Genomic DNA, 144,179 nt, shown 5'->3' with positions numbered 1-144,179 from the left:
GTCTAGATTTAACTCTTAGCACCAAAGAACAAGAAAAGAAGAACACAGGCCAGTTTTTCCAGAGAGGCCAAACTGAAATCACAGATCTTACCTTCTCCCCAAATTTTATAGTAATCAAACTGAGAAAAAAAATCAGAAAAAAATTTAACCTCTGAACCCAGTGATTTTTGAATAGAGTGACTTTTCAAGGTCTTTCACATGAATCATAAATTATTACAATGTTTGTCAATGCCTCTAGATTTCCACTAGTAGGGAGAAAAACAGTATCCTATTTTGGTACCCTATTGAACCTCCAGGGAAAACAATTTCTCCCAACAGATTACCTCTTCAGAGGCAAACACTATGATGAACTCCCTGTGTAACCTTCTGGAGTTAGTGTTTGCATGTATGACTTTTTCACAAATGTAAATAGACCATACACTCACTGCTGACCCATTCCTCTTCCTTATGGCTTTAGGACAGTCTATATGAATCTGCATCATTCTTTTAAATAGTTGCATAGGACTCTATTACATGAAAACGTCATAATTACTTCAGCCATTCTACTATCATTCAACATTTAGATCTTATTTTTTGTGATTATAAACAATACTAAAAAAATAAACCTAAGCCAACAGACCATAAAAATTAGGGTTGGTGAGGTCCAGGCCATCCCTGTCAGAAGAACAAGTGCATGCCATGCCAACCAGAAGAATAGATAGGCTGTCTACCTGCCCGCAGAACCCTCAAATACCCTCAGGTTTAAACCCTGAAGATCCAACCACTGCCACTCCTTCCCATGCATCCCCAATGCTGTGCCTCCACCCACACCTTGGGCTGATATCTGCTGTTCAGGTGTAGGCCATGCCAGTCAGAAAAACAGGTAGGCAAACTGGCAGAGACTTCCTTCTGGGCTGGAGACCACACCAGCCACCAGAACTCCACTCTCTCAGTGACCCTCACACACTATCTATCCCCAATCACCACTCCCCTTCTCATCACTGTGTCCCACCCCTGAATTGGAGCAGAGACCCCCTCCTGGACTAAAGGCCATGCTAGCTATCAGAAGTCCATCCCCCAACTCAAAGGAGACTTCCTGCTGGACCAGAGGTCACACCAGCTGCCAGAACTCTAGGTCACAAAGATTAAAAGACCAAAGAGGAAACAGAAACCAAGGAAGAAAACACTCATCCAACAAACACAAACTCAGAAATCAGCACCTAAACCTATAATTACCCCAAACCCAGATGCCAAGACAACAGTGTAACACAATCAACAGCCAAGGCAATATGTCACCACCAGAGCCCAGCTATCCTATTACAACAAGCCCTGACTATTCCAACAGTAGCTGAAGCACAAGAAAATGATCTGAAAACCAAGTTTATGAAGATGATAGAGGTCCTTAAAGAGGAAATGAATAAATCCTTAAAGAAATTGAGGAAAAGACAAACAAAATTTGGAGGAAATCAATAAATCCCTTAAAGAAAGCCAAGAAAAAAACGAACAGTTGAAGAAAGTGAATAAAACTGTTCAAGACCTGAAAATGGAAATAGAAGCAATAACAAAAACATAAACTGAGGGAATTCTGGAAATGGAAAATCTAGGTAAGTGAACAAGAACTACAAACGCAAGCATCACCAACAGAACACAAGAGATGGAAGAGAGAATCTCAGGTATTGAAGATATGATAGAAAAAAAAAGCTACATCAGTCAAAGAAAATGTTTAATCTAAAAAATTCCTGACAAAATATCCAGGAAATCTGGGACACTATGAATAGACCAAACCTAAGAATAATAGGAATAGAAGGTGGTGAAGAATTACAGCTCAAAGGCCCAGAAAACATTTTTTTTTTTTTTTTTGGTTTTTTCGAGACAGGGTTTCTCTGTGTAGCTTTGCGCCTCTCCTGGAACTCACTTGGTAGCCCAGGCTGGCCTCGAACTCACAGAGATCCGCCTGCCTCTGCCTCCCGAGTGCTGGGATTAAAGGCGTGCGCCACCAACGCCCGGCCCAGAAAACATTTTTAACAAAACCATAGAAGAAAAATTTCCTAACCTAAAGAAGAACTTGCTTATAAAGGTACAAGAAGCTTACAGAACACTAAATAGACTATCAGAAAATAAAGTCCCCTTGCCACATAATAACCAAAATAGTAAACACACAGAACAAAGAAAGAATATTAACAGCTGCAAGGGGAAAAGACCAAGTAACAAATAAAGGCAGATCTATTAGACTTCTCAACGGAGACTCTAAAAGCCTGAGGGCCTGGAAAGATGTTCCACAGACTCTAAGAGGCCACAGAAGCCAGCCCAGACTGCTGTACTCAGCAAAACTTTCAATGAGCATAGATGGAGAAGACAAAATACTCCATGACAAACTCACATATAAACAATATCTTTCCACAAATCCAGTCCTGCAGCAGGAAAACTCCAACCCAAGGAAGTAGTTAACACAGGAGATAAATAATCTCACATCAGCAAAATCAAAAGAAGGGAAGGGACATCAATGGACAGGTCATCTAGACAAAAACTAAACAGAAACAACAGAGCTAACACACATTATGGACCTAACAGATATCTACTGAATATTTCATCTAAACACAAAACAATATACCTTCTTCTCAGCACTTCATGGGACATTCTCCAAATTCGGCAATATGCTTGGTCACAAAAGCAGATACAAGAAAATGGAAATAATCTTCTATATTCTGTTAGACCACCACAGATTAAAGCTGGCTTTCAACAACAGAGACAACAAAAAAGCAACTTAAGTCATGGAAACTGAACAACTCTCTACTGAATGACTACTGGGTCAAGGCAGAAATAAAGAAAAATCAAAGCCTTCCTATAATTCAATGAAAATGAATGCACAACACACCCAAACTTATGGGACACAATGAAAGTGGTGCTAAGAGGAAAGTTCATAACACTAAGTCCCTACGTAAAAAAAAATTGAAGAAATCTCACATGAGCAACTGAACAGCACACCTGAAAGCTCTAGAACAAAAAGAAGCAGACTCACCCAGAAGGAGTAGACGGCAGGAAATAATCAAATCGAGGGCTGACATCAATAAAATAGAAACAGAGAGCAATGAAAAGAATCAATGAAATAAAGAGTTGGTTCTTTGAGAAAATTGACAAGATAGACAAATTCTTATTCAAACTAACTAAAAGACAGAACGAGAATATTCAAATTAACAAAATCAGAAATGAAAAGGGGGACATAACAACAGACACTGAGGAAATCCAAGAATCATTAGGTCATACTTTAAAAAAAATCTGTACTCTACAAAATTAGAAAATCTAAAAAACATGGACAACTTTCTTGATAGATACCACTCACCAAAGTTAAATCAAGATCAGATAAACAAAATTTCCTTTCCTAAGGAAATAGAAGCAGTCATTAAAAGTCTCTCAACCAAAAAAAAAAAAAGGACCAGACAGTTTTAGTGCAAAATTCTACCAGATTTTTTTTCTACCAGATTTTAAAAAGAGAACTAATACCAATGTTCCTCAAATTATTCCACAATATAGAAGCAGAAGGAATATTGCCAAATTCATTTTATTAGGCCACAGTGACCCTGATAACCCAAACCACACAAGAATTCAACAAAGAGAATTACAGACCAATTTCCTTCATTACTCAATTAAATACTTGCAAACCAAATCCAAGAACACATCAAAAAGATAATCAACTATGATCAAGTGGGCTTCATCCCAGAGATGCAAGGATGATTCAACATAAGAAAATCTGTCAATGTAATCCACCATATAAACAAATTGAAAGAAAAAAAAACCACATGATTTTCTCATTAGATGCTGAAAAGCCTTTGACAAATTCCAACACTCCTTCATGATAAAAGTTTTGGAGAGGTCAGGGATACAAGGGACACACCTAAACATAATAAAGGCAATACACAGCAAGCCTACAGCCAACATCAAATTAAATGGAAAGAAACTCAAAGCATTTCCACTAAAATCAGGAACAAGACATGGCTGTCCACTCTCTCCATATCTATTCAATATAGTAGTTGAAGTTCTAGCTAGAGCAATAAGACAATTTACGGAGATCAAGGAAACATAAATTAGAAAGGGAAGAAGTCAAAGTATCATTATTTGAAGATGATATCATAGTATAAATAAGTGACCCCAAAAATTCTGCCAAGGAACTCCTACAGCTGATAAATACCTTCATCGATGATGTGGATGAATAAAAAATTAACTCAAAAAAAAAGTAGCCCTCCTATATACAAATGACAAATGGGCTGAGAAAGAAATCAGGGAAACAACACTCTTCACAATAGCCACAAATAAAATAAATACCTTGGGGTACTTCTAACCAAGCAAATGAGAGACTTATATAGCAATAACTTCAAGTCTTTAAAGAAATTGAAGAAGCTGTCAGAACATGAAAAGATCTCTCATGCTCATGGATCAGTAGGCTTAACATAGTAAAAATGGCCATCTTACCAAAAGCAATCTATAGATTCAACACAATCCCCATCATAATTCCAACACAATTCTTACAAACCTTGAAGAACAATATTCAATTCCACATGGAAAAACAAAAAACCCAGGCTAGCTAAAACAATCCTGAACAATAAAAGAACTTCTGGAGGGATCAGTATCCATGAAACCAAGTTGTACTACAGAGCTATTGTAACAAAAACTACATGATATCAGCATAAAAACAGACAGGTTGATCAATGGGATCTAATCAAAGACCCAGATATAAATCCACACACCAATGGACACCTGATTTTTGATAAAGAAGCCAGAAATATACAATGGAAAAAGAACGCATCTTCAACAAATGATGCTGGTCTAACTGCATGTCTGCATGTAAAAGAATGCAAATAGATCCATATATATCACCCTGCATGAAACTCAAGTCCAAGTAGATCAAAGACCTTGACATAAAACCAGATACGCTGTACCTGATAGAAGAGAAAATAGGGAATAGCCTTGAATGCATTGGCACAAGAGACAACTTCCTGAACAGAACACTAAGATTGACAATTACTAAATGGGACCTCATGAAACTGAAAAGCTTCTCTAAGGCAAAGGTCACCATTAATAGGACAAAACAACAGCCTACAGAATGGAAAAGGATTTTCACCAACTCCACATCTGACAGAGGGATACTATCCAAAACACAAAGAACTCAAGAAACTAGACATAAACAAACCAAATAATTCAATTAAAAAATGGGGTACAGGCCGGGCAGTGGTGGCTCACACCTTTAATCCCAGTACTCAGGAGGCAGAGCCAGGCAGATCTCTGTGAGTTAGAGACTAGCCTGGTCTACAGAGCTAGTTCTAGGACAGTCAGGGCTACACAAAGAAACCCCGTCTCAAAACAAACAAACAAACAAACAAACAAACAAAACCCCAGCTATACCACTCCTGGGCATATACCCAAAGAATGCTCAATTCTACCACAAAGGCACTTGCTCAACTATATTCATAGCAGTTTTATCCATAATAGCCAGAAACTGGAAACAACCTAGATATCCCTCAATCAAAGAATGGATAAAGAAAATGTGGTACATTTATACAATGGAGTATTACTCAACTGTTAAAAAAATGACACCATGAAATTTTCAGGCAAATGGATGGAACTAGAAAAAAATCATCCTGACTGAGGTAACCCAGACCCAGAAAGACAACCATGGTTCACTTATAAGTAGGTATAAGCTGTAAGTAAAAGATAATCATGCTACAGTCCACAGACCCAGAGAGGCTAAGTAATAAGGGGGGCTCAAGGGATTTGCATGGATCTCCCTGGGAAGTGGAAATAGAATAGAGTCTTTTGGGTGGACTGGGGTCAGGTAGAGATGGGAACAGCAGGGATCAGGTGGGTGAGAAAGGAATAGAGGGTGAGAGTACCGAGAGAGATGACTGGAACTGGAGGGGGGCATTTTGGGGACAAAGTAGAAACCTAGTATAATGGAAACTCCCTGGAATCTATGAGGGTGACCCTAGTGAGGACTCCTAGTAATGAGGGACATAGAGCCTGTTCTGCCATCTTCTGTTACCAGGCAAGACCTCCAGCAGTGGGACTGGGACACCAACACAGCCACAAAATGTTCAAACTACAATCTATCCTGCCTGAAAGAAGTGCTGGGGTAAAGGTGGTGCAGAACTTGTGGGAGTGGCCAACCAATGACTGGTCCAACTTGAGATCCATGCCACAAGAGAGAGCCCCATGACTGACACTGCCTGGATGGCCAGGACCCAGAGTCTGGATAGCCCAGAGACCTAGGTTAGAACCAAACATGACTGGCCAAAAAAAAAGTCAATAAAATTATTCCTAATGATATTCTGCTATACTGGTAGACTGGTGACTATCCCAATTGTCATCAGAGAGTCTTCATCCAGCAACTGATGGGAGCAGATGCAGAGATCCAAAACCAAACATTAGGTGGAGCTCAGGGAATCCCAAATGATAGGGGAATGTCTTTCTGTATGTTGCCAATATGTGTTGCTCTGATTGGTTGATAAATAAAGCCTTTTGGTCTATGGCAAGGCAGCCTTAGAGGAAGGCGGGAAATTCAAAGGGAGAGACAGGAAGAAGGTGGAGAGAGATGCCAGCGAGCCACCCAAGGAGCAACATGTAATGGGACACAGGTAGAGCCATGGAACATGCGGCGATACATAGATTAATAGTTATGGGCTAATTTAAGATACAAGAGCTAGCTAGCAAAAGGCTTGAGCCATGGCCATGAAGTTATAATTAATATAAGCCTCTGTGTGTTTACTTGGGGCATGCAAGTGGGAGAGATTTGTCCCGACTGCTGGCAGGCCGGGACACAGGAAATCTTCCAACTACACCCAAGGAAGACCAGGGAGGAAGGATTGTAGGAGCCAAAGGGATCATGGACACCACAAGAACAAGGCCCTCAGAATTAACTAACCAGAGCTCATAGGGGCTCACAGACACTGAAGAGACCATCAGGGAGCATGTATGAGTCTAAGCTAGGTTCTCTACATATACATTATGGTTGTGAGGCTTGGTATTCCTGTGGGACTCCTAACAGTGAGAGTGGGGTGTTGTAGAATACTAGTTGAAGATGTGTTACACTCTTTTTAATGATGCAAAGATATGTTGCATTCTTTTATGTTGCATTTGTTTAACTCTGTGAAACTGTGTTACTTTGCCTGCCTAAAACACCAGATTGGTCTAATAAGGAAACGAGTGGCCAATAGCTAGGCAGGAAAAAGGATAGGCAGGGTTGGCATGCAGGGAGAATAAATAGGAGGAGAAATCTTGGAGGAGAGGATCGAGGATCAAGAAAAGGAGGAGAGAAGGACTCCAGGGGCCAGCCACCTAGCTACCCAGCAGGCCATGGAGTAAGAAGTAAAGAAAGGTACATAAAATAGAGAAAGATAAAAGCCTAGAGACAAAAGGCAGATGGGCTCTTTAAGTTAAGAAAAGCTGAGTAGAAATAAGCCAAGCTAAAGCCGGGCATTTATAAGTAAGAATAAAACTCCGTGTATTTATTTGGGAGCTGAGTGGTGGGCCCCGAAGAGTAAGGAGTAAAAAACAACCAACTACAGTGGGAGCTGTCTGTGACTCCTTTGCCTGCACTTGGGACCCGTTTTCTCCTACTGAGTTTCCTCATCTAGCCTTGATATGAAGTTTGTGTCTAGTCTTATTGTAACTTCCCATTCCATGTTCAGCTGATACCCCTGGGAGGCCTGCTCTTTTCTGACAGAAAATGGAGGAGGGGTGGATGTGGGGGAGAGAGAAGATGCAAGGAGGGGTTGTGGGGAGAGGAGAAAGGGGAACTGAGGTCAGGTTGTAATATATGAGAGAAGAATAAATATAAATAAATAAATAGTGTAGGATTGCTAACGTTATGAAAACACTGAAAAAGAAGGCTTTATGAAACCTTAGCTGGACTTATGTCTATTTTTTTTTTCGAGACAGGGTTTCTCTATGTAGCTTTGCGCCTTTCCTGGGACTCACTTGGTAGCCCAGGCTGGCCTCGAACTCACAGAGATCCGCCTGCCTCTGCCTCCCAAGTGCTGGGATTAAAGGCGTGCGCCACCACCACCCGGCATGTCTAATTTTTTTAAAAAAATATGTGGTAATTTAGGGAAACAATAAAATGTAATGGAAATTAGAGAGCTGACTTATGCAAAAGAATACCAGATTTGGGTGAATAAATAGATCCCCTTACAAGTACAATAGTTTAAGGTGGATGTACAGTGTTTGGAAAGCAGAATGAGATTGCTGAAGACAAGTAACTTTGGCTACACGCATAGAGATTTTTTTTTTTCCAAATTCAAACAGCCCTAAGCCCAGAAAGGTATAGAATACAAAGATCTTCATCATGAAAACATAGGTTCAAACAGTATTGCAGAGAAAACAGGTGACGTGAAAGGCAAACAATGGCAAGAAAATGATAAAGGAACTAAAGCAACTCATGATGAAAAAGAAATAAAATGTGTGTGCGCACGTGCATGAAAAATTCCAGAGAATTTCCACATTGTGATGGTCCCAAATGGAGGTCAGTATAAAGCCATGTGAGACTCCCTTGCAAATATGGTTTTGCACCTTCTGATAGTTAATATAAATTGTCAACTTGATGAGTTCTAGAGTCACCTGAGAGAAGAAATTTTGAGCATGTCCATGAAGGATTATCTTCCAGGTTAATTGAAGTCGGAAGAGCTATCCTCTGGGGGTGGGCAGGGGTATCAGACTGTTTAAAATAGAGAAAGTGAGCTGAGCTGGAGTACTCACTGTTCTGGGCTTCCTGACTCTGGATGTGAGGTGACCATCTGCTTCCTCAAGTTCCTGCCACTGTGATTTTCCTGCCATGATGGACTATATAACCTTTGACTGTGAGCCAACATAACCTTCCCTTCCTTAAATTGCTTTTGTTAGGGTATTTTCTTTTAAATCACAAAAACTGAAAAGTAACTAAGGCACACCTTTGCCCAAAGTCAACCTTGGTCCTTCCATCTCCTGAAGCAGATGATTTTGAGGAAGACCAGCCCGGGGAAGCTGGGAGCAATGAAGTCAAATGTGTTGGGAGGCCCTGCTGGTCATTTGCAGTCTACCATAGCCTGGCAGCTTTCTCCAAGCCGAGCAACATGAAGGACTCCCTCCCCAGTGAGGCTTTCCGACAGCTACCTGCCCTTATTTGGAGGATGTCTCTAGGCCCAGATGCCTGACTTATCTCAAGCATGACCCTTAACATAGTTCCCTGCAAACGCTCTTCCCCTGTGGACCACATGGTTACTAAGTAACATGCTCTAGCTAGTTTCATAGGGCCGTGCTGCCACTAACGCAGCTTTCTGCCTCAGGAGGCTGAGACAGAAGGATCAGTTGAGCCTATGGATTCAAGCTCATCCTGAGCAACATAGCAAAACCCTATCTCAAAACAAATCACAACAAGCACGATCTATACTTTACAGTCATATATTCTTTCTAAACCTCAGAATGAATGATTTAAGGAGGAAGAGATGGTCACATTTTGCTTGTAGCAATATAACAGTTACAATGGTGCCATTGGAGCAGATGTCCTAGCTGCTAGCCTTTTCGTTCCTGCCTGGGTTTTTTTTTTTTTTTGTTTTTTGTTTTTTATTTTCGAGACAGGGTTTCTCTGTGTAGCTTTGCGTCTTTCCTGGAACTCACTCTGTAGCCCCGGGCTGGCCTTGAACTCACAGAGATCCGCCTGCCTCTGCCTCCCAGTGCTGGGATTAAAGGCGTGCGCCACCCCCCCCCCCCACCCCCCAGCCTGGTTCCTGCATGTTTTTTAAAGCCAGGTTCTCCACTTCCCAACCAATTTTTTTGAGTCACCCAGTACCTTTCTAATAAATGTATTTTCTACTTGTGTTTGTCAAGGTTCTTTGTTGTTTTGGTATCGATTAATACAGTGTGTAGCATGAGGACTAATTGGTCTTAATAATAAAAACCTGGGGCCAGACATCAGGGTAAATGCCAAAAGATCAGTAAAGGAACCAGCCACTAGAGAGACTTCTTACCTCCAGGACTTTTCAGCTGAAAGAGAGCTGAGCTTCTGTCTCCTCCTACCTTACATTCCTCTCTCTGCCTAGCCATATCACTTCCTGTCTCCACCTCCCCAGTACTGGGGTTAAAGGTGTGAGTTCCCAAGTGCTGGGATCAAAGGTGTGTGCCACCACTGTCTGGCTCTCTTTCTCTTTTAGACTGGATCAGTCTTGTGTAGCCCAGGGTGACCTTAAACTCACAGAGATCTGTCTGCCTCTGCCGCCACTGCCCCGCCCCACGAGTGCTGGGATTAAAGGTGTGCGCCATCACTGCCTGGCCTCTATGGCTAACTAATGGCTGTCTCTGCCCTCTGATCTTCAGGAAAGCTTTATTTGTTAGATCACAAACGAAACCACAACAGTGGACAGGAAGGCAAATGGACAACTGTGATGAGACCTAGACTCTTTCAGAAACAATCAAAACTAAGAGTGTACAAAGAAGCCTTATGAAGCCCCACTAGTTTGTAAGCTAATTAATATATATAGATAGATATAATATATATCTATATAGAGAGTTTTTTTTTTTTTTTTTTCCGAGACAGGGTTTCTCTGTGTAGCTTTGCGCCTTTCCTGGAACTCGCTTTGGAGACCAGGCTGGCCTCAAACTCACAGAGATCCGCCTGGCTCTGCCTCCCAAGTGCTGGGATTAAAGGCGTGCGCCACCACCGCCCGGCGAGTTTTTTTTTTTAAAGAACTTGTCCCAGCACTTGGGAGGCAGAGGCAGGTGGATCTCCAAGTTTGAGGCCAGTCTGGTCTACAAAGTGAGTTCCAAGACAGCCAGGGGTACACAGAGAAACCCTGTCTCTAAATAAATAAATAAATAAGTAAATAAATAAATAAATAAATTTTTTAAAAAAGGAGCTTGAACAGAAATTATCTATGCTATGCCTTCCTAGCTTTGGAAGGATGCATGGGGAGAAAATACATCAATGGCCTTATCAAGCACTTACCCCTGAGGGCTACAATGTTGACCTCACAGGCATGATGTGCTACACTGTTTATGGGAGTAACCAAACTGCTCTCCTGATTGGATTTGAGGTTTGCGCCACAGGCAGGAATTAATTCATGCCTGGTCCAGTAAACATGGCTAAAACTAGTGGCAAGGGAAACCATAGATCAGAACCTTTTGATACTGTTTTTCTAAACTGTCATGTGGTCAAGCTGCCTTCTAAATATTTATGTTCATATCTGTAGATCTGTGCTGCGCCCAAGAGAAGCTTCTTATTGCAGTGGTCAATGCGGAGATGCATTTCTGTTCAAGATACTAGAAATAAATGACTGTAGTTGCTCAACCAAATATATGACATATATATCAAACCAACCCAGAGGCTCTGGGACCATTGGGATTGGGGGGCAGAAAGAATGTAAGAGTCAGAGGATGAGGAGGGGCGCTGTGAAATGTTGTCCTCTGGACATGACATGGCCATTGGACATCTGAACTCACATCACAGCAGCTGAGATCACTTATCCAAGACCTGTACAAGATCAAGCCAAGTAAAAAATTCTAGCACAATGTTAGATGTGGCGGTACACACACCTTTAATCCCATACTTGGGGAGTAGATGCAGGTGGATCTCTGTGTGTTAGGCCAACCTAGCATACATAATATGTTCTAGGCCAAGCCAATGAAGGCTACATCATGAGATCCTGCTTTAAAAATATCAAAACCAAACCAAACCAAATTCCAGTATAGAGGGGAGGTTCCTAAGGCCTCACTCTTGGTTGAGGAGTTTCTGGTAGTTTGATGGCTGCTGGGAGAGAATCACTTTTTCTTTTTTTTTTTTTTTTCTTTTTTTTTTTTTTTTTTTTTTTTTGGTTTTTCAAGACAGGGTTTCTCTGTATCACAACCCTGGCTGAACTGGAACTCGCTTTATAGACAGGCTGGCCTCTTATTCAAACCACCACTCCTCATTAGTTATCTTTGCTAATCATTTTAGGAAAGGCCATCTCAGATCTACCCAGAAGGAGGTCTCTTAATTGATCCTAGATTCAATTTGTTGACAACTAAGACCGACCATCACAATGTCTAAAGTAAAGATAGTAACTGTTAAGAGAGTGAAGTATAGTTTTGGTCTGATGTTTGAACTGCTAAATGGTCTTTTTATGAAAAACCCAGAGCCTGATATTGGGGTGAATGCTGAAAGATCAGAGAGACAAAGCAGTAAGCTCACCTCTTACCTCTAGGACTCCTCAGCCTAAAGAGAGTGAGTTCCTGTTTCCTCGCGCCTTATATACCTTTCTCTGCCCTGCCATATTACTTTCTGGGGTTAAAGGTGTGTGTGCTTCCCAAGCAAAGGCATGAGATCTCAAGTGCTGGCACTAAAGGTGTGTGCCACCACTGCCTGGCTGTTTCTCTCCTATACTGGATCAATCTCATGTAGCCCAGTGTGGCCTTGAACTCACAGAGATCCAGAAAGATCTCTGCCTCTGGAGTGATAGGATTAAAGGTGTGTGCCACAACTGTCTGACCTCTATGTCTAATCTAGTGGCTGGCTCTGTCTTCTGATCCTCAGGCAAGTTTATTAGGGTACACAATATATCACCACACTGGTCTTAATTTAGTTCATTGGCATACAGCTCCTAAAATTTTTGGAAACTTGGCCAGGCTAGCCTCAAGCTCACAGAGCTATGCCTGCCTCTGTATCCCAGTGTCGGGATTAAAGGCGTGCATCACCACCACCCAGTTTCAAGTGTTTTTTGTTTGTTTGTGGGTTTACTAGTTGGTTCACTACTGAGGGCAGTCCCTAGGTAGATTCCGGATGGGCTTTGGTTATCAGAAAGACCAAGGTAGGATTAGAGGGTTCAGCCCTATCCCTAATCTCTGGAACTGAGGGTGGAGGGGTGGAGCTAGAGGTTAAACTGACCCCTAATGGTCAGTGATTTAATCAGTCATGCCTATGGAATGAAACCTCCACAAAACCCATGAAGAACAGGGTACAGAGATCTTCCAGATGGGAAAACACACGGATGGTCCTGGAAGGTGGTGGCGTACTAGAAGAGGGCACAGAGGTTTTGCAGCATTCCCTCTCTCTCTCTCATTCCCCCGTACCTCTCCACATGTAACCATTGTAATAGCCTCTGTACGGTGTTTCTCAGCCTTCCTAATGCTGTGACCCCTTAATACAAATTCATGCTGTGGTGACCCCCCCCAACCATAAAATAATTTCGTTGCTACTTCATAACTGTCATTTTGCTACTGTTATAAATCATCACATAAATATTTGATATGCAGATGGTCTTAGGTGACCTCTGTGAAAAGGCTGTTCATCTCAAAAGGGGTCGTGGCCCACATGTTGAGAACCACTGTTCTATAATAAACTGGTGAATGTAAGGGTGGTGTTTTTCTAAGTTCTGTTAGCCACTCAAGCAAATTCAGCAAATCCAAGGTGGCAGTCATAGGAATCCCAGTGTATAGCTGGTATGTAGGGTCTGTGATTCATATCTGAAGTTCAGGGAAATCTTATAAGATTGGAAAACTGGAATTCAACACTGCTTTCATGTAGACAGTGTTAGATCAGCTAAAAATTGATCAGCCAGCTGGAAGTCTGGATGTTTTATGCTAGTATTTGGGATTACAAAAACAGTGTTGTGAGAGGGTAGAAGAAGCAGAATTTGTTAATTCTAGAACTTCTAAGTAACAATGTATTGACATGTATATGTAAAATGCAGGACAAAACAGCACAAAGGACACCGGTTAAGAGGTTTTAAAAAGCCATCTCCTATTTTGATGTTGTAGGGTTAGGTTTTAAACCCAGAGCCTCCTGCCTGTAAATTGGATGTGCACTTTAGTGGATAGTGACAGGATTTACATAAGTCACACCACCAGTAGAACAGAGTTTGTTTAGTACTTTACAAGGAAACAGCCCACAAGGTGGAAACAAAATTGCCTGCAGTAACACAATGACTGTAGCAGCAACACAATGATTGTAGCAGTAACACAATGACTGTAGCAGCAACACAATGACTGTAGCAGTAACACAATGACTGTAGCAGCAACACAATGACTGTAGCAGTAACACAATGACTGTAGCAGTGTTTTGGGGGAGCTATCCTCCTTGCAGTTGGAATTTCCATCATGCAATGCCTACCATGCAAAGGTGCCTAGTCCTGATTGGTAGACGTTTGACTCTGGGCAGGGACTGGAGTTTTAGGGTGCAGGCTCTGCTGTACCTGATGGAAGCTAAGTTTGGTTTGCTGCACTCAGTCAGGTCATTCCAGGCGAGGCACTAGAGCCAGTTATTATTATTTTTTCTTAAGAAAATGTTTTTATTCATTTTACATCCCAATCACAGATTCCTCTCTTCCCTCCTTCTGCCATTCAGCCTCCCCTCTCCCAACCTACCCCCCATTCTCTCCTACAAGAAGGTAAGGCCTCCCATAGGGAGTCAGCAGAGACTGGCACATTCAGTAGAGACAGGTCCAAGCACTAGAGCCAGTTATTTTAAATGGTTTAATTAGGGATTCTTCTCCGACCTTGCATGGTAGAAATTCTCTGACGAGTCTCCCAACAATGGCTTTTCCTCTACATGAAGAATATGCTCTACCTCTGAGCTACAATTTGAACAAGATTCCTTTTCTTTAGACAAAAAGAGAGTGTGAAGAAAAGGAGGAGTCTCAGGCATTGCAAGGAGATGCAGAGGAAGCAGGAGATGAATTTGCCGTACTGAGAAAATGTACCGAGCCACATGGCAGAGTGTAGATAAGACATATGGATTAAGTTGTAAGAGCTAGTTAGTGATACATTGAGCTATCAGCCGAGCATTTGTAATTAATAATACGTCTCTGTATGGTTATTTGGGAACTGGCTGGCAGGACAGAGAAGTCTGCCTACATCCATCTGCCTCTGCCTCCCGAGTGTTGGGATTACAGCTGTACACCACCACTACCAGGTCAAACATTTTTTTATTTTTTATTTATTTTTTTTATTTTATTTTATTTTTCGAAACAGGGTTTCTCTGTGTAGCTTTGCGCCTTTCCTGGATCTCGCTCTGTAGACCAGGCTGGCCTCGAACTCACAAAGATCCGCCTGCCTCTGCCTCCCGAGTGCTGGGATTAAAGGCGTGCGCCACCACCGCCCGGCTTATTTTTTATTTTTAAATTATGTGTGTGTGTTTGAGAGTGGATACCCCTGGAGCTGAAGTTACAGATGGTTGTGAACCTTGTAGCACAGGTGCTGGGAACCAAACTTGGGTCATCAGGAGGAGCAGCAGGAGCTCTGAAATGCTGAGCCATCTCTCCAGCCCCAAGAAATTCTTATATTGTAGGAAGTAGTACAATATTAAAGGTGGACCATGATATATTAAAGATGTGTTAAAGATATAAAGCCTAGGGCACATAACAAACAAAAAGAGGTTTTTAGTCTAATAAGCCAGTTCTGGAGATGAAATGCATAATAAAATATACTCAATACAAAACAAAGCTAGAAAAGAGGATCAAGAGGGAGAAAGAGAAAGATCAGGAGGAGAGAGACAAAAAGAGAGGGACAGAAGGAAAAAGGAAGAGAGGCAAATAGATTATTAATATGGTCAATTGAAATTTAATGACAACCATACTAAATGTAAATGGTTTAAACAGTGCAATTTAAAAAGGTAGTGATCATCACATTGGATTAAAAAGATGGACTCAATATATGTTGTCATAACACTCACTGCTGTCTCTTTAGCCAGGGCCCCAAATGAATATGTATGGCTTCCTTATTTCTCTTTTACCTTTTGGGGTAGCTTATTAGGCATCTTCAACCAGTAAAAATCAAGGTCTTGGGGCTGGGGATTTAGCTCAGTGGTAGAGCTCTTGCCTAGCAAGCACAAGGCCCTGGGTTCAGTCCTCAAGCCCTGAAAAAAAAAATCAAGGTCTTTCATTAATTCTGTGATGTTCCCAGACATAATATCCAAATACTGCCTCAATTCCACTTTGTCTCTTCTCCTTTAGTTATACAAATTGTATTAGACCATCTCACTGAAAAATATGTATCTTACTGTTTTATATCTTACTTCATTTTGTATCTATGAGTCTTACTATAGATCAGTCTTCTACTATCTAGTTCAATAATTTCTTTTCAGCAATGCCTAAAACCCATATGCTGAATTCTTATTTTTGGTGACTATATCAGCTTTAAAATTTCCAGTCATGGTTGGAGAAAGTTAGCTCACTCAAAAGTTAAAAATGCTTACTGCTCACACAGAGGACCAGGGCTCAGTTCTCAGCACCCACGTGGAGGGTCACCACTATCTGTAACTCCAGTTATAGGTACACTAATATCATCCACTGGCCTCGGTGAGCTCCTGCATATATAAGGTACACATAAACTGATGCAGTTCAGGCACATATACATGAATAAAAATAACTAAATCTGAAGAGCCTTCTAGTTGGATGTTCTTCAACAGTGTGATGCTACTATGAAATGTTTACTTGTGTTTGTGTATGTCTCTGTGTGTATTTGCACCTGTGCATGTGGATACCCATGGAGGCTAGAAGAGAGAGCTGGATCCTCTGACACTGTTGTGAGCCACTTGACACAGGTGCTAAGAGTGAATCTACTGTCATCTGCAAGAGCAGCAAGTGCTCTGAAATGCTGAGCTCTCTCTCCAGTCCTATGTGATATCACTTGAAATATTATTCATTTTGCTTATTTATTTATTGTGATGTCACTTTTAATAGTTGCTGGCCAGGCACTGCGGGGCATGCCTTTAGACCCAGTACTTGGTACTTGGGAGGCAATGGCAGGTAGATCTCTGTGAGTTCAAGGCCAGCCTAGTCTATATCATGAGACACTGTCTCAAAAAACAAAGTTCTAATTCCTTGAGCAAATGTTCAAAGGTGAACCTTTTTCTGTATGAAAAGAAGAAATGTAATTGCTTTGCATTCTCTCTCTGATAATTTAAGTGTCTAAGTTTTTAATTTTTTTTTTTTTAGTCTATTTCTGCTTTGTTGGTTTTCCTTTGGATCTTTGGGTGCTTTTTGTTGTTGTTTTTGGTTTTTTGAGACAGGGTTTCTCTGTGTAGCCTTGGCTGCCTTGGAACTCACTCTGTAGAACAGCCTGGCCTCAGACTCACAGAGATCTCCCTGTCTCTGCCTCCTGAGTGCTGGGATTAAAGGTGGGCACCACCACCTCCTGGCTTTCCTCATGTTGCCACAATTTATTCTAGGCCTTTCATCTTTTTGTTTTGTTTTTCTTTTTTTTATTAATAAATTTTCTATTAATTTTATATACCAAACACAGATCCCCCTCTCCTCCCTCCTCCTGCCCCCTAGCCCTCCCTCCCAACCCAGCCCTCATTCTCACCTCCTCCAAGGTAAAACCTCCCTATGGGGAGTCAGCAGAGCCTGGTGCCTTCAGTAGAGGCAGGTCCAAGCCCCTTCCCTGCACTAAGGCTGTATAAAGTGTCCCACCATAGGCACTAGGCTTCAAAAAGCCCACACAGAGGCATTTCATCTTAAAATTTACTTGGGTATAATTAAGCAGCTAGGTAATAAGATAGGCTTCTTCCAGAAAATTTGTGTTTCTATCTGTGGTGGTTTTAATAAGAATGACCCCCATAGGTTAATATATTTGGTTCCCTTTTACTGGAACTATTTGGGAAGAATGAGGAGGTGTGGCCCTGGGGGTAGGCTTTGAGGTTTCAAAAGATGTGCTATTCCCAGTTAGCTATCTCTGCCTCATGCTTGTAGATCAAGATATAAGCTCTCAGCTACTGCTCCAGGGGTAATACCTGCCTCTGCCATGCTCTCCACCATGACTGTCATGGACTCTAACCCTCTGAAACTGTAAACCCCAAATAAAATCTTTCTTAAGTTGCCTTAGTCATAGTGTCTCTTTTTTTAAAAAAAAACTTTATTTTATGTACATTGGTGTGAAGGTGTCAGATTCCCTGAGACTAGAATTACAGACAGCTGTGAGCTTGCCGTCCTGCGCTTCTGCCTCTGCCGTCAGAAACATGCAGCCTCCTCACACATACAACGAGATGCCACATGGCTAAGCCCAGCTAGCTAGTCAGGACCGTCAGAGGGTGGGCCAGGACAACACTGACAACCTGGGTTTGGACAGCCTTCCTCAACAGACTAATAAAAACCACAACAGTGGACCAGGTGTGGTGGTGGTAAGCAAGGAGATCTCTGTGTGTTCCAGGCCAGTCTGGTCTACAGAGTGAGTTCCAGGACAACCAGAGCTATGTAATAGAGAGACCCTGTCTCAAAATACAGAAAATAACAAAAACAAAAAATGAAACTAAACCAAAACAAAAAACAAAAAAGACCACAACAGTGAAAAGCAGAAAAAAAAAAAAAAGATTTCTTTGGTGTGGCCGTCTTGCAGGTCCTAATATGAGATATAGGTTTAAATAGAAGACAAATGGTATAAGTAACCAAGCAGTCCAAGTCAAAGTGTGGACCTGCTCGTCATCATTATTCTGGCCCCAGATTCTCTTGTAAATTGGTCTTACAAGTTGTTGGCATGGTGTGAAATCTCTTCCCAGGAAACCAGCTCCCCTCTGTGGCTGCCACCAGGGCTTTTCTTTCTCTCAGTATCAGGCTCCTGGGAACATTCCAATTTCTTAGACTTCACTATTTCAACAGTCTGGTAAAGGGAAAGCACAGGGGGGTCTCTTTGGAATATTTTCATTCCTGGAGTTGTAGAGATGGCTCAGTGGTTAAGAACACTGGCTGCTCTTCCAGAGGGCCTGTGCACAAGTGGTACCCAGACACACATGTGGACAAAATACCCATTCACATTAAAGAAGAGAATCCTCATTCCTTCCAAGATGGTTACCACAGCTTGAAGCACAGCCACCCCAATGCACCCAGCTTAAATGCATGGCTTCCTGGCTCTGAAGACCAAGAGTCGCATGGCAGAGAAGAATTGACTATTGCTGTAAGTCAATGCTCTTGGCTGGATAGTTTGTTACCCAGCACTTCTGTGGCTAACCACACACGTAGCCTACCAAGAAGTTGGTTCAATAGAAAAAAATTAAAAAGGCTATGCTCAGCACACGAGTTCCAGAAGGTTTTTTCTAAAAGCCATTTCTTTCACCAGAAAGTTCTAGTCCTTACCCAATTCCCTAGGTACTTTCTGCTTCCCATTCTCTACATGTAGTTAAGATAGTTCAGTAAATGAGCAGGCGAGTGAGGCTCCGGGGTAGGTAGGAGCAGCGTGTGAGGCCTAGTAATGTAGAAGGCTGTGTCCAGTCTCTGACACCACCAAAGAAAATTACAGTCCATTTACCAATTCGTCAACATTCCTGCAGGGCAATGAAGACTATCACTCTGCTGCAACTGTGCTTGTGTGTCTCCACACTAAATCCTTTGTTTAGAGGAAGGGTCTTGCTTTGTAACCCAGGCTGCCTGGAACTCACTATGGAACCAGGCTGGTCTCAAACCAGCAGTGATCCTTCTGCCTTAACCCGCTGAGTGCTGGGATTCCAGACATGAGCCACCCATGCCCTGATCCCCACTAAATCTTATTTTACATCTATACTATGCAGTACTTGGGGGGTGAGGCTCTACCTCCTGTGCATGTTAATGGAGAAAACTGGTCAGAATCAACTTAGCGGTATTTCTGAGAGCCTGAGATTGCAGTCACTTCATTAAAATCTATTAGCAAGCCAGGTTTGGTGGCACAGGACTGTAATCTTAGCATCAGGAGGCTAAGACAGAAAGAAGGCAAGTTTAAGGGCAGGCTGGGATACAAAGTAAGAATTTACCTGAAAAATCTATCATTAGGATTCAACAAATTATACTGTTTTTTTTTTTTTTCACATTTATCCTTTCTGTGTATGACTCAGGAGACCGAACTCTAGCTTTGTGCATGCCAGGCAAGCACTGGACTACACCCCTATGCACTGTAGAAGAATTGCTAAATGGTCTTATTAATAAAAACCCAGAGCCAGATATTGGGGTAAAAAGCTGAGAGATCAGAAAAGCAGAAAGAAGCTAGCGACATTCTTACCACTTGGAGATCCTCCGCCAAAGAGACCTACTTCCTGTACACCTACGCTTATATGCCTTTCTGTTCGGCCATCTCATTTCCTCTCTCTGCCCAGCTACATCACTTCCTCTTCCTGCCCAGCTCTGTCACTTCCTATCTGTCTGTACAGACCTCCAAACCTTTATGGTTAGTGCTGGGATTAAAGGTTTGTACCACCTTGCAGAGATACACCTGCCTCTGCTTCCTGAGTGTTGAGATTAATGGCTTGAGCCACCATTACCCAGTTAGGTAGTGCACTCTTTAAAACTGATTCTTATCAGGTGTAGTGGTGCACAGGAGCAGAGGCAGGGGAATCTCTATGAGTTCCAGGACAGCTTGGTCTACAGAGTGAGCTCCGAAGGCAGCCAGAGCTATATACTGAGACCCTGTCTCAAAACAAACAAACAAACAGCAACAAAACAACAACAACAAAAAAAACACTGCCAAAAAGCTGGTTCTCCTCCATTCAGCCACTATCAATTGCTCATAGCTCCTTGGCCAAGAGTGGGACTTCATGTCCACCTTCCCTTTCCATTCTGGGCTTTGGTCTGGCTTGAGCTTGCACAGGGCCTGTGCATATTGTCAGAACTACTACGAGTTCATATGTGCAGCTGCCTTACTATGTCAGAAAGATACTGATTCCTTGTAGTCATTCATGGCCTCTAGCTCTTACAGTCTTTCTCTTCCCTTTTCCACAGTGATCTCATAGCCTTGGGGGAAGGGGGTGCAATACAGATGTTTCATTCAGGGCTGATTATTCTGCAGTTTCTTACTCTCTGCATTTTGTACAGTTGTGGGTCTCTGTGTTAATTACCACCCACTGCAAAAAGAAGCTTCATATATTATCTATGTACAATATTTTCTCTCCTCTCTCTCTTCCTGTTTCTCTCTTTTGCGACAGGGTCTCATGTAGCTCAAGCTGGTCTTGAACTTGCTACACACTGATGGATAACCTTGAGTTCCTGACACTCCTTCTTCCAACTCTCAAGTGTTGGGGTTACACACATGCACCACTCTGCCTAACCATATCTCATTTTATAAATGTCTTTTTATTTTGGCTAAGGCCCTCTACTATGACGCTGAATAATACCCATAGTAATAGTGAGGACTCCTGGCAATAAAAAAAAAGATTTATTTATTTATTATGTATACAGTATTCTGCCTGCAAGTATGACTGCATGTCAGAAGAGGGCACTGGATCTCATTATGGATGGTTGTTGTGAGCCACCATGTGGTTGTTGGGAATTGAACTCAGGTCCTCTGGAAGAGCAGCCAGTCCTCTTAACCTCTGAGCCATTTCTCCAGCCTCACTGATGGCATATTTTATTTTATTTTATTTTATTTTTGGTTTTTCGAGACAGGGTTTCTCTGTGTAGCTTTGCGCCTTTCCTGGAACTCACTTGGTAGTCCAGGCTGGCCTCGAACTCACAGAGATCCGCCTGGCTCTGCCTCCCAAGTGCTGGGATTAAAGGCGTGCACCACCACCGCCCGGCTGATGGCATATTTTAAAGAAAATATTTTTAAAATTCCCCTATTAAGTATAATATTTGCTATGAGATTTAGTGGACTGATGAAGTCCACTAAAGTCCTTTTATTCCTACTTTGTAAAGAATCATATTTTAAGGATTAACGGGACTGGAGAGATGGCTCAGAGGTTAAGAACACTGGCTGTTCTTCCAGAGGACCTGAGTTCAATTCCCAGCAACCACATGGTGGCTCACAACCATCAATAATGAGACCTGGTACCCTCTTCTGGCATACAGGCATATTGTATACATAATAAATAAATCTTTAAAAAATTGACTTGTACTGAAAACTTTTTCTGTATCTATTAGAAGAACATGTATTTCTCCCTTTGATCTATTGATGCAGTAAATTATACTGCATTAATCTCCATAATGAGAAAATAAGTCAAATAAGAGAAGGATAATGTATTTCTTGAATGACTGGTAAAAAGTACCTGGCAAGGGTCTGGCAAGATGGTTGGGTGGTTAAGAACACATACTGCTTTTGTAGAGGAGGACAGTTCAGTTCCCAGCACTCATGCAGGGCTGCTCACAACTGCCTGTAACTACAGCTCCAGGGGGAATCCCACACCTCTAGCCTCTGGGGGCACCTATACTTATGTGCACATACACCCCCTCCCAAAATACATATAATTAAAAAAAATCTTGTTATTTTTGTTTTTCTGTTTTTCAAGACCAGGTTTCATTATGTAGCCTTAGCTGTCCTGGAACTCACTCTGTAGGCTAGGCTGGGCTCAAACTCACAGAGATCTAACTGCCTTCCTCTGCCTCCTGAATGCTGGGATTAAAGACATGTGCCACCACCACTGGACTTTGAAATTCATTCTTGACAGTGAAGTTGTAGTTTACTATTTTTCCTGTGCAGAATTACACTTCATTAAACTACTGCAATTTACTCATCCATTATGCTACAGATTAGGATTTGGGCCACCCCCACCGGTTTGTTATAACAACTAATGCCGTCATTAATGTTCATGGCACACCTGTGTAAGATTCACAGCCACTAGACACATGCACCCATTCATACACATTTGTACATGGAAGTGGAACCGTTTAGTTGTATGACATTTATTAATGTGCAATTTGTATTTCCTCTTAAATAAATGACTTAAAAAAACTAAATTAGCAAACTATAGCTTGAATGCAGCTACTTGTTTTGATAAGGTTTTATTGGGAAAGGGTTGAAGTTGGGGGAGAGACATGAGGCAGCATTTTGCAAATTAAAGATTGGAGTGTGTGTTTTATAGCATTTTGTTTGTTTGTTGTATTTATTTACTTATTTGTTATAGGGTCTCATGTAGCCCAGGTTAGCCTCAACCTCACTATGTAGCTTAGATCAGCCTTAAGCTCCTGATTATCTTGCTTCCATTTCCCAAGTGTTGGGGCCAACCTGCTCCTTTTATGGCATGCTAGGAATTGAACCCAGGGCTTTATGCTCTAGCAGAGGACCAGTGTTCAGTTCTCAATGCCCAAGTGAGGGGATTCATAACTGCCTATAACTCTAGCTCCAGGGAATCTGAAACCTTCTGCTGACATCTATGGGCACCCCACCCCCACATACATACAAATAAAATAAAATGATTTATTTTGAGACAGGGACTCACTGTGTAGCTCTGGCTGGCCTAGAACTCCCTCTATGTAGACTAGATTGGCCTCAAACTCATAGAGATCTGCCTGCTTCAAGGCCCGTACCATTGTCCAGTTAATAAATTTAAAACATTGGGGGTTTTTTAGTGTGTGTTTTGCCTATATGTATGTCTGTGCATCACACACATTCCTGGTGCCTGCAGAGGTCAGAAGAGGGTGTTGGGTCACCTGGAACTGTAGTTTAGGATTGTTGTGAGTCACTAGGTGGGTGCTGGTAACCAAACTCAGCTCCTCTGCAAGAGCAACACTGGCCATCTCTCCAGCCCCATAACATTTTTTAAAAAGTCTTTTAGGGTAAGTGAGATGGCTTAGGGGCAAAAGTGCTTGCTGCCCAAGGTTTGACCACTGGAACCCATGGTAGAAGAAGAGAATCGACTTCTACTCCAATCTCAACACACATGCTGTGGTACCCATTCACCTGTGTGTGCAAACACACACATACACAACTAACAACATGTTCTCCCACTCTATCATTTACCATGACTATTGAGGTCTTCTTGGTGATCACTTGTAGCATGAATTCCAATTGGTCTTAATAATAAAAACCTGGAGTCAGATATCAAGGTGAAAGCTGAAGATCAGAGAAGCAGAGCAGTCAGCCACTAGAAAGACTTCTTATCTCTTAGGAATCCTTAGACTGAAGACGGCTGAGCGCCTGTCTCCTCCTGCCTTATATTACTGTCTTTACCTCCCTAGTGTTGGGATTAAAGGGGTGAGCCTCCACTGCCTGAATCTGTTTCTCTTTTAGACTGGATCAAATTGTGTAACCCAGAGTAGCCTTGAACTCCTGATCTTCCTGCTTCCTCCTCCCAAGTGCTGGGATTAAAGGTGTGTGCCACCACTGTCTGGCTTCTGTGGTTAACTAGTGGCTAGCTTTGCCCCCTGATCTCCAGGCAAGCTTTATTTGTTAGAGCAAAATATCACCACATAGTGTTTTGTTTGTTTGTTTGGTTTGGTTTTTCGAGACAGGGTTTCTCTGTGTAGCTTTGTGCCTTTCCTGGAACTCACTCTGTAGTCCAGGCTGGTCTCGAACTCACGTGCGCCACCACCGCCCGGCCACCACATAAATTTTGTACCCAAAACAAATGTGTCACTTCTCTTCTCCCAGTCCTGCCCTAGATCAAACCACACCCTAGCACCATGTTGCACTTCTGCAGTAGCTTCCTATCTATTCTATTTCCACAGTTGCCAACCATCTCAGATCATCCTCCTGCATAGTATGGGTTTGTGTGTTTGTGTGTACACATGCATGTATAAGGCTTTTTTTTTTTTTTTTTTTTGAGACAAGGTCTCACTGTGTAGTCCTGGCAGACCAAATTGGCTTTGAATTCACAAAGATCTGCCGACTTCAGCCTCTAGTGCTGGGATTAAAGGCATGTGCTACCCTCCACCCTTACCCACAGAAAACACAACTCTCTCTCTCTCTCTCTCTCTCCATATATATATATATATATATATATATATATATATATATATATATATATATTATATTGTTTTATATTGATTGTGTTTGTTTGTTTTTGAGACAGGGTTTTACTGTGTAGCCTTGGCTGTCTTGGAACTTGCTCTGTAGACTCAGGCTGGCCTTGAACTCACAGAGATCTGCTTGCCTCTGCCACCCAAGTGCTGGAATTAAAGGTATGTGCCACCACAGCCAGGCACAGCAATATTTTGATAAGCTAAATAGAGTCAAGTCACTCTTCTATGTTATTGCTCAATTGTCTACTATGCCATTAGGAATAAATCTAAACTTCATCCAAATCGGAATCTTTTCTGACTTCCTTCCACTGTGCCTGTGCATCGACTTGGTTGATTAGCTTTCCATTCCTGGAATATTTTAACGATATCCCTACATCAAGGTCTTGACATGGGTCATTTTTTAAAAAAAATGGCATCAGTGTTTCTAGTCCTTTAAATCCCAGATTAAGTCATCTCTTTAGAAAGCTCTCCCTTTTAACACAGGCCAGCCCAGGAGCTTTTAGCCTCCACTTTATTCTTTTTCCCTCCTAATACTTTGACAATAAGTTAATAATTTTATAGTTATTTTATTTGTTTTTCTCTCTCTCTCTCTCTCTCTTTTCTTTCAAATCCTAAGGTAACCTTGAATACCAAAACCTATACCCAACATTTAACACTCAAATATTCATTAAATGAGACTAAAAATAGCAAATAACAATAAAATCCACAGTTAGTAGGGTTTGAGGAAAATAAAGATCCACAAACAATGTGACATTGGTATTTATTAATATTAAAGCAATCTGATTTTTCTTTCAGTACTAGGGACCAAATCCAGCACTTCATGAGTGCTAAGCGATCAACACCACTGAGCTACATTCCCAACCCTAGAATAATCATTTCTTTGCATGTAGTAAGGTTCATAAGAACACGACTTGAAATATTTATTTAAAATATCCTTATATGAGTAATTTATAAAAGTGCACTCCACTACTCACAAACATGCACACACGTATACAATAAATAAAAATTTAAAAATAAGCTCATCAGGTTCAAGTGGGCAATCACTATTCCTTTGAAATCCTGCAGCTTTCTTTTCACATGAACTTGTCCTTCTACATTCCATACATGCTATTTCAATCATTATCTCCTTTCTTTCTTTCTTTCTTTCTTTCTTTCTTTCTTTCTTTCTTTCTTTCTTTCTTTCTTTTTCTTTCTTCCTTCCTTCCTTCCTTCCTCCTTCCTTCCTTCCTTCCTTCCTTCCTTCCTTCCTCCTTCCTTTCTTTTTAACCAAGGAGCCTCATTGACAAGGCTATTTAGTCTAGAAAAATATGACTCATTCATGAGCGCTCCTTCGTTTTCAGTTATCAGTCCTGTTATTTCAATCTCAAAAAATGTATCTTGAATTTATTACCTTTTTTTTTTTTTGTCTTTTTTGCCACCACAATCAGAGTAACCATCTGGATGACTGAAATATTCTCTTAATTAGTTGTTGCAGTTTCATTCTTGTCTTTCTCCAATCCATTCTCAACACAGCAGAGTGATCTATTTTTGAAAATGTATGAAACTATTTCATATACATAACCAAAAATCAATGCAACAATTTCTGTCAAAAGTTATGTTTCTTCTCCTTTCCCCTTCCAGTCACAATCCTCTCAAGTAACTAAATACACATTACAGATTTGATGTGAGCCGGGCAGTGGTGGCGCACACCTTTAACCCCAGCACTCGGGAGGCAGAGCCTGGTGGATCTCGGTGAGTTCAAGGCTAGCCTGGTCTACAGAGCGAGATCCAGGACAGGCACCAAAACTACGCAGAGAAACCCTGTCTCAAAAAAAAAAAAAAAAAAAAGAAAGAAAGAAAGAAAGATTTGATGTGTGTGGTTGTTTGAATGTAATTGGCACCCATAAGCTCATAGGGAATGGCACTATCAGGAGGTGTGGCTTTGTTGGAGTGAGTATGGCCTTGTAAGAGGAAGTGTGTTAGTGTGGGGCAGACTTTGAGGTTTCCTATGCTCAGGATACCTCCCAGTGTTTGAGTTGACTTCCGGTTGCTGTATCAAGATGTAGCCAGCATCATGACCGCCTCCACACCATCATGCTGCCCACCATGATGATAATGGAACTGAACCTCTGAACTGTAAGCTGCCACCTCAGTTGTGATGGACTAAACCTCTGAACTGTAAGCAGCCACCTCAATTAAATGTTTTCCTTTATAAGAGTTGCCGTGGCCATGGTGTCTCTTCACAGTAATAGAAACCCTAAGACAATGTGTATGAATCTTGTGATTTTTTTTTTTTATAGAAATGTATTCCTGGGGTTGGAGAGTTGGCTGAGTAGTTAAGGGCACATACTAATCTTCCTGCAAAAATGGGGGGACTCTTCCTCATAATTTTTTTTTTTTTCCCAAGACAGGGTTTCTCTGTGTAGCTTTGTGCCTTTCCTGGAACTCGCTTGGTAGGCCAGGCTGGCCTCGAACTCACAGAGATCCACCTGGCTCTACCTCCTGAGTGCTGGGATTAAAGGCGTGCGCCACCACCGACCAGCTGTTCCTCATAATTTTATGTGAATAGCCACTTTATGTCCCTCACGACTTTTAAATGCCCCACCACAGGTGATTATCTGAATACAACTTACATCTAATTATCTAAGGTCTAACTTGTTTTACAAATGAACACAAAGTTGTTTGTGTTTTCAGTTCTAACAAATAACAAGTACATTAGGAAACTATGTAATAGTGTAACTAAGGATAGATCAGGTGCTGTCCACCAGAGAAGAACAAAAACACACCCACACCAGTTAGTTTTTACAACTTTCACATACATGGGGATTTTGTTCTAATGCTAGCAAATGATGAGTTTATTATATTTTTAGAACAATCATGTTTATGGAAATATTGGTAATTTTACTATATATTACTTTGTAACTTTTTTAATTTTAGCACTTAAGATTGAACTCAGGGCTTTTGCACCAGGCAGGTAGGTACTTTACCACTTAGCTATGTCCCTAGGCTTTAACTTTGATTTTTACTTTGAGACAAGGTCTCATACCACTGTGTCCAAAGGTGTGATTCTTTTTAATTCTTTTATTCTTTTTTTTGGCAAATTCATATGTGTATAACATAAATTTGGGTCATTTTCATCCCCCCCCCCCATTAACCTCTTTCATACTCTCTCTTACACTAACTGAAACCCTGTCTGGCCCCCTTTTTTGGTTATTATTATTATTATTATTATTATTATTATTATTATTATTATTTTGGTTTTTTGAGACAGAGTTTCTCTGTATAGTTTTGGTGCCAGTCCTGGATCTTGCTCTGTAGACCAGTCTAGCCTCAAACTCACAGAGATCTGTCTGCCTCTGCCTCCTGAGTGCAGGGATTAAAGGTGTGAGCTAAACAACCAACCTTAGATTTCTTCTTTCTCTAAAGAAGCTACCCTAGACTTGCACAGGCAGGCGATTCTCAAGAAATGAACTTACTGTGAACAGTTCTTACTGAGTCTAGCCTCCAGTAATGGAAAAACTTGGCTGGGCATGGCAGCACATGCCTGCAATTCAAGTATTCAGGAGGCTGATGCAGGAGAATGACAGCTTCAAGGCCAACCTGAATAACACAAGGAGACACTATCTAAAATAAAAAAAAACATAAAACAAAAACTTATTTGTTCATTACATTATCTTGCTTATCCAATATAGAATAATAATATATATAACACATATTATATATATAAATACATCAGATTTAAAAAAATATACGTGCTACCTATATGGAATATTTAGACATTTAAGTACCTGAGGATGAATGCAAATGATTTTTTAAGCTTCTTTTCAGGTAATCATTTTATATGATTTTTGTAACATCAAATTCAGTTAAGTATGAGTTTATTACATACTAATTCTTCACTAAAATTATTGACTTTAGCTTGGGTGAAAATGGAACTATAGAAAAATAAAATGAGGGCTTCTCACTAAGAGATACAGATTTTAAAACTTCAATTTCTTCCCCTACTCTTCCCTTTTCTGTTTTAAATCCTCCCCTCTCGCCTTTTGCTTTCAGGCCTCAAGTGTGCCAGACAACGCTCTACCACTGTGGTACATCCACAGTTGCATCCTGTGTATTTTTGTCTTGGATATGAAAATTTGTTTCCTTTCACTTCTCCAAACGCCAGCACGTGCACTCACGCTGGAATGGGGACAGATTTGTGTTTTGCTCACTGTTGTATGTTCCCAGCATATGGCACAGGGCTGGGTACCAAGGAGGAACTCAATATTTGTACTAATGGATGAATAATATACACGCAATAAACAGAACCGATTGCCCCGGGAGCGCCACCTACAACAGAGTTCTTGGAGGCAACCAGGTAAGTGCAGTCAATAGACTGATTTTGCTATTTTGGATTTCTTGGTGCTGGAACCGGCTGCGGTTGCATCACGTTTTTTTGGGACGTGTTTATTTCTGCAGTTTGCGAACCTGACGCACACAGCTGTGCAGGCTGGACTGGCAGCCAACAAGAGTTTGCAGTGAAGTCCTCATGCTGTTCCGCATCCGCAGCACAGGCTACTCTGACTGCACGAGTTCTCTTGGGAAATGTGCATCTGGCAATTCAGGATATTTCTTCTCTGGCGATTTCGCCGTAAGGATGAGATCAACCCTGCTGGTGGCAGGACGCGCAAAGATCGGGAAACGAACGCTCACTTTTCCAAACCATATCAAATCCTCACTCTAGATCAAATCCCGCGCTCTTGAAATCCTCAACCTGATTCTATCTCCTCACCGCCCCCCCCCCCCCCCCCCCCCCCGTAGGATACCTATCTATGGAGGGCGGGGCAGATAAGACACTTCTCTGCTCCCTCCAAATCAGTTAAGTTTCGTAGAGTTTTAGTTTCCTACATTTCAGCAAACATTAATGAAAACGGCCGACCACATGACACGGTAGCCACACACGCCGGCAGAGGAGGAAGCAAAACAAGAAGAAAGCCGGCGCTCCAGTAGCCACGTGAGGTGCGAGCTCCCCGAGTGCCGTCTCCACTGATGACTTCAATTCCCGGCCTGCCCCGGGGCGGCTGCCCTCTGAGGACTACAACTCCCAGGGTGCAGCGGATCAGTCCGCCGCAACCTCCCACTCGGCCGCCTGCCGCTAGTCCCGCCCCTCCCCCGCCCCTCCCAGCCGGATCGGCGTGCGCCTGCGCACCGGAGCCCGGAGGAGTCTTACCCTAATGTAAGATGGTGGCCCGTCTAGCTGTGGAACCCACCGAAAGCTGAGAGTCTCTCTCTCAGCCGTAAAGGTCGGACTCGCTGAAGCAGTCAGGCCCGGTTCTGAAGAGTTTTTTCGCCGACTCTCGTTCACTGGTCTCCTGTGAGGACGCAGCAGCGCGTGGAGTCGGCTAAGGGAAAAGCGAGGCAAGGCAGGCGGGTGAGTGTCTGCGGGGCTGGGCTTAGGGGAAACCCGGGGCTGACCGGCTACGAGAGAGCGGAGGCTTCGCTGGGACTGTGCAGGCCGCACCCCCCTTTCTCCCCACCCCCCGCCTCGTCTTCACCCTCCTCCTCCTCCTCCTCCTCCGGCTGCCTCCTCCTCCTCTTCCTCCTCCTCTTCCTCCCTCTCCCCTCTACGCCACAGCAGTTACCACCAGGAAAAGGCAGCCGGGCTGGAGGCAGCGCGGCGGCGAGTGCCGGCTCTCCTTCGAGAATTTCTTCAATTGGGGAGCCAAGAGGGCTTCTCATCGCCAGCTTTTCCCCGCAATTTTCTGGCCACAGTATCCTTAGGTCTCGGTCCTCCTTGTTTCCCCAGCCCCCTTTCCCCTCTGACGTCCTTTCCAACTGGCCCTGGTCTCCCAAGCCAGAACCATCACTTCCACTCCGACCGGTGCTGCTGCTCATTGCCCACCGGTCCTGCTTGGTGCTTGGTTTTTTTTTTTTTTTTTTGCTTTTTTTTTTTTTACCCCCTCTCCACTGATGCCGCTCTAGATCTAGCCTCTGCCCCCTCTAGTGCTTGCAGTCATGCAGTCAGCCCCCGGTCTGTCTGCCAGACCCGAGCTGATTCCGACGTGCAAGTCTCCTTTAGCCACATCTGTCATCTTAAAGCCACCCCGTGAGGGTCTAGATTATGTTGCTGCTCCGTTGCTCTGTGTAACCCACCTGTTTCCCAACCTTCTTGAGAATAGTCGATTCCTTCCCTCTTTCCCGTACAAATTCTTTCAACACACACTTCCAGAAAAGGGGAGATGCCCCTTGTTGTTCCTTGAAAAGTAAAGGAAGTTGGAAAGTGAATGAAGTCAGGTAGGATACTATCCACGCTAAGAGAAAAGATCTTTCTTCAGGCTACTCAGGAAAGGAATGTTTTGCATTGTGGGATCTTTTTGTTGCACATTCGATCTGTTGGACCATGGCTTTGTACAACCCTCTTTTCATTTTCGACCTTCTCCATGCCACTCAACGGTCTCCTGAGTTGCCTTTCCTCAGGACACTTGATGTGGACTCTGATTACACCCATAAAGAACAGCTTAGCATTTCAAAACAAGATGAATCTGGCACTCACACATAGAATTCATCCGTGAACACCACATGCAAATACAAATGGTATTTTGATTATATGTAGGTAACGGATTCCTTTTATATTGATGTTTATGTTAATTGATAACATTTATTTGTGATTTGGGTGGGGATTTCCTGTCTCTCTAGTGTAAAATTGACTCCCCCCCCCTTTTGATCTGGGAAATTCCCTCTTTTGACATTTCTGGAGTTATCTGAATAAGTTTTTGGAAAAATACATTGGGTATGTATACAGAAGAGAAGTTGATATTTTGGGGTATACTTACATTCCATATATATATATTATATATATATATTTTTTTTCATAGAAAAGAAGTGGGCTGAGCAAAGAAGTCACAAAGCTGTGTATATACAGTGGCACTTAGCTGTTATTGCCTATAGTAAAAACCAGAAACCCAAGAGCAAGAGTGGCATATAGCCTCTACAGTTTAGTGAAAACAAAATTGAAATGTACTAGTTTGTGTAAAGAGAAATCAGAGCCTTTGCTATAATATAACACGGTGAAATAAAGAATTACCAGAAAAGCAAATAGGATTATGTAGGTCAGATACATACATGTCAAGTTTGAACATAATACATTGTGTTCTTAATATATAAGTAAGGTAGGGTTGTGGTGGCACACACCTTTAATTCCAGCACCCAGGAGGCAGAGGCTGGAGGATCTCTGAGTTCAAGGCCAGCTTGGTCTATAGAACAAGTTCCAGGACAGCCAGGGCTACACAGAGAAACCCTGTCTTGAAAAACAGTGTTTGTTTTGCAAAATATATATGTTTTGTTTTGTTTTATTTTGTTTTGTATATATACACCTACACAAATATGCAAAAATATTTAAAGTCACAGTAACAATCTCATGATGCAGTTTGTCTCTGGGAAAAACAGTAACACTTTACATGTAAATACAAATGCAGTCCCTCTAGACGCTTTTGCATATTATTGGGTTATTGTAAGTTTTACATATTTTACCTATAAAATTTGAGTATTCTTGTATTCTTGTATTTGGTGTTACAGTCTGTTATTGTGAAAAAGTCTTTAAAAAAATGTAAAGTAAGGTTAGAAAAGCTGCTCACAAAGCTTGCTTGTTTTTGTTTTTTTCTTTTTTTCAAGGCAGGGTCTTTATGTAGCTCTGACTGACCTGGAACAAATGATGTAGATCAGCCTAGCCTTGAACTTGTAGAGATCTCTCTGCTTCTTCCTCCTAAGTGCTAGGTGTGCCCTGCTACGCTTGGCCAAAGCTCCTTTTTTTCCTTTTAGCCACTTAAGCCCCTATTTTTCAAGACTGAATAAATCCCTATTCTTCTGAGTATCGGAAGCAATTTATATAGTAAAACTTATCTTTCCTTGAAGTTTTTAAAAAATACTTTTCATTTAGTTTATCAATACTTTGTCTTCAACTCCAAGTAAAAAATAGACGGCTGGTAGAAAGCTTGTCACTTTGAACAATCTTGTCTAGATACTCTTGGCAGTCATACTTGGCTGAATTGTAAGCAGTATGTTCTAAGGAGAGGACTGTTTGTCTGATAGAAGGGGTGAGTGAGTTTCTAATACATCTTTTCTTTGTAAAAGTATTTGGCTCACTAAATATCTTAAGTCATTTCTTCTCTGGGGTCATCATATTCTTGCTTCTAGCCTTTTGAAATAAAAGTGAATTTACTTGGGATCTTTAGGATGTCTAGAGAAGATGTAAAAGTTCTTTGACACATTAATAGGAAGTAAGCTGAATTTTATAAATATTTTTATGTAGTTTTTATTTGTAACATTTCAACATGGCAGCTTCATACTTAATGATTTCCTTTGATAATTGGAATTCTTTCTGCCAAGTTGAATAGTTGAAGTCTTTAAATGAATTGTTTGTATAAGATTTTTAAACATGAGTTTCTTAAAGTTGGCTTATCATGATTTTTTAGAAAGTTGCATAGACAAACCTTTAATTTGATTAGGATGAGAGACACAGTCAAACAGCAAAATACAAAATAAAATTGTTTTGTGACATTTGTCAATTTTATTTAAATGGAAATGCTAGAGATAGCTTGCAACTCATTATTTTGTTTTTGTAGTTCTGAAACAAGGTCTTAATTCTGTGGCTCAGGCTATCCTGAAACTGACTATTTAGCATAAACTGCCTTCAAGCACAGGGCAGTCATCCTGTTTCAGCTTCCTTAGGCTGGAATTACAGGTGTGAACTATCATGTAACCAATCCAGGATAACTCAGTACTTTATAAAAGACAGAAGGCATTGCCTAAGGATGAGCTCTTAGCATTAGGGGAGTTTTACTTACTATTTTGGTGGTACTAGGTTAGAACAAGGAGCCTCCTGCATGCTAAACAGTAGCTTTCAGGGAGTTTTATTGTAAAAAGGATTTTGTGTCTTATAGGCTTTTGTTTGTTTGTTTGTTTTTTGGTTTTTGGGTTTTTTTTTTTTTTTTGAGACAGGGTTTCTCTGTGTAGCTTTGCCCCTTTCCTGAAACTCACTCTGTAGCCCAGGCAGGCCTCGAACTCACAGAGATCCACCTGCTTCTGCCTCCCAAGTGCTGGGATTAAAGGCGTGCGCCACCACCGGCCGGCTGGATTTTGTGTTTTAAGAGAATGAAAAATTCATTAAGTAGTTTGATTTTAGAAGCTTTTCTTTTTTCTTCCTCTTTACTGCCTCTTTTACAATGAAGTACACTCTTCATTTTATCTTTTTTTTTTTGTTTGCAACTTTTTTTTTTTTTCCAGAGCTGAGGACGGAACCCAGGGCCTTGCGCTTGCTAGGCAAGCGCTCTACCACTGAGCTAAATCCCCAACCCCGCAACTTTTTTTTTTTATTAAGGAATTTTTTATTCATTTTACATACCAACCACAGATCTCCCTCTTTTCCTTCCTCCCACCCCTCCAGCCTTCTGCCCGCACCCCCCACAACCCACCCTCCATTCCCTCCTCCCACAAGGTAAGGTCTCCCATGGGGCAGCAGAGCCTGGTACATTGAGTAGAGGCAGGTCCAAGCCCCCTCCACCTTCACCAAGGCTGTGCAAGGTAGTGGGCTCCCAAAAGCCAGCTCATGCATCATGGTTGGATCCTGATACCACTGCCAGGGGGCCTACACTGTCCATTTTAATGATTTTTTTTTTTAATGTGACTGTAAGTAATACCTCATTGAACTGTTATTGTTTTTGTAGAAGGTGTGAGGTAGGTTAAATATGAGACAGCTTCAATCTCTGCTGAAAATTCAAATAGTTCTGTACTACCTATATATAACATTGCTTTGACTTTTTGGGAAGGAAGTTATAAGTGAACTAAGTTGGTTTTGAAACACAAACAGTAGGGAAATAGGTTATAGAGGTTTTTGCTGTTCTAGAAACAGAATAACTAGAATGTACTACATACATTTCCCAAAAGATTTCTTAATCTAAATGGAACTTGTAAATGGTTTTCATCCCACCGGAATAGCATGTGTTAGATAAACCTTAGTAACACAGTCTAACATTTTATAAACTTTCTATTTCCTCAGAGTTATTAGGAAAAGTCTACAAATACACATTCTTGAAAAGAAAGTTGTAGTAATCCTGGTAACTTAAAGATTTAATGTATTTTTCAATCAAAACTTGAGAGTACACAAATTATGATAGCATAATCAAACTTCTTTGATCAAGTTGTCGGTATTTACACATTTTATTTAAAAATTTTAATCTCATTTTTAACTTTAATTATTTTTAATTTTTGAGCCAGGGTTTCCCTCTGGCTGTTCTGGACTTCCTTTGTAGACCAGGCTCGCCTAGAGCTTACAGATATCCACCTGCCTCTGCCTCCTGAGTGCTGGGATTAAAGACTTTTGCCACCATGCCTGGCCTATTTTGTGGGCTTCTTTTTTTTTTTTTTTTTTTTGGTTTTTCGAGACAGGGTTTCTCTGTGTAGCTTTGCACCTTTCCTGGATCTTGCTCTGTAGACCAGACTGGCCTTGAACTCACAAAGATCCGCCTGCCTCTGCCTCCCAAGTGCTGGGATTAAAGGCATGCGCCACTCGGCGCGGGCTTCTTTAGTTGAAAAACTGTGTGGTAAAATGGTAGCTTTTCCAAGTGTAGTATTCTAGTGGGTTCTCCCACATTATTCTTCCACAATTAAAAAAAAGGCTGCCTCTCCATGTGTGCATTTGTGTGTTCATAGAGATTCATGTTTGTGGGTATGCCAGAGAGCAAGAACAACTTCTGGTGTCAACTTTAGGAATGGGGACAGAGTTATTGATTGACTTAAACTCACCAATTAGGCTAGATTGGCTCTCCGTGAAAGCTCAGGGATCCCCCTGTGTTTGCCTAGCCAGGGCTGGGATTTCAAGTGTACACCAAATGCCATATAAGCCATTCTTTCCCACCCTGTCCCCTCCATGAAAGTTGTTTATGGACAATTTCAACATTTTTTGGCCCCTTATATTTTAGTTTTGTTTAGTTTTTCCATGCTAAGGAATATATTTCTGACCTTGTGTATATGAAGCAAGTATATTACTACTTAGCTACATCCTTATTGTAATTTATTTGCTTTTTTTTTTTTGTCATAAGAGAAAAGCCTAAAATAAAGATGTATGAGTATAAGGTAGTCTGAAATGATTTTCTTTTTCAAGTCAGTATATTTGTGAGAATGGCTTTTTTATTATTAAGATGTTTATATAGGAAGAGTCTCCTCTTTCAAGCTTTACTTGCACTAAATGATAGGTAGATGATGTACTGTTACTAGGGTAAGCATTGGTATTTGAATAGCATATGTGTTAGACATCTCTTCAGAAACTTATTGTTTGGTATGGTCACTAAAAATTTCATCTCTTAAGAAGTTAAACAGTTATAGAATAGAATTAGGAATCAAAATAATCAAATTGTGTACAAAACCAGTGTGTGAAAATAGAGGTCAAATATCAGGCATAGTGGTACATACCTTTTGTCCCAGCATTTGGGAGGCAGAGGCAGGCAAGCCTCTGAGTTTGAGACCAGCCTGGTCTACATAGTGAGTTCCAGGACAGCCAAGGGTATACAGTGAGACCCTATCTCAAAACAAAACAGAACAAAACAACAACAAAAAGGTGGAGGGGGAAATAAAACCCAAAATCAAACTTTAAAAACTCAATGTAATTGGAAAAAAAATACCATTGCTTAAAAATAGTAGGTGTTGTATTACTATTTGTAGAAGGGATTAGCAAATGATGTAGAAAAGGCAGTGATTGAATCTGAATGGTAGCTATATATTGACATATCCAAGGGGTGGAATATTCCTTAACAGTAACGTACATCGTCACTAAGCCAAATATCTGGAAATTCTTAAGCATGTTTTTCTGTCTCTCAGCAAGATGTAATTTTCTGATAATTGGAACCTATTTAATTCATCCCCTATTTGGGCATCAGATGTCTTTACATTGTGAACTTACTGAGGTGACATTGGCTGACTTAGGTTATTGAACCTTGGTTATAGCAGCTTTTTCTCCATTTTAAAAAATAAAAAAAAAACCTTTGCTGCTTTCCATGTTTTACTTGACTTTTTTTTTTTTGAGATAGGGTTTCTCTGTGTTGCTTTGGAGTCTTTCCTGGAACTCACTTTATAGACCAGGCTGGCCTCAAATTCACAGAGATTGGAGTGCTGAGATTAAAGATGTGTACCACCACCGCCACCACCACCACCACCACCAGTCTTTACTTGACTTTTTTCTGATTTTTTTTTTTGAAACTTTTCGGCAATTGTTTGGACCATTTCTGGATGCCAAAATTGAATAAAAATGTGTAATATAGGCACTATTGCTTTGGTGGTAAGATTAATTTTGCTTTTCATGGAGATTGCTTACATTTTTATGACATATATTCTTCCAATTTACTTTCAGTAAGTTGCAGAAAAGAATATAGATGCTACAAGTTCCCTGTCAGATTGAATCTTTCTAGAAACCTTTCTTTTACTGTCAGTGGAGATGTAGATATTTGTTGGGTAAAGTAGTTAATTACAGTCTAGGCCTAGTGGTACAGGTCTGTAGTCCTAGCTACTTTGGAGTGAGGCAGCATGATCATGAATTCAAGGAGTGCATCTCTTCCCCCCTCCCCACCAGTAATTATAGCTAGGCATGGTAGTGTAGACCTGTAATGTCAGTACTTGGAGGCTGACTTGGGCTTCCTGAGAGAGACCTTATTTCGAAAAACCAAACCAAACCTTTTGTTTGCCCCAGACCCATTTTGATGTACCAGTGATCCACAACAGCAGCAGTAACCATATTATTTAAAATGAAGATAAGATGATGATTATTATTTTTAATTATTATTTTTTTTTTTTTTGGTTTTTCGAGACAGGGTTTCTCTGTGTAGCTTTGCGCCTTTTCCTGGAACTCACTTGGTAGCCCAGGCTGGCCTCGAACTCACAGAGATCCGCCTGGCTCTGCCTCCCGAGTGCTGGGATTAAAGGCGTGCGCCACCACCGCCCGGCTATTTTTAATTTTTTTAATGGAAGGTGGGCCGCAGGGATTTGAATTTAGAGCTTATATGTGCTAGGAAAGTATTCTAGCATTCAGCTATAAAAATGAAACTTTGTGAAAAAAATTTCAGCAAATAGGAATGAACTATGACTGTGGTGTAGCTATCTCTGAGCCTCAAAGATGATCAGCTCAGTCAGTTTGGTTTCATCTCTGCCCTACTCACTTTTCTTCCTAATTCTCTTCATACTGCACCACTTTGAATCAAATCCTAGTCATCGCATTATATTCTTTTGTACTAGAACTCTTTTGACATAATAAAAACACTTTGAATTTTAATCAGAATCATGCCGTCAGCTTTTCAGATAGTTGAGTTCATGTTATAGACCCACATGCTAGAAAGTGACAGTTTGCATTTATCTTGACAAGAGTATAATAGTATAAACAGCACTGTCCAGAGCAGTATTGAAATAATGTATATAATACATAAAATTGAGTCCATTGTCTTCACGTCAGAGTTGTAGGAGAGAGGCTTCATGAAGAAAGTGGGACTTAAATAAAGAATATGAACTCTTTGTGTCTTCAGAGCATCTCCAGAAGAACATTCCATACATTCCATGTGGGGGATGGAAGCATGAGCGAACACTTGGTGATAGAGATCAGCATGATGTGAGGGGGATGTAAGAAGTCTGATTTTTCTGGAAGAAAGTTAATTTGGATTGTAACAGATTTTTTGTATAAGTAGAGTTGATTTATGAAGTATATATTTAGAATCAGGTTGAATTCAATCTGCAAAACAGTTAAGAAGCAGCCTCCCCCCCCCAAAAAAAAAAAGTTACGTGGTGTTTTTTGTTGTTGTTGTTTTTTTTTTTCTAGAAAGATTAATTGTTCTTTCAGTACTGTGCAGAATAATTTGGGGTTAATGACTGAAGTATTAAAGACCAGTGGGAAGGCTGTTCTGAGAAACATTAAAGCATGAAGGTGGAAATTCTACAGGATTTTTAAAAGATTTATCTTTATGTGTGTATGTGTGTGTCTGTATGTATATGATAAGTGTGCATGGGTACCCAGAAAAGGGAGTTGGATCTCTTGGAGCTGGAGTGACAGGTGGTCATGGCCTCCTGATGTAGGTATTGGGAACTGAGTTCAGGTCCTCTACAAGAACAGTATGCCTGTTTAACAGCTAAGCCATCCTGTCCCTGAGTCTCTTTTCTTCAGTCCCTTAAGCCCCAAAGTGACACCATGTTTAGATTAGAACATAGGACTAAGGAAATGTGTTGTCCTTGTCTTTTATAGTATAAACTGCGATTTTTTAAAACAAGGCCATACTCCCTTACCTGCTCCTAACGGAGTCTCATGTTATCCAGGCTGGTGTGCATCTCAGGCTCACGTCATCTTTTTGCCTCACCTTTCTGAGTAGCTCAGAACATAACTGTGGCTGATACAGAAGCAAGTTTTCGCCGGGTGGTGGTGGCGCACGCCTTTAATCCCAGCACTCGGGAGGTAGAGCCAGGTGGATCTCTGTGAGTTTGAGGCCAGTCTTGTCTACAGAGAGAGATTAAGGACAGGCACCAAAACTACACAGAAACCCTGTCTCAAAAAACCAAAAAAAAAAAAAAAAAAAAAAAAAAAACCCAAAAACAAAACAACAAAAAAACCTAAAAAAGAAATTTAGTTTTTAACAATTTTAGATGTTCATTTACTGGGTAATGGTGAGGAAAACATAGAAACATTAAGATAGGAAAAAGTAAAACTTCTTTTTTTTTTTTTTCTGGCTTTAAGACAGAGTCTTGCTTTGTAGAGCTACAAAGTGTGCTGAATTTAGGATGATCCTTCTTCCTGTGCCTCCTGTAGTGTTGAGGTTACAAGTGTGTGCCACCGTGCCTGCTCGCTTTTTATAACAAATTTTAAGTCATCTGCTTCTGTGTGTTTATTAATATAGATAAGATATGAGACTGCTTATATTTGAATAATTACACTCAGGAAATATTATTGGGTATCTTTAAAGTTTAATGATGGCTTGATGAGGCAGAAAGAATGGCAGAAAATTCTGATGAATAAGGGCATTAAATATTGAAAACTTGAACTTTTCTTAAGGATGAGTAGGATTTTAAGGTCAGCAGGACAGAGTGTAGTAAGGACATTGTAAAATGAAAATTTATTCTTTGATTTACTTTGATATGCTTGGTTTTTACAAAACTGCTCTTGGAGGCTGGGGAGATGGCCCAGTTGGTAAAGTACTTGCTGTGTAAGCATTAGGACCTTAGTTTGGATCCCTAGCACCTACTGAAAAAACAAAACAATAACAAAAGCAACCAACCAGAACAGCTGAGTGTGTTGGGCACCTGTGATCCCAGCTCTGAGTGGGCAGAGAAAAGAGCATCCTTGGAGTTGCTGAGTCCCTGAGTGAGACTTAGTGAGTCCTTCAGTGAGAAACTGTGTCTCGTGGGTAAGTTAGGGAGTGACTGAAGCAGATGCCAGCGTCCATCTGTGACTTCCACATGTACATGCACACATGTGCACATACACATGAACACAGGCCAGTGCATACAGTTTTAAAACAATCTGTTTAAACATCAGCCATCTTTGTTTTGGTGGTGGTGGTGGTGGTGGTGGTGGTGGTGGTGGTGGTGGTGGTGGTAGTGTGTGTGTGTTGTTGCTGCTGCTGCTCCTGTTCTGAGACCTTTGAAAGTATCCAGTTTGTTGACCCTCATTAAGCCAACTTTCTTCAAATATGTATTTCCAGACAGTGTGCTTCATTTTGTGAAGGAAATTTTCACACCTTAAAGTCTCTTCCCCTCCCCTCCTCTCTGTCCCCCTTGCCTTGCTCATGCTAGCAAGTGCTGTACTATTGAACTACATCCCCCATCCTTTGCATTTTACCCCCTTTCTTTCTGGAGACAGTATTTTAGGTAGTTTAGGCTAGCCTGAAAGTCATGTTGATTTTTTTTTAAAGCTCTTTATTTATTGTGTACTTGTGTGAGCATGTTCATTCCACTGGTGCATGTGGAGTTTAGAGAACAGCTTTTGGGAGTCCTTTCCTTGTATCATTTGAATTCCAGAGGTCAAACTTAGGCATCAGGTTTGGTAGGTAGCAAGTACCTTTACCTACTGAAACCTCTTGCCAGCCCCTGGAAAGCTCCTTTGTTGCAGAGGATAACCCTTGACCTCCTAGTCTTCCTGTCTCCACCCCCCAAGTATTGGGATTAATGTGTGTGCCACTATGCGCAGCTCACTTTGTGTTTTTTATTTATTTTTTTAAATTTTATATCCTTACTTAACTTTTATTGTATGACTATTTTACCTTGCGTGTATGTCTGCTCGCTGTAGAGATCAGAATAGGGTATCAGATCCCCTGGAACAGAAGTTACAAGTGGCTGTGGTCCACTGTGTGGGTGCTGGGAATTGAACAAGAGCAGCCAGTACTCTTAACTGCTGAGCCATCTCTCCAGCCCCCTTACTTTGTATTTTAAAGTGTGTGTATGTGGGGCTTTTTTAGCTTTGTAAATAGTAGATGAATAATAAATATATTTACTTTTACTTCTTGCTTCCTTCAATATCTAAGGTATTCTTATGCTGCATTTAACTTGTAAATCTCAGAGATTCTCACAGTCAAGGCTGAAACTGTCTGAAGCCCAAAGTGCTTAGAATTTTAAATTTACACTTTCACCAGTCATTTTCTTTCTTGTGTTATAAAAGGATCTACCTCATGCCATGGGTGTTGTAGCATTTGTGTAATATTAGTAATAATAAAAACCAAGATATAATGTAGTACATTATTGAGAAATGCAAGTTGATTATCCCTAACTTCAAATTCCAAAATGCTCCCAAATCTGAAACTGGAATACTAACATGATAGCCATAGTGGAAAGTTCCATACTGCTCTCACAAGAGAGACTACAGTCAAAAGGCAGATATACTGAAATTAAAAGTTTTTCTTATGATGTCAGGTCTGTAAGTTTAAGGTTTATATGAAATGTAAATGAATTTTATGTTTATAGTTGTGTACTAATCTCAATTTTGTACTCGTCTCATTATATATACACATACACTCTAGAATCTCCCCACAATCTGAACTCTCACACACATCTCCAAGCATTTCATGGATATGCAGCTATAATCTGCTTGACATGCCCCCTCTCCTTAAGCTCTTTCATTTTTGTAAAGTGTCAGAGCTAGCTATCCTGTCATTGTTTTCAGTTTTGCTTTTTGCAGCAGGGTCTTGCTGTATAGTTCAGGCTGGCTTCAAACCTGCTGCTTCAGTCTCCGTAGTCCTGGGATTATAGGCATGTGGTACCATGTCTAGCTGGCAGAGCTATTTTGACTCCTTTTTTTTTTTTTTTTTTTGGTTTTTCGAGACAAGGTTTCTCTGTGTAGCTTTGTGCCTTTCCTGGAACTCACTTGGTAGCCCAGGCTGGCCTCGAACTCACAGAGATCCGCCTGGCTCTGCCTCCCGAGTGCTGGGATTAAAGGCGTGCGCCACCACCGCCCGGCTTGACTCTTTTTTTTTTTTTTTTAAACTTATTTTTCTGGTTATGGTTGTTAAACACAAACATCATTTGCCTTCTCTTCGGGGATTTCTTAGTATGGTTTTTTATGTGTTAATTTTGATTTTAAGATTGCATTTGTGCAGGGTAAGCTTTTTATTTGTGTGTGTGTGTGTGTGTGTGTGTGTGTGTGTGTGTGTGTGTGTATGCCACATATGTGAATGTCTGTACAGGCCAGAGGGGACATTGGATGGCTTAGAGCTGGAGTTAGATGGTTGTGAGATACTTGACGTGAGTGTTGGAAGCTAAACTTGGGTCCTCTGAAAGAATAGCCACTGAGCCATCGCTCCATTTCCATGACTTGTCTGTTATTTTCAAGTATATAAGTGCTGGGAAAATTGCTACACTGAGGGATTTTGAAAGATAGGCAGGTGTTTTAGGGGAAACCGTTGTCTGTTAAAAAATTTGTCTCACATTAGCAATGAGGACTCAGATATCATTATTTTTCCTTACTAATAATTTTATGGCAACAAGAGACTCTTGAGGATTATTATTGTTGTTCTTTTTGATACTGGGGATTCCTTACATGCACTAATGTTGTGTTCTGCCAGTGAGCTACATCTCCAGCTCTAGAACTCTGTTCTTTTTATTATATATTACTGAGTTTAGAGCTAGGAGTGGTAGGTCATGCTTGTTGTAATCTAGCCATCAGGAGGCAGAGGCAGAAGGAATGTCAGTTTGAGGCCAGCCTGATCAGAGTTTCAAGCCTATAGAGTGAGACCCTGTTTCAAAAAAAGAAAGAAAAAAGTAATATTAAAAACTTGGAATGCAGGCCTGGAGAGATGGCTTAGCAGATTAAAAGCATTTCCTGTTCTTCCAGAGGAGCTGTTAGTTTCTCAGTTTTCCATTTTTACAAATGGAGGTGGGCTGTTGATGGGTAAAGGAACTTTCTGCCAAGCTTGATTCTTGGAACCTATGTGGGATCCATGTGGTGGAAGGAAAGAACCAATCTTTGCAAGTTGAACTCAGGCTTCCACATGTGCACCATGTCACACATCCACTCATCCCACAAATAAATTAATACATTTTTTAAGGAGGAGTGCCTGGGGGCTGGAGAGATGTTTTAGTAGTTAAGAGCACTTGTTGCTCTTACAGAGGACCTGGGTTTGGTTCCCAGCATCCATATGGTAGTTCACAACTGTCTATAACTCCAGTTCCAGGGCATCCAGTCAGTGCCTTCTTTTGACTTCCTTGTGTACCAGACACACATGTGGTGCACATCCACATGTGCAGGCAAAATATTCATTGTAAATGGACACTTCCTGTCCTGACTGCCTGGTCCCAAATAACTGACTCAGAGGCTGAATATGAGTTATAAATGCTCGGCTGATAGCTCAGGCTTCTTACTAGCCAACTCTTACACTTAAATTAACCCATATTTCTATGTATGCTTTGCCACATGGCTCATGGCTTGTTACTAATTTTTGCTTGTTTGGTGGCTGGCTGGCATCTCCTCTGACTCTGCTCTCCTTCCCAGAGTCCTCTGTGTCTGACTGTCCTGCCTATACTTCCTGCCCAGCTACCAGCCTGTCAGCTTTTTATTAACCAATGAGAGTAATACATATTCATAGTATAGAAAAGGATTGTTCTACAACATTCAAAGCTGCTGCATGGCATAGAGCCAAGGTGTGGTCATCATATATAGACTGTCTTTGTACATCAGCATAATTGCCCTTTCCAAGAAGTTGGTCTTGGGAAATTTCCTTACCTCTAGCCCCACTTTGTTGTTCAATGGTCTTAGCCTTATCTTTCCACCAGGTCCTCCACTGTAATTGAGGACCAGGTTCCAATACTGCTGTAACCAAGTCTTTCCAGTCTTGTGGGACAATTCTATTACTAGTTGACCATGAATTTAACATCTACCTCACAAAAGGTGAATATATACCGTATGAGACCTTCACTTTCTTAAATCTCCTCAAATCTTAACATTTCCACAGAAATCCAGTCAGCTCTTACATAGCCTTGGAGAAAGCTGTCATTTGGCAGTTGTTCCTGTAAGGTGACTGGATAAATTAAGGTTGGGTTTTTTTTATTTTATTTTATTTTTTTTTTGATAACCTTGGGCTGTTCCTTTCTAATTTTATAATGTAATGGTGAGGTTGGTTCTCCTTTAAAATTCCTTTTGTCTTCTTCTGAATAACTAACTCTATTATCTGTTTGGGTAAGTTTTTCTAAGGCTTGTAACTAGTCAGTCAAAATTGCATTATTTTCTTTAGTAATCTTTTCTAAGGCTTGTATCTTGGCACTCATATCAACCAACTTTTAAACAATTACCAAACTGATAATGTTTATAATTGACATTACATAAATCCCAGCTGAGTTAATATCTCCTCATTTAATTGTTCCATTTTTAAATCATCCATGTGGAATCATGCAGAGACCTAACTCCCTCCATTGTAATAGTGTTTCCCATTTTTTAATGTGGGGGAAAAACTTTCTTTTTTTTTTTTAAACTAATTCCCCCCTTTAAGAATTCCAAGTTGTCTCACCAAATCTGCTGATGATGACAGTGAATTGTAAGGCTGACTGCTGCTGTGTAGCACACAAGTGGTGCACTCCTTGGCTGAGGAGAGCTGCTGCTGATCCAGTGTCAGCAGCTTGAGGAGGTGACCCAGGGAAAGCCCACAACCCACAGGGAAAAGGAGCCAAAGACTCAGCCATCTGAAAGGCGGACACGGGGGAATGTGAGAAAACAGCATGTGTGACCAGTGGGATGAAAGCACAGAGCTCCCTGAAGGCAGAGCTGGCCAGTGGTGAGGGACTAACTCCGGTAGCCATTGAAGCCCAGGCACCTTGGTTTTAATAATAAAAACCCGGAGCCAGATTATCAGTGTAAATGCTGAAAGATCAGTAAAGGAGCCAGTCACTAGAGAGACTTCTTACATCTGCTGAATCCTCAGCCTAAAAGGGCTGAGTTCCTGTCTCCTCCATGGCTTATCACTTTTCTCTCTGCCCAGCCATATCACTTCCTATTTCCTCCTGCTAGTTAAGGTGTGTCCTACCACTGCCTGGCTTCTAGTGGCTAACTCCACACTCTGATCTTCAGGCAAGATTTATTTGTTAAAGCACAAACAAAACATTACCACAGACTTGTGGAAATTGCTGTAGAGAGGCTACAACCAGAAAATCCCAGACTGGCTCAGAGGGCTTGGAGAAAGAAAGGAAAAACCAGCCGGCAGTGCAGTGGCTCCAGGCAAAGCCATAGGCAAGCGGCTATCTGGTGAATTCGTGCCCCAAAAGTTGGATGCCAGATGAAGTGTTATTCTAATTAATCTTATCAATGAAAAGTCAGGAGTCAGATATGGGGTAAAAACCGGAAAAGATCAAAGAAGCAGGGAGCAGCCAAAGTCGCTTCCTACCTCTTTCGTTCCTCCATATAAAAGGGCTGAGATCCTCTCTCAGCCCCACATTACCACTGTCTGGCCCCTCTCTCTACAGTCTTCCAATCTCTATGCTCTGCCCTCTGCCCCCAAGCAAGCTTTATTTGTCAAGAACACAATCAAAATATCACACAATTCATAGCATTAAAAAAAAAGGCAAATGTAAAAAACATTTTTTTTAAAGAAGCACCTATTTCACAGACCTGTTGTGAGGTTTAAATTATTTAATTTTTTACAAATGTGTAAAACACCGTGTGGTGTGTGATATATATTTAGTAAGTAGTAGCTATTATCATACACTGTTGAGGAAGTTAAGGAAGTGAATAGAGAAAGGCCTAGAGCCTATTCCTAGGCTATTGCCTGTGCCTAGAGGACACTTTCCTTCCTTCCTCCCTCCCTCCCTCCCTTCCTCTCTCCCTCTTTTTCTTCTTTTCTCCCTCCGTTCCTCCGTCCCTCCGTCCCTCCCTCCCTTCCTCCCTTCCTCCCTCCCTTCCTTTCTTCCTCCCTTCTTCCCTCCCTCCCTTTTTTTTTCTTTTTTCTTTTCTTTTTTTCAAGACAGAGTTTTTCTATGTAGCCCTGGCTGTACTGGAAGTCCCTCTGTTGACCAGGGTGGCCTTGAACTCTGAGATCTGCCTCAGCCTCCTGAATCCTGGGATTAAAGACATGTGCCAACTGTCCAGCTTTACTTTTTAAAAAAATACTTATTATTATTTTTAATGTGTGTGAAGGTACCCATGGAGGCCAGGAGAGGGTGTTGGATCTGCTGGAGCTGGAGTTACATACAGGTGGTCATGAGCTGCCCAATGTGGGTACTGAGAACTGAACTCTGGTCCTCTGCAAGAGCAGTATGCACTCTTAAGAGCTGAGCTATCTCTCAAGCCCTACCTGGAAGAAATTTGATGAAGACATTTAAAATTAAAAGTTTCAGAGTTCATCCTTTTCCTCCATTGATACTAGAACCAAGGATGTTGCCTTCTGAGCTCAGATATATTTTAGAAAAAAATTACTATTTTTATTGTTCTTAACCACTGAAAAAGATAACAGTACACAAAGGGCAATAATAGGAAAGTGCATCTATATGAATATTCTTTAAATGCTTAGACTTTGAGAAGAAACTTTCGGTTTTATAGAAATTATTAGGGCAAAAGAAGATACATACCAAACCAAAAAATTTCCAAACCCCAGTATATATAGCTAGTGGAAATTTTGGGAAGGAGGAAGATAGGTGAGATCATACAATTTCATATTCTTAGATGCTCAATCAGAAGATAATCTTGATAGGTTGAAGCAAAGATGTTGCTCTTTTTCTAGACTTCAGTACTCTTTATTTGGGAGTTCTTAAAATTTGAAGCTTAGCCTGATTTCTGTTGGTTCTGCTTACCTAGATTTTGATTAATCCATAGGAATAATTTCTCAATCCATATATCACATCTGTCAGTCTTTGTTCCTCTTAATTACTAATTAGTATTCTCTGGTAAATGTGAACCACTGTGTAACTGTGCAGCAGTTTACCTGATAAGGGACAGTTGGATTGTTTTCAGTGTTTAGTTTTTACTAGAAAAGCTGTTATGACCATTCATGTCCAAGTTTTTACATGAACATAAGTTTTCATTTTAGGATGTATTCCTCAAAGTAAAATTGCTGGGACATCTGGTAATTACATGTCTAGTTGTTTTATTATTATTATCATCACTATTTTTTTTATTGATGTGAACATGATCACGAGTATCTCAGGCTTGCCTGAACTTGCTATGTAGCCAAAACTGACCTTGAAATTCTGATCATTCTGCCTCTTGAGTGGAGAGCGCATGCTGGGCAAGCACTCTACTATATTAGTGATATTGAATATTTCTCCATGTCTCTTGCTGATTTTAATCTTTTTACCTTGAACTCCTTATATAGTCTACATACCTGTTGATTTCTCTGTGTATTTGATGGTTAGTGTTAATTGTCAACTTGACAGACTCTAGAGTCGTCTTTGAGAAGGGCCTTTGGGCATGCTCACCTACTTTGATTGGGTGGTGCCTTTCCCAGGCTAGGATCCTGGACTGTATAAGTAGAACAGGTGGGCTGAGTGAGTTGCTTGTATACATTCCTCTTCTAACCAGGAGCAGACAAAAGTGTGACCTGCTTGTTCAAGCTTTTGCTGTCTTGACTACCCCACCATAAGAGTCTGTACATTAAAGTGTGAGTTTAAACCCTTTCTCCCTTAAATTACTTTTGTCAAGGTATTTTATCTCAGTAATAGGAAAAGACAATAAGAATTTTTACCACTGTTCTTACTATAGTCATTCTGATAGGTATGTAATTCTGTTGTACTGTGGTTTGCAATCCCTGAAAGATAAAGATATTGAAATATTTTGTTTTGTTTTGTTTAGAAGTCTGGGTTCTCACTCAGGCTAGCCTTGAATTCACAATCCTTTTTACCCCTGGAGTGCTAGGATTATAGGCATAGCCCACAAACTCAGGAGACATTTTCCTGTATACTTACTGGCCTTTTGTGAAATGTCTTTTGCCCATTTTCCAATTGGATTGATTTTTTCCTATTGAGTTTTAAGCATTCTTTGTATACTGTAGATATAAAATCTTTTGTTAAAAATTTAGTTTGAAATCTGGGTGTGACTCACACCTGTAATCCTTGTACTCAGGAGACTGAGGCAAAAATATAGTTGCAAGTTTGAGGCCAGCCTGGGCTATAGTGAGCTCCAGGTCAGCCTAGGCTACAGAGTGAGACACTGTATCACACACAAAAAAGTAGTTTGCAAATGTTTTACCCCAGTTTCTATTACCTGAATATTCTCTTTAGTGTTATTCACAGAGCTAAAGTTTCTTTTTTGTTTTGTTATTTTGAGGCAAGGTCTCACCATGTAGCCCTAGATGTCCTGGAATTCACTCTATAGATAGGGCTGGCCTTGAGCTCCACCTGCCTCTGCCTCCTGAGTGCTGGGATTAAAGTTGTGAGCTACCATACCCAGCAAGTTCCTTTTTTTTTTTTTATTGTGTCTTTTTATTTGTTTGGTTTTTTTTTTTTTTTGTTTTTTGTTTTTTGTTTTTTGTTTTTTTGAGACAGGGTTTCTCTGTATAGCTTTGGAGCCTGTCCTGGAACTCTGTAGCCCAGGCTGGGCTCGAACTCACAGAGATCCGCCTGCCTCTGCTCCCAAGTGCTGGGATTAAAGACGTGCGCCACCACCGCCTGGCTTATTGTGTCTTTTTAATGTGGTGGTGGTGATTAAACCCAAGGCCTGGAATATCTTGTCAAATGGGGTATTCCCAGCTCTAATGTACACTTTAAATCTGAGAACTGGTGGTTTAGCTCTGCTCAGTGGTGGAATGCTTGTGTAGCATGCACAAGACTTAGCACTACACCGACTTAATTTTTTTTGCATGAAAATTTTATGTTTTGATGAGGTCCAAGTCTTTCTTTTATAGATAAGACTTTTGTGTCCTCCAAGCACCCTTTACCTAATGCTGAGTTCTGAAAAATTTCAAATTAAAGGAGGTTAAAAGGGCTAGAGGTGGAGATTTGTTTATTTTGTGTGTGGTGGTAGGAAGGGTGATTGTGTTTTGAGACAGTCTTACTATGTAACACATTCAAGCCTTGAACTTCCAGTCTTCGTGTTTTGGCTTCCTAAGTACTAAGATTATAGGCATGCATGACCACCATACTTTATATTTAAATGTGTGGTCCATTTCAAGTTGATTTAATTTACTGTTTCCTGAGTAGTAATATTTCACACCCCAGCATCATTGCTCTGGTATCATTTGTTATAAAGGCTTTCTTTCCTCCATTGAATGCTTGGGTAAAGTTGTGAAAAGTCGGTTGAGCATATTTGAGCAGACTTTTGTTTTCTGTAGTTTCTATTGTGTTCCATCAGTCTGCATTTCTCTCTCCATCAGAACTACATTATGTTGTAAATCTTAACATTGGGAAGAGTAATTCTTCCCATTGGACTGTTGACAAAAATGCTTTAGGTACCGTAGGACTTTCCCCTTCCCTTATAAATTTTATAAGCCCCATTCGTATCTGTAAAAGCCTTTTTGTTTTTGTTTTATTTTCTTCTAGGAATTGCATTATTTTATTCCTGTAGCGGAGTTTGGGAGTGATTGGTATCTTTATTGTATTAGGTCTTCCAATCAGTAAGCATACCAAGGCTCTTGAGTTATTTAAATCTTTTACTTCTTTTTTTTTTTTTTTTTTGAGACAGGGTTTCTGTGTAGTCCTGGCTGTCCTGGAACTTGCTCTGTCGACCAGGCTGGCCTCGAACTCACAGAGATCTGCCTGCCTTTGCCTCCTGAGTGCTGGGATTAAAGGCATGCGCCACCACCACCTGGCAAATCTTTTACTTCTTTTATCAGCACAGATTTATAGCTAAGGGCCTCACAGGTACTGGGCATGCACTTTACCATTGAGCCATACCTGAAGCTTTTCTTTAACTTGCTTTCTTACTTAATTTTTAAGATAGGTTCTTGATAGGATGTGAAGACAGGCCTTTAACTTGTTATCCTCCTACCTCAACCTTCTCAAGTAGCTTGGACTGCACAGCTGTATCACACTAGGTGTACTGGAACCTTCCCAAGTGGCTAGGACTGCACAGCTGTAACGCACTAGATGTACTTGATTACCTTGTTGCTTTGACAAAATCCTGACTTCAGGAAGGAAGGGTTATTTTAGCTCCCAGTTTGAGGGGATGTAGTTGATGATGCAGAAAAGGCATTGTAGCAGGAGCATGATGTGCCTGGTTATTGTCTCCAGTTAGGAAGCAAAGCCATGGATGCTGGCATTCATTTTGCTTTCCTTTCCTTCTTTTTATAAAGTTGAAGACCCTAACCCATGGGATAGTGCTGCTCACATGCAGGGTTGGTTTTCCTTCCTAGAAACACCATCATCGATACAACTAGGCTGTGTCTCCTAAGTGATTACAAATTCAGTCAAGTTGACTGAAGAATAACCATTGCATAGACCAGTTTCTTTGTGCAATATAACAACTTTTTTTGTTTGTTTGTTTGTGGTTATCATATAGAAATGTGCTTGATTTTTGTTTATTGATCTTGAATCTTGTGATCTCCCTGAACTTACTTAATATAGTGGAATTTCTTTTTCTTATTTTCTAAGTAAATAGCTATACCATCTATAAATAAGGACTTTGCAAAAACTTTTCCAGTCTGGTTTGCTTTTTATTTTCTATTCCTTACTGTTGAGTAAGACTGGTGAGAACTGCTGTCTTTGCTTTGGACCTATGCTTAGGAGGAAAGATACTGTGGCTGTTTTTTAGCTATTCTTTGCCAAGTTGAGGAAGTTACTCTTCTGTTACTAGTTTGTTCAGAAGTGTCGTCCGTTCCCCCCTCCCCCATCAAACCTGGGTCTCACATATGCTAGGTAAGTGCTCTTTACTACTGACCTGTGCCCCCAGGCCCTGTTGAGATTTGTTATCAGAAATTACAAAAATTTTTTAAAGATATTTTAAAAAATACTATTTTTGTTTTATATGTGTGTCTGTGTGTCTGTATGCCACATTTGTGCAGTGCTTCTGGAGGCCAGAAGACAGTGTCCCATCACCTGGGGCTACGTGAGTGCTGAGAACCAAATTCAGATCCCTGGAAGAGCAGCAAATACTTTTAGCCAGTTAGTTATATTTCTCTAGATCTATATGGATTTTTCCCCCCAAGAATTGAGGCAGGGCTGTAAAGATGGCTTAGTGATTAAGAGCACTTGCTGCTCTTCCAGAGGACCTGGGTTTGATTCCCAGCACCCTCGTGGTAACTCATACCTGTCCATAACTCTAGTCCCAGGAGACTGAACATCCTCTTCTGGCTCCAAAGGCACTAGGGCCTACACTTGGTACCAGACATGCAGCTAAAACACCCATACACATACAATTTTTAAAAGTTAAAAAAAAAAAAGTTGAGTCTCTTGCATAGCTAGAACAAATCACATTTTGTTGTGGTTTACAGTCTTCCTTATGCATTCCTAGGTTTTAATCTAATACTATTTTATTCAAGATTTCTATATCTAAGTTCATGAGGGATATTGATCAGAAGTTATCTCCCACCTTCTTTCTGTTTGCAATATCTTTGTCATTATTATTATTATTATTATTATTTTCTTTGGACTACTGGGGACCAGACCCAGAGCTTTGAACATGCCAGGTGAGTGCATTACCATTGAGTTATATCCCCACCTGAGATACCAAAAAATGAATTATTTCATTTTTGATAAAATTTACCCAGGAAGTTGGCTGGACCAAGGGATTTCTGTTTGGAAAGCTTGTTAATTATGGCTTCCACATCTTTAGTGGTTATAGGGGTAGTCAGATTATCTGTTTTATCCTGGTTGAGTTTTGGTAGCTTGGTTTTTTTACGTGTCTTTGTCTGTGTGTGTGTAGAGGAGGTGGTTTTGTTTTGTTTTGGTTGTAACTGGGATTGAGCCCAGGGTCTTTTATGTGCCAGGCAAGTGCTGCAGTACTAATTTATATGCCCAGACCTGAATAATTGCTTTTGTTTTTTGGAGACAGGGTCTCACTATATAGCCTTGACTGGCCTGGAACTTGCTGTGTAGAGCAGGCTGGCTTCAAACTCATAGAGATCCACCTGCCTCTGTCTCCCAAGTGCTGGGATCAAAGGAATGCATTTCCACACCTGGCATGAACTACATATTAAGCATCTTGTTGGGAAATGAGAGAGAAATCTGTGTCCCTAAGGCATTTCATGGGATACAAGAGGAATGCTTTTGCACTGTGGTTCTAATAGTGCTGTTGTTCGAATCTTAGATGGTCTTTTAATAAAAAACCCAGAGTCAGATATCTAAAGAGTGTGAGTTCCTGCTTGCTCACGCCTTATATACCTTTCTCTGTCCAGACATCATGTCCTGGGAGTAAAGGCGTGTATCTCCACTGCCTGGCTCTGTTTCTGGTGTGGCTTGAACTCACAGAGATCCAGATGGATCTCTGCCTCCAGTGATAGGATTAAGGGTGTGTGCCACCCCTGCCTGACCTCTAAGTCTAATCTAGTGGCTGGCTCTGTCCTCTGATCCTCAGGCAAGTTTATTAGGGTGCACACTATATCACCACATAAAACAACTGATACCAGAGCCACAATGGGGAGGGGAGTATTGTTGGAGTTCAGAAAACTGGAAGTCAAAGAATGTGAACAGGATTAATTTGTTTAGAGTTGTGAAAGATAGTACTTGAATGAGTGGTAAAGAAAGTTTAAGTGAACCCAAGGAACACTTCTATACAGGAGGACTACAGAGCCAAATGAAAATGTATGGTCAGCAGTGAGAATGAGTACATTTTTTTGAGGCAGTAGAATTAGACAGTATAAGGAAGATACTTTCCTAAAACCCCAAGAATGAATTTAAATTTGAGCAGAATAAAGTACTAGTTTAAAGGTTCTTTTTTTCTTCATTTATTGTTTTTATGTGTGTGGGTGTTTTGCCTGCATGTATGTCTGTGCATTATCTGTGTACCTGGTAGCAGTGAAGGGTAGAAGAACATCAGATCCCATAGGACTGGAATTACAGTAGTTGAGAGGCTCTGTGGGTGTGAATTGAACCTTGGCCCTATGGAAGAGCAGCTAGTCCTCTTAACTGCAGAACCCTCTCTCCAATCCTCAGTTTAAAGGGTTTGTTTGTTTGTTTTTTCTTTTTTTGGTGTTTTGAAATAGGGTTTCTTTGTGTAACAGGCAGTCCTGGAACTTCCTTTTTAGACCAGGTTAGCCTCAAGCTCACAGAGTTAGTTCCACCTGCCCGTGCCTTCCGGGTGCTGGGATTAAGGGCATGCACCATCACCGCCCATCAAATGTTCTTAATCTAAGAGTGATGTGAATGTAGTTTAAAGCATGTGGACCACCTAGGAATTTATTAGAAATACAAACTTCTGTAGTCATAGTGAATCAGAATCAGTATTTTTTTTTTAACAAAATATTTAAGCAATTAGTATGTATGGGCATGTTTGACAAGCTTTCATTTGAAGAAAATTAGACAACTGTGTAGTACATGAATTCGAGAGCCGAGAGATCCTAAGAGTCAGTGCAGACTGCTTTCCATCCTATATTAATAACCCAGTTGAAATGGAGACCAGAAGAGAGTTCTTGGAGAAGTGAAGTCAATAGGTTGTAATGACCAGATTCAGAGGATAGTGGAGAATGCTGAAGCAAAAATTATGATCAAATTTTGGCACTGGGCAACAGAAAACTGGGTGGGCCATTGACAGGAAATCAAAAGCCTGGGTGGTATAAAGAGCTGTAATTCGTTATTTTTAAGCTACTAGAACTTTTTGTAACAGAAAATTAGCATAATAACAACTCTGGAGAAAACCTCAAAAAAGAAATGAAAGGATTCTTATAATTCAAAAACCCTAAAATAAACATCCGCATATTTTTTTCATATTATCTTGATTTTTAAAAAAATATGTGAACTTGTGTTTAGATCATTCTTAGTAGTTTAAAGACAGTTTTTATACTTTGGACATTTATTATATAAATATCTTTCATAGTTCTTCCTAACCTATTTTGAAAGGAATTTTCCTATTATAAAGTATATCACTCTCAAATTGTAAATATTCAAACATTTAAGATAATTACAGTACTTACATGTTAGACTGTAAAGGGTTAAATTGTTTGACTTTACTGAGAGTGTAGATTGCAGTAGTTTTTTATTTAATACTCTGACACTGACCCAATAAGAATCATTTTTTACATATTTGCATATTCTTGATGAAACAGTTTCATTCCAAGGAATTGATTCTGTAGACACTCTACCTTTGTGTCAGTTAATACATAAACCAATTAGATTTGCCAATTGTGTTGGTATTTTCAGAAAAATATTTATCTGATAAATTTGGCCAAAATTTCAACATTTTGTGCGAAAAATTTTCAGTTTGTTTTCTTTCTAATACTTTAAAATGTTACTTTATATTTTCCTCCAGTATTTTTATTATTAGGATTCTTCTGTTAGTTTGAAAATGTATATAATGGGCTGGTGAGATGGCTAAGTGGGTAAAAGCTCCAGATGTCAAACCTAACTATCTGAGTTGAATCCCTGGGACTTACATGGTAGAAGGAGAAAATTTGCTCTGAAAGTTGCCCTCTGACCTCCATGCATGTACTGTGGCAATTGCAAGCAGACACAGACACACAAACAAATGTAATTTAAAAGCTGAAAAAAAAAGTAGGGGCTGGAGAGATGGCTCAGTGGTTAAGAACACTGGGTTCTCTTACAAATTCAGTTCCCAGCACCTATGTGGCAGTTCACAACTGTAACTCTAGTTCCTGGTGATCAGTTTTCTCTTCTAACCTCTGAGGGCCCTGGCTTGCATGTGGTGCACAAATAACACCCAGGAACATACACATAAAAATAAAATAAATTAATTAAACCAAATGAAGTGCATATACTAACTGTGCTTTTTGACTAAAATTTAGCCTTTTGTATCTGATGGAATGCTTTTATTAGTTATTAAAGATTATCAAAGAAGTTTGGTTGACAATTCATCTTAACATTATTTTAAAGAATGCTTGTCTTGTAAACTCAGGACTATGGCTTATTTAAGTTCATATATATATACATATATATATATATATATATGTATATATATATTTGACAGAAAACCATTTTACAGGGGCTTGGGGGCGGTGACTCTGTGCATAAAATGCTTGCCATGCAAGATGTGAGGTTGGGAGTTTGGATCCTTAGCGCGCGCACACAGATCCAGAAAGTTGAATGTGGTAGTGTAACCTGAAATTTCAGTGCTGCAGAGGTGGGTACAGGAAGATTCTTGGGTTTGCCAGCCAGCTAGTTTTACTGAATTTGGCTGAAAGGGTTAGTGATAGATCTTATCTCAAAAAATAAGTGGAAAGTGATGGAAGATATTTGATATCTTCTGCATACATTTGCACAACACATGTATATACCACACATAAAATTTCACAGTCAATAAAGTTTTCACTAACAATCTAACATACAGGGCTGGAGAGATAGCTCAGCGGTTAAGAGCACTGGCTGTTCTTCCTGAGGACCCAGATTCAATTCCCAGCACCTACATGGTGTTTCACAACTGTCTGAAGCACTCCATGGTGTACAGATATACATGCAGGCAAAACAGTCATACACATAAAGTAAAATAAAATCAAAAGTACAAAAAGCTAACATACATGTATGTTGGAAATTGTATACAGCAGCCACATCAGTAAGAAATGATACTATATTAAAGTTAAAAGTATTTTAGTTGACACCTGGAGAATAATAACATTACACAATTACTAGAATGATGAAATAATTTATTCAAATATGAATGTGAAAGCTGGATTTTGTGGTACATTGTAACTGCAGTGTTGCACACACCTGTAATCCTAGCACTTAGAAGCTAAGTCAGGAGGATCAGAAGATTTGAGGAAGGCACTCTGTCTCCAAAAGATACTAAAGGGCCAGTGAGATGGCTCAGCGGTGTTGTCATTTACTGTCAAGCCTGATGATCTGAGTGTGATCTCTTGAACTCACGTGGTAGAGTTCAAGAACGGACTTTCCACAAGTTGTCCTCTGATTTCTATGCCCACATAGATGTATGTACATCGTGCATGCATACACACATACAAAAAATTTAAAAAATTTAGATTTATTTATTTATCCTATGTATATGGATATTTTGCCTGCATGCATGTCTGTGTATCAGGTTTGTGCCTGGGACTTGCAGAGATCAGAGGAAGGCATTGGATACCCTGGAACTGGAGTTAGGAGTGTTTGTGAGCTACCACGTGCTGGGAACTGAACCCTAGGTCTTCTGCAGGAGTGGTAAGTGCTCTTAGCTGCTGAGCCATCTTTCCAGCTCCATATAAATAAATTAAAAAACAAAACAAAAATAAAGAACATAAAAACATTCAAAAAGTGTTTTAGGAGCTGAAGCTATGGCTCAGAGGTTAAGAGCACTTTCATAGGAATAGAGAGAATTTGGTTTCCAGCATCAATGTGGGATGGCTCACAACCACCTGAAACTCCAATGCTAAGGGATCTTTTGGCCTCTGTGGGTATCTGCACACACATGGACACACACACACACATGCCCCAAAATCTAAATCTCACTGTGAAAAGTAAATGTTAAGGGCTGGCAAGATTGCTCAGCAGGTAGAGGTGCTTGCTGCCAAGCCTTCCAACCTTAGTTTAATTGCTGGAGCCCACATGGTGCAAGGAGAGATTGACCAAGCGTGAGTGTTCCCACAAATAAAATAATTAAACAAATAAATTAAAAATGTTAGCCAGATGTGTTAAATCGTAGTTGTACTCCAGCACCTTGCAGCTGCAGGCAGAAGGGTTTGGAGGTTGAGGTTTTCTAGGCCAATATGAGCTGTATGTATAGTTAGACCCTGTCTCAAATAAAAAATTATGACTAGAGAAAATATTGGCAAATATGTTTGTTAAAATATTAGTAAATGCAAACGTATCTGTAGGGAAATGTTTATATAACACCTATTAAAAATATTCACATAAACATCTGAAATTATTATAAACACATGTAATTTTAGTATATCACAGTAACATACTGATGTAAAATATCAGACTCTTGTGTCTGCTTTCTTTAGATAAACATGTAAGTGTGGTAATTTCAGTGGTTTTTATTGTTTAGCAAATTAGTTTTAGGGAATATATGAATATATGAGTTTTTTTTGTTTTGTTTTTTTTTTTTTTTTTTTTTGTTTTGACTTTTCGAGACAGGGTTTCTCTGTGTAGTTTTGGTGCCTGTCCTGGATCTTGCTCTGTAGACCAGGCTGGCCTCGAACTCACAGAGATCCACCTGGCTCTGCCTTCCGAGTGCTGGGATTAAAGGCATGCGCCACCGCCACCCGGCCAAATATATGTTTTAAATGGTATGTGCCAAAGGATTGGAAACAGAAGGGTCAGTAGTAAGAGATTTGTTAAATTCTCTGTGATCATGTCATGGAATATGTAATGCTGATAAGAGAAGAAGTAGGTGTATCTCTCAAGATAAAGAACGTGCAGTGTATGTTAACTGTAAAAGTGCAATTTGGGAACAGTGTACCAGTACTGAATGTTTTTTGTTTAAAGTTCATTTTGTCCTTTTTCTGTCAATTGTCTTATTTGCCTTTTGCTTGTAATTGTTTATATTGTTTGAGACATGCTTTGAATATGTAGCACTGGCTGACCTTAACCCTCCTCAGACTACAGATGTAGGCCACCACTGCCGGCTGCATTTTTAAAGCATTAGCTTTTTAAAGTTACCATAGCATTGTATTTTCTATTTGTTACGTACTGTATTATATACTCTGTAAATTGGAAGATATAAGATAAATCAACAAGCAGCATTTTTAGCAGCCACTTAATACTCTTTATAATTGTGATGGGGAAGCAATGTGGTTATGTATATTACCATGTTTGTTGTCTGGTCTGATGGCTTTTCGAGACAGGGTTTCTTCTTCCCTCTGCAAAGTTGTTTATCTCTTTCAGATTTCTATAGCTATAGCGGTTGATGACAGCCTACTGTGTAAGAAAACCTTACTCCACTGAACTTTGTTTTGAGACATGTCCCTCATTGAGTTTTTTTCCAAGCACTTTTCTCTCTCCCTCCTCCCCCACCTCCAAATAGACTTTATGAACAGATTATCTTATGTGCAAAGTTACTTTAAACAAATTTGTTGGTCAATATATCAACATTAAGCTTTCTCCCTATTTTTAAATTTTAGATTTATTTTTATTTTATGTGTATGAGTGTTTTGCCTTGCATGTATGTATGTGTATCATGTGCATGCCTGGTGCCTGCAGAGAGAGGCCAGAGAAGACTAGAACTGAGAAACTAGAGTTAGAGATGGTCATGAGATGCCATGTGGGTGCTGGAAATAGAATCTAAGTCCTCTGCAAGAGCAATAAGCACCCTTAATCTCTGAGCCCTCTCTTCTAGCCTCCCCTAATTTTTTTAAAGACTTGCTTTATGTATATATATGTGTGGCTCAATGTATGTATGTGTACTATATTGGTGCAATGCCCTCAGATGTCAGAAAAGGGCATCATCTGGTGGTTGTAGTTGCCCAGTGTTGGTGGGAAAACCTGGCTTGTGGGCAAGAGCCGCAAATGCTCTTAACAACCTAGCCATCTCTCTTTTTCCTCTTTCTTCCCCATTCTTTTTTTTTTTTTTTTTTTTTTTGAGACAGGGTTTTGCTATGTTGCTTTGGTTATTCTAGAACTCAGTCTGTAGACCAGGCTGGCCTCAAACTCAGAGATCCTCCTGTCTCTGCCTCCTGAGTGCTGGGATTAAAGGCATGTGCCACCACTGCCTGGCTTCCCCATTCTTATTAAACAGTTTTGTTGGGATTATTTTTGTTTTATACTATAAAATGAATGTTTAATATGTTCATTCAGTTTTTAAACATCTTTTAATCTTTCCCAGTTTCCTACACATGCAATGTATTTTGATTACCCCCTCAACCCTATTATCCTGTCATATTCCCCTCCTTCCACAGAACATTTTCTTCTAGGTCTCCTTTATACTTTTATGTGTGCCCCCCTGTGTGTGTGTGTACTGGTACCCACCCCATGGGATTTAATTAGGGTTGCTTGCATGAGAATGGGTAGGGGATTTAATTAAGAGCAGCTTACCAGTTGTTACACTACTAAGGAACCTGACTCCCCTTTCCACAACACAGCCATTAACTAACTTCCTGTTCCTCTTCTGGGAAGGGTGAGCTGGCTCTTTGTGATGGAGTGTTGGTGGACTCAGTCTTCTGAACGTCTTGTGCAGCAGATCTTGTGTAGGTAACTCCTGATACTGTGATGCAGCAGCCATGTTACATCCTGAGAGCAGCAGTTCACAACTTTCCTTACCATCCTTTGACTCTGATATTCTTGTTTCCCGTTTCTTCTTCAGCAGTGCTCCTGAGCTTTGGCAGAGGAGGGTGGTGGGTCATACAAATGTTCCATTATGACTGAGCACTCAACAGTCCATTATTTATTCTCAGTGCTTTGACCAGTTATGAGTCTGTAGTAAGGATCCTTCTCTACAAACTGAAGCTTCTCATCTCCCTTCTGGGGACCCTTATTTTACTTATTTTCTTTTTTTTTGCAGACAGGCCTTCACTAAGTAGCCTACTTGCTATGAAGACCAGGCTGGTCTCAAACTTTCCTGCCTCTCTCTCCCAAGTTCTGGGATTGTAGGCCTTGACCACTGTGACTGGCCTGTGTGTTACTTTTATTTATAAAGAGACAGATATATAGCTGGAATCACAGGCATGTGCCATGTGTCTGACATTAGTATGTTAGTTTTGAACTTCTATGGAATTCTTTTTCCTACCTCAAATATTATATACCATAATTTTATTAAGAGTTTGATTCTTTCATTTTAGACAACCATTTTTTTTTTTTTGCCCTGTACAGTTTTTGTCATGAGTTGCCTAATTTTCTTTAATTTCCCACTTGTAATCTTTGTGAATCATGAAATACTGAAGCCTTATTGTTTGGGTATTCTATAAGCAAATTTCAAGGCATTTATTTCTCTTTGTTATTGTGGTACTGCTAACTCAATGAATGACAGAATTCTTTCCATCCATTTACATTTTGATGTTTCTTTCTCTGAAAATACTAGAGATGTTGGTGTCTTTGTTTTGAAACTTTCCAGTGAAGAGATTCTGGTTTGTGGGTTTGGTTGTTTTTTTTTTTTTTTTTTTTTTTTTTTGTATTTGTATTTTTGAGACAGGATCTCTCCATTATCCAACGATGAGATTTTATAACATGAAATTGTTTGCTTTTGACTTTCCCTTAACTTTGATAAAGCTTAACTTTATATAGTCCATTGATGTTTCTTTTTAAATCACCCAGAACACATCTGGGGAAATATAGCAAGTCAGTTTGGTTGTTTTAAATTCAGGTCTTTGTACTATCTTAACCCAGGTTTTAACTTCTTTAGATTGACTATAGGAATGTAATAACTGTACTCTAAACTGGTAGGCAAAATTGAAACAACCAGCATTTCTTTTAATTAAACTATTAATTAACTTAGGCTAAATATCCAGATGTAAATCTATTTTTTAAATTATTTACTTATTTTTATTTTATGTATGTTGGTATTTTGCCTTCATGTATGTCTGTGTGAGGATGTTGGATCCCCTGAAATAGGAGTTACAGACAGTTGTGAGCTACCATGTGGGTGCTGGGAGTTGAACCTGGGTCCTCTGGAAGAGCAGCCAGTGTTCTTAACCACTGAGCCATCTCTCCAGCCTGTAAAGTTATATGATTGGAGGATATTATTACTGATGTAGATTTTTTTATTGTGTTTATTTTCGGATACTTATGATACCATTGGCGATGTATAGCCACTTCAATTTTAGTGCTTTCTTTAGAATTATATATCACTTTTAAAAAGCAGTTTCTTAGACATTTTGAAATGAAAGTTGCTTATATTTATGTTTTATTATATTTTAGGAATTTAATAGGAGTAAGACTTCAGAACTAAGTTACACACATGTTGGCTTTTTCCCCCTTGTGGTTCTAGGGATGGAACCAGGTTCTTGGGCATATTAGGCAGATGCTCTAACACTGAGCTGTAGCTCCTGGGTTGAGACAAGTTGACTCTTAACCAGAACATTTATTAACAATGCAGCCTTCTGTGCTATGCATTACTGTGTTGAGTCAGAACCAGTTTAAAAAATTATGATTGGTTATGAGCATAATGAAATAGAGTGTTCTTGGAAGGAAAGCCTTGAAGAGATATTACTATCCTACTCTTAGAACAGAAGACATTGTTCTTTTTTCTTATGCCCTTCTAGAATCTGAATAGAATGATAGGCTATTTTTATCTACAGTTTCACACACTGCTTAAATCTATCTTTGATTGAGACAGTTTAAAAAATTGCTTTTTAATTCTTTGCCAAGTTAGTAATATATTTTGTTGGGAAGTAAATAGAAAAAAGGTATTTTTGTTCTACTTACTAGTTTTTATTTAGCCAAGAACGTTAGTAGAGCTCTACTACCTAATTGTTATCTTAAAGTTTTATTCTTGTTTTTAATTATTTGTATATGTGAGTCTATGTGTGGGCATATGCTCATGAGTGCAGGTGCCTATGGAGTTCAAAAGTGAGTGTCAGGTCTCCTGGAGCTGGATTTTAGGTGGTTCTGAGCCACCCAGTGTGGGTGCTGGGAACTGAACTCAGGTCCTTTGCAAGAGCAGTATGTATGTCTTTAACCACTGAGTATCTTTGTAGTCCTCCTTCTCATTGTTATTGTTGTTGTTGTTGTTGTGTGGGTGGGTGTGATATGTGTGTAGCTGCATATGTTACGGCTCTCATGTGTGGAGGTCAGAGAATAACTATGTGGAGTTGGTCTTCTCTTTCAATCTTGATGTAGAGTCTGAGGATTGGACTCAGGCTGTCAGGCTTGTAAGACAAGCCATCTTTCTGACCCCTCCTTACTGTTTTTTAATATGGCTTTTGACTGTGAGAGTTTAAAAATATCCCTTTATTTATTTATTATTAGGTGAAGCATATCACTAGCTCATTTATCAGAAGAAACCCCTAAATAAGAGACTAATATTTTTATTTTCCTATTTATGACACCTTTAGGCTTGTATTCAAACTTCCATGCCAATCACCTTATTAAAACTTGATTCTATAGAAGGCTAATTATCTTTTGTTTTTTCGTGTCTAAAAGAAAATAAATTGTGCCAGGTGTGATGGTGTCTGTCTGTTTAATCCAAGCACTGAGGCAGCCAGTCTGGTCTATCTAGTGAGTTCCAGGCCAGTAAAAGCTACATAATGCAATCCTACTTAGAAAAAAATTGGGTCCAGTGGTGATGGCACACGCCTTTAATCCCAGAGGCCAGCAGATCTCTATGAGTTTGAAAGCCAGCCTGGTCTACAGAACACATTCTAGGACAGTCAGGGCTACACAGAGAAACCCTGTCTCAAAAACAAAAACAAAAAAATTGCATTCATGTCCTTCAGTATACTTACTTTAACTTTTTTCAGTTGTTTTCATAATGCATCAATTGTGTATTTAAGCCTTTTTTTTCTATATATAGTTTCTTGTAGAACCAACTGTATATTAATAGGGTTAGTTTTAAAAGGTTCAGTGCTTTGGGATGCTTTCTGCCATGACCTGCTTGTATTGAGGGTCACTGGAGATGTTTTACATAGTCTCCTTTGGCTAGGTGTTGGGACACTGTCTGCAAGGCACTAATGTGTAGGTTAGTGACTTTAGACAGTTTTGAAGAAATGAAGCAATTAATTGTGTACTAAGGCAGTATAGAGTTCAGAGAAGTGAAAGAAATATTGATTAGCAATTTGAAGGCTACTTGTTCTTACTGTACCTTTATCTCTTGGTAGTTTTGCTTCTCAAACATCATTTTATCTGGGCTGCCCGTGTAGATGAGTGGTAGAGCTTATACTTAGCATGCACAAGGGTCTGGGTTCAGCCGCCAGCATTAACACCCTCCACCCCCCAATACACACAACACATCCATTTTATGCCCTACGATTACTTTTTTACACAATTTTACCATCATGATTTCTTTTCTGGTACTTATTTCCAATTTTTAGTTTTTCTTGTGAAAATTCTGCTTTTAGACATGTCACAATTTTCATAAAAATAAATAATTTGCCAAATGGTTCTATTTAGCAATGTTTGCAGACTTTCGGGTTTGATAAAAAGTCTTAAAAGATCAATTTAATTCCAGTAGTTTGAGGAGGGGGCGCTCAGAATTTTTTGGCCAAGTATACTGACTTTTTAAAAGCATTTTTTATTACATTTATTTATACGTATGTGAGTGCATGTGTGCCACAGTGTGCATGGGGAGGCCATAAGACAATTTGTGGGGCCTCAGGGATGAAACTTCCACCATTAGGCTTGGCAGGAAGTGCCTCGTCTCCTAAGCCATCTTGTAACCCTGCTGACTTTTTTTAGTCAACCAGAATCCCTTTTGTGTTTCTACATCTTTCCTACTTTGACTGAAGAATAGCTGTGTGGGAGACTGACGTAAATGTTTGGGCTTGTAACTGTAGGGTATGTCCCAGAAGACTGTCCTCCCTTCTCAGTGTTTAGTTTCATTGAAATCTTTATGGCTGAATAGAGATTTCTGTTCTGATTGATCCAGATTCTAACGGAGTAGACTTAAGCCTATACAGATTTTATAGCTTAATTTTATTTAAATTTGAGATCTTACAAAATACAGTGAAACAAGTTTTGTGTTAAATATGCTGTGAAGGATATGTACAACTGCATAACCCACACCTCTGTCAAGATTGAGAGCATTTCCATCACCCAGGACACTCCTCATACTGCTTCCTACTTGTTACTTATCACCCAGACTGTTGGTTTCTGTCATCAGAGCTTAGTTTTGCCTGTTTATGTAAATGGGTTCATTTTGTGACTGGTTTCTTGTACTTACTGAGCATAATACATTTCACATTTGTTAATGCTGTGTTTGTTATGTTTTGTTTTGTTTTTCTCTGAGCAGTATTTCTTTTGTATTCTGGTGAAAAATTTGTTTATTCAGTTATCTGATGAACATTTTATTTTCTCCATTTTGTCTACTATGAAAAAGATGTCTATGGACATTGGTATATAAGCCCTTTGTGAATCATGTTTTCATTTTTCTTAGGCTAATATGTAGAATTTATTGTGGGTTGTGTGTTGAAAGTATGTTTAGAAACTTCACAAAGCTAGTATGTGAAACATAGTGATAGAGGTGTATGGAAATGAGATATGAATCAGAAGGCTGTGATGGGCTCAGGAGATGTAGTTTGTGGTAAGAATGCTTGCTGTACAAGCATATGGACCCCAGTTCAAATCCTCAGCAGCTACATAAAAAGCTGAGCATGACCATGTGTGCACCTGGTCTACAGTACAGAGACAGGAGGATCACTGGGGCGTGGGTTCCAGGTTCTGTAGGAGACCCTGTCTTTTTTTTTTTTTTTTTTTTTGGTTTTTCGAGACAGGGTTTCTCTGTGTAGTTTTGCGCCTTTCCTGGAACTCACTTTGTAGAGCAGGCTGGCCTCGAACTCACAGAGATCTGCCTGCCTCTGCCTCCCGAGTGCTGGGATTAAAGGCGTGCACCACCACCACCCGGCAGGAGACCCTGTCTTAAGTGAATAAGGCAGAGAGTCATAGAACTAGGTGAGTCATAGAACCAGAACACCTAACTTTCTCCTCTGGTCTCTGTATGTGCATGGGCCACATACCTACACATGCACATGTACACACACACACACACACACACACACACACACACACACACACACACACCACTCATTTTTTTTTTTCCAGAGCTGAGGACCGAACCCAGGGCCTTGCGCTTGCTAGGCAAGCACTCTACCACTAAGCTAAGTCCCCAACCCCACACACCACTCATTTTAAACAAGGCTGTTATTTTCATAAGTGCCACATAAATGATTTTATCCCAAGTACAAATTGAAATAATCATAATCACATTTTTACTCTCATTACTTCGTAAAGAATATATTAAAGATCCAGTGAAGGGTTGTGTCACTTAGAACTCTATAAGTGACAGAAGACATGGTCTAAACTAGTTTAGATAGAATTTTCAGGGAATTACATAGATCAGAAAGTCTGGGCAGTATCATTCATTATCAAAGCTTTAAACTGCTGTATATGTCTGACTCACATTAATGCTTTGTCAGCTCCTACATCTCTTCTGAACTCTGTTTGTTTAGCTGAGTTGAAGGTATCCTTGAATAAGTGAAAATCTAGACTACAGATGGAGTGTTTTGTTGTTTCTCTTCTTCCCTTCTTCATTATGTGGTCCTTCTCCTACTGGAGTAGTTTTCAGACTTATCCATTTCTTTTCTGTCTCCATTGTCAGGATACTGCTGATTTCTCTCTCTCTTTTTTGAGTATCATTTACAAGTTTATATGCTTCCTTTTCCATTGCAGTGACTCAAAGTTTGGAATTACTTCATCTATGGTTCTTTAACCTCTTCTTCTTTTCACCTTAACCTGTCTAGGTTTAAAAATTAAAGATGCTGATAGATACACTGTTAGGAGTAAGTCTTGCCACTCCTGTGCTGTGATTCAAACCCAGGGCCTCACACATGTTAGGCAAATGCTCTACTATTAGTCTATACTCTTAGCCTAGGCATGGGATTTTAAAGTGATTTTTGTAATATACAGTAACTCCATGCTAATTTGCTATGAGGAAGATTAGAAAATTTCTACTTTTTTCTATAAGCTAAAGTCAAGGGAGGAATAGATATATGAAAATTAAGGCAAATTTCTGACTAGAAATTTCTTCATGGTTTGAGAGTGGGGGAATGTTATTCCTTTGTCCAGAGTCTACAGATTGCTTCCAGATGTGAAGAAATGCATTAAGTAATTGTCTTAGTTACTGTTGTATTGCTGTGAAGACACAATGATCAAGGCAACTTATAAAAGAAAGCATTTTAATTCCAGCACTTGGGAGGCAGAGAACTCATTATGTAGATCAGGCTAGCCTCAAACTCAGAGGCTTGCCTGCCTCTGCCTCCCAAATGCTGGGACAAAAGGTATGTACCGCTTCGCCTGATATTTGACCTCTGTTTTCACACACTGGTTTTGCACACAGTCAATTTGATCATTTTGATTCCTAATTCTATTCTATAACTGCTTAACTTCTTAAGAGATGAGTTTTTTTTTTTTTTTTTTTTTTTGGTTTTTCGAGACAGGGTTTCTCTGTGTAGCTTTGTGCCTTTCCTGGGACTCACTTGGTAGCCCAGGCTGGCCTCGAACTCACAGAGATCCGCCTGGCTCTGCCTCCCGAGTGCTGGGATTAAAGGCGTGCGCCACCACCGCCCGGCAAGAGATGAGATTTTTAGTGACCATACCAAACAATAAGTTTCTGAAGAGATGTCTAACACATATGCTATTCAAATACCAATGCTTACCCTAGTAACAGTACATCATCTACCTATCATTTAGTGCAAGTAGAGCTTGAAAGAGGAGACTCTTCCTATATAAACATCTTAATAATAAAAAAGCCATCCTCACAGATATACTGACTTGAAAAAGAAAATCATTTCAGACTACCTTATACTCATACATCTTTATTTTAGGCTTTTCTCTTATGACAAAAAAAAAGCAAATAAATTACAATAAGGATGTAGCTAAGTAGTAATATACTTGCTTCATATACACAAGGTCAGAAATATATTCCTTAGCATGGAAAAACTAAACAAAACTAAAATATAAGGGGCCAAAAAATGTTGAAATTGTCCATAAACAACTTTCATGGAGGGGACAGGGTGGGAAAGAATGGCTTATATGGCATTTGGTGTACACTTGAAATCCCAGCCCTGGCTAGGCAAACACAGGGGGATCCCTGAGCTTTCACGGAGAGCCAATCTAGCCTAATTGGTGAGTTTAAGTCAATCAATAACTCTGTCCCCATTCCTAAAGTTGACACCAGAAGTTGTTCTTGCTCTCTGGCATACCCACAAACATGAATCTCTATGAACACACAAATGCACACATGGAGAGGCAGCTTTTTTTTTAATTGTGGAAGAATAATGTGGGAGAACCCACTAGAATACTACGCTTGGAAAAGCTACCATTTTACCACACAGTCTTTCAACTAAAGGAGCCTACAAAATGGGCCTGGCATGGTGGCAAAAGCCTTTAATCCCAGCACATGGGAGGCAGAGGCAGGTGGATATCTGTGAGTTTGAGGCCAGCCTGGTCTACAAGAGAGAGTTCCAGGACAGTCAGGGCAGTACACAGAGAAATCCTGTTTCGAAAAACAAAAACAAACAAACAAACAAACAAAAAAACCCAAAAAACAAAAACAAATTTAATTGTGAGCTTGCTTATACTTTCAGAGAGTGAGTTCATGACTAATTGTAGGGAGCATGACAGCAGATAGGCAGGTGTGGTGCTGGAGCAGTAGCTGAGAGCTCACATCTGATCCCCAGGTCGGAGGCAGAGAGAACTAGACTGGGCCTGGTGCAGGCTTTTGAAACTTCCAACAATGCTACACCTAATCCTTCCTAAAGTAGTCCCACAAACTAGGAATGTAGCACTCAAATAATGTGCCTGTGGGGGCCGTTCTCATTCAAACCACCACAGTAATCAATTAGTCTGTCTGTCTATCTAGGATTTATTTTTTGATTGTGTGTATGTGTGTGTGGGTATAATGTGAGTGCAGTTGGCCTCAGAGACCAGAGAAGGCGTTGGATCCTCTGGAGCTGGCGTTAGAGGCAGTTTTGAGTGCCCCCTTGGATGCCAAGAACTATACTCGGTCCTCTGCAAAAGCAGCAAGCTGCCGGGCGGTGGTGGCGCACGCCTTTAATCCCAGCACTCGGGAGGCAGAGCCAGGCGGATCTCTGTGAGTTCGAGGCCAGCCTGGACTACCAAGTGAGTTCCAGGAAAGGCGCAAAGCTACACAGAGAAACCCTGTCTCGAAAAACCAAAAAAAAAAAAAAAAAAAAAAGCAGCAAGCTTTCTTAACTGCTGAGATGTCTTTTCAGAGCTGTATTTTATTTTTCTAACAGGTGACTTTAAATTTTGACAATAAAGTGGAAAAAAGTACTGCATAATTGATCTGAAGAATCAACATTTTACCCCCTTCCCTGAATTTTAAAAATCCCACCTTGTAGCCAGGCGACTTTAATCCCAGCACTTGGGAAACAGAGCCAGGAGGATCTCGGTGAGTTCGAGGCCAACCTGGTCTACAGAGCGAGATCCAGGACAGGCAACAAAATTGCATAGCGAAACCCTGTCTTGAAAAACAAACAAAAACAACCCAAAAAAACCCACCTTGTGTTTTCCTATGATGTTTAGATTTTCTGAAGGTTTTACATATTCTAGGCTGTTGACTAATGAAAGTTGACTCCCATGTGATGGGAAACTAGTGGCAGCATAGAGTAGGTAGAGTTCCACAGTAGTTTGCACAGCTCTGTTTAAATTATGGCTGCTAAGGGTTTAAATCTCAAAGTACCTGAAATTTGCTTGTGTAGATAGAATGAGGGCCACTGAGGATACAGTCATTTTATTAACAATTAATATTGTCCTCAGACATTACCATCACTGTTATAAATGTCTGGTATTATATTTGATATGGTGAATATCTATAGGATTGGCAGTTTTATTTATTTTTATTTTTACTTTAAGATGTTTTGAGATAAGGTCTCTTTTATCCCAGTCTGACTTTGAACAAATTGTGTAGCCAAGGTTAACCTTAAATTCTTTATCTTCTGCTTTAGCCTTCCAAGTACTGGGGTTACAGGCATATGTTACCATACGTAGCTTGCTTTTAACTACTTTAAAAATGATGAACTTCAGTTATCTAGAAAATTCACAGGTGAAGAATAGTACAAGTAGATGCTTAGGTGATGGCTCAGTTTGTAAATTGCCTGTTAGAACCGGAGTTTGAGTCCCAGCACCATGTGAAAAAAACCAAGCATAGTGTTGCACACTTGTGATCCCAGCACTGGGGAGGTGAAGAAGCTGGATCCCTGGATTTCACTGGCCAGCCAACCTAGCCTGGTTTTGCGCACTAGGCCAGTGAGAAATCCTGTCTGAAAAAATGGTGGATGGCTGTTGAGGAACAACACCCGAGGAAAATACGCCTTCTGAAACATTGCATCTCTTGATATTTAAAGCATAGTAACAAACTCATTCATATTATGGAGTAGCATATAAATTACATAGATTTTTTTGCAGTAGATCTTAAATTTCCATACCTCTTCCTTCTGTCATTGGATAGAAATTATAGGGAAGGCTGAAAATGTTTATACATTTTATAAACTCCTTATCTTTCTTTAGCATAACTGAAATATAAATATATAGGAATGATACATACTTATAAAATTTAGTGTTTTTCATTTCACTTTATTTTAAAATAAGCATGATATACTGACACTTTAAGCAATTTAATGAGACTGAATACATTTAGAGACACTGTTCTTTTCCAAGTATCTTGTATGCTCTCTGCATTTGTTTTTGATGTAAAATATGTGTATATGTATACTGCTGACATAGATGGCATGTATTTTCATTATAAGAAGCTGTGTGATATAATTTCATTTTAATAAAATAGTGATGATGATTTGATGGTAGAGTGGGAGTAGGTAAATCCCCCAGTTCTATTTCTTCTTAAAGTCCATAGTTTGTTTTTATATAATTATATAAGGGTTCAGGAGTATTAGTTTAGTGGTAGAGCACCTGCCCAACATGTGAGAGACTCTGGGTTTGATGCCTAGCACTGAAAAAAAAAAAGATTTATAAACAATTTAGAAAGGGTATACATTAGATCAAGTTGCTGTTATAAGGAGACTCCAAAATACAGCGCCTTAAAGAAGTTAGTTTATTTTTCTTTTACCTAACAGTTAAGAGGAGAGGATAGACAAGGTTGGTTTGTTCTCAACAAGAGCCTCTAGGGATCCCTAGGTTATTGAGTCAGCTCTGCCATTCTCTTTGGAATTTTACTCATTGTTTGGTCCTTTACACTCAATAGGCAAGAAGCTATGCACTTAAGAGGATCTGGATGTTGTACATACCATTTTCAGTCACATCCTTTTGCTAAAACTTAATCACTCAATGTCTTTGCCTATATAGGATCTTGAGGTACATAGTTGTAGGTTGACCAAGTGGGCTTAGCTAAAACTCTATAGAGATTCTACCAATGGAAGGGAGAAAGAGAATGAATATTGAATAATAATATTGATTCACTATGGTACTAGTCTCTTTCATAAGTACAATTCTGTGTGGGCTTGTGACGTGAGAGTGGCAGTTGGAGTATGTACATGTGAATCAAGTTGCCTGAAGAGCCCAGAAGAGGGTGATGGGTCCCCTGGAACTGGAGTTCTGGTGGCTGTGAGCCACGTTGTTACAGATGCTGGGAACTGAACCTGGGTTTTCTGCAAGAACAGTACCTGCTTTTAACTAGTGAGCCATCTCTCTAGACCCAGAAAACATCTTGTTAAGAAAATACTGAAAGTTAATTTTTAATGTTTTTATTGTACTTCCGTTAGACATAATTCTGGAGTATGTCTTCATAGGTATTTTATTGTATTTCCTTTGGTAAGGAAATACATACAGTCTGTAGTGTAAAATAAATTTTACTTTATTTTCAATTGATATTTTAACTCCCACATGACTAGATAATTAAAATTATTTTAAATCAGAATTTAAAATCATGAAGGCTGGTATAACTTAGGAGCCGGCATAGAACTCACAGAGATCTCTGCCTGCCTTTGCCTCCCTGAGTGCTGGGATCAAAGACATGTACCATCACTGCCCAGCCTGATTTTTAAAAAATTTGAATTCTTAAATTGTTTGTTAAATAGCCTATGGCTTATTTCTCACACCTTCAAATCTAATTTATTAATTGCTATAGAATTTTCAGCACTACTGACATACCATTTAGTCTGAAATCCTACATTTGAAAGAATTAAGAATAGTATTGCAAGGCTGGGCAGGGGTGGCACATACATAGTGAGATCCAGGACAGGCACCAAAACTACACGGAGAAACCCTGTCTCCAAAACAAAACAAACAAACAAAAAAACCAAAAAGAAAATAAAGAATAGTATTAGGGACTTGAAAGATGGCTCAGTGCTTAAGAGTACTTGCTGCTCTTGCAGAGGACCTGGGTTCAGTTCCCAGCACCCATGTGGAAGCTAAAAATCGTCTGTGATTCCAGTTCCAGGGTAACTGCAGTAAGTTTGTAAGTCCAGAATAAGACACACAATTAGGGCGTGTGTGTGTGTGTGTGTGTGTGTGTGTGTGTGTGTGTGTGTGTGTGTAATTTTATATGTGTGTATGTATATTTATACATATAATAAATATGTATTTGTAAATATATATATTACAATCTTATGGCAGGCTAAAACTTAACATTAAAAGTTTAACAAGTTTCAACTTTATTATGTTTTATGAATTAAGATTTCAAAATATCTGTTAAAGTTCTCTAGCATTTTGGAATGGCTACAGAATTGACCTAATGTTTTTCACGTAGACACTCTTGACTTTAAGATGAATATTTGGTACATAGACCTGTGGTTATTATTTTTATAAGTCTGAGGAAATTTCCTTTTTATTTATTATTATTTAGGTTTTTCGAGACAGGGTTTCTCTGTGTATCCCTGGCTATCCTGGAACTCGCTTTGTAGCCCAGGCTGGCCTCAAACTCACAAGAGATCCACCTGCCTCTGCCTCCTGAGTACTAGGATTAAAGACATGTGCCACCATCGCCTGCATCTGTCTCTTAAGTACTGGATCACCCATCATGTATCACTCATCATGCTCATTTGTGAAGGTTCTTACTGAGTAGTTTCCTCTTCTGTTGTTTGGAAGAGCTTTCTAAGTTCAATATATTTTTCTTCGTATTTATTTATTTTTGTTTATGAGTATGTATGCATGCATGTATGTGCATATGCCATGCAGATGTCCTAGAAGCTAGAAAAGGGTGTTGAAGACCTTGGCGCTAGAGTTGCAGGTAGTTGATATCTGATATGGAGTGCTGGGAACTGAACTCCAGTTCTCTGCAAGAACTCAAATTCTCTTAAGTTGTCTCTCCAGCCCTTAGAGATAAGACTTTAAAACAAGTTAAATTACATTAACATATAGAGAATAACTGTATTTTCGACCTTTTTTCCCTTGTCTTTTTTTTTCTTTTTGGTTTTTTTGAGAGATGGTTTCTCTGTGTAGCCCTGGCTGTCCTGAAACTCACTCTGTAGACTGGGCTGTCCTCTAACTGCCTGCCTCTGCCTCCTGAGTGCTGGGATTAAAGACGTGTGTCATCACCGCCTGATTTCCCTTGTCCATTTTAGAAAATTATTTTCATGGTATAGATGAATTTCTAAATGGTCTTATTAAATAAAAAACATGGAGCCAAATATAGGGGTGAAAGCCTTAGAGAGATCAGGGATAATAGGGAAAGGCACCAGCCAATCACCAACTCTGCAGCTTCCAAATGTGAGTTACTTCCTGTCTACCCACGTCTATATATGCCTTGCTGTTCTGCCATCTGATTTGCTCTCTGTCCAGCTACATCACTTCCTCTTCCTACACAGCTCTGTCACTTTCTGTCTGTCTGTATACAGACCCCCAGACCACCATGGTTAACTAGTGTTGGAATGTGCCACCACACCTGGCTCTGTTTCCAGTGTGGCCTTGAACTGAACACACAGAGATCCTGTCTGCTAAGTGATAGGATTAAGGGCATGTGCTAGCATTGCCTGACTTCTTTGTTTACTTACAATGGCTGGACTTTTTCCTTTGATCTTTAGGCAAGCTTTATTTATTAAAGCACAAATAAAATATCACCACATCATGATATCTAGGCATTTCCTTTTGTATGTTAAATTTACTAACATATAGTTTCTTTAGTATTTATTGATGCTATTTAATATTTGTTATATCTGGAATAATGTCTCGATTTCTCTCCTCCATTAGTCACAGTTTCCAAAATAATGTTAATGATAGAATTTGTTTGTCCTTACTTTAGATTGTATTAGAGTACATATCAGTTACCATGTGAAAGGCTTATCTTTTAGTCCCTAATATATGAAGGGCTTTACAATTTTTTTTGTTTGTTTGTGTTTGAGTGGGTGCTTGTACCCATGTATGGTATGTGGGGGTCAGGGGAGGATATTAGGTGTATTTCTTTATTGTTCTCCATCTTATTCCCTTGAGACAGGTACTCTGAACTGAACCTCAACCTCTATTTTCACTACACTAGCTGACTAAAGAACCCCTGCAACCCTGGCTGTCTGTGTCTACCAATGATGAAGTTACAGATTGAGAGCCATGTCTGGCTTTAGTATTAAGGGATTTTATAAAGACCAAATTTTAGACCACCTGGTCCCAAATAACTGACTCAGAGACTGATATGAATTATAAATGCTTGGCCAATAGCTCAGGCTTTTTACTAACTAGCTCTTATATTTTATGTTAACCCATATTTCTCTTTATGCTTTGCCATGTTGTGGTACATTGTTTTAGCATGACATGTTCATCCCCTGCTCCCTCTGCCTCTGGCTGGCGACTCCTGACCCCTCCCTTCTCCTTCCCATCATCCTTAGTTTGGTTGCCCCCCCCCCATACTTCCTACTACTGGCCAATCACAGTGTTTTATTAAGCCAATTCAAGGGACAAATCTTTATAGTATACAAGAGGATTATTCCATAGCCCCAAATAGTCTTGTTTTTCAAGTTACTTAGAGTTTCTTGAGATGGATAGTATCTTGTTCTGATTTATTGAGGTCATGTATAATTTTGACTTAACAGAATTCTTGAACTTCTAGGAATTCTATAATATGATTAGACTTGGTTTTGCTAGTATTGTGTTTAGAATAGTTTAAATCTGTTAAGTTTCTTTATTAGGATTTTAGTATTAGATTTATTGTCTAGTTTCCTCTAGCTTTATTTTCTTCTTCTTTCATTTTAACTACAAGTACAAAGAACTGTGTGCTTATGGTTATTCAGTACAATAACATTTTAGCCCTTTTAAGGCAACATAATCTTATAAATCTGATTTTATAACTAAAGCAAATTTTCTTGACTTAATAAGATTGTCATCTGAGTTATTAGAAACATCATGTAAATTCTGTGGTTCTCTTATGGATATGGATCTCTGCTTAGTTAATATATTTTTATATATTTCTGCTCTGTTGAAATGGGATCTTCTCCTCCCTGCGGCCCCCCCCCCCCCCACACACACACACACACACAAGGTTTCTCTGTGTAGCCCTGGCTGTTCTGGAACTCACTTTATAGACCAGTCTGGGAAAACAGGATTTTTTAAAAAAAGAATATTGAGACAGAGTTTCTCTGTGTAACAGCCCTGGCTGTCCTGGAACGAGCTCTGTAGCCCAGCCTGGCCTCAAACTCAGAGATCCGCCTGCCTCTGCCTCCCGAGTGCTGGGATTAAACTTGTTTTCCAGACCTTTATTTTCCTGATCTTTTATTTTTCACTGTTTATATTTCCTTTTCAATTTTACTCTTCTTTGTACCACCAGATTTCTTTAAGTGTTGTTGTGTTTGAGTCAGGGTCTCCCAGGCTGTCCCTGAAATCCCTGTGTAGCTGAGAATAACAGACTTGTGAGAACTTCCTGTCCACATTTCCTGAATGCTGGATTACAGACAGGATGACAGACAGGATGCCCACTAGGCCTAGTCAATGTAGTGCTGGAAATTGGACCCAGGGCCTTGTATGCGATATATAAGCACTCTTATCAACTAACCCATACCCCAGCCCTTAGTTTTTCTATTTTTTACCAGCTTATATTATTTCTACAAAATACTGGGTTTCATTTTCACAAAATTTCCTCCTTCCATGAAATATGAAACTTTACCCATTTCTAAATTTCTCTCATTTGTAGTTTTATATGAGTAGTAGTATTTAGATATTTACTGAGATTTCAACATTAACATTTTGAAAATATTTAACTAGCACTTAGGAATATTTTTAGGATATGACAGTATGTGATACTTGGACTGTATAGCATTCAGAAAGGTCTTGTTTTTATTGTGTTTGTCAGGTAGTTATTTCATTGTGTAGTTATCTAGTACTGTATTATTTTTAGATGTTTGTCTAACTGGACAATAAACCTGAATCGTCAATTTTTTTCAAGTTGGTGGAATTTTTTTGTATTTGGGACAGGATCTTGCTATTTAACCTAGATCGGCCTTGAAATCCCTGCAGTCCTACCTCAGTGTTGTGAATGTTAGGAATACAAGTGTGTGCTACCACACTGAGCTATAGTCTTCTAAACCTCTAGGTTTAAATTCCTCTAAGGTGCTTACAGTATATATTTTTATGCAGATTGCATTTTGGCTATAAAATGAATAACTTTATTTATAATTTGTACATAGTTGATAATAGCCTTTTATTTTGAAAGTATCTCAATGTGGGTAGTTTAAAGAGTAATAAAACCCATGTATTGACTATTACTTTGTGGACTTGAAGCATAACCTTTGAGTTGGTTGAATAGCATTGCCATGGATTTAAAGGCCCACACCCCTTTTATTTTTGAGATGGGTGATGATGGACAAATTGTTCATAATTAGAATCCATCTAATTTCTTACATAAGTAGCTCTTTAGTTTTATATTTTATTATATATGATGTATTATATATGTTATATATGATGTAAATCCCAGAGCATTGGGTATGCTAGGCAAATCCTGAACCGCTGTGCAGCCTTAGTGTTTTGTTGTCGAGACTGCCTTGCTGTGGATAGCCCTGTCTGGCCTCTGCCTCTCAGGTGCTGGCATTACAGGGGTATGCACAACTCCTGGCTATTGTTTTTAGGGAAATTTTTTCTTGTGGTGTTTTGAGACTTTATTATTCTGTAGCCCAGACAGGCCCTTAATCTTTCAACAATTCTTCTGCCTTCACCTCTTGGGGTATTTCAAACATAGATATGTGCTTCTTTACCTAGACACTCGTGAAACATTCTGATTTTTGTATGTGAATATTAGTTTAGTGAACATATCTCTTTTTCCCCCCCTTTTGGTTTTTCAAGACAGGGTTTCTCTTTGTAGCCTTGACTGTACCAGAACTCGCTCTGTAGACCAGGCTGGCCTCAAACTCACAAAGATCTGCCTTCTGAGTGCTGGGATTATAGGCATGCACCACTACCGCCTGGCATAGTGAACATCTTTTACTGGCAATATACTGAATTAGTTGTTCATAGAGCAGAAGATTTTTGGTAGTACTATTTTAGCTTAATGCTGTTAAACTATTAACATTCTAGAATTTACTGAGTCACAATAGAAAGATTAGGAAACTAAAAAGCAGTGTTTTCCTTATTTGTAAAGGATTAATAGCTTTTCTGTGTTTTAGGTCCCTTAATATCTTATTACTTAATTTTATCCTGAAAGGATGCATAACAACACCTTACCCAGAAAATCTAATAAAACTGAACATTCCATCAAATTTTTATATGTAAACTTGATTCTGTATGTTTGTTTAATGAATCTTAAAGCCCATTTTCAGATCCCTGTTAAAAATCTCAAATAGATAAGCTTATTTTTACTATTTTATAATTTCTGTTCAAGGTTACATTTCTTCATTCCCCCTTCCTGTGCTCCACTCAGCCAAAACAGTTGAAAAGGTAGACTTCCCTATGTAACAGTGTTCACTTTTAAGTCACAGAAATGTGGGCAGGATGTTGATTATAATAAGAGATGGATGAATCAACAGTGACTGCTTAGTAAAAAGGAGAATGCTTGATTGGCAGCATACCCTCTGTGATCAGAATTTAAGAGATGATTGAGTGACTCGTGAGAGATTTGGGTGAAGAAAGGGACTGAACTTGTGTGCTGAGCATGATTTAAAGACAAACCTTAAAGGTTCAGGCTAGAGTTATCTTTCTTACCCTAATCTGGGATCCAGTACACAGCCTTGTCTGGCCTGGGACTCACACTAGTCCTTCTGCTTTAGCCTATGGAAGGCTTATATATAGGCTTATGCCTAAAAGGCTTATAGGTCTAGGTTCTCTCCTCCTTCTGAACAACCCCCACCCTCCACATGCCTTATTAGTTCCTGGCTCCTCTTGAGCTGTTGGTCTCAAAAAATCCTCTGGGCTTCAGTTTCTCAAGTATTTGTGACTATAGGCATGTTTCCATATTTAGTGTTTCTTCTTGAATGATATTTTTTATTGTGTCTATCACTAGTGATACATTGTAAATTGATATAAGAAATTAAGGACAAATTTTTAAGTCCAGACTAACTAAAGTAAAAATTTCTGATACTTGGATAAATTTGTTTGAAATACGAGGTTGGATTCATCCTTAAACTTTTGAACAGCTATGCCCTTCTGTCAGGTTGCTCCCCTGGAATCCACCTGTTATTTTTTTTTTTTTTTCAGAAAATAACTGATACAAGCAACTCTGTCTCTTAGTTTTCACAATTGTGGTAGAGAATAGTAAGTACCACCACACTTTATTAGTCTTGCTTTGGTTCTATGCAGATTTGATTTTACCTTATTAATTAATGATACTTTGAGCTTTCAATTCTTTTTTTTTTTTTTTTTCAGTTTTTCGAGACAGGGTTTCTCTGTGTAGCTTTGCGCCTTTCCTGGAACTCGCTTTGTAGACCAGGCTGGCCTCGAATTCTTTTTTTAAAGATTTATTTATTTATTATGTATACAGTGTTCTGCCTGCACGTATGCCTATAGGCCAGAAGATGGCACCAGATCTCATTACAGATGGTTGTGAGCCACCATGTGGTTGCTGGGAATTGAACTCAGGTCCTCTGGAAGAACAGCCAGTGAGTGCTCTTAACCTCTGAGCCATTTCTCCAGCCCCGAGCCTTCAATTTTTAAACTCCTAGCAGCTTTCTGAAAGAACATTAATAGGGAGCATGTTGATGCTGGTTGTCAATTACATGTTAGGGTTGTCTTTTGTCTCATCAATCATTTTATTCTTGTTTGTTAGTTGTTCTTAAGTTGTAGTTTAATATTTTTTTTCCTATTAGAGCATTTCTAAAAGTTCAAAAATAGAGGAACATTTAAAAAGGAAGCAAACTATCTTAGACCCTATGATTAAATGACAAATGCTATTTGTATGCATTTCTCCTGAGTCACTCCTTTAGGATTCTCATTCCTCCATACACAGTTCTAGGAAGCTGTAATTTGCAGTATGTGTCTGGTACATTGTAGAACAAAATAGACACATTCTTTAGATTCAAAAGGTTGAAAGTTTAATGTCCTTAAAAAGTTATCTTTACCAGATCCAGGAATGGTGCAAAGCTACACAAAGAAACCCTGTCTCGAAAAAAAAAAAAGAGAGAAAAAAAAGTTATCTTTAAAAAACAATTTGCTGGAATACTGAATCAGGAGAGGTTGTGGCTGTCTACATAGAGAAACCTGTTCCTGCCCCCTGTACGTTGCCCCCACCCCCAACAAAAAGGAGAGAAAAGAAGAAGAAAGAAACCATCTTAAAGGCACATATACTAAAGAATAGATAGCAGTTCTTAATTTCAGTGTATTTTCCTGTTGGTAGAAGTGGTGGTGGAGCCTGTTTTCTACGGTTTTAGATTTTGCATCCCTGGTTTTAATATGGAAAAAATGGCTAATCCAGATTTACAAACTAGGAATGTTGGATTCTTTATAAATACACATGCATTTCTTTCTTTTTTTAAACTTCAAATTTGAAATAAAATTACAGACTCATAGAAAGACATTCTAGAAACACATCACATCACATGTAGTTCCTCTGAATTTTCCAGTCAGTTATGTAAAACTGGGAGTGTACAGCTAATTCCAGCTTGGCTGCCCCATATTGTATGGTAGAAAACAGAAAACACTGTTTCATTATCCTCATTTAATCATCAAAGTCAGGTATTTTTCTCAAAAAAATGAGAACAACCCACCTGGTGGTTTTGGCCACTTGAATTTAAAAAATAACATTTTTTATATCAATTCAGATAGTAACAGATTTTTCTAACAAAGGTTGTCTACTTCTATTTTTTTTTTTTTTTGCTATGTCAGCATCCTTGTCCTATTTTTTTTTTTTTTTTTTTTTTTTGGTTTTTCGAGACAGGGTTTCTCTGTGTAGCTTTGCGCCTTTCCTGGGACTCACTTGGTAGCCCAGGCTGGCCTCGAACTCACAGAGATCCGCCTGGCTCTGCCTCCCGAGTGCTGGGATTAAAGGCGTGCGCCACCATCGCCCGGCCCTATTTTCTTAGTGAAATTAAGTTTATATATACAGGGCTTGTTACATAGAGAAAGAGATAGATAGTAATTCTCCAGCTTGTTCTTCTTTTTAAAGTCTAAATAAAGAATAAATCTCTTTCTGAGTCAACTTACACAAATTTACTAAATTGCTATATCTATTTTCCTTTTTTTTTTTTTAAGGCAAGGATTTCACACTGTAGCCCTAGATGGCCTATAGCTGGCTATGTAGCATAGACTCGCTGCATTCTTGTAGCTCTTGTATCTTCCTGTCTGCACTTGCGTGCTGGGATGATGGGCATTCCTAGCTTTATTGCTGTATCTTAACTGTTAATGGTTTCCCTGTTTGTGGATGCTTTGTTGGCGGTATTTTGCTCTTTGATATGATGGTTACTGAGCATAGCATAATGCTTGTTATGTAGAAGAGCTTCTTACTTAGGCAGTGTATTGAATAAAAAACAAAGGCTTTTATTTATTTCTTTATCCATTATCTGTCTATTGGTCTGTCTGTCTTTGTCTGGCTGTCTTTATTTATTTTTAAAGATTTCATATGTGCCCCTAAATGCCAAAAGAGGGTGTTGGATCTTCTAGAACTGGAGTCAGGGATGTTTAAGAGCCATCATGTGGGTACTGTGAACTGAAACTAGGTTACTTGCTTTTAATTTTGTTTTTTCTTTTCATGTTAGTCAACTATATCTTTTTATGGCTTCTCACTTTGGGTGAATGGGGCTTAAGTGGGGGAAGAAAAACCCACCTATTTATTTTTCCAACACTTCAGTAGTTTACCAAATAAGTCTCCAGTCACCTTTGAGTGTTATTTTGGTTTTTGGAGACATGGTTTCTCTGTGTAGCCCTGGCTGTCTTGGAACTTAGAGACCCAAGTGCTGGGATTTAAAGGCCTCTGCACCACCACACCACAGGGTGTTATTTTATTATAGTATAAGTTAGATATGTCAGTGTTTCTTATTATTTATAAAATGGTTCTTCCCTGCCATGGATACTACCTGTACCAGTGTTTCTTACTATTTATAAGATGGTGGCATGTGCCTTTAATACGAGCACTTAGGAGGCAGAGGCAGGCGGATCCCTGAGTTCAAGGCCAGCCCGTTCTACAAGATTTCCAGGACAGTCAGCTAGGGCTATTACAGAGAGACCTTGTCTCAAAAAAAACCAAAATAAAGCAGGGGGTGGGGTGGGGTGGGGTGGGGTGGTGGTGGGGGTAAATCTCATCCATATTGATTTGTAGTGTGATTTCTGTTAAAAATTAAAATTTATTTATTTATTTCTATTTCTTTGTATTTAGTTTCTTTGCTATTTTTTTCTGTTCTTCTAAAGTAAGAAGTTACAGCTTCATAGAAGACAGTTGAGTATTTGCTTGGGCTAACCATCACATTTAGCCCTCAGAAATGCCAATATTCAGTGTAACCTTTAAAATTGCTTTGTTCAGTTGTGTGTTGTTTCTAAACCATTGTGCTGTGGGATTGCATTGTAGATTAGTTTACAGCTTTACCATTTCAACTGCAAATAGTGATTTCAACTTACCCTACAGCATGAAATTGTTAACTGTGGTTTTCAACTCCCCATAACTTAAAACGAATTCACATTTCACAAAGCATGATTGGGTCAGAAAGGTCTATTTGTTCTTTGATTTCTTACAGGTTTTTTGTAGCACTTACTATAGGAATATTTTATAAATACATTTATTTGCTCAGCAGTTTTCACTTGCATAGTATTACATATTTGTAAACAGTTATGGCATACTTGTTTAGTTAAACTATATTTTCTCTGGCAAGAATTTGATATTAATATGTAACTATAGGTGATTAAATCTCATTTTTATCAATCCCTTTTGTAAATTGTGATACATTTTGTCATATCATAATTGTTATGTTCCTTATTAGCTTTTAAGTGAAAGATACATAGTTCAGTGTGCATAGTTTTGAACTTATTATTATTATTATTATTATTATTATTAAAGAGAATGAATATGTTGGCATGCACATGTCATGGTGTGTGCTTAGAAATCCAAGGAGAACTCTATGGAGTTGATTCTCTCCGTGTGAACTCTGGTCATTGAGCTCAGGTCAGTTGGCTTAGGCAGCCAGTGCTTTCACCCACTGAGCTATTTCATTGGCCTCAGGGTTATTTTAAAGCTGAAGGTCTTCTTTATTTTATATTTTCCTAAAATGTGTTATAAACCGTGTTTAGATCAGTATTAAATGTCTTCACTGGAAGAAATGGGAATTCTTTTACATTCTATTGCTTCTGAAACCTAAAATGCCAGTTCTGTTTTCTTCATATGCAGAAATTTTCTGAAATCTATCCTATGATTACAGCAAAAGTAAGTATTTTTCCTATAGTAAATGGTATGTTTTAAATTTTTTCTCATGCAGGTCTTCAGAGTTCTACATTTTAGCTCTCAGTGCTGAATTTCCTTCTCCCTTAAATTATTATAAACTTTTGCTGCTGTCTAAGAAGCGTGAAGATGTCTCGCAGTCCTGATGCAAAGGAAGACCCTGTGGAATGCCCTCTTTGCATGGAGCCCTTGGAGATAGACGATATTAACTTTTTCCCTTGCACCTGTGGCTACCAGATATGCCGATTTTGTTGGCATCGAATTCGCACTGATGAGAATGGACTTTGTCCTGCGTGTAGAAAGGTAAGTGCTTCCAAACAACTTTATTTTGCTGTATGGGTTTTTACTGTCCAGTATTAACTCTGTAGTTCTTTTCCCATGAGTGTGAGTGATTGGTTGAAAACAAGCCTTGTGTGATCTTGAAGGCCTAATGAAGTAGAAAGCACTGGCCTGAGAGTCAGGGTCAGATGTTGCCTTTTTTGTGTTAACTAGCTGTATTACATCTGTAAAGTCATACACTCTCTCTGAAGGAAATAATAGATACAGTCTTGGTGATTTCTTGTTAGAAGATTGGTAAAGAAATAATTAAGTTTGGATATGATAATTTGGAACTAGAACATGTTCTGTATTAATGTGTGGGATGATTCATGTTAGTTTTCTAGTACTAAATAGAAAAGTACTAAATAGGAAAGGCATTCACCAGAGTTAGGAAGCAGAGAGGGGCATTCTGACAATCAGTTGACCTTTGACCTTTTCATTCAGTTGTGCACCCCGGTCTATGGAATGATGCTAGCTATATTAGGGTGGGTCTTCTCTCCTTGGTTAGTCCTCTCTGTAAACACCCTTGAGGTGTGTGTGTGTCTCCAGATGATTTTAAATCCAGTCAGATTGACAATGAGTATTAATCATCACATCTTCCCAGGGATCTTTATACTCAGTTTTAAGTAACTGCCATCCATTGATTATGTTATTAGCAGTACTGATAACCGAATCTTTTTTTTTTGGTTTTTTGAGACAGGGTTTCTCTGTGTAGCTTTGCACCTTTCCTGAAACTCACTTGGTAGCCCAGGCTGGCCTCGAACTCACAGAGATCTGCCTGGCTCCGCCTCCCGAGTACTGGGATTAAAGGCGTGCACCACCACCGCCTGGCAATAACCGAATCTTTAGCACTTATTTGTACAGGACATATTTTCATCACTTTTAATCCTCTTCTAGAGAACTTCTGGTTAAATGTGATTCCCATTTTACAGATGAGAAGGCTGGGGCAGAATGGTCATATGGTTTTGGAGCAGGTTGCTGGAATTCAAAGCCTGGCACTCTGATTCCACATTCTTGGTCCACTAGTGGCCCTGATATTAGCTGTAGGAATGAAAATACTGTAATCCTGAGAAGGAAAAGACAAAGACACACAACAGAGAGATTGCTAGTATTTTTGGAGGGCACAATGATACTTGTTTTACAAGTATTACTTAATCTTTACATCAGATTTTAGGATTGTTTGTACTTTATACATGAGGATACAGAGGCTTAGAGACTGGTTGTTTAAGGGCACATGCCCAGATAATGTTAGAACTGAATTTGAACTCTTGAGCCAGAGTCTGAATATTTATGCTCATCTTTCTCCCTATTAGACTAGGAATGTACTTAAAACAAACAATCAGGAAGGATATAGGCTAAGGACGTGGCTCAGTAGGTCAGGTACTTACTGTGCACTCCTGAGATCTAGAGTTGGATGCTGAGCATCCAGGTAAAAGCCAGGCATGTTTCTATGACCCCAGCACCTGAGGGATAGGGAGCTTGCTGGCCTGCTAGCTTAGCCATCGGTGAGCTCCAGATTCAGTGAGAAAGTCTGTCTCAAATAAATGAGGTAGAGGCCTCTACATGTACACACACACCTGCACATACACACTAACAAGTATATCACCTAATTAATATTTTAGTACATAGTAGGATTTCCTTAAATATTTGTTGATTATAACATATAAAATCCATATTTTGTTAATAGAACTGTCGTCTTTGCTTTTTTTATATTTAACATAATTTCTTTATTGATTCTTTGGGAATTTCACATCATGCATCCCAATTCTGCCCACCCCCCAGTCCCTCCATCTCCTCCCCTTCCCACTGCAGAATCCCCAAAACAAAAATTAAAATCAAATCAAACAGAAACAAAGTAAGCAATAAACAAACAAAAAGAAAAAGAAGAGCAACAACAAAAACCTTCTTTGTTCCTCCTCCTTTGCCGTCTGTCTCTCCAACACCTTTTTATTCGTCCTGGAGGCATTGGGGGCCTCGATGTCTCACATAGTACACCCTTTTGTCCTATCAGCTTTACTTGCAAATGTTCATAGCAATGAGTCACTGGTCTGTTTCAAAGCCTCATTTCTGGTACACTGTCATCACTGGGTCCTCACCGAAACTCCTCTGGGATATCCCACAGCCACCCTGTTTTAGAGATCCTGTGGTTATTATTCCACAGGACAGTTCCTTCATGAGCTCCAGCAGGTGTCACCATTGCCCCAGGTGGAAGTGTGCAGGCTATTCAGATCAGCACAGCTGCAGTGGCAGCATGGCCCTTGGACACTAACATGGCCTCAGTTCTTGGGCATCTATGTGGTCTTCGATGGTAACGGGAACTTTGGACATCAACTCAGACCTTGACTGCAATAGGACCAAACCCTGACATGGCCCTCAGCTATAGTCTTGACCCCATGTCACCGTGGTATTGGGTAGTAGCACAGGCTACTCAGATCTGCATGGCCCTGCCTGCAAGCATTCCTCTTGGCCACCAACATGGACTCAGGTGGCTGACCTTACCCTGAGATCCACACGGACTTTGGTGGCAATATGGGCCATGGACTTCAACACAAACCCTGGGTGCAGTAGGACCGTGGACCCAGACATGGTGCTCGGTAGCAACCTAGGTCTGAAAGTCACCATGGCCCCAGTTGGCTGCACAGGCCACCTAGACTGGCTTGGCCCTTAGACACTTACACGGCCCCAGGTGGTGGCCCAGATTCCAGGCCATGTACAGCAACACAAACCCTGGCTGTTATAGCACTACAGACCCAGACATGGCCCTCGGCAGTAGTCTGGACTCAGATCTTCATTGCCTTTTACACAGCAGCTTAGAAGCATAATCTTTCTCATAACAGTGTGCAACGTGTAATGGGAATACCAAGATTGAGTGATTGATTTTGTTGTTTTGACATTTGTATTAAAAGTGATCTCTGCTAAGCTTTAAAAAATAATTCTTAGCACTTTTAACTTTTATTAAATAAAAATATTTTAAAGCAGTTGAAACAGTCAGAAGAGGGGAAACTATCAGTCTTACCTGCTGCTCAGAATTTGACATTTATCATTTATGCAGTTTTTCTATTTAATGCTAACTTCATCTTGTTTATTATGTTTATAGCCATATCCAGAAGACCCAGCAGTTTATAAACCACTTTCCCAGGAAGAATTGCAAAGGATAAAGAATGAGAAAAAGCAGAAACAAAATGAGAGAAAACAGAAAATTTCAGAAAACCGAAAACATTTGGCTAGTGTACGTGTGGTACAAAAAAACCTCGTCTTTGTTGTAGGTCTGTCACAGCGCCTAGCAGACCCAGAAGTAAGTCCTCTTCTGATTTCATTGTCAGCACGACAGTCTTTTCTGTTTGCCTGTCCTTTTGAAAATAATTGACCCCGATAAACTGGAAGTTTCCTCTGAAAATAATAAGCCTTGGGAGAAAATATGAGTATTAATAATTTTTAGCAGTGGTTAAGAACCAGTGGCCAATTGTGATCTTAGGCATGCCTTAATCTTTCTGGGCTTCAGTTTATATTGTAAAACTGAGGGCTTGAACTGAAAGTCCCTTTAGTGCTGATAGTGTGAAAATAATGACTCTGTCATCTTCAAGGCTAACACGAGTTTTGAGTACTGTTTTTTTTTTTTGTTTGTTTTTTCCTTTCCCTCCTCTGTAGCTGTGTGGACCAAGTAATTGGAGAGTTACTTGAACCTTCTAAGTAATCTTAATGAGCTGCCTAAGTAGTACTGTGTGCCACACTGTATGTGTAGAGGTCAGAGGAGTTTGTAGAACTCAGTTCTCTCCTTCCACTGTGTGGGTTCTGGGCTCTAACTCAGGTCATCAGTCCCAACAGTGAGACCAGCTGAACCATTTCTGAGCCATTTTGATACTCCCCAAGTAGTAACTCTTGTTCATTCAGAACTCTTGTAGTGTATCATCATTCCTTTACTTTGTCAATCTAAGCCAGTGTTAAAGAAGGAAAATTTGACTAAGTGAAATAAAAGACCAAAGTCTTTGTTTGTAGTTCAGTTCCCTAGTTGATGACTCTTAACCTTTCTCTTTTCTCCTCCTTCAGTTAGTCTTACTGAAGTTTCTTTGAGCTCATACTTTCTTGCGGGCTTTGGCTATGCATTTGCTAATTTTTAATTTCCACTATATCATGAAGTGCTGACAAGATTGTTGGGAAGGAAAACTGAAGCTGAGTATCAGCTAGAATGTTTGCTTCAGTAGAAAAGTGCTGACTTTGGGTAGTCTTCCAAAAAAAGTTCTTGAAAACATAAGGGGATGTTCCTCATGGTGCTAGAGATTAGCTCTGTAGTAGAACACTCACTTGTCTGTTTCTGGCATCTTTTTACTACCTGGGGCAAATACCTGGTGGGTGGGGGAAAAAATTTAAAACAAGATTGGTTTTGGTTCATAGTTTCTGTCTGAGGCTTCAGTTAGCTGGCTCCATTGCTGTGAGCCTAAGGTGAGAGAGATCATCCTGCTGGTAACTGAATGTGAGAGAGGATGCTGATCAGCACAGACAAAATAAGAGTCTGGGAACAAGACACCTTTCAAAGGCACACCTCAGTGACCCACTTCATCTGCATGGGCCCCACTTTCCGTACTTTCTACTACCTCCCAGTAATCTAGTCAACTATGACTCCATTAGCAAACTGATCATTGATTAGGCCAAAGCTTTCATATCTACCAGCTACAAGACCGAGCCTTCAGTATATGATCCTTTTTGAGGGGATAACTTCATATCTAACTATAATTGAACCTGCTGGCTCTTTTTGTAAAGACTAGAAAAATAAATATTCACCAATTGAATTTATATTAAGGCTTTAAAATTCCTCCAGATCAATAGATGAGAATCTCAGGGAGCTATTACCTGGAAGAACCTATCATGAGCATTAAAAATTCAAGATCAAGAATTACTAGGATCTGGGCCAGTAATATGGCTCAATGATCTGAGTTCAGTCCCTGGATCTCATTTAATGGTAGAAGAAGAGCATCAACTCTGCAAAGCTATCCCCTGACCTCCACATGTACCATGGTACATGTCCACTCCCTCGTCCTGCCCTCTACAGGCACCACACACAAAGAATTACTAGGAATATAGGTTCAGGGACCTTGGCAGTAGTGCTTCTATCTTATCAGGAGACCTGCTTCTTTGCAAAGGGCGTGGCCAAGAATTCATACCTGTGATCTGAACATTCAGCAAGAGGACAATGAGTTTGTGACCATCCTGTCTACTTAATGAGTGTGGGGCCATCCTGAGCAGTGAGGCCCTGTCACAAGAAACAAAGAAAACACTCAAACAAAAAAGGACTTGAGTAAGAAATACTAAGGAAAGAGTTCCTTTTAGACCCACAACTTAACTTGAGCAGTCACTCCATCTTGTTTGTAAGCTTCCATTGTTTTTGCTTTTCTTAGGCAGACATAATCCCACCTCTCCTGTGACCATGCCTCTTGAATATGACTACAACTTTGCCCTAATCTGTCTTTGTCCCTTTCAGTTTTGCCTTTAAAACAATGTTTTATTCTGTGTGTGTGTGTGTGTGTGTGTGTGTGTGTGTGTGTGTGTGTGTGTGTGTACACTCATAATGGGGTGGTCTGCCTAGTTGGTTCTCTTCTTTGACCTTTATGTGGGTTCCAGGGACAGAGTTCGGGTTGTCAGATAAGCACAGCAAGAATTTTGACCTGCTGAGCCACTGCTCGGACTCACTTGTGTCTTTTTGTTCCTTTTCCCTAATCATGCTGATGACTTTTGCCTTTCTGAAATTGCTACCTCAGTAACTTGCTGGGACTTTCATCTTGATCGGAGAGCTTTTATATATCTTTAGTTTAGCCATCTCTAGTATTAGTAGCAATGTGAAGTCACATCTAGAAGTGGATTGATTATCAAGTGTATTCTTTTATTATTCAGTAGAAAAAAATCTCAGAAGCTGTGGTAATTTGATGATGATTAAGAGGTAATTATATGTATATGTATATGTATATCTATATATCTATATCTATCTTAAAGTCCTAAAAATGTAGTTTTAAAATAGCTTTTGAATGTCAGAAAATTTTATGTCACGATCAGTTATCAAGTGTATTCTTTTATTAGTCATTATGTCACAATCAGTTATCAAGTGTATTCTTTTATTAGTCAATAGAAAAAAATTTCAGAAGCTGTGGTAATTTGATGATTAAGAGATAATTATATCTTAAAAGTCCTAAGATTTCAAGTTTGTGGAGATAATCATTCTTATTAAAATTTGAATTTTGTGAATACATACTATGTTTGATACTGAACATAAGTTAGGTAGCAAGCCAGACATTAACTGTACTCTCAGCAAGTGTATAGGTCAGAGAAGACAGAATTCAAGTGCTCGCACATTCCTGAGAAGTAGGGGGCTGGAGAGATAGTTCAGCAATTAAGAGCACTTATTGCTCTTGCAGAGGACCCCAAGTTTGGTTCCGAGCACCTACAGGTTGCTCACAATCATGTTTAATTCCAGTTCCAGGGAATCTGACATCCTCTTCTGGCCTCTGAAGGCACATTGGATGCACATAGGCAAAACACACATACACTTTAAAAAAAAAAGCCTCCCCAAGAAAAGGATGATTAAGTTCCACTTTGAGAATTAATAATATTAGCTAGGCAGCAAATAAGATCAGGTAGTGTCCTAGATATGTGGTAGCTCCAGAGAACATTTCATTTGAGGAGTTAAATAGCTGTTAAAGCACAAACATTTCATTTTATAAATGAGAAACTGAGGCAAAAGAAAGTTGAGTGACTTGTTTAGTATGATAGAGCTTCTCATATTCTGGTGTATTCTGTGCTGATGATTGCCTTGTTAATCCATTCATTATCCACTAAGCAGCCTCTGATTGCCACATTTTTGTTTTTCTTAGCAGTGTCCATGAATGCTTGACCATGTTCCAAAAAGAATACTTCTGCCTCTGTTTTATCAGTTGTTTAGGCAAAATCTAGAGTGTTCGTGTTAATATGGAATGTTTAAATTCTTTGAATTCCCTCTGCTGTAACAGCCTTTTCATATCAACCATTGGTCATTTGCTAATACGTAGAGGCTTACCAGTGTTATTGATGTACACATTCAAGTTTTAGTTTTCCTTTTGAGACAGTCTGTTGCCCACACTGGCCTTGAACTCCTGAAAACCCCTCTGCCTCAGGCGTCTGTGTTGTGAGCTACCACACTTAGATTTTTATGTAATTCTTTTTACTTAATGTTAACACAATTCTTTTTTTTTTTTTTTTTTTTTTTTTCATTTAAAACCTGTTGAGTACCTACACCATGCCGGGCACTATGTAAGACACTGAGCATACACAATACACAAAATAGCACCTGCTTATTTACAGAGGTAACAGTCCTCTGTGAGGAGCACTGTGTTGCTTTAGTGGCACACGGGGATAGCAGCAGACAATTGCAGGGAAGGTATGCTCATCTTTGCTATCCTTGGGCTAAAGTGTTTGCTGCGTAGGGAATGTCCAAGGGTTTCTGAATAAGAAAGACCTCTTTCTGCAATCTGATTTCTTTGTCTGGAAGGTTAGCGTTCAGTGGTGCGATGTGGTTGGGGCAGGTTGAGTGGCACTTAATCATGAGGTTTGCCAACAATGTTGAGGAGTTGCATTTGATCCTAAAGGCAGTGAAAAGCTGTTGAATGTTCTCAAGAATAGAATGACATGCTAGGTCTGTGCTCTGGAAATACCATTTTGGCTATCATATGGGCATGCCAATGTAATTTTATACCTATCTTGTTTTGTCATGAAGGTGTTATGCCCAGATGTTTACCAGAAACTATTTCCATAAGTCAGTGGTCTTCAACTCTTCAACTCTAAAAGTGGTTCATAAAAAACTAACATTGTATAAAATGCCTTCTTTTTGTTGTTGTTGTTAGATCCCATTCGTTTGCACTTTACTATGCATTCTTGTTTGGTATAGAGTACTTGAATCAGAATGTTTTGGGGAAGGACCTGTATTGATAACTTGCCAAAGCCCCCAAATTACTTCCATTTTAGTAATTCAACCAGAATCCAGAACCACTGCTGCTCTTGGTTGAAATATTACCTGTTTTTTTCTTCCATTTCTTTTCTTTTTTAAAATTTTTTTAGTTTTTTGAGACAGGGTTTCTCCGTGTAGTCCTGGATGTCCTGTATCTTGCTTTGTAGACCAGGCAAGCCTCAAACTCACAGAGATCTGCCTGTCTCTGCTTCCTAAGTGCTGGGATTAAAGGCGTGCACCACCACTGCCTGTCTACCTATCTTTTTCTTAATGACTTAATTTTATTGGACCAGTCAACAGCATTTGACACAGGCACTACTGCTCTCCAAATAATGGTCCCCCGAGTTTTTACTCCTATAAGCCTGTACTCTACCCCATAGCCAAACAGATTGTATCCTTCATTTTCTTACAGTAGTCTTCTGCTTTTCTTAATCAGAGTAAAACTCAAATCCTCATAAGGGCCTGCCTACTACATGACCTTATGGCAAACGACCTGTCTGGCCACGTATGCCACTGTTTCTCTGTTGAATGAAAATGACACAGGCTTCCTTGGGCTAGTGTTCTCCCCTGTGCCCTAAATGCTCTTGTGTCAGGTGGGATTGTTGCACAAATCCTAAATGGTCTTATAATAAAAACCCAGAGTCAGATCTCAGGGTGAAAGCTGAAAGATCAGAAACAACAAGCCACAGCTACCACCTCTTACCTACCTCATCAACTCCTTAGCCTGACAGATCCTCTGCAAGAGCACCAATTCCTGTCTCCTCCCGCCTTATATTCCTCTCTCTGCCCAGCGTTTTTCTGTGTAGCCCTGCCTGTCCTGGAACTCTCTCTGTAGACCAGCCTAGCCTTGAACTCAGAGATCTACCTCCCTCTGCCTCCCCAAGTGCTGCTACCACCACACCTGGCATGTACAACACCTTCAAAAGACAAGGATGAAGAAATCCTTGAGACAAGAAGTGCACATATGAACAGGACACTTAGATAAAAAACTAAAAGTATGAACAAAATCCCAAAAAGACATTCCACTTTCCTTGAAAAGACTTACGAACAGGAATAATTCAGTGTTTTAATTAATCATTAATACAATAAAAAATGTATTCTTGATGGTATCTCCCCCTGTATATTTCAGTGTGTGTGTGTGTGTGTGTGTGTGTGTGTGTGTGTGTGTGTGTGTGTGTGTGTATAAAAAATCTCAAGGAAAACAGTGATGAAAAGACCTTTCTGCATGTAAGTGCTTGGTCACAGCTACTCTAGAGCCTATCTCCTTGTGTGGCCTTTTAAGCCAGAAGCATTATTATTACTTTGGAGTTTACTTTGTCAATTCTTAGGTCTGTCTTAGACCTATTGGATGATACGAATTTCTTTTTTAACTTGTCTCTGAAATGATTTGCATTAATATTCAAATTCTTGGAGTAGTGTTTTTACACTACAAAATGTAGCAGTTAGAGATGTAGATTGTTACAGGTATATGTATTCGCAACTTAAGTTTCCATGAAATGATGTGATTTCTGCAAAACAACTAGTAAATTTCAAAGTATGTGTAGTCTTTCCTTAATTACATATTATCTATAAATTCAATTTATGTCAAAACTGAGAAAATACTTTGTTTCTGTATAATATGAAGTTTCTAACTTCCCTTAACTATAGACAGGCCTCATAGCTACACGCATGTCTTATAGGACATTGAGAAGGTACCAAGGACCACTGTTGGGCAGGGCTAGTTTGAGCCATGCAAGAATCATTCCCTGGCTTCCAACCTCTGAACTTTAAAGTTCCCTCCCTCCCCAATTAAAACTTCCCCTGATCTCTATGGTGGCCCCTTCAGTGCTTCCTTCATTGAGAACTGCTGCTATAAAATCACTTAGGAGAAGAGCTGCTGCTGAAGAACAGCCATGCGCTGCCAGCCATGGGAAACAGGTGTTTTAGCTATGAGCCTGTTAGCTGAATTGATATTCTTCCAGCTGGAATATTGAATGCAGTTTCAAATTTTACTGGCCAGAAAACCCCTTTTCAAACTATTTTCTTCTCCATCCTTAACCCCTGAAACAATCTGGGGACGAGGTTTCATTTCATTAGCTACCATTATTGTTCTATAAGTCAAGGGGTCTGGGTAGGTAAAAAAGTGGAACCTTTTAGTCAATTAAAACTGCCTGTGTGTAATCTTATAAACACCACCCAAAATAGTGTGATTAGTGTGTATTGTATTGAAAACGGTTAAGAATTAATGGCATAACATAGACTGTTCATTTGAGAAAGAGGTTGCTGTCTGTAAAGTTCTAGGAAAAGACCAAAATTTAATGTTGAGGGAGTTCCAAGTCATGGATAGGTTTTGTATCATTTAATATTCTGATCACATTAGTCAAGGTTATGGAAGTTTGTAAGAAAATCTAAAAGAGCTCTGTAGTAATCACCAAGTACCAGAGGTAAGAGAGAGGCGAGGGCAGGAAAACCCCAAGAAGTGACTGAGGCACTAGAGGAAGGATGTCAGTTGGCTTTCTAGATAGAACTTAGCACTAACTTAGCAGCAAAGATTGTGAGGAGGGAGTAATCCATGAGATCCTTGCAAAATAGTGAATTTACTGACATAGGAAATTATACACATAGTGATAGATCATAAAGCATAGAGGATTGAGGGGATGCTATTAGCATATTTGGAATTTATAAGCAGGGCCTTAGTGTAATATACAATAGATTTATGAGACATAAATGTCATTGCTTATGTCTGTTCTTTGCCTCTCTGTTCCTGTATATAATTTTGATCATTGTTTTGATCATTACTGCCTCATAAAATCATTTATTGGTGACAGTACAGTTTCTGTGAAGGTAAGGTATTGATGAAGACATTAGAACATAGTAATGCCAAAATTAAATCTCAGTTCCTATTTAGTGTTTTTTTTTTTTTTTTAAAAAAAAGAATAGCTCTTAGTTAGGCTCTTAAAATATCCTGTGAGTTAGCTACATAAATGCACTTAGGAGGTAGTCACATTAATTAGAAACTTAAAAAATTACCAGTGTGCTTTTCACTTACAAGGGATGGTAAATGTCCCCATTATAAGGATAAAGATGATTAAAGCGGGGACAGTTTATGCCTTATTTCTTCTTCTTTTATAGGTTTTAAAACGACCAGAGTATTTTGGGAAGTTTGGTAAAATACATAAAGTTGTCATCAATAATAGCACATCATATGCAGGCTCACAGGTAACTCATTATAGGGATTTTTGCGTTTCCTCCCTATGGTCTGGGCTTGACCTGGGCTGTCAGAAGGAAAATTTGCTTTCTGCAATCAGAAAGCTTGAGGGTCAAAGGAGTTATACAGTATAGTGACCTCTGTTGGTGGGCTGGGGAGTTTGTATGTTCATTTGATCCCTCAGGACGTAGAGTGAATGGCTTGATGGAATAAGAGGGAAATAGAAAACAAAAGTTTATTGAAGGGGTTAAGGGGTGGGGGTGGTTACCATGCAACCTGATAACTAGATAATTATTTATAGTCAGTATTAATTTTAGATATTGAAAACTTAATACAGCAGCTTTGTTAAACTGGTATTAGTTAATAACATGTACAGATCATGTTTATTTTTGAGAGTATTTACTTTGATACAGTGTCTTTAAATCTGACCTTTTAAAATTTCACTTCTAAACCTTTTTTTAACTTTGATGAGCCTGTCGAGTTACTTTTGAAAAATAGGGGGTGGGGGGAGGAAAGATACTATTTTATTTATCTGTGTTATAATCCACTTTAGCTAGATAAAGTTCAAGTATGATTACTTTTAAATGAACTAATAGAAGGAACAACATTATATCAAAAACTGTTTTAATTATTACCATTGTTATTAACAATGTCAGTAGTAAAATAAAAACTTTTAGAGTTCTTAGGCAGGTTGCAAAAGAATTTTATTTTTCAGCATTAATTTGAAACTAACAACAGTGGAATGGGATGTGCTTTGCTTTAGGGTCCGAGTGCCAGTGCTTATGTAACCTATATCCGGTCAGAAGATGCTCTCAGAGCAATACAGTGTGTCAACAATGTGGTGGTAGATGGCAGGACACTGAAGGTAATATGTTTCTCTTGATTATTTTCAGTCTTTTAAGAGGAAGCGTTAAGATTAAAAAGTAGAGGAGTACCTGGCATTTAAAAGGTAACTTTGAGGGCATTTAATTTAAAGGTTGTCTTTTTGGTTTCCATACCAACCTGTTATACACAAATTATTTAGTACTAAGTAGGGCTCTATTTTATTTATTGAGTGGGAATGCACATTATCTAGAGGATAATACTTTAACATTTTAACTCATGTTTTTCTTATTTTATGAAAATAGAACTGTTCTCATCAGAATTGGGTAATAGTTATGATTTGTTTATGTTTGGGCAAATAATCCCAACCAATGTAAATGGAAGAAGGATGGCATCCTTAGAAAAAGGAATTTCCTTTCTTCTGTACTGAAATACTTATATACATGAAACAGGCTTTTCTCTGCCCCTGATGCCTAGATAAGAAGATTTGAATTTGCAAACTCTGGAAACCATTCACTTGGATGTTTTCTCTATATCTTCTAAGTAAACATCTACAATAAGTCCACCAGTAATAGTTCAGCTCCCTAGTGTTCTCAGTCATGCTTTGTTCTGTCTGTGTTTCATTTTAGGTAAAGTAATAAATAAAGTAAATTAATTATGGAAATTGACATTGTGGTATCAATTCATGTTTTGAGTGTTCTTTCCCCTGTTCCACTCTTCTTCTTACAGGCGTCTTTAGGTACAACAAAATACTGCAGTTACTTCTTAAAGAATATGCAGTGCCCAAAGCCTGACTGCATGTATCTGCATGAATTGGGAGATGAGGCAGCCAGCTTCACAAAAGAGGAAATGCAGGTAGTAAACTCATGTGAATTACTAGTTTAGTACAAAAGGAATTACTTTTAAAGTTAAAATTATAAAGGCAAAAACGAAAATTTGAGTTTATGAAACCGATATTACTTTAAAGTAGCATTTCCAAAGTGTCTCTTAAAATGTCTCTTCTGTGGACATGGTTCCAATAAGAACGAGTCTGTGGTCAGCTAAGTCAGAAGACGACATTAGTAAATCAGCAGATTGATTTGTTGCAAAATGCTCCAGAGGTTTAATGTGCCAGCTTGTATTCAAACGGGAATCTGACTGACCACAGGAAACACTTCGGGAGTCCACCTAAAGGAGAACGTCAGCAATAAGAAAGCCAAGGAGTTACAGTAATTATTAGTTGGGGTTTTTTGTTGTTGCTCTTGTCTGTTTTGGTTCAACATCTACTCTTTATAGAATATTCTAGAAAATAATAATAATCTGTCCAATGATGCTGATCCCATTTTTAAGCTGTGACTCTCCTTTGAAAGTGCCCACAGAGTAGTCAGTGCCCTATAAAAGGTGACTTGAAGGCTTAATATCCTGTCTTCTTTTTTACGTTTCCTTTTCTCCTGTCTCCTTTCAATTTGTAGTATAAACATGCTTTTACAAGTAAAAATGTTGACCATACGGCATATTAAAATGAGGATTATACCAAAGCACAATGCTGCAGTTCCCTTTTGTAGATGAGGACTTCAGATTGTTGCTGTGGACTTTTGCAGGAATACTTCTCATTTAGAAGGTGGGGGGCATTCATTGCTACTTTTTATTCCAGGTCAAACTAGAAACTATATGAGCTTCTTTAAAGGCAGATTGTAAAAAGCATGAAGCTTTGTCTCTTTTGACTTGGAGTTAATACAGATTAAGTCCCATTCATTATAATAACCATGTTGGTGATTTTTGACAACATTGTCTTTGAAATTAAAAAACAGTGTTTAAAATAATGGTACTCAACAGGGCAAACAAAATACATCTTTGTTAGTTAATAACTTCAAAAAGTTTTGTTCATGAGTGATTTTTTTCTTTAAGTGAAACTTTGTTTTTTGAGTGTGTGTGCATATATAGGGCGTATATAGGTGTGTGCAGGTGCCCTCCCCTGTGCATGCACCTGTGGAAACCAGAGGTACACATAGAACATGGAAAGTCTTTCTAGATGTCTCTCCACCTTAATTTTTGAGACAGGGTCTGTTTGGTTGATCTGAGACTGGCTGACCAAGGAGTACATAGTTTCCTACTGTCTTCTCCATACTTATTCTGTTTTGTTTACACACACACACACACACACACACACACACACACACACACACACACAGCCCCGAACTCAGCTCCTTGTGTTTTTACAACAGTACTCTGCCCACTGAGTCATCTCCCCAGCTCCTGGGTTAGCCTTCTTGGATAAAATCTAGATAGAAACATTTCAAACTGCATTTTAAGTCATGTCTATATATTTAACACTCACCTGCTATTACAGTGAAAGTTTGTCTAAGGATTTCCAGGTCCAAGTTGATCTCATGTAAATCTGTTGTTCAACAATAGGAGAAAAATGCATGTGGTGAATTTTTTTTTAACTGCCTGAATGAACTGCTCCATAATCACTTATATATCAGAGTGAGCCATAATAGCTCCTGAAGTGTTGATTACAGAAAGAATTTTCTAGGTGGTTTATGCTTTAAAGATATAAAATTCACATCAAAATATATTTTTCTTATCTTAAAACACATTCATAGTATGTTCTTTTTACCTGAGTTTTAAGATTATTCTGATAGTTTCTTTGCTGAAATATTTCTCAGTATGGAAAGAACATTTGAGTAAGTTGTATCATGTCAAAATCAAAAACCATCTTTCTTTGTTACTGTATAACTCAAAATTGAGTAACCAGCTTGTGTGTCAGAGTAGGAAGCAGTATGTGTGTGCTGTACGTGATGCAGTTTGTGCTAAGTTAGATGATAACCACCCTCACTTCATATTTTGATTTTATTTTATTTTGTTGTATTTCCATTTTGCTACAGTATATACTTAAATCACAGTTTTAACGTAGTTGATACTTCCATCATTAAGTGAAAAGTTCTTTTAGTCAAGACACATATAGAGATGGTAAAAAGTACTGAGAAGTCTTTTCATTCCATTTGTTTTTGTTTACGGTTTGCTTCTACAGTGATCCTTGTCTGATTTCTCCTGTACCATTTGTGACATTGCCTTCTGATAGAAAGCTACCCCAACCAACTAGAGTAAGGCAGTGTTTCTGGGATAGGTAGTGGGTGCCAGCAAGGTTTTCTGTAAAGGCCAGCCTAGTGAAGTATTTTGGGATTTCTAGACTGTGCAGCACCTGTCACTGTGCTCCACTATCTTACTGTAAGACTTTACTCCAGTTTTGTAGCAAGGAAGCAGATAGATAGTATATAAATGAGTAGCCAGGCTGTGTCCCAGTGAGGCATTGGGACACAAGGAGAGACTGTCTGTGAACTGCTTCTTCCTGGTTTAGAGTAGTTGAAGACATTCATTTTTATTTTGTTATAGGTAGGGAGAAAGTAGAGAATAAAAACAAATTAATGGCATTTTTATCTAGTGTCAAGATAAAGAAAAAAATGTAAGAAAACTGGATTCATTGTGCTGTTGATTTCTAAATAAAAGCAGACATCTATTGATGAATTTTGTTTAATCATCAGATGTTCCGGTTTCCTTCTAATTGCTGTGACAAGTAGCATGACCAAAAGCAATTTATGGGAAGAAAGGGGTTTATTTCAGCTCACAGGTTGTAGTTGATCTTTGAGGGAAGTCTGGGCAAGAACTCATGGAGGAATGCTGCTTGCTTTGCTGCTGACCTGCTTATCTATAGCTAGTTTTCTTTTATAGCCTAGGAATGGTACTGTCCACAGTGTGCTGGGCCAGGCTCTCCTACATCAGTTAACCCTCAAAATAATTCTCCACAGACAGGCCACTGATCTGGGCAATCCCTCCATTGGCATTTCTTTCTTAGGTGATTCCAAGTTGTGTCAAGTTGACAATTAAAGCTAACTGGGGCATCAGAACACTCATTAGTGACTGCGGACTTAGTTGTGTGAGAGAAACTGCAAGGACTTTACATTTTTTATTATATTTATTTAGTCATTTATATGTGTGTGTTCACATGTGCATAAAAATGTGTGCACATGCACACATGCCACAGCCCATATGTGGAGGTCAGAGGATAGCTTGTGGGGTTGGTTCTCTCCTACCATATGTGTTTTTCAGGGATCAAACTCTAGGTTGTCAGACTTGCCAACAGGTGTTTTTACCCACTGAGCTATCTCAGTGGCCTCTTTCTGATGCACTGATATGGTGACATTGTTCTCTACATACGGTTCTGAGGGAATGCTTTGGTCTGTGGAGTATCTGTAGTGTATTTGGCTGGAAAAACTTGTTGGTCTAAAAGTTTTGTAGCATCATCCCGAGGTTTCTTTGGCTCTGTGAGAAAACTCTAATGTTCTCTTTATGGTACCTTTAATAATTAGAAAGTAGCCAAACATTTCATACCAGATGGTTTTTTGAATCCCACTGCAGTTTTAATTTCTTCTTTCATTAGGCGGGTAAACACCAAGAGTATGAACAGAAACTACTTCAAGAATTATATAAATTAAATCCCAATTTTCTTCAGCTATCTACGGGTTCAGTTGATAAGAATAAGAACAAAGTGACGCCATTGCAAAGGTATGATACGTAAGTACTGATTAAGTACTGATACTACTCTAGTGAGATGTCTTTCCCTCCTGCTTGTCATTCTTCTCATTGTGTATGTATTTTTTAGACAAAATTCATAAAAAGATCTATCATTTATGCACCATTTTCAGCTATATATAAATGTCAGGTCATAGGTTCTGAATATGTTTTTTATTTTATTTTATTTTAAAACAGGGTCTTATAAAGTAGCCTTCACTGGCCTGGAACTCACTGTGTAGACCAGGCTGGCATTGAACTTAGAGATCCTTCTGCCTCTGCCTCCTGAGTCCTGGGATTAAAGGTGTGTGCTACCAGGCATGGCTAAATTTGAATTTCTGTTGCTCACTGCTCCTTAGTAACACTTAGCTTCTTAATGCCTTCACTCTGAGCTCTTATTTACAGATGGGGACAGCCTTTCATGTTGAAAAGAAGTCACAGAGCTGGATACAACGCTCACATCTCTAATCCTAGCACTTGAGAGGCTGATTGATGCAAGAGGGTCACAAGTTTAAGATCACAGTCTGGGCTAAAGAGCAAGGTCTTGGCTTTTACCAAATAAGAACCCTGTGTTGGTAGGGAAAAAGGAAATCAAGGAGGGTTAGATTTTGAAAAGCTCTTGCCACCCACTTTAAGGTTTCTCCCTAACATAAAGGAGAAAGCATATTATAAAGAAAAAAGGTAGTCATCTGAAGGGTTATGTGTTCAGGTTATAAGTGTGCACAGCTGTTTAGTCCAGGGGGATCACTGATGTTACATCCTGTGAGGAGAGAGTGTAACATATTTAGAGTCTTAACTTGGGAACAGACAGTCTTCCTGTCTTCAACCTTTACATGGTCTGGGTGGTACATATTAAATGAGTGTTTAAACAGATTATAATTTGTAGTACAAAGTCTCATGATGATATGATGATTTTCATGCCTTAAACTGTAAGGTTAAGTTTTGCTGTAAGTTGTCAAACATTATACAGTTAAATAATAGCTATGATTTTACTGTATCCTATCTAAATGTTCTTTACGTGATATTTTAATGTCTAGCTTTAGATAGTAGAGTCTAGTAAAATAACCAGCTTTCAAATGTATCAATAAAAATTACACAGATTATTGTCAGAGTCTTTCTTCAAACAAATTCTTGGGTTTAAAATTTTAAAGCAACTGTCTATTTATTCCCTTTAATACTGAAGATTATCTAAATATTAAAGACTAGTTAAATGTGAGTATTTCTTACACATTTATACATAATGGGTATGTATATGTATATACATATATAAATAGATGCCAGCATAAAACATAAAATCACTATGTGGTAAATAGCAGGAAGTTTCTTTATGTCGAAGTTAGGAATAAAAGCTAAATCCAGCCATCTTTTGAGTTGAACAAACTGACCCCCTACTCTTTCTAGATGATGAACCATGTGCTATTGCTCATTACCTGCCACTTCTGTGGTACTTGATAAAAGAATGAGATTATTGTAGTAAACATTTCTGATATACTCAGCATTTATATACATCATTGGTCTTATTAAAAACAGTTTTTCTGCATGATTAAGTTGCTTTGAAACGATGGAATACAAGTGCTGAGAGCAGGAAACGAAGCCATCAGTTGTAATGCATAAGTTTGGGTATTTTTTAGCTTGGGGCTGTAAAATGTAGATTGAGACATTATTTGTGCAACCGCTGAAGATTATAAAAGGAATAGTACCTGGTTGGGCTATTGTGCTGTGGACACTGAGCAGGCCTAGTGGTAAGAATCACAGAGTATACATCGCACAGTGTAGGTGGTCCTGGCTTGATGTGGCTCATGTAGTCCATGTAGGAAAATGAAGATGTCAAGTTCAGACTGAAGTGAAAGGAAGATGTGAATGAAAATTCGATATGCTTATTTAATCTTAATAGTCCTGTATGGAAGATAGTGTCATTATTACTTCAGTTAAGAAAACTAAACAGAGCTAAGTGTTAACATGTAGTCCACACAAATGCACTATAGAGACCAGATTCTGACCAAAATCCCTGGCACTTTAAAGACTAGACTCACCACACTTTGCCATCATTTAAAAGGTTTAAACTATCCCAGAATTTTAAAGGAGGAATTGCTAGAAAAGAAGTTAATGCCAGTCACAATCATTTTTATTAAGTAAAATCATTTGACTGAAAATCTCTTGTACTTCATTCAGAGTTGTAACTTTGCAATAATTAATAGTGTCTAAGCTTCCTTCAACTGCAGATAGAGGGCACTAGTATACTATAGTAAAGATATGGAAAGGAAAACGTCTATAGGAATTTATCAGTTTTATTCCATGGAGAGGAAGTGTATATTGTCGTCACCACCACCATTGTTGTTATTGTCATCTTTTTGTTGTATTGTAGATCAAATCCAGGGTCTTGTGGGTGCTAGGCAAACAGTTTACCACTGACCACCATTTCTAACTCCCTTTTGAAAGAGCATGGCCATATTAGTACTGAAAATTACATGTGCTCTGATAGACAGGTGCCATCTGAATGCCTTAGTAATTGAATAGATTGGGAGGAATTATTGCATTAATCCTCTTTGGATTCCTTGGCATTACTTGGTACCTCTAAGTATCAAAAGAGGACCAGGCGATGGTGGTGGATGCCTTTAATCCTAACACTTGAGAGGCAGAGGTAGGTGAATCTCTATGAGTTAAAGGCCAGCATGGTCTTTAGAGCAAGTTTCAGGACAGCCAGGACTACACAGAGAAACCGTGTCTCGAAAAGCTATTTAAAAAAAAAAAAGTGTAGTGTAGTTTGTCAAAAATGTACAAGATACTCTCAAGCAGAACTTGCTAAATCATTCATAGGTATGAAGATACTCTGTGAATTCTGAAATTTTATGTAAAATCTTACATGTTCATTGTTTTTGTGTGGAGGCATTGCTGTGTTGCTAGCTAGAGGGCTAGAAGTGAACTTAGGAGTAGTAGAAAACAGGGATTCTTACAGTACGGACAGGAGCCACAAAAGTGGCCTGCATTTTAGGGATCTCCAGAAAGACTTTCTTCTCTTTATTGTAGACAAGTGATTTACAATCTCCATTTTCATTTTTTGCATAAAGCCCAGAGCTTTTTATTAGTAATTGAATGGGTAAAAGTCTGCCAAACTAGGATACTTAAATTAAAGTTAGTTAATTGCTAGGGGTTTGGTTTTCTCTTTTGAATTCTGTCTTTATTTCAGTCCCTGCCCCGTTCTGATTTATATGTAGTTACTGCACATGTGCATAGATAGTGGGGAGCTATTACGTCATCTGGAGATTCGTGCCCCACTTAAGTTGACTACAGTTAAAAAAGTCACTAGAGCCACTTATCTAAAGGATTTGGTTAGAAAGTTAGATGAGGATAATGGGACCCCCACTTCCAAGTAACTAGTACCAGAGACTCAGTGACAAAAGTGAGGCAGTTTATGACCTTGCTAGGTAGATCACCAGCTCAGACAAAGTGACAGGTAGGCTGATTAAGTACTCCCATTAGGTGCAAAACAGTCATTCTTATGTTCCCAATGGGGGTCCTGTTGCCCTCTTCACCATTTGCTGAGTACCCAGGGAGGCACAATCTTCATGTTGCCTAATTTTTGTTACCCACTCCCTTCAATACATATACTTAGTCATGTAGCATACTATGGCCTGTATTTTTCCATCCTGAGATTAAACTTCAGTGTGGTCTTAGAGCAGTCAACACAAACAGGTCTCCCTGAACAAAACCTTAGGTTTGAATGAAAGGTAGCTAAAAGACCTAGACAGACAGGCACTAGCTGTTTGAACAGGGAACCCAGTATCCCCTGCTTATCTAAACCCTAAGCTCTGTTAAGGCACTTTTATATTAAAAGTGCACCATTGTATTTTGTTTCTCATTGAATTAAGTCAAGAGAGGCATAGTTGAAGATAGGATGTGAGGGCCTTGGAAAATAACTCAGCGGGTAAGATACTTGTCACAAAAGCACGAAGACTGGAGTTGAAATCTCTGCACACCTGTAACCTTAGTGCTGGCAGTTAGGAAGGGGACACTTGATTACTAGTAAACAACTTTGAGTTTAATGCACAAATAAAAATGCAGATTATAAATCTTTTGTCCACAATAGAAGAGGAATGTCTGAAGATAGATAAAATGATTTCTCAACATCAGCCTAGCTTCAGATTCATTAAGACGGGCTGTTTCAAGGGAATATGGTGGGGAATAAGAAAGTAAGCCTTTCAGGTTCTTCCTCTGGCCTCCATGTGTGCACATAGGAGCACACAAAAAGGTGCATGCACCACTCATATAAAGAAATGCATGAGGCCGGGCGGTGGTGGCGCACGCCTTTAATCCCAGCACTCGAGAGGCAGGCCTGGTTTACAGCGCGAGTTCCAGGAAAGGCGTAAAACTACACAGAGAAACCCTGTCTCGAAAAACCAAAAAACGACAACAACAACAAAAAAACAAACAAAAAAGAAATGCATGAATAACATGTTTTTAAAGAATAAGATTCTTGGGGTCCTTATTTCCTAGAAGAGAATGCACATCAAAAAAGCAATTGTGTGTTTAAGTCAACTTTAATATATAATATCTTTTTGAAAGTTAAACTTCATTACAGAGACAGAATGAATAAATGGAGGCTTTACCCATTGTGTAGGAAGGCTCGCCACATCTTTAGATGTCTTTCAACTTCATTATTAATAATTCTTAGCTAGGTGTGGTGATACACGCCTGTAACCCAGCACTTGGAAGGCAGAGACAGGTGGATCTTTGTGAGTTCAAGACCACTCTGGTCTATATAGTGAGTTACAGGGCACTAAGACTATGTAGAGAGACTCTGTCTCAAAGAACAAAACAAAACAAACAAACAAAAAAATTACTTTTGTGATACCAGTGGAAATCAAGGTATTTATTTTCGTTTTATGTTACATAGTTCTAGGGTTGTGAGAACACCAGTTAAAGCATTTGCCAGCTACAAACACTTCACCTTTGCTGAGGCATTTGTTTTCTTGCCTGTAAAAAGCTAATTGTGCCACTTAAAGTTGGCCATATTTAAAATAGCATAGTAGTAGTTTAAATATTGATGTATATTTGAAGCTTATACAAAATAAAATGTATTCTGTGAAGACAAGTTTTCTATGTCAGTAATTTAAATATATCATTTGTGGTATCCCAAGGTTTTTAAGACTTTGGTAAACACGAAAAATTAAAGTGAATTCATCTAAATAAACCTATCCAATTATAAGGAAATATATTCATTTAGAAGCAGAGTACATAAGCTTTTATGTATATAGCAACATGCCATTGAAATTTGGAATTGTCCATTATTATATTGGCATCTTTATATATATTTACCTTATGTTTAATGTAACTAAAATATACTATGTTTTGAATTTAATAAACTAGGAAACTAGACCCTCAGTTTTTTTCTATCCCATTTTTCAGTACCCCCAAATGAATTTTTATTTGGTCCTTCCATTGTATAATATTGTATAATAGTCTTATGTTCAAAAGATTTTTTAAAACCTCCATCAAACTATTTTTTTGGTTAGTTAACATTGTCACTAAGGAACAAAGGAATGTAAAATCCTAAGCATTGACTTGGTAAGTTAGGAGAGGGCAAAATTTGTCTCAGTATTTAAAGATCACAACAGAGGCCCAATTATATGACTTACACTGCTTGTTTACAGATAGTTTTGAATTTTGGTTTCTATGTATTTAAAATAAAATATTAAATTTAATCTTGACTCCTTATAGTTGTCAAATCTAATAACTTGAAAGACTTAGGAGACTTGATCCCTTTTCCACTGTGTCCCCTCTCTTTAGTCCCTCTTGTTAGATCGCCATTCACCAGGTGTCCCATTTAGCTTTCTGCTGCTGACGTAAACACCATCAGCAGAATTTTGCAACTTGAGGAAAAGCTTATGGCTTACAGTTTATCATGAAGGGACATCAGGACAGGAGCTGAGGCAAGAACTGAAGTAGAGCTCATGGAGGAATGCTGCTTATTGGCTTGCTCTTTATGGCTCACTTAGCTTGCAATACAACCCAAGGCCATCTCTCCAGGAGTGGTACCACCTACAGTGGGCTGGGCCCTCTGGCATCAATCATTATTCAAGGAAATGCTCCATAGACTTTCCTATAGGCCAATCTGATGATGCCTATTTCTCGGTTGAGGTTCCCTCCTCCCAGCTAACCCTAGCTTGTGGTCAAATTGACTAGCACACCAGGTGTTTGAACTTGGACTGAGCCAGTCTCTTTAGAGATAATAACATTATGCTTTATGTTGTCTATTTTATTTATTTATTTAAGTAAAATAGACGTGCTTATATATTTAGCTTTTGAGGAGTTACCCTGCTCTTGATTTCAACTGTTCAGGTTAATTTAAAGATATTTACTCTTGGAATAGCACTTAAAAAATGTTAACAAAACTTTTTTATGAAAATGTGTTTATAAATTTTATATATAGGGTTTATACATTTTTTGATATGTATTTATTTATTTGTGTGTATGTGTTTGTATATGTGAATACATGTGGTAGAAAGAGAACTGACTCCACATGCACGTGTGTGCACACACAAACAATAATAAATGTTAAAAAAAAGTTGTTAAATATTGCTAATTTCTATTGGTCTCTTTCTTCTGGCCTCTGTCTCATTTTCTGTCATTATTTTTGTTAATTCAGACTATCTTTTTGTTTGAACCAATGAGTTCCGAATTATATGAAGTCATTTGGCATACGCTGTTCCCACCTTTGATGCTCTTCTTGTCTTCCATTTCTCCTCTTAGAGTATAGGTCTTTTCAGCATTTTCTGTTTAAACAGTCTGATAGCTGACCGTAGTGTACAGCTGTTAGATTCTCTAGTGTAACTAGCAGCGTCTCTGTACAACAGATGCTTAGGACTCAGGTTGGGTAACAGCCCTTAAATTTGTTTAGAGCAATTTGTTTGTGTGTTTCTATGCACATATTTGGGTAGTAATACTTTTCTTCATGTTTGAACTAAGTGGAATTAGTTATAGAAATTATGTAATTAGGTTAGTGTTAGGGCTTTTTATTTTGTCTTTGAATGAGACACCTTAAATTTTATAATTTATAATTTCTCTTAACCATTGTACTATGTTTTCTCTATATGAAGATAAATTTTTATTAAAGTATGTATCATTTATCTTGCTTTTATGTGTAATATACACACTTGCCTTCTCTTCCTAGAGATAGGATTATTATTCATAGACGTATTAAAAGAAATGTATGGATCCTAGTCGTCTGTAGTGAGCATTTCTCTACTTTCTGTCCTCTGTCAAACATGTAGAAAAATAAGTTAATCACTGTTTCTTTTTGTCATTTTCCCCTTCTCCATTAGCCACTTATTTTGGGTGTGAGTTTCATAGGGGGAAGAGAAGGTTGAGACCTTCCCTTATATGTTTTGAACCCTTAATATTTTACATATGGTCTTGCATCATAGTACCTCAAAAATATTGTTAAGTTGACAAAATGTTTATTCTTTTTACTTTGGGGAGTTTTTGTCGGGGGTGTGTGTGTGTGTGTTAGAATGACTTACTCTTCCTTTTACTCAGTTTGTTTTCTTTTACAGCCCCATTGACAAACCTTCAGATTCTCTCAGTATAGGGAATGGTGATAATTCCCAACAGGTAAGATTTAGATAAAATATTTCATTTATCTGCTATAACCTGAAAGCAAAGCATTTTTAAAAAACACTTTTGTATAAAAAAAAAAAAAAAATCGAAGCCGGACGGTGGTGGCACACGCTTTTAATCCCAGCACTCAGGAGGCAGAGCCAAGTGGGTCTCTGTGAGTTCGAGGCCAGCTTGGTCTACAAAGTGAGTTCCAGGACAGGCTCCAAAGCTACACAGAGAAACCCTGTCTCAAAAAACCAAAAAAAAAGTAAAGAAAAGAAAAGGGAAAAAAAATTAAAAAAATACTTTAAATACCGACATAATTTAAAAATACCATAATGGACTGCTTTGTTAATGTGTAATAGATAGCTTCTTTTCTGCATAGAATGTATAGGGCATAAGTTGGTCCCCTCCCTTTTTTTTTTTTCCTGTTTTTTTGCTCCACATCCTCTCCAGCTTGAGCTGTCACTTGTGTCATTGATCTTAGCCATTCTGACAGGTAGGTGTAAGATGGAATCTCAGAATCGTTTGGCTTTGCATTTCCATTATGGCTAATGACAATGAATATTTCTTTTAAGTGTTTCTTTTTTTTTTTAAATTTAATTAATTTATTTTATTTTACATCCCCACTACAGTTTCCCCTCCCTCCTCTCTTCCCATTACCTCTCCCCACCACCCCCAAATCCACTCTGTTTCTGTTCAGAAAGGGTCAGGCCTCCCATGAGTATCAACAAAGCATGGCATATCAAGTTGTGGTAAGATTAAGCACCTTCCCTTGTATTTAGGCTAGGCAAGACAACCTAGCATAAGGAATAGGTTCCCAAAAGCCAGCCAAAGCATTAGGGACAGCCCCTGCTTCCATTGTTAGGAGTCCTACAAATAGACCAAGCTACACAACTGTCACATGTCTATGTAGAGGGCTTAGGTCAGTCTATGCAGACTCCCTGATTGTTGCTTCAGACTCTGTGAGTTCCTATGAGCCAGGTTAGTTGTGTCTGGGTTTTCATGTGATGTCCTTGACCCCTCTGGCTCCTACAATCCTTCCTCCCTCTCTTTAACAGGTTTCCCTAGAGCTTGGCCTAATGTTTGGCTGTGGGTCTCTGCATCTGTTTCCATCAGTTACTAGACGAAGGTTCTCTGATGGCAATTGGGGTGGTCACCAATCTGATCACGGGAGATGGCCAGTTCAGGATATATACCCACTATTGCTAGGAGTCTTAGCTAAGGTCATCCTTGTAGGTCATCATGGGTTTTCCTTTGCATGAGGTTTCTACTTGACCCTGAGAAGCCAACCATCTCTTTCAGTACTCTCTCCCTCCATCCACCTCCCCAACCTGACCCCACTAGTCTGTGAATTGTAGCATGATTATTCTTTACAGTAATATCCACTTAAGAGTGAGTACATATCATGTTTGTCTTCTGGGTCTGGGTTATCTCACTCAGGATGATTTTTTTTTTCCTAGTTCCATCCATTTGTCTTCAAATTTCCTGATGTCATTGTTTTTAACAGCTGAGTAATACTCCATTGTGTAAATGTACCACATTTTCTTTATCCATTCTTCGGTTGAGGGGTATTTAGGTTGTTTCTAGGTTCTGGCTATTACAAATAAAGTTGCTATGAACATAGTTGAACATACCTTGTGGTAGGTATGACTGAGCATCCTTTGGGTATATGCCCAAGAGTAGTATCTATCACTGGTGTTCTATTCAGGAAGTGGTCTCCTGTGCTAGTGTGTTCAAGGCTATTCCTACTTTCTCTTCTATCAGGTTCAGTTTAACTGGTTTTATGTTGAGGTCTTTGATCCATTTGGACTTGAGTTTTGTGCAGGGCAATAGACATGAATCTATTTGTATTCTTCTACATGCCAACATGCAGTTATGCCAGTACCATTTGTTGAAGATACTTTCTTTTTCCCATTGTATAATTTTGGCTTCTTTGTCAAGTTAGTCTCTTCTTAATAACAAAAATTACATTGATAACCACATACTATTGTAGAGTATCATAATGTACCAGTATCTTTCAAGTCAGCTACAGCTTTTTTTTTTCATTTTTATTTATTTATTTTTCTATTATCAGCTTGATACAGTACAAATTCTTATCCTAATAATGAAATGTTTCACTGAGGCTTGCCTAGGTGATTGAGTAAAACCAAAACTTATTATAAACCACAGTCATCCTAGGGTCCCCCCTGCTATGTTGCCTCCCTGGTTCTGTGGGTTGCAATCTGATTGTTCTTTGCTTTATATCTAGAATCCACTTATGAGTGAGTACATACCATATTTGTCATTCTGGGTTTGGGTTACCTCACTCAGGATGATATTTTCTAGTTCCATCCATTTCTCTGCAAATTTCATGTTGTCATTGTTTTTCTCTGCAGAGTAGTACTCCATTGTGTATATGTACCTCATTTTCTTAATCCATTCTTCAGTTGACAGACATCTAGGTTGTTTCCAGGTTCTGGCTATTACAAATAGTGCTGCTATGAACATAGCTGAGTATGTATCTTTGTTCAGTGTACTGGATTTATGTTGAAGTCTTTGATCCACTTGGACTTGAGTTTTGTGCATGGTGACAGATATGGATCTATTTGTAATCTTTTACATATTGACATCCAGTTATGCCAGCACCATTTGTTGAAGATACTATACTTTCTTTTTTCCATTGTATAGTTTTGGCTTCTTTGTCAAAAATCAGATGTTCATATGTGTGTGGATTAATGTCAGGGTCTTCAATTCGATTCCATTGGTCTGTATGTTGGTTTTTATACCAGTACCAAGCTGTTTTTATTACTATAGCTCTATAGTAGAGCTTGAGGTCCGGGATGGTGATGCCTCCAGAAGTTGCTTTATTATACAGGATTCTTTTAGCTATCCTGGGTCTTTTGTTTTTCCATATGAAGTTGAGTATTTTTCTTTCCAAGTCTGTGAAGATTGTGTTGGGATTTTGATGGGGATTGCATTGAATCTGTAAATTGCTTTTGGTAAGATTGCCATTTTTACTATGTTAATCCTACCTATCCATGAGCATGGGAAATCCTTCCATTTTCTGATATCTTCTTCAATTTCTTTCTTTAAATATTTAAAGTTCTTATCAAACAGATCCTTCACTTGTTTAGTTAGTGTTACCCCAAGGTATTTTATATTATTTGTGGCTATTGTAAAGGGTGATGTTTCTCTGATCTCTTTCTCAGCCCTTTTATCATTTGTGTATAGGAGGGCTACTGATTTTTTTGAGTTAATCTTGTATCCTGCCACTTTACTAAAGGAGTTTATCAGCTGTAGGAGTTCCCTGGTAGAATTTTTGGGGTCACATGTATACTATCATATCATCTGCAAATTTGTATCCCCTTGATCTCCTTTTGTTGTCTTATTGCTCTAGCTAGAACTTCAAGTACTATATTGAATAAATATGGGGAGAGTGGACAGCCTTGTCCTGTTCCTGATTTTAGTGGAATCGCTTTGAGTGTCTCTCTGTTTAATTTGATGGTGGCTAGCTTGCTGTAAATTGCCTTGATAACCACATACTTGTATAGTATCATAATGTACCAGTATCTTTCAAGTCAGCTACAGTTTTTTTTTTTTTTTTTTTTTGGTTTTTTCGAGACAGGGTTTCTCTGTGTAGCTTTGCACCTTTCCTGGAACTCGCTTTGGAGACCAGGCTGGCCTCGAACTCACAGAGATCCGCCTGGCTCTGCCTCCCAAGTGCTGGATTAAAGGCGTGCGCCACCACCGCCCGGCAACTACAGTTTTTTTTTTAAGACACAAATTCTATAAAATAGCTTGAAAATCTGTTTATACCTTGTATATTTTGAGTTGACATTAAATTTTTTTTTTTAATGAGCTAAAAGTAATTGGGGCTGGATGTTCTTGCAGAGGACCTAGGTTTGATTCCTAGTACCTATATGGTGGCTCACAGTCATCCTACCCCTTTGTTCCATGGGATGCAGTACCCTCTTTTGACCTCTGTGGATACCATGCACTCACGTGGTGCATGCACATACACACAGGCAAAACATTCATAGACATAAGATAAAATAAACCTTAACATGTTTTTTGTTAAAAAACAAATTAAAGTAGTTACAAGATGTAATCTTTAGCATATAATCAGTGTTAATATTTTTCTTTCTCTTTTTTATTTTGAGACAGGGTCTTATTTATAAGCTGATTTTGTATTGGCTCTGTAGCTGAAGCTGATCTTGAGTTCCTGAGTCTCTTTCCTAAACCTCCCAAGGGCTAGGTTTACACACATGTATAACATGCCTAGTAGTTTTTTTCAACTCAGATATATCTAAGAATCGTAATATTTTGTACCCATCATCATATTTTGATCACATCATGTTTTGATACTAGATTTAGAAAATTCTGTTTTAGAAAATACTTAGGCTTTTCAACAGTTAGAAATTTTACATCATTTTCTCTTCTTCTTGGAATATAATATACCTTTTTCTACTGTCATCACCAAGTTGTAGCTTAATGCATTGTACTTCCCATAGACAAATGTAGGGCTCATATGGCCTGAATCTGTACCCTAGGTACCCACATAAAAGCTGAGTGCAGCTGGGCAGTGGTGGCACACGCCTTTAATCCCAGCACTTGGGAGTCAGAGGCAGGCAGATCTCTGTGAGTTTGAGGGCAGCCTGGGCGACAGAGTAAGTTCTAGGAAAGGTGCAAAGTTACACAGAGAAACCCTGTCTCAAAAAAAACTAAACAAAACAAATTATAAAAAAAAAAAATGCTGAGCGCAGTAGCATATATCTGCAACCCAGTATTGGTAGAGCAGGGACAGAATTTGGCACAACTGCCTAGATGATCTCCAAGTTCAGTAAGAGACCTTGTCTCACAAACTAAGGTGGAGCATGTGTAGGAAGATACCCAGTGCAGATTTCTGGCTTTTGTATGAACGTGTACACATGTACACGTACTCATATGAATACACACAAACACACCAAAACAACAACAACAACAAAACCCCTCAACACCCCCTCCCCCCATACACACACAGAAACCTCACAAATAAGCTTGTACATTTTAACTGAAATATTTTTCTATGGCAAGAGTTGTTTGTTTGTTTGTTTTGGTGTGGTGCTGGCCATTGAACCTAAGGGGTCTTACTTGTACTAGGCAAGGCTACAATTATATTCCCAACCCTATGAGAAGGATTTAAATACTCTTTTTCCCCTGTTCACTTTGTATTAGTAGTATTGAGTTGATCAAACAGCATATATCGGAGTCATCTCAATAATTTTTCATGTATGAACATTGGTAATATTAAATAAACTTGTGATAATCTTAGTCATCCTTTTCATTTTCCCAAGACATTTTGTATAAATAGTACACAGATAGAGGAGGAGAGGTTTATACTGTCCCTCACACCATGGAATTAAATACTATAGAATCATATAAAGATTGAGCTTTGTAATAAGCATGAGGTTTTCTTTTTTTTTTTTTTTATTTGTTTGATTAGTTGTTTGTTGCTTTTGCTTTCGATGCTGGGGATTGAACACAGGGTCTTATCCAGCCTCCAGAATTATTTTTTAATGATTGTTTGAGAAAAACTTGGTTAGATCTTCATTTTGGTTAATTTATTGTAAATGTTTTCAATTGTGGTTTATTACAGTACACACTTAGTTTGACTTCTTCCTCTTTCTTTTAGATATCTAACAGTGATACGCCTTCACCACCACCTGGTTTATCAAAATCCAATCCCGTCATCCCCATCAGCTCATCCAATCACAGTGCAAGGTCTCCTTTTGAAGGGGCAGGAACAGAGTCACAGTCATTATTTTCAGACAATTTTCGCCACCCCAACCCTATACCAAGTGGGCTTCCTCCTTTTCCCAGCTCTCCACAGACACCCAGTGATTGGCCTACAGCTCCAGAACCACAGAGCCTCTTCACATCAGGTATGTAATTACCTAGTATTAGTAATCAGACTCACAGAAATTGAGAGACTTATGGGATATATTTTGGTTGATATACTTCTATCTTGTTTTCTTTCAACTCCCTTTTTTAAAAAAATGTAAATTATTTAAACAACATTGTATTAGTTGTATTGCCTAGAAATTACAGTGTTGGAGAACAGATTTATCTAGAAATTATTTGTTTTTATTGAAAATAATAAAAAAAAATGTTATTTTCTGAAATAAAAACTCGCTGCTCTGGCTGGGCATGGTGGCACATGCCTTTAATCCCAGCAGAATTAGGCCAGATCTCTTGAGTTCCAGGACAGCCAGGCTATACAGAGAAACCCTGTCTCAAAAGCCAAAGGGAAAAACAAAGTTACTGCTCTGGGAGTAACTTAGGAATTAACATTTTAAGTCAGATTTGTGTTTATATATTCAAATTTAAATCTTTCCCTAATTGTCTGATTGACAAATAAGTAATTTATTTAGTGGTAAAAGCTAAACTTTGCCCCTTTTCTGCTATTCTGTTTTTAAAAGTTTTGACATGGTTTATATTTGTATGAGGTTTATACTTTTACTCTTTTGGAAATTATGTTTTAACTGATATCCAAAGCACAGTGCGAGCCACCTGCAGGAACTTTGGTGTCTTTTACTACATAACATTCAGGTGAAACTAGACTAAAGAATGGATTACATTCTCTTCCTTGAAGAGGCTTGGCTTTGTCGTGCTGGTTTCGGAGGTGGCTGCCAGCCAGTCTTGGTGGCAGTGAGTGGCCAGGCAGAGCATCGGGTTAGAAAGCAGAGAGCACACCCTTTCTCTCTTTACTCATCTCAGTTTTATATCAATCTGGAAGACGGCATAAGTTAATAGACTCAGTAGCACCTGTGATGTAGACAATTAAAAGCATATAATTAGATGTTTAATTTATTTTAGTATACAATATAAGAATGAGCCTTACTAGATAAAATTTTTTAGACTATAGTACTTTTAATGACATGCTGGTTTTGATTATGAATTGTTGGGTATAATCTGGGTAGCAGAGAAGTTTTTCCTTATCGGCACAACCAGCCTATATCATTCAGTTTTTTAACTTAATAATTTAAGAATGAAATCACTGCTAGAAATTTATGAGGTCCTCTGGAATTAATGATCTTGCATTGTTTGTTTTCTATTGTAATGTAGCATGCTTCACACTGGTTTAGACTGTAATGTAGGATGTTTAATATACTCTGTAAAGATAGACTCTTTATTTTACATTCATCACTCTTTTTCTTCTGCTGACAGAAACAATCCCAGTGTCATCATCTACAGACTGGCAAGCAGCATTTGGCTTTGGTTCTTCTAAACAGCCAGAGGATGACTTGGGTTTTGATCCCTTTGATGTCACTCGAAAAGCCTTAGCAGACCTGATTGAGAAGGAACTGTCCGTCCAAGATCAACCTTCCCTGTCTCCCACATCTCTTCAGAACTCCTCCTCACACACTACAACCGCCAAAGGTCCAGGCTCTGGATTTCTGCATTCTGCTGCACCTACAAATGCCAACTCTCTTAATAGTACCTTTTCAGTCTTGCCACAGAGGTTCCCTCAATTTCAGCAGCACCGAGCAGTTTATAATTCATTCGGTTTTCCAGGCCAGGCAGCCCGCTATCCTTGGATGGCCTTTCCACGCAATAGCATCATGCACTTGAACCACACAGCAAACCCCACCTCAAATAGTAATTTCTTGGACTTGAATCTCCCGCCACAGCACAACACAGGTCTGGGAGGGATCCCCATAGCAGGTAGGTTCATTTGAAGCCTCTGAGAATATATGTATCATTCATGTCTTCAGGTTGCTGGGTGGTTAGGGAAGAGCTACTGGGTAACAAGAGTACACAATAGTCTTAGAAATTTCTATCTTTAACCTTTTTTTTTTTTTTTTTTTTTGGATTGAGTGAATGCCTTGTAATATGGAGCTTTATAAGGATGGTGGAGTATTATACCTACTTAGTGTTTGGAAGCATTGTATTGAATAGGATAGTTACCAGACCTTCAGATGATATATAAACACAAAAACGAAAAAGAAAAATTGGGCTCTGAAATTATGGTGTTATAAAGGCCAACACCATAGTAAAAATATCTTGTGTTATATTCTAAAAGTAAAGTGGTTAAAGTTTTTTTAAATCAAAAATAATGAGAGCATGAGGGATAAAGCCACTCTTAACTGCTATAGCAATTACTTGTTTTGACTGATACATACATGCACACATCAAAACTGTGCCATATGCGTGTATAGCAATATTTGAGAACTTCAGTTATCAATGTTTTATAAACATATTATATGTCACAGACATACTTTCTGTGAAAAATTGTTTAGGAGAGATTTTATCTATTAGTTGGCTATGTTTTTATTTCTGGGATAAATTAGGGATAAAATAAATTAGGATGAGTAAGGTAATACAAGTTTGATGCCAGAGGACTTCTGGTTTTGTACTGCTACCCTTGAAGGTTTCAGAATTTTGGGGTTTTAAGATCCTATATAACAGTTTTAAATGAACTATCTTGGAAAGAAGTCATTCTGGTTAACTGTTTTCATTTAATTTGGGCTTTAGAGATGATGTGATAAAGCTTGTCCCCCTCCGATTCTCTTCAAGTAGAACAGAATAGTTCTCACCCTGTTGTGTACTCATGCAATTATTTTCATCCCTTCCATGACCTTTAAGATGTGTCATTAAGGCATAGTGTCATTACAGTAGTGTACTTTTACCACTAAGGCACTCATGCTCTTGTTTTTTAGCAAGTTGACAGCTAAACTTAGAACCATCAATAGTCATTGGTTATGTTCCCTTAGGGCCAGCAGCACTTCATGTTCTAGACAAGTAGCTAGGTGTTAGTTTGTTGTTATGGATATAGTGAAGTTTAACAGTTGAAACAGTGAACTTAATTTACACATATTGGAGAACACCTGCTGTAGTGATTTGTATAGTTGATGGGGTTCATGATACCTTGCTCATTGAATTACACTAGGTTGTAGGGAATCCAGAGTAGAATTTTTCAGTCCTTTGCTGTGATATCCACTGTCTTAATTTCTACATGCCTTTTCCCTTTCTTCCATTCAGCATAGCATACTAGAATGTAATTTTGTTTGAGTTTGCTTTGTCTTAATAATTTAGAAGAAGACATTTTAATTTCTAGTAGTGTTCCTTTTAGCTGGTCCTGAAAGTTAAAAGTTAAGGTCCCCTTAAGTATGCCAAACATTTAAAAATAGAGTAGTGAGCCAGTTATGGTTAACATTTCAGTTCCTTTTTGCCTAACAGTGAACTAGGTCATGTGGGAAATACAAAAGTAGGGAATACAGATGGTATTTCAGGTAGCTGATAATATATTTGAAGAGTTAAAGTGAAACTCTATGGCAAATTGGCTAACTGTATGTGTGGTCCTGAAATCTGAGAAACAGTGTAGGTAATCATTGTTGGAGAATTTTTTGAAGAAGTAGAAATTGATTTATAATGTGGTGTCTTGAATTTGGGTTCTCAAAGGAGAAAGGTCGTTTATGTTGATGGAAACCTCCAGAATAAAGGCATAGAGACAGATACTGTGTGCTATTACAGTAAGCAGAACTGTCTTTTATAACAAGAGGTGTTTTTTAAATTGTAGGGATGAGATAAACAAGAAGATGAGGCGCTCTGGTAGAGAAAGAGAGAGCACATGATATTGGACTTTCGTTTTTAGTTGTACACATTTGGTACCCTTGGTTGACTTACCACATGTCTATCTGTTATTACAACTTCTGAGTTGTTATTGTTCATTAGTACCCAGCAACATTTCCAAATGTTTCAAACAAGTAAATATTTTGGAATATCAGCAATGAGATATCTCTGATTTGTTAAGTACAGACCTTTTTGTGTTAGGTTTTTTTTTGAATCTTCACCTAAAATAGATAACTTTATTTTTAAATGTAGCATTAAATTATAATTCTATCCTTTGTTTTTCCCCCCTCCCTTTGCTTATACTCAACCACAGAACATTGAAAACTTTTTTTATAGGTGCTAAAAATGAAGTCACCAACTTAATTCTGAGTCATTATTGTATTCACTGTGGGGTGGAGAGAGAGTTATTTCAGATTTTCAATATTTGGCAATGCAGTCTTGTTTGGTATTTAAATGGTGACTTATAACTAAGCTTGCTATTAGATTATTTTTAAAGTACTGAAGACTAGAGAAACTTAGTTTTAATTTACAAAAAAAATATTAAAATTGTTAAGAGTCACACTAGAATCCTGTTAGAGCTAGTCAATATTTGTCAGATGCCTCAGAATATGCTAATAAGCCTTAGAATAGTTACAGAATTGTAACTAGATGATTTAGGATTTTCAGTAACTATTATAATGACAAAAGAGAACATCTGAAATGCATCTAATTTGAAACAGTTTACCTGGGAATTATCTGCCTCCCTCAACCTAGATGTATTTGATTTGGATGACTGCCGGGAACTAAACTTTGCATCCTCTAGTCTTTATCATAGTGCCCTATTCAGCAGATCTGTTTGTTAATGCTTCACTAGTGGAGACTACGCACTGTTTATGAGGCCTCCTAAAATATAGTTCGAACTGAGTCTGTGTAGGAAGGAGAGGTACACATACTTACTCTTCAGCTGTGTAGAGCAAATCAGAGGTGGTAACCACCATGTCATGCAGATGCCTTGTCTGTCTACTATATATTTGTATTTAAATTTTTATTTTTGTTTGTTTCAGTTAATTATAAAAACATTGATATATCTGAAACCTATCATGGGCAGAACAGTTGCCAGAGGTGTGACAGAAATTCAGTTTCCATTCCTTTGTCTTACTGAAAATATTTTTGTGCTTTCAATTGGTTATTTCCTTTAGTACTTAAGTATTTTTATCAGTGTTTTCTGGGCTTGTTAAGTATCTGGTTTGCTAAGTCCAGAAGATAATTGAAATATTTCTGTTGAGTAGTTTTAATTGGTAAGTAAGTAGAAGGGATTCATTTAGATTTTTTTTATTATTGGATCCATGTACGTTTGTTCTAAAAAGTGACTCACTTTGTCTAGTTCATTCATTTTAGGATTGTCAAAACTGTATTCCAGCAAATTTAAATAATTTAAGGTTACATGTTCAGTTAGTGCTAAGCCAGGGTCACAGCCCAGATCTCAAAGTCAGTAATGGAAGTGGTTTTGGGATGCAACACTGATGCTCTCCTTTACAATTGAAGACCACTGTCATGTGCTTCAACTTGGCTTTTCCCCTAATTGACTTTTGCTCTCACATATTCGCAAATCTTTTTTTTTAAGTCAGCAGTATTTCTTCATGAGACAAATTGGCCAGGCTTAGGAAAAACAAATACAAAGAAAGTAGAATGATGCTTATTAACTTGAGAATCAGTCTCTTGCTTAGGTCCTTATTAGTATTGATGTTCTCACCAGGAAATGGAGTTTCAATTTGCTTTGGCACAGCCTCCTGCTATGAACTTGAGGGTGTAAGAGAGTTTGCTAATTGAAATAACCTGTCCTATGGATTGAACATTCTTTCTACAGTTTGTCAGTTAAGCTAACTTTCCAAATGTAGTTTTGCAGATTTATTTTTCAAAGAATTCTTTGCTAAAATGTTTTTACTACATAATGCTGAACCTTATTTGGAAAATAACCTTTAGTAAGTGTAAGTCTCTAAGCAGTGTTGTTTCAAGGTATTACTCAAAAATATTTGAAATTGTTTAGGCTTCAGATTTTTCATGTTTTTTTGTTAATTCAAATTTTACTTACCAGAAGGCATTTTTCTTTAAATTTTGTTTTTATAGTAACTATTTTCACAGTGACTATTGAGTTTTGTGTCATGCGTAAAGTAAGTTACTTGGAGTGAAATGATTATCAATTATAATTAGGAGAATTGGTCTCATTCATGTATAGTTTTCTGACTAGAAGTAGTCATCTTACTTTTCAGTCAATTGGATCATTGTACTGTTAATATTTTACTATTTTCTAATTACTTCAAAAGAACATAGTAAATTTCAGATGCTATATGTTAATTTAATCAATTAATATTTGTATCTAGTATTTCTTTTTTCCTTTTTTCCTAATATACAACTTATGCCTTTGAAACATGAGTTTATAATTTTCTTCTTTTAAAATCTATTTTCTCTCCTGTAAGTCAAATCTTAAGTTTTTTTTTTTTTTTTTTTAAAAACAAACTAGTACTTACTGCTAAGGAATATCTATGTAAGGGTCCAATTGGCTTGGAAAAGAATGGCTTTCCTGGTCTTTAATCTTTTCTTCTTTTTATTTATTTATTTTTGGTGGTGCATTTGTAATCTAAATCTATTATATTTGATCTTACCTTAAAATAAGGGTGTGTTTAGTTTATTTTTTAGGTACTTAAGTTAATATTTTAAAATTCATGTCTTGTTTCACACCCAGATCCCAACCATTAAGCATGTATTTTATATATGTATCAATATTCCAAATATTGAAATCATTTTTAAAGGGACTGTTAACAAATCTAGTCACCCGTAACTAGACCATGACTGACTTTTCCACAGGGGAAGAAGAGGTGAAGGTTTCGACCATGCCACTGTCAGCCTCTTCCCATTCATTACAACAAGGACAGCAGCCTACAAGTCTCCACACTACTGTGGCCTGACACCAGAACTGAGAGGAGAGGATTAGACTCTGGGGTGCTTGCATGGGCAACTGGATTTTTGCATGATTCCTTTCTGATTTTGCATTTAATGTATACACCCAAAAGAGCCGATATAAACGTTCCTCATGCCTACAACTAGTGTGTACCTCATAGTTGCTAAAGGATTTCTTCATTAGGCCTTTAACATAATTGATTAGCATAATAATTTTGGCATTGTTTCTCATGAGTGATAATATTTTTTACTCATACAAATAAACTTATAGTACTAATTAAGATCCCAGAGGAGATTAGCTAGACTTGTTCTTGCTCTATTATTGGAAATATACAAAAGTAATGGTAGTTCTTTGTTTTTTGGTTTGTGAAAAAAATGGTAATATTCTAATCTACTCCTGAAGTTTTTGAAACATTAAGATAATGTCTATTGCATTCTTTGAATCCTTGAAAAGAAAGAATACATATAAAACAAAACTGGTGGTGTCATTTAATGCTCAGAAAGATGTTGTCAGCCATTGTTTTTAGTTGCCTAGATTTATATCATATATTATGCATTACATGTATACAAACTGTTTTGTTCTTATTCATTTGCACATTTGCACTTTTCTTTTTGAATGGTTGTTAATTACACATAGATGGTTAAAAGGTAATTATTATGGCCTAAATGCAATATAATCTCTTTTCTAATGCACTGCCTAGTATACCAGGAAATGCCTCAAAAACAGAATTTCAACTTGTAGTTGACTTTTAGAAACTTGAACATGGGGTAAACATTGTATGTAAGTAGTAGTCATAGTAGTGTAACGTTTTTATTGGGCAAGCAGTAGTTCAGTAAGATCTGTTTGGAAATTTCATTGTTAAATAATTGACATGTGATGAAAGTACCTGGCCAGAATAAAACTTATAGTAGAAGAAAGAAGCTGGATGTCCTATAAAATGAGACCATATAAGTTGTAATAGATAACCTTAGATAATCAAAGATCAATGGAGTACTTTATAAAGGCATAATGTAAAGTGATGCTTTTGATAATACAGAACTTCTTGAAATAGCCACAAAAGTGATAATAAAAAAAATAAACTGAACTTAGTTCTGAGTAGTGGACAAAAGCTGATTTAAAAACTATCACCATAAAAGCATCTGGGGAGAAAAAGAAAGCCAGACCTCTTGAGATTTTTTTTAAAAAGTTTAAAAAGTATGCCTTAATTTGTGAAAAACAATATGAAAGGGATATTACAAATACCAAAAAGAAATCTAAATATTATGTTAAATCTAAGAATTTAGCATAATATTAATAATAAAGCATCTTATTTGAAGATGTTGCTAATGTTATATAGCATTGGCACTTTCTGGGTTACTTTTCAACATAAAATATGGTGACTTCCTGTTACATATAACAAAATAAATGGCTCCATCCTGAGGTATAGTGGAGTAAAGTGAAAATTTGTTCTTAGTTTTGTTTTTTGTGTTTTTTTTTTTAATTTTGTTGAGGTCATAGAATTGACCAATTCTCTACCTATCTAATTTGTGTTTTTAGAGTTCAGCATAAATATCAATCTCTAGCTTGCATTTAAAAGTAAATTTATAGCAACGTTATATGAAAGTCACTGTCTTAGAAAATACCAGAACAATACTGTACACTTATTAAATATCAGCCTTTAATCATATCTTAATTCAGTTATGGTTTTCATTTGACTATAAAACCTCCAGATTTTGCTATGTGTTCTATTGGGGTAAGGCTTCTGATCTTAGCTTTCTCCAATTTTGAAGCGAGCATTTCATTGGCTGGCTGCATTTTCTTAGAAGGCCATGGAGGGTGACTGGCTCTCATTTACTGACTTCTTTGTGTTGTGAGGGGTGCTGCTGAACAAAGCTGCTTTCTTTATCTTTCTGTTCTTTTTCATTCATAATTTGTACAGAGTATTTGTCCAGAGTTTTCCCAGACTTGCCCATAGTCCCTGATAAGAGTCCCAAGGCTGTCTCCTCCCTGCCTACTCTTGTCCCCCTTTACTTCAGACATAGCTATGAATTCAGGAAATGCTTCTTGAGCAGTTAGAATTCAGCATTACAACTATGTAGAATGGTTAAAAACTTACTTTTAAGTTTTTTGTTTTTTTTGTTTTGTTTTATAATTTCTAGACCTTGTAAAGGCTCACATTTTTGTTTACTATTTTTTTTTTTTTAGAAGTCCTTAAAGTCATAATTTACACTAAAGCACGGAAGAAATCATGTGGTACATAAAAGTACCATTTTATATGGTGGGCAAATTTAACCAAAATGGTGGGAAGAATGAGGAATTCTAAGCAGCTTTGGGTTTGTCGATACATTCTTGTTTGATGGATTTTATACTGGGATACTATTAATTTCACTCCTTTGGCCATTATAAAGTGATTAGTCTTTTCCTTAACACGGGGATTTTTAACCTGGAGTCCTAGACTCTTAGAAGGTATATGTGAAATGATGGGTTTGTGTATATGAACATATGTTTGTTGTTTAAGGAAGATTCATAGTTACTAGATTGATAAAGAGTATGGTGACATTCTCCCTCTCTAGACGGTTTCAAATGACTAAGAAATGACTGCCTTCAAATGCCTTTAGCCCTGAAGGAAATAGAGTCCCACCCCAGTTGACTTTTAGCTCTGGAATGAGAAGATTCCAGTAGAAAATATTTTACTTAATAATGATTTCTTTTTCATTCCACATTTTGCATTTTTCAGATGGTACTTTGGTACATTCTTCCTCTTATTTCAGCAAAGCATTAATTAAATATTTTTATTTTGTAAAGTGACCTGAGCTAGATCTTGAGGAATACAAGATTGAATAAAACATACAGACACCAGTCTAGTGACAGATTTATTTCACATTATTTTCATTGATACTCTTACTACAACAGCCACAGCAATCCAGACTCATTCCATTAGTCTTATTAAATCTTAGTAGACTAATTCCATTAACTATTCGGACAGTGGCAGGGTGTTAAATACTGATACCTCAGTTCTAAATTGTGTTCTGATTTGGAGGGAGGTTAAAAAAACAAACAATAGAGAAGACATGTTCTTCATTCTATTTTATACATGTATATGCTCATTTCTCAGCATCCTGCAAATTGAATCATGTAATTGTGTTTCTTTGAAGTAAGCCACTTTAATGCATTTTGTCTGTGCATACTTGTACTGACATAGTTTATTTGTATGGTATTCCAAGTACCTTCAAAACTGCCAAAACTTTCTTCTGTTCTGACACAGCTTTATAGGGAGGTACACCCAGAGATGCATTGCTGCAAAAAGCCCAGAGAAAGGAAAGAATAGTAGGAGCATTTGAAATCTAACAAAATTGAGCACTACTATGGGTGGGGGTGGGGAGCTTTACTTGTAAGGTTTTAGAGTTTCTCTTTTTTTGATCATGAAGGTTTCTCAAATCTGTTTAATTGACTTAAAAGATGAAAACATAGTAGCCTTTTCTTTTTTATTGAAAGAAGTAATCTATATTCTATGAAATAGACAAAGTCAGACATCTACTGGTAAGCCAGCACACCTGCTCTTAGTACTGTCTCTCTCCCTTGCTGAATGAATACTCACTCTGTAGTGTGTGCAGATATCACACAAACATGTTTAGGGAGTAAATCAGACATTGTGCCAATTTCAAATCAAAACAGCAGGAGCTTGAAAATGAGCTTGTTTTTGAACTGATAAAAGGAACGTTTTTATAAAAGGTGGGGTGTTGCTACTTGTGAAGAGGACTACCATTTAAATTAAAAGGAAGGGAAAGTTGGTACAGTAAAGAAGGACTGAGCCACCAACCAGAAGGACCAGGAATTAGACATGACTGAGGTATATGGGTTCAAGTAAGCTGAAGCCTGGAAAGTGATGAGGAAGAGAAGTATGATGGGGCGGATGCTGTAGCGTTTGGGTGTGGTATAACACTGTCTTAGCATTTTAAGAGGTTAATTTGCAATTAGGACAAATTAGAATCTAGTTTCAGGATGCCATTGTTGACCAGTGCAAATAGATGGCTTGGACTAGGCTAGGTTTGGCTAGGTCTCTAATGACCTTTTAAAACCAAAATTGCATAAAATGGTCCAAAATGGGAGGTAGATATTTTTTTAATTTTTATTTGTTCTTCTCTAATGTAATACATCCCAACCACAGCCTCCACACCCTCCAATCCTCCAACCTCACGCCCTCCCCAGATCCACTGTTGCTCCATTTCCATTTAGAAAAGAGCAGGCCTCCCAGTGATATCATCTGAACATGGCATAACAAGATGCAATAAGACTAGGCACAAGCCCCTCATATCAAGGCTGTACAAGCAACTCAGTAGGAGGAAAAGGTCCCAAGAGCAGGCAAAAGAGGCATCAAAGACACCACCACTTCTACTGTTAGAAGTTCCCCCCAAACCCATAGCTAAACAACCATAGCATATATGCAGAGGACCTAGCTCAGACCCACATGTTCTCCTGGTGTGCTTGACCCCTCTGGCTCCTACAATCCTTCCTCCTTCTCTTCTGCAGGATTTCATGAGCTCCACCTAATGCTTGGGTGTGGATCTCTGCATATGAGGAGATAGATTTAAAACAAAACCAAAAAAACAGGATCTCATTGTTTGTTATTCATTTCAACACTACTACCCTGTTCTTTTGTATGAAATCTAAAAATCCCTGAATCACCTTCTACATCACTCAAATATTGGTTAACAGAAAATACAATACCGGCCTCTTCTTGACTATAAGATTATTATTGTTATTGTTATTATTATTCCAGCTGGCCTCAAAGTCACTATATTGCTGAGGATGACATGGTACTTCTGATGATGACATGGTACTTCTGATCCTGCTGCCTCTATCTCCTGAGTTCTGAGTGCTGTGATTATAGACATGTGATACCATACCCAGTTTTATGTAGTGCTAAGCATTGAACCCAGGGTTTCATGCTTCACCAACTGAGAGCTACATCTTCAACCCCTCTCCCCATCTCCATATTCTAAAAGACAGGATCATATGATGTATCCCAGGCTGGCCTCAAATTCACCCTCCTCTACTTATCTTGGCCTCTGCAGTGCTGGATTTTCAGGTCTGTCCCATGATACTCAGCTGAGGAAAAAAGTTTGTGAGATGAGGTTTCCTTTAGAGATTTGGGGTTTACACACCCCATATTTATTAAAGAATTGTTGTGTAAAGATAGGGTTGTGCTTAGAAATTTTACGTAGTTTCCAGTATATGTACTTTTAAATGATTCTTGATTCAACATAAAGTTCAGGAGTGGAAAAAACAAACAATTGGGAGATTAATTAGAAGGTGAAGAGGATGAAGACATAAATTCAAAATTATAACATTAAAATATCCAATATTGCTGGGTGTGGTACCACATACCTTTAATTGGGCCCAGCACAGAGGCAGATGGATCCCTGTGAGTTCAAGGCCAGTTTGATCTACATAGTAAGTCCCCAGACAGTCAGGATTACATAATCTTATAGTCCAGAAGAGGCCAGTAAGGCATTTCCTGTAAACCTATGGTGTGAGTAATGTGGAAGGGGATTCAGTTCCTTTAGATTTCATGACAAAGAACAGGTAGTGTTCAATGGATGACAAAGAACAGGGGTTTGGTCAGTGTGATGGCCTCAGTGCTAAGTGATGGATGAGAAGCAGAGAAAGAATGGTGGGTTGTAGGATTGGAAGGACAGCTAGCTTTTGTAACCCCTGTATGGTCTCCACCCTATTTTCTTCTAGTCTTTTTTGAGAGTGTGAAGTTGATCTGAATTGTAGAGAGCATGATGTTGCCTGTAGAATCCCAAGTCCAGTTTCCTATAAGTCAAAATGACCCAAAGGCAAACTTCCTGAAAGAATGATAGGAGCACATGAAAGGGGAGTACTGGGGAGGGCCTAGAAAAAGCCAAGGGTGAGAGGAGTCAGGTTTGAGGAAGCTCTGTAAGTGCAAAGGAGTGTTTGGAATGTTGGGGTCAGAGAGAATTAGGATGGGGTAGATGTGGGACATGGTGAATGTGTTAAAGAGCCCATTGTTAAACCAGAGGCACCCAATTTCAGAAGCAAACTAGAAAGTCCCAGCATAGGCTTTCCATTTATGAAGGCAAAATATTTCACACAATTGGATTAGGTTATTTTGCTTAATTGTAAGTTAAGAGCACATTCATGGAGTAGAGAAAAGTTAACAACCTCACTATAAAAGACAAAAATATTTTGGTAATTTTCTCCAATGAGATTATATTGTGTGAACAAATAAAATCGATGAATTTGGGGGCTAATATACTTTTGGTCCTTATATTTTGTATACTTAGGTTAGTAATCTTTACAAAAAGTTACTGAAGTATAGTAGAGCAGGTAGGAAGGCGTGCGTGCGTGTGCGTGTGCGTGTGCGTGTGTGTGTGTGTGTGTGTGTGTGTGTGTGTGTGTGTGTGTGTTTCTTCAACTAATTAGTAGCAATACCTAGTTTGGAAGCAGCCTTAATTTTCTGGCACATGAGTGTTATTTAGGTAATTAAATTTGTTTCCACATATGTAGAATGAGATATCAGCTGTAGCACATGGCTCGACAATATTCCGTTTGTGAAACCATGCTGATTGAGAAGCCACTGTTCTTGGACCTCTTTACTAGACTGTGGTTTGCTTCTAGGAGAACTAATGTTACTACCCGGAGTTGCCTTTCTGTTACTGTGATAAAATACCTTGACAAAAGCAACTTAGGAACAAAGGCTTCCTTAAGATAAAGCCCATCATTTGGGGGAGTTAGAATGCAGGAGCTTGTGATAGCTGTCAATATTTCATCATAGTCGAGAAGCAGAGGGGAAGGAATTAATCATGCATGGTGTGCCCAGCTAGCTTTCTCTGGTTTTACACACCCCAGGACACAAACTCAGGGAATGGTCTACCCACTTTTAGGCTGAGTCTTCCCACATCAGTTAGTGTAACTAACTAATCCCCCATAGATGTGTCCATTGGCCAAACTGATCTAGACATACCTTCATTGAGACTCTCTTCCCTGGGTGACTTTAGATTTTTTCAAGTTGACAAAAGTAACCATTACACCATTTTGCTTTGCTAGCCATGAGGGGGAAAATCTACTTTCTTCCTTTTAGGTACCTAGAACTGAGGTAAGCCTAAGTAATTTAAGCTATTTGAAGAATTGACTGAAATGCCTTGAGTGTAAAATAGCATAAAATGTTGACATTGACAAGCCACCCCATTCTTCTTGGCAACACTTCCTAGACAGTGTTTGATTTCACTTGTAGTCCATTTCACACTGTTCGGATTATTCTAAAGATTCCAGGAAGCTCCAAACTGACTTTAGAACAGTGTTGACACTCCTGCTTCTTAGTCCCCAGACCCACCATTGTGTGGTTAATCCAAAAACATTAACCTAGAAACTCCCCCCCATCATATAATTTATAAAGCTATTAAAGTACCCATGCCTTTCTTTTTCATAGATGTGAAATTCATGTAAAGTAGGATTAACTATTTAAATATGTATGGGCACTGGCCTAGTACTGCTCTTTAATTATTTCATCGTTAGTGAGAATTTTGGCCCTTAATTGTTGGGGCAGTGTGATAATAGCTATATCCACATTCATTTTTTTGTTTTGTTTTGTTTTGTTTTGAGACAGGGTTTTTCTGTGTAGACCAGGCTGACCTCGAACTCACAGAGATCCAGCTGCCTCTGCCTCCCAAGTGCTAGGATTAAAGGCATGAGCCACCACTACCTGCAACATTCAGTTTTTTACCCAGTAAGCTAAAAGGTAAATAAATATCAGACTTTAAAATACTCATACCTCTTCACCACTTCAACTTAAGCTTTGTTTGACAGTTTTCGTTCCACCCCTCCAACCCCCTTCCTCAGCAAAACAAACCCCAAAAGAACAGGAGCGGAAGCCTAGATCCTCGTTTTTTTTCTAGTAACACTTGCCTGCATAGTTTTCAAATGGTGATAGCAGCCTCACTGTCTTTAGGATGCTTAATTAGTGTCCTGCAGGAAAGGCTTTACTTAGCCTGAGTGTGCATGAGGCTTTGAGTGTAGCGCCTGTCTGCATGTGTAGATTGTAGATAACATAATTGTCAGGTAAATAATCCTCCCTACCTGATGACTATAGTAGAGAAATAGGCTTGTGCTATTTGTCTTTGATCTCATGTCCTGATGTGTTTCATTCCATTCATATATTTGGGATTAATGCTGTCTTTTAAAAATATTTTCTGTCTTTCCATTTTTGTTTTTTCCAAATAAAGATTTTTGTATTACAATCTTTAGTACAAAATTTTGCTACTAAATAAGACCATTCCATGTCACTCTTTAGAAAAATCTATGAAAAAATAAGTTTTGAAGATTTGTATTACAAATGAGTTCTGATAGATACCACAACCTTTTTTCTTTTAAGATACCATAGTCTTTAGCAATTGTCCTTGTAAGGATCAAATAATAATCTAGTCTCACGATTTTTTTTTTTTTGTGGTCACATTTAAACAACCATTTAGATCTCTTTAGTCCTGTCTTTATTTTCTTTTATACACACAACTCACTGGAGAAAAGAAACATTAAGATTCTGAATTTTCTTTCATACATACAACTCACTGGAAAAAAGAATATAAAGGTTCTGGATGTGTTTCCTCACTAAATGTTGTGTCTTACAGTTTAACTATTCTAGAGGTTTTCTCAAGTCAAGGGCTTTCAGCTGAGAGAGTCAGTGAAAAGAAAGAAGGCTTTCAAAATGTCCGTGGACCAACAGTTATCACGTGGCCTATAAGCTGTCAAGTCAAATGTGGCCCAGTAATCTTGGAGGAACTTTAAGAAGGGGGGGAAAGTTGTGGCCCTTCAAGTATTCTTCATGTAGACTTCATTGCGTAATTGCAAATGTCAGAACTAAATGATTAAAAAGTGGTGAGATTTAATGTACGCAGACTTTGCTTCAGTACCAAGGGCACTTAAGACCAACATGCATTACCACTACACTGCTGATATCTCTAATACTGTGAAACAAGCAACCCAACAACTGTGCAGTAATGGCTCTAAGGTGCATTACAGTAACACTAAAGGTGTGCTTTCGAGCTCAAGTTTGAAGAGGAGGTACCCTGTGCTACACCTCGTAGACTCTTTTTCAATCCAGGACATTGTTGCTTTTAGCGTTACTGAAAGAGGAAAAACTGTACAAGGACTTAAAGATGATAATACCATCAGCATCTCCAAGAAAAAGAAAGTCAAGAAAGCTGTCTCCAGTCAACTGTTACAGCCTGCTGCTATTTCCTGATATGGCAAAATTGAATTCCAATGACTCGACTCCATATTTACACTGCTATTGTTCTCAGAACAGAACAAAATGGTCTGGAACTTCACTGGGATTCTTTGAAACCTCGGCATATTACATATAGTCTTTTGCCAGAAGTTTGACTCCCTGAAGCTATGTGGTGGCTTTTGTTTTTGTTTTTTTCTTTTTCTTTGTTACATCTATAAGTTGACTATCCAGCTAAATGAAGGTAAACCAGGTCCTGTGTTATGAAGTCATCAGCCAAGTAGGAACATTTTGCATTCACCTAAAACTGAGTGTTGGGTTGCATGCTATTGTTCCATTTATGTTTTTGCAATTAAAATAATACTTTTTATTAAAATCCATAATTGTGGCATTTGTGCAAGGCCCTGTGTTTGATCTCTAGCCCCTCTTCCCACCCCCCAAAAAGAAAAAAAGCCCACCATGATTATGGATTACTGCTATATCTACCTTACTTCTTAATGCCCTTTAAGGAAAGATTGTCTATCAGGTTCATTTCCTTACCTCTTCTAAATTTGTTCACTAATAAACCTAACTGTGATCTTCACATGGTCCCAGTCAGTCCTGCTAGATAGAAACTCTTGAAGCCTGGCATGTTGGGCTTTGTTCTGTTAGTGTTTTGAGACAGGTTCATGCTGTTTAACCCTGGCTGCCCTGGAACTTGCTCGGTAGACAAGGCTGGCCCTGAAATCACAGAGATCTGCCTGCCTCTCCCTCCTAAGTGCTAAGACTAAAGGCATGAGCCACCACATCCAGCCTCCCAGTATATTTTTAAATTTACTTAAATATAGTTACTAAAATACACATGGGTTTAAATAATCCCCAAATATATAATTTAGGTTACAACAATTTCAGATTTTAATTTTTGAACATCTTATATGCCATTCTGACAGCTTATGCTCACATCTTTATCTTTTTCTTTCTTTGGACAAAGAGTCATTTCTTGCTCCATGTAATTTACCACAATTAGTGGGGAAGTCACAACTAGATCTTCTAAATTTATTTATATTTTATTTTGAAACAGGGTCTCATGTAGTCCAGGCTTGCTTTAAATTCACCATGTAGCCAGGCGATGGTGGCACATGCCTTTAATTCCAGCACTCGGGAGGCAGAGCCAGGCAGATATCTGTGAGTTTGAGGCCAGCCTGGTCTACAAAGCGAGATCCAGAACAGGCACCAAAACTACACAGAGAAACCCTGTCTTGAAAACAACAACGACAACAACACTAATAATAATAAATTCACCATGTAACAAGATGACCTTGGACTTCACCATCTTCTGAGTGTTGCATTACAGACATGTACTAACATGTCTGCTTTTATGTAGTGCTGGGAATCAAACCCAGGGCCTTATATATGTTAGGCAAGCACTCAACTGAGCTACATCCCCAATCCCATAACTAGACCCTAATGTTTGTTATTTGTATCCTTTTCTTAGTGGATCCAATAGTCCTAGATCTTTTTCTATTAGAAGAGAAAATGGTGTCTATCAGAAGGGCTAGTTGTCACTCAGTATGTACTGTTAGCTGGAAGCATTCTACTTCCCTATCCATTTATTTCCAAAATGGATTTGGGTTTTTTAAATGATCATGTTCTTTTCTTCCTTTCTCCTTTGAATTAAAACAACACATTGAACAGAGGCATATTCTGGGTTTGGGAACTGGCTGAAGAGTAGCTGCTGCATTGTTAAATGTTGAACCAACAGTTTTTTGACATTGCAAAGTTTTGATATTCAGTTCAGGCAAGTTTTTAAGATACCCTTTAAAAATCATGTAATACTTCTAATTATTTTCTTTCACTAAAACATTAGTTCTAATTCAGTGTGAAGCTCCAGAATATCTGAAATAAGAATTAGTTTCTGACTTATATTTAAAATGTATTCATCTAATCTTCCTTCCCTCTTCCCTTCCTGCCTTCTTTTGCAGTGAGCTTGAATATTGACTGAGAATTGGTTCTGTCAAGACCATCTCTGGCAATCTGTTCCAAATTCAACTATAATAAATCATAACTAAGGATGAACACTTACATAAATACATATTCTTAAGTGATTTTAAAATAAAGTCTTTTTAGTGGACTGGTGGTAAGCATATAAGTCTTTGAATTCATCAGAGTTTTTTAAAATGCTGTCCTGCACAGGAGGACTGGCTTTTGTGGACTGGAGAAGGATGTGTTCTTATTAGGACAGACTGACTGACTCTGTGTATATATATGTGTGTGTGTGTGTGTGTGTGTGCGTGTGTGTGTGTGTGTGTGTGTGTGTGTGCGCGCGCAATAAAAATTAACCAGTGTAATAATTACAAATATATGGCATAAATATACATCACAGTAGTCAACACCAGGTGATTGTGTTGTTGAAGAATTTCTCTGTTCTTTACATTGAAACATCAGTTGAAAATTGGAAGCAGAAAAGGTTTCATTTTACCCTAGTAATTAAATAAGAAGGAGATGCAAAATAACCTTTAAAAAACAACAACAAAATGTATGTGCTTAGAGCTGCTTGGGTTCACTGCTAAATTGGAAGTTGAATTTCCCTTGTACTCCTTGTCCCACACATGCACAACTTCCTCCATTTTCAGCATCTTCCAGTTGATGAGCCTACATTGACACAGCACTGCATGTGTCATGCAGATTCCACAGTTGATAAGAGGTCTGCTGGCCCATGCTGTTGTACATTGTACAGAATTAGACAACCGTGAATGACATGTCCATCATTGTTGCACTGTCCTGATAGTCCTCTGTGTTCTGTCTGTCCGTGTATCCCTCCCCTCTATGCCACTGGGCTGTTTGCTTTCCCTGTAGTTTTACTGTTCTATTTTTCTGTTTTAGGAATAACATTACCCTTTTCAGCTTGTCTCTTTTTACTTAATAATATACAGTTCTAGTCTTTTTCCACTTACAGCACACATTGCGCATAATTAGTGAAATTTCAATATGTACATGTTTGTTTCAGAAAATGAGCATTTGTATCTCAGCCAATCTCAAACCTTAACAAATGCCTCTTGGTTAGCAAAACTTCTACATCGAGAGACTCCGGGAGGTGTATGAGTGGTCTCTTAAACTGTATCTGAAAGTGTGTGAGTCATCTATTATACCGTAACCATTACGTTCTGTTTTAATATAAATGATCATGCTCTGAAATTTTTAATGAAATTACAGCAAAGTAAACCATTCTAATGCCTAGAAATACTTAACATGCAGCTCATAACCAAGTTATGAATTTGCCAGTTAAAATAATGTTTTGAAAAATGAATAATTTTAGTTTCATTTGAGATTTTTTGAATTCATAAGCCCTTAAGATAATTCTGTGCCTGTAAGAGGTGTCTTTTAGAATTGGATGAGGCTGATTAATCTCACTGTTATAATAAAAGTGAACTGTATAATCAAAATGGAATAGACATAGCTTTAGCTTCTAGATCATTGGAAAATCTCCTAATTATAAAAATTATGAACATCAGAAAACTTAGAAATTTCAGTAGACATAAAACTATTGGGAATTGCTGCAAAGTTAGCAAAGTATCTAATCTGAATGCAAAACTGAAGAGAAACTTGTACCCCAATAAAAACTTCTTTATCAACACTGAACAATCAAAAGCTGTTGCTGACTTTATTGGGAATAGCCACTCTCCAGTCATTCAGCAGGGACATGAGAAGCAAGCAGAACAGTGTGGCTATTACCAGAGTGCAGAAACAGGGTGGATGGGGTTAACATTCACTACATGTTTGGAGTGATGTTGCTTCTGGAGCCTGCAAAGCTTGGACCTACTTTGTGTGAGAATTTGGCTGTGAAATTATCTAGTCAGCATGAACTTGAATTGTGACCTACCTCTTCTTACATTGTAAAGATCTCCCCCTATAACTCCAACTGCATGGTTATCCCTTTTATTCCTTTCCCAACACTCTGTCGCCACCACCACACATCTTTTTACAATGGTGCTACTTTCTTTCTTACTGCTTATTTGATGTGCACAGGAAAAAAAGGTGTGTGTTTGTGTGTGTGTGTGTGTGTGTGTGTGTGTGTGTGTGTGTGTGTGTGTGTGTGTATAGAACAGGTAGGTAGTGTTGGTCTTTCCTGACTTAGACACAATTCCACAAGCTTCTATAAAATATTGGAATGTTTAGAATTCTTTAAGTATTCTGATGAGCTGTTAAAGAACTTTGTTTTAATAATTAAAGGAGTTTGTTATGCCTTCATGTAATTGCTAAATGTTTTGCTTATCATTAAACCAAAATCTTTTCATCTTTTCCCATTTTTACCTTTTCAGTGCTGTTTACAAATCCGCAAACGCAGTTACTGCTTTTCCTATCTTTTGGATGTAGATCAGATTCTCAGTCCAGCCATTCACACGTAACTTGATGCCCAGTTCTCTCTGTAGCTCTCTGTAATATGTGTTGACAGTGCCTTTCTTAGAGCGAGCTTGCATCAGATGATAGTAATTACAGATGGTCAGATAATAGATCTGCTTTTTCATGAAAGCCATTCTTACTGACAGTACTTGTCCTTACATTTGTGGTTTGACCAAGGTTGTACTATGTCTGATTTAGACATGATATCTGTTTACATGGCATTTTTAGACACTCTGTACCAGATTGGTTTGTTGTTTTTTGTTTCTCAGGACAAGGTTTCTCTGTGTAGACCTGGCTGTCCTGGAACTCACTCTGTAGACCAGGCTGGCCTCAAACTCACAGAGATCCACCTACCTCTGCCTCCTGAGTGCTGAGGTTAAAGGCATGTGCCACCATGCCTGGCTGTACAGGTTTTTTTTTTTTTTTTTTTTTTTTAAACAGATACCAGGAGTCTGATAAGTAAAGTCATTATGCCTTTTCCTGTGCACATTACTGGATACTTAGGGTGTTTTTTTTTTCCTCCTGTACTCTCCTGATGGATTAAAAAGATAGGATACATTTTGTGTGATTGGATTTGTTCTAGTTGGAGTGTATTCTGTTTATATGTTCCCATCTTAGGAGTTTGCCTTATGAAATGACTACATAATTATAAAGTGACAGCTGTATGTTATTGGTGACTTTTAATTTGTGTAAAGAATGTAATAATTTTAAGAAGAGATAAGGTTTTCATCTTGTTTCTGTCATCGGTACAGTTGCCTTTTTGTTTCCATGTTTTGAACTTCTGTACATTTGTTAAGTATACAGAAAAGTGGCAGAGTTAAACAAACCAAGCAGTGTGGCAGAAGACTGACACAGTAACTAAGGGAATCATTGAAACAGCATGGACTGTTGAATTCAAGATACATCATACTCTGACAACCTAAGGAACCTGTACCAAACGAATGACCTTGATTGGATTGATTCATTTTGGAAAGTCTTTGTCTCTCCTTGGTGACTGTATTCTGCTCTGTTTGGGGGTTAATGTGTCAGTGGATGAAAGAAGAGCTAACTGCAAAGCCTGTGATTTGAGCAGGCAATGTAAGAGGAAATAAGTCACGGGATATAGGAAGAAGATATTTCCGTTTGAAAAGTAGTTGTCTGTGGAAGATAGCTTCATGACTACCCGTTCAATTTCAAAATAAGTTTAGTCTCTTGAATATTTCAGTTGGAAGGGAACTACAGTTCTTGACAAAATGTTGCTTGTTTCCTCGAGAAATGTGTTGAAACAGAAGTGGAATGAGCAGGTGTTGGTATCAGTCGATGAAGAATGCAAGTGTGTTGTTTCTGCAGTCTTCGTCTTGCTCCTTTGTGGCTTGTCTCTGCAGTGGCCCTGCAGTCTCATCTCTGAGGACTGATGCCCTAGGATGCATTTGTGCCTAGAGAGCTGAAGTGGCCTCACTGTAGCAGACCCTTTAACTGTCTCTGCATCTCCCTTCTTCATGTCCCTGAATCTTTTGGCTAGGAAAGCCTGTTCTTTCCAAAGAGGATGGACAGCAGTGAAAGGACCACTGACGTGCAGGATCTGCCTTTTCCTGTGGCTCAGCGTTAGTGACCTGAGACTCAGCAGAGGCTTTTCCTATTTTTTTTCATGATTCTACACATAGTTTTTTCTTGCTATTAGCATGCATTAGATTAGTATGGATTCTAATTTTATTCCACAAGATTTATAATACTCTCACATTACAGATAGATCATATATGTCTATTCTATCTTTGTTAATCTTTTCAAATGTAATCTCATCAGATCCTCTTCACGCAACTGACTTCTTTATATGCCATCTCATTTCCATTTTTATTAGTATTATTAGTATTTAAGAACATAGTTAAATGATATGTTTTAGCAACTTCTGTAGCCTGTGAATCATTGCTTCCACATGGGAACCACCTTTACCCAACCTTTTTCTGGCCTGTTTTGGAAAAGGTATTTACCAACCTGGAAGCACATTGTCAGTGTCCTTCATTCCATTGCTCAGTGAGGGTTGATACTATTTACCAAACTGAGGAGGAACTCAGAATCCAGGAGGAAAGAACAGATGGAAGTGAATGATTGCAGTATACTGTGGCTGTGGCACAGATAGCCAGGATGCTTGCTGTCTAAGAATGGAGTCTGGTTATTCTTTACTAAAATTGCAAATCCCGTAGAGTCTGAATTTTTATGATAGGTAACTAGTTCTCGTGTTGGGCAGAATGAGGTTCCCTTCCTCCTTACAAGTCTTGGGAAAGACATGTAGGGGGACATTTTATCAGGACATTTTATCTTCCTTTTTTTGTTTGTTTGTTTTTCAAGACAAGGTTACTACTCTGTGTAGCCTTGGCTATCCTGGAACTCACTGTGTAGACCAGGCTGGCCCCGAATTCACAGAGAACTGCCTGCCTTTCCCTTACCAGTGCCGGGATTAAAGGTGTGTGCTACCACCACCCGGTCTCAGGTTTATTTTTTGAGAGCAGATTTAGACCTTGAGAGATGTTAGAGTAGTTGACACCCTGCATGTCTACAGTTTTGTAATCTGTTTTGGGGAAACCATATTCTGGCAAGTACTCAGTACTCTGGTGGTCTCCATGTCTTCTTGGGTGTGTGTCATGTGGTCTGTGTGTTTCCCCACAGGGCTTTCCCTAACTCAGCCCAATTCTAACCTTCTCAAGAATCCGTGCTCAGTCGGTGTAGAAGCACTTATCTGTCTGTCTGTCTCTGTTCCTCCCTCCCTCTCCTTCCCTTCCCTCCCTACTTCATTGAGCTATATGTTTATATCCTCTGGTTCAGTTTCCTTCTGATCCTTTCTGTTATTTTATATGCATATATATATATATATATATATATACACACACACACACATATATATACTATAAATTTAATCTTTTGTATTAAATTTATAGTTTGCTTTTTTTCTTTTCCAGATGGCTACTTCTAGCTGTCCTGAAACTCACTTTGTAGACCATGCTGGCCTCAAATTTGTAGTGACCCTTTTGCTTCTGAGATAATAGGTGTGCACCATGATCCCCATTGATGTTTTCCTTGTTTATATTCAGGTTTATACATGGACATTCTTGATATATCAGTCATCTGGACACCTTCTTCTCAAGATGATCTTAGTCTCCTCCAAAGCAGGCTTATAGATCATGACAGGCAACTCTAGAACAGAAAAATGTACATTTTGGTAAAGCACACCTGCTTATATCTTTTAAAATGTGCCTTTGTGGTCACTTGCCTGCCTCTGTTCTGCCCAGAGGCTGTTTCCACCTTCCTCTGATGCTTGCCTGGGCACCAATGATTCTATCTGCAGAGTGGCAGGCTTACTCACTTCCTTCTTTTGCCTCATAGAACCTGTCTGTTTCTACCACAGTTTTTATTGTTGCATGCTGGTTAGGTACCTTGCCTGTCTTGTTGTACTGTATGTATTTCATGAGTCCTGCCAGAACCAACACTGATTGGTAGTGAATTTCACAGAAACAAATACTTCAAAATTATACTGATTTTTGGTTACTGTTGTTGACATTTTTAAATTATATAACCTTGAGTGAATTCTTTAAAGGACTGTAGGCTACTTAGCGTCTCATTTGTAAAATGATGCTGCTACTTAATTTCACTGGGCTCTTAGCTCTGAAGTAGTGACTTAGAACAGCATGAGGAGAGGTGTCTGGAGTATAAAACTGATCAAATAGGTCCTACAGGTCCTTTATACATAGTGCCCGAATACTTGCTTTTTAAGAAGCATTTCTGGCTGTGCATGTTGGCATAGACTTTTAGTCCTAGCACTTGGGAGGCAGAGGTGGACATCTTTCTATGAGGCTAGCTTGACCTACATAATGAATTCCAGGCCAGCCAAGAATACATAATGAGACCCTGTCTCAAAAAATAAAAAAATAAAAAAAAGCATTCCCTACTTAAACAGTATGGATGCTCTGGATTTTTTAATGTATATATGTTAAAGTGTATGTGTTTTGGCATCTGAATGGTACTAAAAATATCTTAGTGACTCATTTCTTTCTTGTTTGCATTGAGGGAAGCTTTTTGAATCCTGAAACCTCCACCTGGCTTCAGAGATATTGGCTTGTTTTTGGAAAGAACCATTTGTTCATTGCATAATGCACATTAAAATTGAACTTGGTATGGGTCTTCAAGTCTGAGCTGTCTTGAAATAAGGAGAAAGAGTGTATGATAGATACCAAGCTCCATGATAAGAGTAGAGCTTACCGGTGTGTGTGTGCGAGAGAGAGAGAGAGAGAGAGAGAGAGAGAGAGAGAGAGAGAGAGAGAGAGAGAGAGAGAGAGAGAGAGAGAGATCATCTATCTAGAAGGGTCTTGAATGAAAGAAGAAAGACAGATTTTTGGGAGACTGAGTGAAAATGAACTGAAGAGATCCAGGAAGCATTCCAGTGAAGTAGAATGACAGGAGGTACAGTTTAAAAACACAGCACATGTCTAGCTGAGCCACAGTTTCCACTGATGTCATTCCTACTTCCTTATACTGCTGGAAACAAATGTTACCTTTCAAACATTTTGTTAAGGTTCCTGGCATTTCCCCTTCGAGCTCTTGTCACTTGTGTTCTTAGATTTTTTTTTTTTTTTTTTTTTTTTTTTAAAGTCTAAAATCTACTTTCAGGACTGTGGTGAAACCCTTAGAGTTTTGTCTGTGCCCAGGCAACTCAGCTCTACCGTTCAGTGTCTCTTGCTGTATAATAACATAGCCCTAGAAATTTGAGTATAAACTCAATCACTTAAGTGGAATATTTTTCATAAGCTGATTGTATTTATGTCTGAAAGATTTTTTGACAGCCATAGTCCCGAATTAATAAATTGCAGTGATTTTTGCAGCTATCCTAAAGAATATCTTTATATAAAACCTCTAGTAAGACAACTTTTTTATATTCCCTAAAGTTTGGTTAAGCATAGTTCATTTATGTTTGAGTCATGTGAAGATAGGCTGTTGAGGTTTGAGGGAGTTAGGTTTTCATGCAGTAAATACTGATGAGGGTGGACTTCAACCCTGAACCCTATTGAAATGGAGTGATGGAGAGCAGCAGTGTGGAGACGGAGAAAGGCCATTTGCTGTGCCCTGCTGAAAATGCAAGATGTAGGGGACTTGGATTTTGAATGATGAGAGCAGAGAAGAGCACAACTTTTGAGGAAAAGAAAAGTGCACATTTGGGGGCTTTTTGGAGTAACCATGAGAAAGCTTGAAGACTACCATACAGGATGAATTTCAGGGCTGCTTTTTAACTGGGACTCCCAGTGATGACTTCTCACAGAGGATGTCAGGCCATTCTACAGAGTAATTTAACTTGAAACACGAGTTCTCTGGTCCCAGTACTGCAGTCTATAGTTGAAAACTAAGAATTAGGAGCAAATTTGTGAACCATCTGCTCCCACCCAAGCATAAGAGCGGGAGGACTGGGCATGTCTGTGAATTTAATTGTATTAAGCTAACTTAATTGATGAGTCCTACGTGTTTACAGATAGTCCTGCCAGCACTAATTACATACTTAAAAAATAAAGCTAATATCGTTTTTACCATACGATATATTTAGTGACTTGATCTTCTTTGTACCTTGCTTGGCCTTTCCAAGCTCTGCGTGTGGAGCAATTCCTTTCCATGGTTTTCCCGTCTTTGCATGGGCAGATATGCTAAGCGGGTGGGCCACACAGCACCTTTGTGAGTACAGTGGCTGCCAAGGCTAGGTTCCTGAGAGACCTGTATACTTGGCCAGTTCCCAGCAAGTAAGAAATCTGCTGGCTCACTGGGAAGCTTACTGGTGACCAGTAGAGAAACACTGGTTGTCAGTCATTGATCAGAAAAGGAATGTGCTTGTGATGACTTCTCTATTCTATCCACAGAGGGGGAAGGCAGTAGAGTTTGGCTAAGAGACTAAGTGTGCTACATGTTCAAGGTTATGTTGACAGGCAGCCCTATAGCTGCCTTTTTGCAGCCCAGTGTTTTCTTCAGTAGACCCCAATGACTTGCTTGAAGTGAATTCCTAGTATGAATCCTTAAAAGAAAATTAAGTTACAACAGACTGAGTCAGTGTGGTCCTAGTGCTGATGCTGTTTGGAGAGGGAATGTATTTTTAGAGCCTTAAAAGCAAAGGAATCACCTTCCTTTGTCAGTGGTCTTAATGGGTGGCTTTGTCCCCACCTCTCTCCCATGACACTTAGAATATCTACAGATACATTGTATTGTCACAGCTAACATCTGGAGGGTATGGTGCTGGTAAGCATCCCACAGTGTGTAGGACAGCTGTCACTCGAGGATTGTAGTAGTGTCCTAATGCAGGACAGTGGCTGCCAAGCCAGGGTGTGGCTCAGTGACAGAGCACTTGCCTAACACCACTGCCCTCACTCCAAAACCAAACCTTGCTGTTTCCAGGAATGGACTTGCTAGAGGTCTGCCATCAAAACAAATTCAGGTCAAACTGTGAGGGTAGGTAAATGGAGCTGTGTTGATGACGTTGATTCCCTTCCTCTGCACTAACACTCAGCAGTAGAGGTGGTGAAGTAAACCTTTCTCCTAAGCTCTTTAGAGTGTGTTCCCATTCCAAGAGCTTTGTGGGTCTTGTCTTGTGTGCTGCCCCCCCTCATCTCCACTGTAAGCCATACATTGTCTATGCTCTTAGGCTCCACTGTAAGCCACACATTGTCTATGCTCTTAGGCTTCCAGAATGCTTAGGCACCTGCTTTCTTTTGAGTGTGTGTATGGGAGAATGTTGTTTGTTGTTTTTCAGTACATAGTGTTAAAAATGATAACTAGGTAATATTTCCCAAGCTCCCTTACGTTCAGACTGTCCTGGGAAGATCATGGTCTCTCCTTGTTTGTGTGTCGTGTACCACAGATGACTGTCTTTGGCTAACACCATAGCTGAATTGTAGTATTTTGCAATCAGGGGAACAAATAGCCTTTGATTAAAAAAAGAAAAAGTGGGCTTTATTATTTTTTTAAAATAGTTTATTGGTTGGCAGCAAAGCTAGATGTAAGGTACAGGGCTCTTGGAAAGAGAGCCCTGCTTTGCTGTCTTTTGACTGTATTGTGTTACCAGCTTCATAGTAAACTTTCCTGAATATGTTACTCTTTAAGTGGAGGTAAGTGTTCTTTCCTTTCACTTTTGGAAACTTGAAGTAACAGTTAATAGCACATTATGAGTGAGGTAGGGAAGAGAGAAGCCAGTTGTTGGCTTGGGCATCTCAGTGACCTGGACCACCCAGAGCAGCCAGGAGCATTTGCCACCCTTTAGTCCTTCTCATGTAGCTAGTTACACAGCATCTTTTTCTTCCCAAGGGAGTTTGTTTCCCTTCTAGGAAGGTTTCTTTTCTCAGGGTTTAGCTTTGCTCCATAGAACAGGATTCCAAGTTTATTCTCCTGCCATTTCATTGCTTTAGAAGCTAGACTGTGCCTTACCCACCAAACCTCCTGTAATTGAGCCCATCCTGTGATTTCAGTTTTTACCAGGAGGATCTTGTTTATATGCTTAGTGCTAGTTATGGACCTAGCGGGAGACACTGACAATTACATTTTCAATTAGAATGTTTTGCCCTAGGGATTGGTAGGTCCTGGGGGTATAGTATAGTTGATAGAATGCTTGCCTAGTATGCAGCCCTGGGTTCCAGCATCATGTAACCCTGGAATGCACCTGTATTTTCAGTACTCCAGAGGTAGAGGCAAGAGGATCAGTCATCCTTACTGAAGTAGAGTTCAAGGCCAGCCTAATGTACATGAGACCTTGTCTCAAACGGGGGATGGGGTGGGCGGGTTTCCATGGGGTTTGGGGGTGTAGTGTAGCTCAGTAGTAGATTACTTACCTAGCTCATAAGAGGTCCTGAATTTGACCTCCAATAACACAAGGGGGGCCGGGTATCCTGGCTACAAAGTCCAGCCTGTTCTTTAAGGTGTGTTATTTCTCTGTCTTGCCCATCATCTGATAGATAGGCCAGTGGTACTTCTGTTTTCTTCTTTGTCTCTTTTTTTTTTTTTTGGTTTTTCGAGACAGGGTTTCTCTGTGTAGCTTTGCGCCTTTCCTGGGACTCACTTGGTAGCCCAGGCTGGCCTCGAACTCACAGAGATCTGCCTGCCTCTGCCTCCCGAGTGCTGGGATTAAAGGCGTGCGCCACCACCGCCCGGCTCTTCTTTGTCTCTTTTTAATCCTGGGCCTCTTAGGACCCTAGGTCCTAAGATATTTGACTCTTTAAAAAAAAAAAAAAATCCATTGTCTACACAAAGTAGACCGAGAGAGAGAGCTTGATATTAATTATTTTTTTTTCAAATATCCCTCAGTGTCTGGTTTCAAGTTGCCAAAACAAGTTCTATAAATGAGGGCAACTTTTTTCTCCTTTTGAGGCAGTCTTGCCGCGTTGCCCTGTTCTCCTGCCCTGTTCACCTGTGGGTTACTAGCTAGAAGTCAGGCATGCACTAGTTGTAAGAAATGTCCCTGTCTGTTCTGCTCACACGGTTGCTGTGAGGGTCAAATGAAATCATGAACTGTGCAGTGTGCCTTGTAAGTTGTGGGACAAAATGCAAATGAAGATAGTAGCCGGTGTGAGAAGGGTAAGGTTAGGAATGATGCCAGCTGTGAGGTAAGATTGAGTTTGAGGACACCCCCACATTGTTTTGTTTACGTAGTGTAGAGTGCTCACTCTTCACTTCAGTCAAGTTCAGAGATGAGCTTCCTTGCCTTTAGTTGTGTTTGTCTTTCATAAATAAGGATAGTACTATAAAATGCTGTATTTGCTGAAACCAAGTAGAATCTGACTAGGTCAGTGATGGGGCGAAGCAAAATTCGAAAAGAAAATTCTCAGTTTATCAGAGAGCACAGACTTGCCTGATCAGTCGTTGTCACTGTTGATATTAGCCTCCATGTTGATTGGTGATCAGTTCTGTAGAAAGAGATATTTTTGCTTTTCAAAAACTGTAGTTGGTTATTTGATTCATTCAATAAAATAATTATTCTAAGGAGTTGTTAGACTTGGTCTTCCCCAGCCCCAGACATCATCTATGGATTCTGAACAGTGGTAAATCCATGTAAGCCACAGCTGATAGAAACCCGACTTCACATGGTGGTGGCTTCTTTCTGACACTCTCCGTAACTGTCTGGAACCTGTAGGACTCCCCGGCTCAAACTCGGTGACTAGTGGAGCTGAAGAGGAGTGCAGAGCAGAGTGGGCAGAAGCTGGCATTTACAATTACTGGCTTATGCTTAGTCTTCATACAATGACTTTCTTCCATTTAATGGACTCAGAAATGAGCTCCTATAGTGAACTTCACAAATTTTTTTTCTAATGGTGTACATCAGCTGAGCTGGCTGAATTTTGCCTCACTGACTGAAACTTTTATCATGTAGCTGGTGCTGGCTTGTCTCAGAAACATCGAATCCTGCAGCTGGATTACTGACTTGCACACATGAGTAGTCAGGAGGCCCTCCCCATCAGCCTGAGAAAACTTCCTCTCCTTCCCTTCAAGTCCCTGAGCTCACAAGCAAAGTCCTAACTCAGTTTGTCTTGCTAGGACGACCCATAAACGCTCAGTAAAGAAAGAATAATTCCTCTCCCGCTTAACCACGAAAGAACAGCATATGTTTCTAACGTCAGCTTTTTATTTTTTTTTTATCTTTCATTTTTTTGTTGGTAAATCTCCCAGACAACAACAGTTCTGTAGAGAGTTTAAATATGAAGGAATGGCAGGACGGGCTAAGGGCACTTCTACCCAACATTAACATCAACTTTGGTGGACTGCCCAATTCTTCTTCCCCCTCCAACGCCAACCACAGTGCACCAACGTCCAACACTGCCACCACCGACAGCGTGAGTTGGGACAGCCCTGGCAGCTGGACAGACCCAGCCATCATCACAGGTAACTTTCTTGCTCCCTTCAGCTCCACCCACAGCCATCAGTGTGGTTTTTTAGCACCAATTCAATCAGAACAGGGGTCTTTCCGACATGAGTTCTTTTTACAAAGCCTGATACATTCTTAGGGTCATGGTGAACCCATCAACCTAGTTGTGTGCCTCGGTTGCTCCTTTTGGTGTAAATAGGTGTTACCGTCTGGCAGCATGCATGTAGTTTGTAGGCCTCAGAGTATAAAAGGGTCTAACTGAGCCATCTTAAAAGAAACATACTCCACTCTTTATAAAGCTCTCTATATAAGGCTGTCCGTGTATGTATCCCTGCTGGAGAAGGGCAGGCGCAATGGGGATCCTGGGGTTCTCTGGGGGAGGCTGTTTGTTTGGGGGATTCAGGGTCTTGTTTGTCACTGTTCCGCCTCTGAAAGTGAGGGAGTAAGTTTGTAGTTGAAGAGGAACGTTTGTGTAACGTTGGTCACTGCTGGAGAAGAGGGAGGGTGGCTAAAAGAACATTTTTAAAAGGTTTCATTTGGAAATTTAAAATTGTGATTTCTTTTCTTTCTTGGGTAAACAAATCACTCTTTAAAGTTTATCTGAGTAACTTGGTGCTCTTTCCTTACAAACTCACCATTTTCTTTTTGTCTCCTGTTTCCTCTGTAGGTATTCCAGCATCTTCAGGAAACAGTTTAGACTCTATTCAAGATGACAATCCTCCACACTGGCTAAAATCCCTTCAGGCCCTCACAGAGATGGACGGCCCCAGCGCTGCCCCGTCACAGACCCACCACAGCGCCCCCTTCAGCACACAGATCCCTCTGCACAGAGCCAGTTGGAACCCCTACCCACCTCCTTCAAACCCTTCCAGCTTCCACTCCCCACCCCCAGGCTTTCAGACAGCCTTCAGACCCCCCAGCAAAACCCCCACAGATCTGCTACAGAGTTCAACACTGGACCGCCACTAAGAAAGAGGAAGTTCACAAGGGCAGGATCTGTCCCACCCTGTGTTCTCCCTCTCTGTCCACTCACAGTTCCCTTCTCATCTCTTACGTTCTGAAGAATCCAGTTCCTGGTCGTTTTTTTTTCTCCCTACCCCCAGATGCGATGCGGTCACAGCGTCTCTACCATCTTTTCTTTAATTGTAAAAGTTTCGGTTGATCTAGCATTGAGTGAGTGACAATGTCGAATGTTCCTCGGGGGGAAATGCCTTTTTAAGCAGAGGAAAAAGAAAATCAAAAGGCAGTCTCAATACTTAGAAAATTACTGTTTGTCTGTCGCTCATAATGATGACATAGTCTGCTTTAGCAGAAAATGACGATTAATCTTTGGGAAAGGTCAGGAAGATGCATTATCACTGCAGACGAAGACCAGGCTGATTGGAAGGAGATTGCTAAGTGCATGGGGGAAAGCAGTGGGCCTGGTATCCATCTTGTATTCAGCTTTTCACTATTGCAGGAAAATGCTTTTCATTTTAAATTCTTTATTGAATTGATAGGGAGGACGCAATTGTGTCGTTAAGCAAAGGGATTTATTGGAAGTTGATGGCAAGATAAATTGTCTGTAGGGAGGGAGAAGTAATTTTTCAAAGAGAAAAAAATTGGCTTTATATTTAAATTCAGATGTTTTAAAGGAAAAAAGTATTCACAGATTTAATACCTATCCATAATATAAGAGCTGAATTCCAAGTGATTTCCTCATCTTTCTCCTCTGTGGGAATCTTTTTTTCTTTGACTGAAGTCCACCCGGCAGGACACTCTGAGCCAGCACTGCTCTGGGCATCTGATCACCAACAGGAGCAAAGCTCTGCCCTCCTTGCCTGCAGCTTTTACTTAACCCTGTAGTTTCTGGACTTTTGTGCAGTATTGAAAAGACAGGAGAAAAGAAAACAAACCTGGTTATAACCTGATGCTAAAACTAAAAGCAAGGAAATGTACCTCTTTCTTCAGAATTAAAACTAAAATCTTAAATAAAACAGAAAACTTGATGGTGACCATTGGGTGATTGTTGGTTTTGTTTTTCCAGTTTGTTATTTGTGAACTTATATTGTGTGATACAGTGCCATTTGAGTTTCCACTAGATTTTACATCTTCAGCTATAGAGGATGGTTTTGAAGGACGTAAAAACAAAGTTCTTTTTGTCAATCACCACTAGTTTTAAAGATCAGCCTTCCTGCTCACAACAGTTCCTCTTCCAGTGGCTTTCAGTAGCTGAGACCTCTACCAGGCTGTTAGAGGTGCAGAGCAGACCTTCCCAGCTGAGAGGCCACTTGCCAGGAGTGGATGGGATCTTGACACGCTGAGATGGTTCTCCAGGAAAACCTA

General features: G+C 39.0%; 1 protein-coding gene across 6 annotated transcripts; it reads left to right on the top strand.

The window, feature by feature from the left end:
* The first annotated feature begins 29,806 nt into the window (after positions 1-29,806).
* Positions 29,807-143,848, top strand: Cnot4 (CCR4-NOT transcription complex subunit 4). 6 transcript variants are annotated; one of them, XM_052721154.1, is made up of 12 exons: positions 29,807-29,994; positions 81,458-81,723; positions 84,836-85,033; positions 92,819-92,905; positions 93,658-93,759; positions 94,446-94,571; positions 98,137-98,261; positions 105,821-105,878; positions 111,517-111,766; positions 113,052-113,549; positions 141,659-141,871; positions 142,522-143,848. In XM_052721154.1, exons 2-12 carry the CDS (start codon positions 81,550-81,552, stop codon positions 142,821-142,823), a joined length of 2,133 nt encoding a protein of 710 aa, XP_052577114.1. In that variant the 5' UTR covers positions 29,807-29,994; positions 81,458-81,549; the 3' UTR covers positions 142,824-143,848. The 6 variants fall into 6 exon arrangements, with proteins under 6 accessions (XP_052577114.1, XP_052577113.1, XP_052577115.1 ...); XM_052721153.1 differs by having other exon boundaries at positions 98,137-98,270; XM_052721155.1 differs by lacking the exon at positions 141,659-141,871 and having other exon boundaries at positions 29,808-29,994; positions 98,137-98,270.
* Positions 143,849-144,179: the final 331 nt, after the last annotated feature.

Source organism: Peromyscus californicus, unplaced genomic scaffold (genome assembly GCF_007827085.1).
Source record: "Peromyscus californicus insignis strain IS unplaced genomic scaffold, ASM782708v3 Scaffold_6__1_contigs__length_162567912, whole genome shotgun sequence".
NCBI classification, from domain to species: domain Eukaryota; kingdom Metazoa; phylum Chordata; class Mammalia; order Rodentia; family Cricetidae; genus Peromyscus; species Peromyscus californicus.
The sequence above is the reverse complement of the archived record's forward strand: the minus strand, read 5'-3'. Positions and strand labels throughout refer to the sequence as shown.

Excerpts from the sequence above, each read along its gene's own strand:
- Cnot4 (XM_052721153.1), top strand. The coding sequence starts at position 81,550 with ATGTCTCGCAGTCCTGATGCAAAGGAAGACCCTGTGGAATGCCCTCTT. Across the intron at positions 93,760-94,445 it reads TAGATGGCAGGACACTGAAG|GCGTCTTTAGGTACAACAAA; the intron begins GTAATATGTTTC and ends TTCTTCTTACAG. Across the intron at positions 141,872-142,521 it reads AGACCCAGCCATCATCACAG|GTATTCCAGCATCTTCAGGA; the intron begins GTAACTTTCTTG and ends TTTCCTCTGTAG.